At 41.7% G+C, this 142870-nt stretch overlaps 6 protein-coding genes and 1 pseudogene across 19 annotated transcripts; 3 read left to right on the top strand and 4 right to left on the bottom strand.

Moving 5' to 3' along the window:
• Nucleotides 1–9212: 9212 nt before the first annotated feature.
• MAPK3 (mitogen-activated protein kinase 3) lies at nucleotides 9213–20005 on the bottom strand. 2 transcript variants are annotated; one of them, XM_058182249.1, is made up of 9 exons: nucleotides 19657–20005; nucleotides 17858–18040; nucleotides 17087–17276; nucleotides 16841–16957; nucleotides 16186–16300; nucleotides 15860–15991; nucleotides 12331–12440; nucleotides 12036–12167; nucleotides 9213–10901 (listed from the first exon to the last, which is right to left on the bottom strand). In XM_058182249.1, the coding sequence occupies exons 1-8, from the start codon at nucleotides 19818–19820 to the stop codon at nucleotides 12048–12050; spliced, it is 1131 nt and encodes a 376-aa protein (XP_058038232.1). In that variant the 5' UTR covers nucleotides 19821–20005; the 3' UTR covers nucleotides 9213–10901; nucleotides 12036–12047. The 2 variants fall into 2 exon arrangements, with proteins under 2 accessions (XP_058038232.1, XP_058038231.1); XM_058182248.1 differs by having other exon boundaries at nucleotides 12029–12167; nucleotides 19657–20003.
• Nucleotides 20006–42255: 22250 nt separating this feature from the next.
• Nucleotides 42256–60194, top strand: CORO1A (coronin 1A). Its single transcript, XM_058182308.1, has 11 exons — nucleotides 42256–42378; nucleotides 43524–43726; nucleotides 46448–46570; nucleotides 47531–47660; nucleotides 47755–47939; nucleotides 50508–50627; nucleotides 52216–52320; nucleotides 52452–52597; nucleotides 53190–53247; nucleotides 56386–56598; nucleotides 57165–60194. Exons 1-11 carry the CDS (start codon nucleotides 42309–42311, stop codon nucleotides 57267–57269), a joined length of 1458 nt encoding a protein of 485 aa, XP_058038291.1. The 5' UTR covers nucleotides 42256–42308; the 3' UTR covers nucleotides 57270–60194.
• A 1820-nt stretch (nucleotides 60195–62014) lies between these two features.
• On the bottom strand, nucleotides 62015–67632 carry BOLA2B (bolA family member 2B). Its single transcript, XM_058182309.1, has 3 exons — nucleotides 67486–67632; nucleotides 65930–66027; nucleotides 62015–62290 (listed from the first exon to the last, which is right to left on the bottom strand). Exons 1-3 carry the CDS (start codon nucleotides 67558–67560, stop codon nucleotides 62188–62190), a joined length of 276 nt encoding a protein of 91 aa, XP_058038292.1. The 5' UTR covers nucleotides 67561–67632; the 3' UTR covers nucleotides 62015–62187.
• Nucleotides 67633–69016: 1384 nt separating this feature from the next.
• On the top strand, nucleotides 69017–75260 carry SLX1A (SLX1 homolog A, structure-specific endonuclease subunit). Of its 2 annotated transcripts, none has more exons than XM_058180548.1 (7): nucleotides 69017–69171; nucleotides 69954–70160; nucleotides 70550–70601; nucleotides 73112–73441; nucleotides 73726–73859; nucleotides 74171–74258; nucleotides 74661–75260. In XM_058180548.1, the coding sequence occupies exons 2-7, from the start codon at nucleotides 69988–69990 to the stop codon at nucleotides 74688–74690; spliced, it is 807 nt and encodes a 268-aa protein (XP_058036531.1). In that variant the 5' UTR covers nucleotides 69017–69171; nucleotides 69954–69987; the 3' UTR covers nucleotides 74691–75260. The 2 variants fall into 2 exon arrangements, with proteins under 2 accessions (XP_058036531.1, XP_058036530.1); XM_058180547.1 differs by lacking the exon at nucleotides 69017–69171 and adding an exon at nucleotides 69179–69364.
• On the bottom strand, nucleotides 71814–90311 carry LOC131196996 (zinc finger and SCAN domain-containing protein 31-like). 12 transcript variants are annotated; one of them, XM_058180543.1, is made up of 6 exons: nucleotides 90175–90311; nucleotides 88591–88632; nucleotides 87235–88144; nucleotides 85741–85855; nucleotides 79163–79643; nucleotides 75407–77032 (listed from the first exon to the last, which is right to left on the bottom strand). In XM_058180543.1, exons 3-6 carry the CDS (start codon nucleotides 88045–88047, stop codon nucleotides 77017–77019), a joined length of 1425 nt encoding a protein of 474 aa, XP_058036526.1. In that variant the 5' UTR covers nucleotides 88048–88144; nucleotides 88591–88632; nucleotides 90175–90311; the 3' UTR covers nucleotides 75407–77016. The 12 variants fall into 12 exon arrangements, 10 of the variants coding, with proteins under 10 accessions (XP_058036526.1, XP_058036528.1, XP_058036527.1 ...); XM_058180545.1 differs by having other exon boundaries at nucleotides 87235–88168; XM_058180544.1 differs by having other exon boundaries at nucleotides 89974–90296.
• A 4317-nt stretch (nucleotides 90312–94628) lies between these two features.
• On the bottom strand, nucleotides 94629–107863 carry LOC131196995 (zinc finger protein with KRAB and SCAN domains 1-like; annotated as a pseudogene).
• A 26382-nt stretch (nucleotides 107864–134245) lies between these two features.
• LOC131197332 (translational activator of cytochrome c oxidase 1) lies at nucleotides 134246–141583 on the top strand. Its single transcript, XM_058181254.1, has 6 exons — nucleotides 134246–134416; nucleotides 135619–135855; nucleotides 136782–136888; nucleotides 138859–138989; nucleotides 139223–139400; nucleotides 140785–141583. Exons 2-6 carry the CDS (start codon nucleotides 135639–135641, stop codon nucleotides 140983–140985), a joined length of 834 nt encoding a protein of 277 aa, XP_058037237.1. The 5' UTR covers nucleotides 134246–134416; nucleotides 135619–135638; the 3' UTR covers nucleotides 140986–141583.
• Nucleotides 141584–142870: the final 1287 nt, after the last annotated feature.

Genomic DNA, 142870 nt, shown 5'->3' on the forward strand with positions numbered 1-142870 from the left:
CAAACTGCCTCTAACAGTTTTGCCTTTACACAGTATTACCACAAGAAGCCACCATTTCTGATTTGGTTAATTTTATTATTCTTAGGGGCAGTGGTGAAATGTAAAATTTGTTACTACCGGTTCTGTGGGCGTGGCTTGGTGGTGGTGGGTAATGTGACTGGGTGGGCTTGGCCAACTTTTTTTTAACTTTTAAAAGCATTTTTAAAATTTAGATCATCAGAGGCTTTTCTTTTCTTTTAAAAGCATTTTTTTTCCTTTAAAAGGAAAAAAAAGCCTCTGACGATCAGGCAACTCTGGTGGCTCAACAGACTAATGCAATCTGTTATTAACAGCAGCTGCTTGCAATTACTGCAGGTTCAAGTCCCACCAGGCCCAAGGTTGACTCAGCCTTCCATCCTTTATAAGGTAGGTAAAATGAGGACCCAGATTGTTGGGGGCAATAAGTTGACTTTGTATATAATATACAAATGAATGAAGACTATTGCTTGACATAGTATAAGCCGCCCTGAGTCTTCGGATATAAATGCAAATTAAAAAAAAAATTCAGCTGGAATCGTCAGAGGAGCCTTTTAAAAGCATTTTTTCTACAACCCTCTTTGGCCGAAGAGGTTGTAGAAAAAAATGCTTTTAAAAGGCTCTGACGATCCCAGCTGAGCCGTGCAATCATCAGAGCCTTTTTTTTTAACTTTTAAAAACATTTTTTTCAGCCGATCCAGTCCGAACTGGGAGCATTTCACCCCTGCTTAGGGCACAGCATTTAAAGATGCTGGGCTTGTCATAAAGAAAGTTGACAGACCAGGTTTGAGACACAAGCACTGTGTGACAGGGTGACCTCTGTTACTCTCCCCAGCTCCTATCCACCTAGTAGTTCGAAAGTATGCAAATGCGAGTAGATAAATAGGTACCACTTTGGTGCAAGCTCCATGATTATGGAAGCATCTTCCAACAACGCAGGATCCTTTGGCTAAGAAACAAAGATAAGCAAGACTCATAGAGTAGGACACAATTGGGCAGGGGAAACCTTTACCTTTATTATTCCTAGGGAGAAAAAGCAATGCAATTTAGAATGGGAAGCTCCTGTGTTATCTTGAGTTCTATTGAATAAAGACTACATATGAATATTTCACTTAGAAGTCTTCACAGATACCCTGATCGTTTTAAAGAATGTTTTGCTGATCAGTGGTAGCAACTCTCTGGATAATCAAATGCTTGGGCAAGAGAGGATTATGTTTCTATGTTCCTATCACAGCTAGTTCAGAACAAGAGAAATTCTCACCCTATGAGCACCTTTGTAATGCAGATTAGTTTTAATTCAATTTAGATTTGGTTCTTTGATGGCTACACAGGCTAATTAATGTTTTAAGAACTTTAATAGCAGTGGAAGAAGAACACAATAATACTTACACAATAATCTTAGCCATTTATTTATACCACATAATTCTCAGCTTAGCTGCACTCGCTGGGAAAAAATAAATGTTATTGCTCTGTCCAACAGAAGAAGCAGTTTGATTAACTGCATGGGAGGAGGAATAAGAAGACTTGAGTTCTTGTCCTATTTTAAGCATGGAAGCGAATTAGGTGATCTTGGGCCAGTCACTTTTTCTCAGCCCCAGGAAGAAGGCAATCAGTTGCAAAGATTTTGCACTGATTTTCCTGATTACAGGAAAACCAGCAATGTGCCTACATTATGTCTGCGTCCACCCCAAACATCCAGAGGAAGATAGATTGATAAAAGCTGACATAAATTTAAGGGTGAAAGGGGCATTCTTCTTCCAGACACGATTAATGAATATTTTAAGTTGAGATTTTTGATAAAGACCTTTTTTCCCATCTGACCATGGGTTTTCTGTAATAGCTACTTTGCTTTCATAAGCATTGCTATCAAACCAAGATCTTTGAATCAAATTGAACATCTCAAACACATAAAGGATTTCCTGCATATTCTTTTGATGTTCTTTCGCTCTTTTCAATATCAAAATCTCAATTCTTTCCCCACATTCACTGGTGCCTTTAAATATTTTGAATAAGTAATCTTGACTATCACTAAGTGTTGTATCTTTTTATTCTTGATATAAATGTATTTTATTCTCCTTATGTACATTGAGAACCTATACACCTAAGACAAATTCTTTGTGTGTCCAATCACTCTGGGCCAATAAAGAATTCTATTCTATTCTATTCTATTCTATTCTATTCTATTCTATTCTATTCTATTCTATTCTATTCTACGAAGGGCATAAAGGTGCTCAGTGTTAGATGTGATTCTGACTTTACCCTGTTGGTGTTACCTCCTAAAAGCCAACCTGGACTTACGATCACAATTCAACCCAAAATTTCTTCTACTAAGTGAGACATTTCTTAAGTGAAATTTGTCCCATTTTATGAACTTGTTTGCCATAGTTGTTAAGTGAATCACTGCAGTTGTTATGTTAGTAACATGACTGTTAAGTGAATCAGGCTTCCCCATTGACTTTGCGTGTCAGAAGGTTGCAAAAGATGATTTCATTGACCCCTTGGGATGCTGCAACCATCATAAATATGAGTCAGTTGCCAACGGTCTGAATTTTGATTATGTAACCATGGGGATGCTGCAACGGGTTGTGTGAAAAGCAATCATAACTCATCTTTTTCAGTGCCTTTGTAATTTTGAACAGTCACTAAACGAACTGTTGTAAGTCATATTTAGAGATGCAAAACTCTATAATCATGTAGGAAGATTTTGAAGGACTTCCTCATTATCTTTGCAATAATTCAGCCTACAAAATAGGGCAGTTTCTGTCAGTTCAACAGCTACCTCAGTGTTGAGAGCAACACTCCTGAAGCAGGCAAGGTAATTTCCCTTTTGAGGGGGGGTGAGGGGGGTGTTTAAAGGTGAAACAAATGATTTTCTGCTTTGCTTCTTAGCACCTTCCCGAAACAAAAACAACAAACAAACCCTAAAAGCTTAAAAGAGGCCAAATGCTCTGAAGTTGCTGGCAAGAAACATTTCCTTCCCAAGCCATATTTTTTGCACCCCCAAGTTGTCCAAAGAAACCTTGAGGTTATGAGGCTCAGTACTGTTAGAACGGAATGTTCTTATATATATAATATCCGCTGCTAGATTTCTATTACAAATTCCCACAATGAAAAAATGATTTGTGAAGTTAATGGACCTGGCTGAGAGGACAAAATAGACCGTTTTGATAAAAGATAATAAATTGACTGTTTTTCTTTCTGGAAACCATTTTTGGACTTTTTGCTTGATAAAAATGAAGTTCTGGCTTTGGGATTTGATGCTTAGATATGTTTGGATTATAGAAATGTTGTGTGCTATTGGAGATTAATTTGTGTAGGGTTTTATGCAGTGGTGGGATTCAGCCAGTTTGCACCACTTCGGGAGAACCGGTTGTTAACTTTCTGAGCAGTTTGATGAACTGGTTGTTGGAAGAAATAACTAGAGCAGAGAACCAGTTGTTAAATTATTTGAATCCCACCACTGGTTTTATGTATTTGTTTAAATGTAAAGTGCACATATGATAACAGAAATATTTACTAATGTGTTATTTATGGATTGATCTTAATGGGTTATGTTTTATATAGACTGGGGGCTACGATATTGTGTATTGTTATTATTATTATTATTTGATTGTTTGGCAAGTAGTGTATTTCTTTTATATTCTTAGTTTTGTATCTTTTGTGTTAAAACTTGAATCAAGTGTATTTTATCCTATAACTTCAATCCATATTAAAAAGAGTTGGAAGTAACTTTTTAAGATGGTATTTTGGATGTGGCGTTTTTAATGTCACTTTTTCAATTTTCCCTGTGGTCCTGCTGCTTTTCCCTTTTTGTTGTGTGATTTTGAAATTTTATTTATTTTTGAAGCTTAGTAAAACTGTTTTGATAAAAAAGAATTGAATGGCCATGATTTCACAAGATATTAGAATTTAGAACAATGGAGTTGGAAGAGATCTTGGTGGTCTTTTGGTTCAACCCCTTGCTTGAGCAGGAGACCCTATACTCATGATGGCGAACCTATGGCACGCATGGCGGAAGTGGCATGCACAGCCATTTTTCCAGGCATCTTAGCCATCACCTGTTGCTCTTCCAGGTTCTGACGTGCCGGCCAGCTGGTCTTCATGCATGTGGGAGCATCGTAAACTGGAACAACAACAACCCGGTGCGCATACATGCATTGGGAAGATCTTCCAGTTTGCAGCTTCCACATGCACACCGGCCACCTGGTCTTCCGGTTTCTGGCACACATGCACATGCGAAAACCAGCTGGCTGGTGCGCATGCGCGTGCCAGAAACCGGAAAATCATCTTCCTGGCACGCACTACTTTTCTGGTTTCCGGCATGTGTGTGTGTTTGTGCATGCGCACCCGTGCTCCCATTTCAGCACTCAGGGCTGAAAAGGTTCACCAACACTGCCCTATACCATTCTGGATAAATAGCTGTCCAATTTCTTCTTGAAAACCTCCAGTAATAGAGCACCCACAACTTCTGAAGGCAAGCCATTCTACTGCTCAATTGTTCTCAATATCAAGTAATTTCTCCTTTGTTCTAGGTTAGATTTCTCTTTCATAATCTTCCAACCATTACTTCTTATACTGCCTTTAAGTGGTCTGGAAAATAGGAGGATCCTCGCCTCTCTGTGGTAGCCCCTTAGATATTGGAACAGGGCTATCATGTCACCCTTTCTCCTTCTCTTTGTAGACTAGACATATCCAGCTCCTGCAACCATTCTTCATATAGAAGAATAGTTGTTTTAGCCTCCAGTCATGTAATCATCCTTGTTGTTCTTCTCTGTATTCTTTCTAGAGCAGGGACATCAAACTCAAGGCCTGCAGGCTGGATTCTACTCATGGGGTGCTGAGATCTGGCCCGCGGGGCCGCCCTGGAAACAGTGAAGGATCAGCCCACATTGCCTCTGCCAGCGAAAACGGAGCGTGCAGCCCTCCCGAGCTCCATTTTCACTGGCAAAGTGGTTGCAGGAGGCCATCGCAGCCAGAAACAGAGATCGGGAGCCTGTTTACCCTGGCAGAGCTCTTGGGCCACCACAGTGATGTCAAGCTAGCCACACCCATCCTGGCCACGCTCCCCACCCCCCCTGAGGTCAAGCACAATCCTGATGTGGTTTTCAATAAAATCGAGTATTTCAAGTGTGATTTCATCTGTGCAGTATAAAGGTATATTATCACTTCATGTGATTTTGATATTATCCTTCTGTTGATGCAGCCTAGGTCTGCATTGACTTTTTTTGGTAGCTGCAGCACACCGTTGGCTCATACTTCAGTGGTTGTTAAAGAGGACTTTTTAAAAAAAGCTTTCTCTAGAAGTGTTCTGAACCCAACCTAGCACCTTCTGCACACTTAGCATGTGCTTTGCCACTAAGTTGTAGGACTTCACACCTGCAGTCTCTTTTTTGTAGCCCAGCCCAGAGAGAAGAGAATGATTCATCCAAAACTCCCTAATGATCACAGCATCAACGCTTAACTGTCCTCCCGTTTTCTTAAGAGACAATAAACATTTTACAAATGAGTAATGCATTCAAGCATTGGTGTGCTAATGACAACCAACCAACCAGACAGGTTTGTGGAGAAGAAACGTATATTCGGTCCTGCCTCTGCAACAGGTGGACTGCAAAGAAATAGACATCTGTTCTAAAAACACTGTACTGGCTGATAAAGAGAAGCTAAAACTCTCTCGCCTTTTCTTTTTGCCAAACTTCTACACTTAGTAAAAATATTTTGCAGGTTACTAATTGTTGCAAAGTCATTGACCAAGCTCTTCTAAGAATTTCTCACAAAGCATCAGCATTTAGAACAGTGTTCTGTCATCTTGGCAACTTGAAAGTATGTGAACTTCAACTCCCAGAATTCCCCAGCTAGCATAGCATAGTTGCCTCGGGAATTCTGGGAGTTGAAGACCACACATTTTCAAGTTGCCAAGATGGAGGAACACTGGTTTTGAAGGTCTGTATGATTTTTGCCTCTCTCAGCTTCTTTCTCTACCTGCTGGGGTAATGGGAGCCATAATTCCACACATCTGGAAAATTCTTGCTTCTGGAATGCTACTGAATCTCATTTCATCTAAAACTTTCTGGATTTGTATATATGCCTGCTTCTTGTTGAAGCTTAAGTGAGTCATACAATCTCAAGCTTTTCTACAATAAACATTCTGCCATGATTTCCTCTGATTGTTTAGAGGAACAACAGTAAAAAAAAATGTTCCCTCTATTGTGCTGCATAATAGAATATCTATTTACAGGCCTGCTCCACTCAGCATACCAAGGTAACTGCCCTTACAGGTTCACTTCAAATGATGCAATATTTTAATTTTAATATTAAAAGAGAAAAGTGACTTTTTTCCTGGCTGTGGAAAACTAATTCTGAAGCTCCCAAATTGTTGGGAAATAATTTCTAGTGTATCTCATAGCTAAAATGGAAAGAAGATTCCAGAAAAAACACAAAGGACTGATGGTCTATATTATTTCTAGTATAATGGAGCAGAAAATTTCTGGAAAAAGCTTCCAGGAAAACAGCAGGCACTAGTCTCTGGCTGACTCCAAGGCAAACACACACATATATACACAGAGAGAAAACAGAAAGGACTGCATTATTTATTATGTTGGTGGCGAGTGCAATCTTCAATGCTTCTTTTATAAGGAATATCCGCATAAAGATGGCCAACAGCTTTGTATACCACAATATGCTAACTTTCTAACTATATAGGTTTTTGGGTTTTTTTAAATGTGAAGCATCCAGAAATGCCTTGACTTACATGTATGTCTGTGTGGGTTCCTTGTGCACTGCCCAGATTCGCTACATCTGGCAGCATAAAAGTTTAATTTCAGTGAGGCAGGCTAAGAGGTTTTTGGTCACCTACACCTGTTTCTGATCGAATCCTTTGGAGAGCCATGAAGGCTGCCGGTAGTTTATTTTTCTATCCTAACCCTATGGCATTAGAGATTTTTTTTTAAAAGCATATATAAAGAAAACACTTCAGCTGGATGGTAATAAGGAAAGCTGGTAACAAAATGGAAGCAAAGATTCAATTTGGTTTGTTATCATTGATGTCAACTTTAGGAAATCTCTTTGGTCACTGTACATAGACCAGGTATGTTTTGAAGCAGACAGAGCAAGCATGGAATATCATCAGATTTATTAATGAGTAAATTATAGATAATGACCTGCAAAATAATAGCACAACCATAATCCCATAAACATAACAATTTAGCTAGCAGACAAGATTGAGATCTGCAGGTGACGAAACCACCTTCCAGTGCCTGGGTTTTTCCTACCTTAATGATTGTCTCCTTATGAATAAAATGCTCCCCATGATTTAAGATCAATTTCTCAGAGCACTGCAAAATGGGTGGATCTATCAGCATGGCTAACTGGGGAATTCTGGGAGTTGAAGTCCACACATCTTAAAGCAACCAAGGTTGGGAAACCCTGACTTACATGAACTGTCTGTTATTCTGCAGCTTGTGAAGAAAACTATTTAGATCACTTGAGTCTGATTGCTTTCACGCAAGTATGCTACTTATAGCATATTGTATAGTTATCTTTAAGGGACTCTCAGCTGTGGCAATGTTTCAAGTATTTTCTAAAACTTTTTAAGCCATGGCTATAGAACAAAATGCTTGTATATCATGAAAGATGTCTCGTATTTTGCTGCTACCTTCAGATAGGGTTGGAGGAGCCATACAGAGATAACTGAGCAGCAAAGGATGTGGCAGCATGCAATGTTTGGTAATGTATTATTTTTTGTGGCTTGGAATTCATATTTCATTTGATCAAGGAAGCCAAATAGCCAGCGCACTTCACCAGTAAATATCACTTCTCACCAAGATAGTGAGTATAATACTTGGAATATTTGGAATAAAAGTACTCCATCAGTGATGGTAGAGTGGGGGGGGGCAGATTTAGGCTAAAAAACAAATAAATCTGAGTTTTCTGTGCCTTTTTAGCTCCTGTCTAGTGGTCCTATGGATGGATTTGGTTTTAATTTCGTAACCTAACACCAATTACAGCTTTTGTATTGCAGGAAGTATTTAGTTTGTACAGGTTTTCTAGTTCTCTGTCACACATGGAATGCAAGTTCATCAAGCTTCTGCAGAATCCAAGTTGAGAAATAGTGGAGACAAGGTCTGTATTGTTGACTAGCCATTTTTGCCAGTATATCCTGTCTTGAAAACCTTACATCACAAATAGCTTCTTTCCTCTTAAAAGTAATTAATAACAATCCCAGTTAAATCACTAAAGGCACTATACATTTCCTAAGCAATTGCCCTAACAATTAGATAGGCAGATATCCCTAATTATTCATGAACCATATTGAGCTGACAAACCAGTTCTTAATTCTTACATATAGTCCAACTGCAGGTATCTGTTTTATGTGCTTACTTTGTATTTTATCTGGAAACCTCATTCAAGTTGGCTCTAAAATAACTAGGATATTCGCAGAAGGGGGACCACTCTGTGATGCAAAGGACAACACTTGCATTGCTGTGATGCTTGTTCTGTTACTTTGGCAACATCATGGTTAGGTATGATGTAAGGGACCATATTACATCCCAGTTAAAAAGCATTATATTAGTTGCCACTTTGTCTCTGAGGGAAATGCAGTTGATTTTAAAAATACAGGTTGACTACATTCTTCTGAGGTTTGCTTACATTGCCCTGAGTTTATCTGTGGCATCTTCTTTGTATAAGTAGTCCTCAACTTACAATATTTTGATTAGTAATCGTTCAAAGTTACACAGCACTGGGGGAAAAAAAAAGACTTACGACCATTTTTCAATCTTCCAACAGTTGCAGCATTCCCATGGTCACGTGATCAAAATTTGGATGCTTGGCAATTGGCATATATTTATGACAGTTGTAGTGTCGCGGAGACATATGACCCCCTTTTGCGACTTCTGAGAAGCAAAATCAATGGGGAAGCCAGATTCACTTAACAGCCGTGTTACTAATATAACAACTACAGTGGTTCAGTCAACAACTTTGGCAAGAAAGGTGGTAAAATGGGGAAAAACTCAGTTAATAACCATCTTGCTTAGCAATGGAAATTTTGGGCTCAATTGCGGCCATAAATCGAGGACTATCTATATTCATCTTGATCTCTAAAATATGATGTCTGCTCAGGTCACTGGCCTTGAAACTTAAAAAGGGGTCTAATTTAACAATCCATTCCCCCAACCCCCAAATTAAGACATAACAGCTGCTGAAGGAATAAAGGAATGATTTATTTTAGGGTCTTTATACAATCCGAAGCAGGGAAGGATGGAGAAACATTAATTCCCTTTAATGCAAGTTCTTTCAAATGGCAACACACCCTAGGAGGAAAGCTCACTGCATATCATGACAGCTAGGACAAGCAGGCAATGCTGTCTGAACACAGAAGTTTCTCCTTCATTCAAACGGAAGGTTAAGGGAAACAAACAAACAAACAAACAAACAAAAAACACGTCCCAAATCCCAATGTTCTGCTTAGAGCATTTCTTATCTTTGAGAACTGGAAATTTTAGGAAAAACAACTGGTACTGAAAAATGGCACACGTGGAAGGGCGGGGAGAGGTGGGGCCATCTGAGCAGCAGTTTTCCTGCAAAGGCTAACTTTCAAGGGGGGAGTGGTTCATTTCCACTCATGACAGTGGACACCCAAACAACCCCCTGTATTTCTCCAAAAAACAACAACCACTCTTTCTACCTGACACAGTCTGGTGGTTTTAGGGCAGGATGACTACCCCTTTAGAAAACAGAACTGTGATCGGTGATTTTCCAACTTCCCAATTCACACTTGCCCCAAACTGTAAGTTCCACTTCTTGAGGGACTTTGCTTTGCATGACGAAGAGCAGGAATTAAAAATCGGCATTTAAAACTATTGAGAAAGGAATGGAGGGCAGCCATGTTAGTTCGTAGCAGCAAGACAAAGTGCTGTGCCATTGCAGAGGCCAACTGATTTCTCAAGGTATGCAGCAGTTTACACATACACACACACACACACACACACACACGCACACTCACCCAATTTATTAAATGCAAGGGCGGAGAGGGAAGGCAGACAACCAAAAATCTTAAGTCTCTAGGTTGAGAAAGCAGAAGAAATGTAAGGACTTCCTTTTCATCTGCACAGGTTCTTACATAACGGTTAGAAGCGGAGGGAAAGGTATTTGTCGCTCTCAAACCAGACATATTTTTCATCATCACAGGATCTTTCCTTGCACTGCATTTCAGAAGTTCCTTAGAATGACCACCAAGGTCAAATGTGCATTTCAGGTGTTTCAAAAGTGGCATAAATCAGTTGATAAACACCAGCACAGACATGCCCTCTATTTGTGCAGGAAGGAATCAAGGCTCCTGGATTCTTATTAAGGAGTGTTGCAGAAAAGCTGGGCAGTCAGAAAGTTTAAGGTTCTGCTCCCAGTTTTCTAAATGTAGTGGGGTTCAGAGGATTACAGAAGAAAGATACAAAGTGTATGTCCAAGAACCAGGATCTGATTTCAGTTGCCCTTGCTAATAATGCCCAAGGGATCAGAAAATGGCCCTGCTAAAATAGGATTAGTTTATTAACTCATTAACAAAGACAGTAGAATGCCAAAAAAGGAGACGACACCCCTTTCGTTGCTTTGAAAAGGGATAAAGGGAGGGGAGACTGTTTTCTTTTCCCTCTCAATAGGGAGGGAGCAGCCCCCCCTTCCCCAACCTGGGCACCAGGGTCTCACCCCAACACATCACATTACGGGGGTCCAGAGATGGGTTACCAGGGTTCACAGCCACGTAGCAAAGCGCAGTTGTACAGCAAGTCTACAGGGGCACCCTGGAGTTGGTACCCCTGAATCCTATGCTCCCCTCAACATTCCAAAGGGGGAGCTGGGTACAGTCCCAAATCATCTCCTGGTGAAGCAGCGACCTGAAAGAAGAAGGGAAAGAAGATTCACCAGCTGGCGCCTGGGAGGTATTGACCGCAGCTCTATTTTGTACATTAAGATGTAGCCACATTTAATTGCTAAAACAGGGGTCTCCAACCTTGGTCCCTTTAAGACTTGTGGACTTCAACTCCCAGAGTTCCTCAGCCAGCTTTGCTTTGCTGGCTGAGGGACTCTGGGAATTGAAGTCCACAAGTCTTAAAGGGACAAGGTTGGAGACCCCTGTTATAAAACACAGACTTGTCATAAGGGGCTCTTTTCTCTTGCCACAAAGGATTATCAGGAGAAGAGCTGTGGCTTTACAACTCCTGGAATATCAAACTCTTTGAAGTGAGATCAGTCCCCACCATTTTAGCCTTCCAGGTCCTTAAAACCTGGCCCTGTGGATTGGCCTGGGGTCCCGGTGGGGGCATTCCAGACTGAAGTTGGACAGTAGACAGATAGAAGATTCCACCTCCGCACTATTTGTATTTTGCTCTTTTCCTTAGATATCTTTATTTTAATATTAATATCCAATCGTTTTAATATTTTTTTATGATTTATATTGTTTTTATTTGTTGTAAGTCACCTAGAGTCACCAGATGGAAAGATGGACAGCAGATATGTTTAATGAATAAATAAACCCATGGGGACAACCAGAGCATCTGCTGATCTTTTTGCACAGGGCTGCTTTTTAATCCAGTTGTTCAAGAATAAAATCAGCAATGGATGGAAACTAATCAAGGAGAGAATCAACCTAGAATTAAGAAAAAATTTCCTGACAGTTAGAACAATTAATCAATGGAACGAGCTGCCTCCAGAAGTTGCAAATGCTCCTACACTGGAAGTTTTTAAGAAGAGATTGGATAACCATTTGTCTGAAATGGTATAAGGGTTCCCTGTCTAAGCAGGGGTTTGGACTAGAAGACCTCCAAGGTCCCTTCTATGTCTATTCTAAATTGATTCTTCCAAGGCAGAGGGCTCTGGGAATGGTGCCTTGCTTAAGAAACCCCCTCCTCATATTTACAAGTAATGCCATGATTAGGGAATGGGATTCATAGGTTACATCCCTGGGTTAAAGATTTTCCTGACGCTAAATTAGCCACCCTTGAAGAGGAACAGCTATACTTGCCACTGGCCTGAATAGGCTCTCAGGGCCCTTGATAGGCAGGCTGGAATCGTGCAGTTTCTTCAAATATCAGTTCTTTCAGCTTCTCTTTGGGCAAGTCATCCAGCTCCATGTCAAATCTGAACGGTTCCTCAGCAACTGGCTAGTATGGGATGAAGAGAGAGAGAGAGAGACAGAGAGAGAAAACAGAATGTAGAAATTCTGCTTCCCAGCCACATTAAAGCCATGATGTCAATTTCTGAGCCCTTCTCCAGTCGTCATTTTAAAAGACACCGCCCACCCCCTTCAAAGAAAAGAACCCGCACCTCATCTGAAGGGTCGTAGTACTGCTCAAGGTAAGGGTGTGCCAAAGACTCCTCCACTGTGATACGCTTATTGGGATTAAAGGTCAACATTTTATCCAGCAGGTCCAGAGCTGAAAGGGATAAAGAAAAAATGAAATGATGCAGGATCAGTTGCCGGACCACAAGTGGCAACAAGAATATTCCATTTTGTTTATTAAAGGGATGGTTGCAATGCATCCCCCAGTGGTAGCAGGCAGCAATGCAGGAAACGTTTATCTGATTTCTGCGGTAATTTGTCTCAGCAAGCAGATGAAACCTGAAGACTGAGTCGGAGGGCGTATTTTCCCCATAAGAAAAGCCCTGCTGATTCAGACCAGGAATCTGGGCCACCATCCTCTGTAAAGCCCACAACCCTCTCACAAAACAAAAGCGGAGTGCCTCCGAAGTGGACGGCAGTCTATGTTTTTCAAACTTGGCTACTTAAAATGTGTGGACTTCAGCTCCAGAATTCCCTAGCCAACATGCTGGGAGTTGAAGTCCAGGCATCTTAAAGATGCCAGTACTGAAAAAGTTTTAAACAGTGGCCATCCCTATGAGAACATAGTTATTACAGTTACTAAAAATTATGTTTTAGTTGCTTTCAGTATGATTGATGTTACTGACCAATATTTCTCATCTCTTCTTATGTGGCCAGAAATCTCATATAAATTATAATTTTATATGAAACAGAACTTCCAATTCTTTATTCAAAATCTTTGTCGCCAATTTAATCTACTATCTGTATATCAGAGCACTGCTCAAAAAAACCCAATTTACTTTAATTGAAAGATCATCTTCATCAGCTCACTTTTCTTCCTTAAGAACTCCAATGCTTTTCCTAGTCCCCCACCCTTAACCAATTTTGTTGTCTTCTCCATCTGCCAATTCCATTTTTGAAATAAGACAGTCTAAAAGATAGTGTAAATCTAGATAGTAATATTCTTACATGTGGCAAATACGAATACTTTCCTCTTTAATTTTTTTTTATAATTTGAAGTTTTTCATTACCATAGCAGCCTGATTTAGGATACAGTAAGAGTTGGAAGGGACCTTGGAGATCTTCTAGTTCAACCCCTGCTTAGACAGGAAACCCTACATCACTTCAGACAAATGGTTATCCAACATCTTCTTATAAACTTCCAGTGTTGGAGCATTTACAACTTCTGGAGGCAAGTTGTTCCACTGATTAATTGTTCTGTCAGAAAATTTCTCCTTAGTTCTAGGTTGAATCATTCCTTGATTAGTTTCCACCCATTGCTTCTTGTCCTGCCTTCAGGTGCTTTGGAGAATAGGTTGACCCCCTCGGCAGCCCCCGAGATATTGGAACACTGCTATCATGTCACCCCAGTCCTCCTTTTCATTAAACTAGACATACCCTGTTCCTGCAGCCATTCTTATGTTTTAGCCTCCAGTCCCCTAATCATCTTTGTTGCTCTTCTCTGCACTCTTTCTAGAATCTCCACATCTTTTTTACATTGTGGTGACCAGAACTGGATGCAGTATTCCAAGTGTGGCCTTACCAAGGCATTATAAATTGGTATTAACATTTTACATGATCTTGATTCTATCCTTCTGTTTATGCAGCCTAGAACTGTGTCCATATGAACAATATCTTTAATACAAGTTAAACTTAACTTTCCTGGTTATTCACAGTCTATTCAGATCCTTAAGTCTATTTATCTTAAGTTTTATTTATGAAATAAATAAGACTAGCAGGATCTTTAGAACAATGTTTATCATTTTGTACTAACGGTGCTGCCTCATGTCTGCCTAGGAAAGAAATATACATAAATGCTAGACTAACAGATGATGGGCAGAACAGAGAATAAAAGATAAAGAGGCTTTGAAAACTGATGTTTGATGAAAAGAGTTCATTTTAGAGAAAAAATACAGAATTGGGCAATAGAAATTGGGTGGATCACATGAAAATAAGTTTATTTTTTTAACATAAATTTTATTGAATTTTAATAATTAAACAATTTTTATTCAACATTCAAGTCATGCACAAAAGTTGAATGCAAATTGTTTAACTGTTAGAAAATAAGTTTCTATACACATTATTGCAGCTTTACATACCTAACTTGGGGGAAGGTGTGTGGGTGCATGTGCGTGTCTCATTCTAGAGGTGGTTAATGGAATAAGACACCACTTCCTCCCCTTGTGCCTCTTGCTCCCTTCCTTCCCATTTTATCAATTTTAAATCAGTTGTAATGTTAATATTTACTGTTTTGACATTTTAATGTTTTATCATGTTTTTATGATTCTAAGCCGCCTTGAGTCACATCTCGGTAAGATGGGCAGCATATAAGATTAATAAATAAATAAAACATACTGCCTAATATATAATATTACTTTATATCATATAATAGTATAATATAAGTAAGGTTGTACGTCAGGACACTCCTACTCTAGAGTCCCCTTCTATCGCCAAAGCAAAACCATTGATCTCTGAAGCTTAATGCAACATTTTGCTCAAAAAAAGGAACAAAGCTTTTGGCCCTCTTCCAGTAATATTACTTCACCATCACCGCATACCCTGCATCCTTCAACCACAAAAAATTGCCTGCTTCTGTTACAGATTAAGCTGCTCTAGGAACTAGCTGTATTTAAAAAAACTTCACATCAATGTCACACAAGAATTAGTATAAGATACTGTTTGTATATCTGTCTCTCTCCCCTTCAGCATGTATCTTCCACTGAAAGCTGGGAATGATGTTGACCGTAACATACACATTTCGTTGTTATCGTATTGAGGAAGGCTGATCTAAATGCATATTTTCGAATTGTGAGGTACAACTGAAGAGAGAGAAAGGAAGTTAGTCTTCCTGCATCGAGTTGCCGAGAATGCACAGACTGTTTAAATGACAGAAGAATTCTCTTTTCTTGATAATCTTTATTGGTACCCTAACAGCCTAACTAAATCGGGGGTGGGGAACTATGGCCCTTTTATGACTTGTGGACTTCAACTCCCAGCATTCCTGAGCCAGCCATTTAGGCCATAGTTCCCCACCTCTAGCCTAAATGAAAGGAGGCAGAAAATGAAATATAGGGCCATTCTGCCTATATTGTACCACGTGTGTGGTTTTAGGCACACCAATCAGTTTTTGCATAAAGATCTCCAACCACATTAAAAAGGATAGCTAGTTTCTAAATGATGAAGTGTAGAAATGGTCTTCACCCAAATTGGGCCTTACTAGTGGATGGATGGCTTGGTGAAAGTTTTACAGAATAGTTGAGGATACAGAAATTTAACTTTTAAATAAAATAAGAATGGGAACACTGTTAATAACACTTTCAGATGAGCTCCGCCGTTTCTAAGTGTGTAATTATAAAAAAATCTCTGATGTCAAAATATTGATTTTGATGGAACATTAATAGTGCCTACCAAGCTACAAAAGGCTGAAGAATTCTGGTCTGTCAGCCAGTAGCTGAAGACTGATTTATCAATCAAGAACCAAACATGTCAGGCAAAGGACAAAGCCATGCATTTTCAGCCTTCTTTCTCCCTTACCTTTTGGATCAGCCTTTGGGAACAGTTTAGCCCAAGGAACTTTGGGCTTTTGAGGCAATGACTGGAGATAATTGCGAGCCTTCGTGTTGATGATGCAGTTCAGGTCATCCTGAGACGGGGAACCCAAAATACCTGCAGAGATGGGTGGAGAGAGCCATTGCACATCTATGTAATTGCAAACCCTAGAGGAGAAATGAGCATTATAATGGGGAGGCCTTATGAGCAGGAGAAAGATAGAATCAGTTACCGATTCAAGAAGCTGCTCAGAACAAGTCTCTTACAAGGCCACCCTGTCAAAGCCTTTGTTCAGTCGCTTTCCCTCTTACCAAGGATGTGGTTCAGCTGGTCCAGGTAGTGCTTGCCAGGAAAGATAGGTCGATTTGACAGCATCTCAGCCAAGATGCAGCCCACTGACCATATATCGATGGACTTAGTGTAGCCCTGGAAAGGGGGAGAAGACACAGAAATAGAAGCTAAGGATTTCTGACTCTGCTCTCAGCTGCTGTTAAGCCATGCATTGTCATCCTTTTATTGACATGGATGTTTCCTTCCTAGCAAATAAACTTTTCAGTTTAATGTAAGAGAAGCATCTTAAACTGTGGACCCAGAAAAGGAAACATTTTCAGGAAAACTTAAGTTTCTCCAGCCTAGCCTATGCAACAGTCTTCCTCATACTAGCGTCCTTTAGTTAGGCCTCCATGTGGATTAGGTATGCTAGGACTGCTATGGTAATTTGTACAAGTAAGTGAAAGGCTAATATAAGAATTGCGATACTGTGATTCTGCTACGTATTGAAACTAGGCTGATCCGGGCTCCAGAATTGTGTTACAACTTAATCATGTTGTTTTTATGGCAGGTGCAAGGCATTACCTTTTCTTTTTTTGAGAAGCGGGGAAACTTTACACTCAACTAAACTGGAGGTATAATAAATGTCTATTGGGTGTTCTGGCTAACATGTTCTATTCATTCTAATTAATTTACCTTGGAATTAAGCATGATTTCAGGAGCTCGATACCAGCGAGTGGCAACATACTCTGTTAAGAATCCTGTGTGATCGTGGTCTGGATCAGCAATTCGGGCTAAGCCAAAATCACAGATCTGTAAGAAGAGAGAGAACCATGGAGTGGCAACCCCCAAATAAATGGAGAATTAATTGCCCTGAAGAATGAAGCAGGGAAGAGATTGTTGCCAGGTGCAGAAGGTTTAGCAAAAGATTTAGAATGCCACCTTCAGATCACATGTGGTGTTGATGAGAAGATTGCTTGGCTTCAAATCCCGGTGAAGCACATTGGCAGAGTGAATGTATTTCAGCCCTCGAAGAATCTGATACAGAAAGTAGCAGATATGGTCATTGCTGAGCTGCTGGGTCTTCAGAAGCTTATAGAGATCCGTCTCCATCAAATCCTGAACTATATATCTGAAAAAAGACAAACAATACCCCTCTCCACCAGGAAAGGGGAAGGAAGGGAAGCTGTCAAGGAAAGTAACTTCCTGAAAAGAATACAGTAGGCAGCATCTCTAGAAGTGGTCAAATAAATGATAACAGCAGCCACAAGTTGAGTTTGCTTTTAATAGCTCAAAGCCAGAAAAGAAGCATAACTGAAGCCAGATTCACACCAGGTTCAATTCATCTCCTGTTTAAAGTAGATCATCATCACTTTACCAGCTGCTGTATAAAAACAAGCAAAGGGATGTGACTGAAGAAGCTTTCTTAATTTTAGAGGATATAAAGGGACAACTGTTTGATAAGTCCAATTATTAAGAAAGCAACACCTGGAGCTATGCCAGAAGGCAAATGGAAGCCAGCCCAGTTTCTGGCATAATCATACCCTAATTGACATTATTATATTCAGAATGAGCTAAAGCTTCTAAGCAATACATTTCATTAAAAATGGACCAGAATGAGACTGAATAGACTATAGAACATTTTCTCTATGCATACACCTTTCTCCAAGCAGATCACACATGAAAAGACCCAAGTCTGGTCTGCAAGGATACACATCACGCATCTGATCAATGGTAGGTGCACGAAGAATGTCATTAATGCCGATGACATTTTCATGTTTGAAGCGCAGGAGTATCTTGATCTCTCGCAGTGTGCGTTGGCAATATGTCTGGTGCTCAAAAGGACTGATCTTTTTGATTGCAGCTCGGATCTTGTTGACGTGATCATATGCTGAGCTGTAAAGAAACAAATGCAAATGCATACTGGAATCCTCAGTATATTTTTATTTATTTTTACTTCATTTCTTCATTGCCCATATCAGACAAGTGACTCTATAACTGTTTATGATCAAAACTGATAAATAATTTCACTCTCCAATAGAAGAGGATCACTCTAGAAATTCAGAACAAGAAGAAACATTCTATGCACAAGATGAACCACCAGAAAGCTTGAATGTTTATTTTAATTTTGGAAGCAAAGGAAGGAACGAGAAAACACTAATAACACATTATACCAATGTGGGACAACAACTATTATAATCCGAGAAAGAGCTGGCTGTTGCCAAGGCTACCGAACAGAAGTGAAACCTCTGAGATCTCAACAGCAGATAGGTTTTGCAAATCTAGAAAACTGGGCTGCTTGATAAGTATATCATGCAAATACACTTACCGACATCAAATACACATGCTACCACATAAATACTTGGGCATCTATATGTGCTGCCCTGATTAACACATAGTATATTAGTTCCAAATCTACACAGATCGGATTATGAGCAATAAAAATTGGAGAATTACAGAATATGGGAAATCTGATACAAGACCCAAGTAACCAATTTACTGATGTTAAATGAATGGCTGTTTGGAATAAAATAATTCTCAATAAGCATCTTGAGAATCATTGTAGCAACAATGCAGCACTCAAGACAGTCCTGCTTAAGACACTCTTAGCTTTAATGTAAACCAAAGGCTGAGCAAAGGAGCCAGCGTGTATTATAATTAGATCAATTAGTATCTATATGACACTTAGCACAGTTGGTGAAGATCTGCCCTGAAGGGATAGTGATTTAAAAAGGCCAGACTGTTTAGCTGAGGTTGACACCTGGATGGGGGCTGCTGTGCAGCTTAGTAACTATAATGCATAAAGGACTGAATGGAGGGATATAGGCTTGCCAACACTTCAAAGAAACGCTTTCCCCCCCCCGTAATTTATGGAACTAAATAAAGTTCATCCTCAGGTTGTTTTACTGAACCTGCTGCGCCCGCGGAGAAAAGGAAAGTGTTAACCTTCGCGGGTTTTTTGTTCTGTTTTGTTTTTGCATCTTCGATACCGACAAGCCCAAAAAGTATACCAGCTCCCAGTTCCCAGCTTCAAGGCACCCTAAGCCTTTCACAGGGAACCTGCAAATATTGGCACAGGAAGGTAACAGCCTGCGAAGGCTGCTTTCGGGGAGGCGCTCGGAATACAACAATGACTTGGCAGGGCTGCCTGCGACGGCTGTGTTGGGTTTTAAAAGCCAGCTTTGACAGACAGCCGCTGCAACGCGCCCTTGCAATTGCATGGATCCGAAGTCGCCAGGCGCCGGGAGCGGAAGGAAAAGACCCGGCGGGGCAGGGACCCTTAAAGGAGTTGGGGGGGGCGGAGAGGAAGCAAGTTCCGGATTAAGTAAAATAACGTGCAGCCTTGTAGGACTTCGGTAACTAAGAAACAACATGGCGGAAGCTTTTAAAAGCGGGTACGGTGGCCGCGCGAAGCCAGTTTGCAGAAAGAGGCACGCCAGATAATTCTTTGGACGTTTCCCCCAGGTATGGATCCCGTTCAGGGCCAATTTGCAGGGCTCGCGCTCACTTACCAGACCATGCCGTACGCCCCCTCGCCGATGTACTGCAGGTCAGTATAACGTGGTCCCACGTCAAATGCCTGACCTTTCACGGTCTCCACTCCCAATCTTGGCACTCCGGACACTGGCACGGCTCCAGCTCCTCCCGGGGCCGCTGTCGCCGCCGCTGCAGCCATGGCTGATCTAATCAAGAAGCTCTCGCAGCCGCTCCTATCCCCGCTTTACCCGGAACCGACACCGCCCGACCACACCGCGCACGCGCTCGTTGAAGACTCGGCGAGGAAAGCACTGCCCATGCGCTCCTCGGGAGCTGCGGCTAGAGCTCCTTCCAACAGCACTTGCGTCCGTGTTGCCTACTGGCGCTGTGCGGGCCGCGGCGCGTCTGGATTGGATAGAAATGTCAGGAGCCCAACCCGGAAGCGCCGCGCCCAAAACATTCCACACCACGATGAGGTCCCACCCTCGGGCTCGCGCGCGCTTGACTCCCATTGGGCCCCGCCTTTTGGCTCAGCGCGCCTCCAATCCTCTTCTTGACGTTTCGCATATGGGTTTATTGTAAGGGTTGCTTTTCCCTCCATCCAAATCCTGGGTTCGAATCTCACAATGGGCATGGAAAGTGGCTGCACGACGCGAGTTCGCTGATTAAGATAGCCACGGTCCATTTAAGCCAGGCTTTTGATTTCGCGAAACCCACTGAACCCAGGCGCTAAGAAATATGCAGCGATCCAAGTTGGAAAACACAAACAGTCATGGCTGTTGCACCTGTCGGCTGCTCCTTCTATCAAACGTTTGATGGAAGGAATAGTTGCAGCAGGTTCGCTTTCCTGCGTCTTGAATTTCAGACGGGCGAAGAGGCGATGCTGGGTGCCGTAGGCTGCTTTCTTTTGGAAGTCGGGGAACGTTACCGATTGCAGCACTGCGGTTTTCAGGAGTTTCCACCTCGAAAGGTGGATGGCGTTTTTATTAATTAATTAATTAATTAATTAATTAATTTGTCATAACAGCATACATAAGCATAAGCATGAAGCAACTATATAACATATAAGCATATATATAAGCATGTAATAACTATATAAATTGGATATATAGACCACTATAGAGTTTTCCTACTTGAAATCAATAAAGTCATTAAACTATATGTACCACAAATGACCACCATGACCAGGAAAAACAAACTACCCAAATCAATAAAAAAGCTTCAATCCAAAAAAAAATCCCTCTGGAAAAGAAACAAAAAAGGCTATGTAGCAAATTTCAAAAACCGCTACAAAAATATATGCAACCAAATAAAAACTGAATGCACAAATTACCACACCAAGCAAGAAGAGGACCTTTTGCGCACAAATTCCAGTCGTGCCTTTTATAATTTTGTTAACAATAAACTTAAAGACTCAAGATCCATCCCACCACTAAAAGATTCTAACAACAAAGAATACAATGACGAAACAGTTAAAGCTAACCTCTTCAACAGTTTCTTTGGCTCAGTTTTTGTTAACAGCAATAACACATATTCGACATTCCATAAAAGCACCAGCATTGAATATGATGACTTAACCCATATAGATTTCACAGAAGATAACGTTGAAAAAGCTCTTCATAACTTGAAACCATCGCTATTTATTGGACCTGATGGACTATGCGCATACTTCTTAAAAAAACTTTCCACTAATATAGCAGAACCCCTAAGCATAATCTTTGACAAAGCTTTCACTACCAGTTCCCTTCCCAAACTTTGGTCACTAGCCACAGTCATCCCTATCTTCAAAAAAGGAGACCCCAGCTTAGTTGAAAATTACAGACCGATCTCTCTGTGCTGCGTCACCTGCAAAGTCATGGAATCAATCATCAATCAATCCATTACCTCACACTTATAAACTAACAACCTAGTCTCCAATAAACAATTTGGTTTCAGGATAAATTATCATGCAACTTACAACTTCTTCACTGTAAAAACATATGGACTACAAATCTTGATCAAGGCAAAACAATAGATGCAATCTACGTAGACTTCTGCAAAGCTTTTGACTCAGTAGTACACGATAAACTTCTCCTAAAACTAAAATCCTATGGCATTTCAGGACCCCTTCACAAATGGATATCTGCTTTTCTGTCTAATAGACAACAAGTGGTCAAAATTGGCAATACTCTATCAAATCCTGTTCCTGTCAAGAGTGGCGTTCCTCAAGGCAGCGTCCTTGGACCAACACTCTTCATACTATACATTAATGATCTTTGTGACCATATCGCAAGTAATTGTGTTCTCTTTGAGTCCAGAAATGTTTTACAGAAATAAAGAACGAGTCCAGAAATATTTTACAAGAAGAGTTCTCCATTCCTCTGAAAACAACAAAATACCTTATCCCACCAGACTTGAAATCCTAGGCTTTGAAAACTTGGAACTCCGTCGCCTTCGACAAGACCTAAGTTTAACTCATAGAATCATCTATTGTAATGTCCTTCCTGTCAAAGACTACTTCAGCTTTAATTGCAACAATACAAGAGCAACCAATAGATTTAAACTTAATGTTAACCGCTTTAATCTAGATTGCAGAAAATATGATTTCTGTAACAGAATCATCAGTGCCTGGAATACTTTACCTGACTCTGTGGTCTCTTCCCATAATCCTAAAAGCTTTAACCAAAAACTGTCTACTATTGACCTCACCCCATTCCTAAGAGGACCATAAGGGGCATGCATAAGCGCACAAACGTGCCTACCGTTCCTGTCCTATTGTTTTTCTTTTCTTCTTCCTATATATATATTGATGCTTATACCTCCTAATATTTACTCATATATATGTTTATATACTATATAATCCTTTTTATATGATGTTGTGACAAAATAAATAAATAAATAAAAATAAAAATATAATGAAAGGAAATATAAAAAATAAAAATATAATGAAAGGAAACAATAGGATAGGAATGGTAGGCATGTTTGTGCACGCCCCTTCTCTTAGGAATGGGGTGAGATCAATAATAGACAGTTTTTGGTTAAAGATTTGGGGATTTTGAGTAGAGACCACAGAGTCAGGTAGTCATCAATTGTGTTGTAAATGTTGTACTTTGATGAACGTATCTTTTCTTTTATGTACACTGAGAGCATATGCACCAAGACAAATTCCTTGTGTGTCCAATCACACTTGGCCAATAAAAAATTCTATTCTATTCTATTCTATTCTATTCTATTCTATTCTATTCTAGTATGTTCCAAGTATTAATAACTCTGTTACTGAAGTCATATTTTCTGCAGTCAAGATTGAAGCGGTTTTAACAATATGTTGCGAAAAAATGGAAGTATATTTTCTACCCCAAGTTAGAGTAGCGTTCCAGTTTGTGGCTTAGTGCCTTATGGGAATATGGTCTTCACTTTTGAACAACCACTCTTACGTTTGTCCTGTTCTAAATGTATAGAAAAAAAGAAGCACTTGAGTTTCAATTGTGCAGTGGCAAGAATCCTCCCCAGGCTGCCTTTATTCGCTATATTTATTAATTTTCCGCTTTTCCTTTTAGCCAGCCCTTTGAAGTGCATTACAAACCCATTCCATTTTCTAAAATACGTCTGGCTGGAAATCAACAAGCACATTTGAAATTCCACCAACTGAAACAGCATTCAGAATAAGCCCTGTAATAGCAAAAACCACATGCTTAATCTTTTTGCTGGAGGCACAGTGAAAAAGGTAAGGTTTCACTCCACCCACAGAAGAGAAAAAAACAGACTAGCAGCTGGGTCACTAATAATCAGAACTTGATTGCTGATAAGCCTTAATGGGTTACTTTGAAAAAAATATTTTCCCAACGTAGCTCTCCTGAAAACATCAAATAAATTGTTTATATCCCTGCAATTTAAAACTATAGTATTGTTTTTATCAGTCTAAAACAGAGGTCAGCAACCTAAAACACTCAAAAGAGCCATTTGGACCCATTTCCCACAGAAACAAAAACACCGGGAGCCACAAAACCTGGGTGGGCATGACCAACTCAACATTACTCACTCCCATCCAGTCACATGACCCCTCACCCACGCCCACCCAGCCAGTCATTAGGGCATGTTGTTAGTCGTGAAGTCATGTCCAAGCCATCGCAACCCCATGGACAACATTCCTCCAGGCCTTCCTGTCCTCTACCATCCTCTGGAGTCCATTTAAGCTCAGGCCTACTGCATCGGTGATGCCATCCAGCCACCTCTGTCATCCCGTTCTTCTTTTGCCCTCAATTAGGGCATTAGGGTATAGAACCAGTTATTAAATTATTTGCCCTCCCTCCCTCCCTTTCTGTCTCTCTCCTTTCCACTATTTGAGCTCCTCTGGAGAAATTAAGATTTCAAGTACAATTAAAGTTTAGCTCTCAGGTAAGTTCAAAGATTTTTATCTGTTATATCAAAAGAAAGAAAAGTATGCTAGAAGAGCAAATCAGTGTGGGGAAGAGAAACCAGGACATGGAATGCTTGATGGGTACAGAGATGAGACTGGCTCTTGGGGCATCTTCTGTAAGATCCCCTTCAATCCTGGCAGTGTCCTGGAATACTTTACTGAATTAACAAGAGGACAGCAGAGAAGTACATTTATCTGGAATTTAAATCATAGGACATGTAACAAGAAACTGTCAGGGAGGATGTACACCTCTGTTAGGACCTATCATCACTTACTTTCACCTTCTTCCTTCCCTCCCTCCTCTGAGTTTTCCTTCCTTCCTTCTCCCTTTTCAGCATCAAAATCCTTTCTCTTGTGCATATTGTAATTCTTCTACAACAAACAATTTATTCAAGAATACAAAGTAGACTCAAGGACATTGCAAGAGGAAATTCACTCTGGTGTTGTAGGCATCTTCTGTATTTTGTATAGGATTTTGAATGCTTCATATGCTTCATTTACTATCAAAGTCTTTATCAACAACCCTGTAAAACTAGTCAGTTATGATGCCCTGTTACTGATGGAGGAGCAGGATGAAATTCTGCCCAGAGAACAAGAGGTTCTTGCTCAGAAGTCTGGATAATTGTTCTTTTTCTGGGAGGGGGGTGTACTTTAAATCAGTCTTGAATCCTGGTGACTGCCTAGACAAGACTCTCAGTTTTCTTGGCAAGATTTTTCAAAGTAGTTTGCCCTTCCTTCCTTCCTTCCTTCCTTCCTTCCTTCCTTCCTTCCTTCCTTCCTTCCTTCCTTCCTTCCTTCCTTCCTTCCTTCCTTCCTTCCTTGGGTTGAGGGTGAATGACTGGCCCAAGGTCAGCCTGCCGGCTTTATGCCCAAGGCAGGACTAGAATTCATGATCTCTCAGTTTCAAGCCTGGTGCCTTAAAACCACTACACAAAACTGGCTCTTTCCGTTGTTCTTTCGACTACAGAAACCCACAAGTATTTTTTGTACTTTATGCTTTTTCTGTATGTAGAACTACCAATAAAGGAGAATATTTGTAGCTCAGGGTTGCAATGAGGTGTCCTTGGTGCTCTCTGAGCTTGCTTGTTTTCTTGCAGATGTTTCATTTGTTTCAAGTAGAACTATGGCTAAAGTGTAAGCATCTGTGAGGAACTGGGGAGGAAATGGAGAAGGAGTGCAGTTTGGATGAGACGAGGCAACAGAGCCCGGATGTAGGAAGCAAGCAAGCTAATGTTTCAAAGAGATTTTGTCTTAATTAACTCAGTGTAACTCTGGCTAGGAATTTACTCTGAATTTTCGAGACTTTTATTCCAGACTAACACTACAAATGTCTTTCTGAAATCCTTCCTTCCTTCCTTCCTTCTTTCTCCCCTCCTCTGAGTTTTCCTTCCTTCCCTTCTGTTCAAAGAAATGTCCATCTGGGTTCAGTTCTAAGTGGAGAGAAAGACACTGGAAACATAGAGACTCTTTGGGAAGATGATTTAATGGTGGACAGGACCACATGGTTTGAGGTCCTAGGCAGTCGAGCACATGGGAGAAGGGGCGGGGGAGAGATGTATAAATCTTAGGCCTCACCTTGGAGCTTTCTGTTCCTGTGTAAGAAATGTATTCTGATTGGTTGTTTAATACCCATGCAGGGGTAACTTTGTAGGTTGTCTTGAGTCCCAGGCTTGGTTGAATCTTGCTGGATGATGTAATGAAGGGGCTTTGGGCAATTCCTATTACGGCTTAATGGCCTTTTTCTGGTTTGGATCTTGAGTGAGGGCTAATCCTATCGCCCTGGAGCTGAAGGTCTTTTGTAGATAAGATGGCCCAGTCTTTTGTCTTGTAGATAGACTGTCATCATCTTTCTGGGGATATTAACAAAGGTTGGGGGCTGCTTTCCAAGAGCATGTTTCTTCTTCTCATCCAGGGAGGTATAATATTCTGCCTTTTTAATATTTCCTAGAATAGTTCATTCTTCTAGGAGAGAGTGCTAAATTCCTATAATCTCCCCTTTTTGCCAAAATATGTGGGTGGAACACACATGTTATTGGCAAAAGATTAAAAATAGATCAGATTAGGCAGACTTGATGGGTGCTTTTAATTTTTCTGATGCAAAGGGGAATGCATTGATAGAGGCAGCAGAAAAGGATTCCTTCAGTGGCTTCCAAAAGGAGAGCTTTCAACCATGAAGGTCTAGCAGCCAGGGTAAAAGTTCTGGAAAGAAATTTATAGTTTTTCATGCCAATTATTTTCAGAGGTCAGATATCACTTTCTGTGAGCTTCCAATCAGGTTTCAAACAAGCACAGGTCCCAAAATTCTTCACAGCCATGATTTTCCTTTAAATTACAGGTTGTCCATTTCCAAGGGATGATTACTAAACCTGCCCTAGCTCTTAGTTTTGTGAGGGTAAATTGCGGTTAGCCATTGTGCAATCCAGGCTATTTAGTATTTTTAAAATTACACACAATGAGCCCTGGGACTCTTACTTATGAGCCCACCAGTGCAACATATCTTGCTTTACTGGGCAGCTGGGCAGCATCATTTGTGAGTCACAGTCAGGGCTTGGGTTTTGGAGATCTCTTTTCTGCTACTTCTTCAGTGAGAGAATTGCAGACCTCTTAGGAATAAGGTGAGGTCCACAGTAGACAGTTTAAGGTTTTGGGGATTTGATGATGTAACAACAGAGTCAGGTAGTGCATTCCAGGCATTGACCACTCTGTTGCTAAAGTCGCATTTTCTGCAATTGAGTTTGCAGCGGTTTACCTTGAGTTTGTATCTATTGTTTGCCCGTATATTATTGTGGTTGAAGCTGAAGTAGTCATTGACGTTGTAGCAGACAATTTTGGGTACTACGCTTAGATCAGACCATAGTTGGCGTAGTTCTGGGTTGTCCAAGCCCAAAATTTCAAGCCTGGTGGCATACGGTATTCTGTTGTGAGCAGAGGAGTGGAGTACACTTCTCTTGAAATACCTCTGGACTTGCTCAATTGTATTAATGTCCAATATATAGTGAGGATTCCAGGCAGAGGAGTTGTATTTGGGAACTGGTGTGGCAAAGGTTTTATATGCCCTAGTTAAGAATTAGATGTTACCAGAGAAGAAGCTTCGCAAAATTAGGTTAACAATTCTTAATGCCTTTTTGGCAATGCTGTTACAGTGAGTTCTGGGGCTTAGATTGTTTGAGATGAGAACTCCTAGGTGTCAGCTTTGGAAGCCATACTAGGCCAGAAGCTTCCGTGCTGCCACTTTCTCATGTGTGGGAAAGTAGGAGGGAGGGGGGATTTAGTAGAGGGTTTGTCTTTAGACATAATAGCATTCTTCCTGTCGGTCAAGGTCAGGCCGATCCTGCATCTGGAGAAGGAGTGGTCGGAGTGCTGTCTCAAGATGGGACGGTTGGCGATTGGAGCATGTGATCGACTGCAGAGTCAGGGGATGGTTTTGGGGGTTTTTATTTACTGAGGGAAAACCGGGACCTCTCAGATTCAAGTTTTCCCAGATGTGCCAGTTTACCTATTTTAGTAAATAGAACTTTGAAAGATGCTTGCTTCGGAGTTTTACTTGGAGGGGGCGGTTTCTGGAACACTGACACTAGGTCCTTGACAGAGTGAGGATCATCTACAAGGTCGTATTTGCCCAGCTTGTATTTATTATTCTGATTTTTATTGCCAATTTTAAAGACATTGTAGATTGAGATTTGAAGTTACCAATTGTTTGACCATTCTGAGACATAGCCAAGGTCGATGGTATTAAATAGTTTTACGTCATCAGTGAAGAGGACACAGCTGCTTGTAATATGATCGCAAAGGTCATTCATAATAATAATTCTGAATGATGTGTCTCTGTGTATCCAGCTACTTCTAGAATACAGGCAATAAAAAGCATGCTGGACAAATTTCCCTCCCACCAGACAGAAATTCAAGGTTTTCAGAACTTCCTGTGGTATACAATTAATGAGATAAGAAAGAAAACTTTACAATGAATTTCCACCCCTTACCTGCATGTGCAGGAGGGTGGGGGGGTCACATGTGGGATCGCATGGGCATCTGTGGGGGGCGGGTTGTACGCACATGCAAGGGGGGTGCGCATTGCATTATGGGTGCTGGCCTGCGCACACTTGCTTGCTTTTGGCACCTGAAAAGAAAAAGGTTAGCCATCACTGTTCTAACCTGTAGTCAATCCTTCAGTTTTTCAGGCAAATGGCCTGGGAGGATTCTGTCCACCAAAATTACTCAGAGTATGGGTAGCTTTTTTCCAGAATAGGGGTCTGCTCAGTGATGCTCAGCCAGTCACCCAAGAATAACTGCCTTTCAATCCTTTCCCACACACTCTCTCCCTTTCTTAACAGAAAGTCCTGCACTCTAGGTCTGACCCCCTATGCTTTCCAGGCTCTGATTTCTGTGGTTAGGAAAGGCACAGAAAAAGCAAGATCCAGCTGTGGTAAAGAAGGGATTTTTTTCTCAAGCGCATTCATGCACATAGACACATAATCTCTTTCATCTCCTGGGCTTTAAAGTTAAAATTTAGAGGTACTCACCTTCTTTCCAAGAGCCTTTGAGCTCAAAACTCAAAACCCCTTTAAAACCTTTGTTCCAAATGGCCATGGTCCAGGAAAACTCACCCATAGATTCAATGGGTCTGCTGCCAGCAAGGGAGGCTTACTGGACTAGGTCCATTGGTCAGGCTAGCTTAGAGTCCCATCTGGGTCGCCAAATTGCTGTAAGAAATGTCCATCTGGGTTCAGTTCCATGTGGGGAGAAAAACATGGTTTGAGGTCCTGGGCAAGCACATGGGTGTGTGTGTGTGTGTGTGTGTGTGTGTGAGAGAGAGAGAGAGAGAGAGAGAGAGATTTATACTCTCTTTTGGGCCCCACCTTGGAGCTTCCTGTTCCTGTGTAAGAAATTATTTCTGATTGGTTGTCAGACTCCCATTGTAAGTCTTGAGTCCCACGCTTGGTTGAATCTTGCTGGGTGATGTAATGAAGGGGCTTTGGGCAATTCCTATCATGGCTTAATGGCTTTGTTCTGGTTTGGATCTTGAGTGAGAGCTAATCCTTTCACCCTAGAGCTGAAGGTCTTTTGTAGATAAGATGGCCCAGTCTTTTGTCTTGTAAATAGGTTGGCACCAGTCTTTCTGGGGCTTTTTAACAAAAGTGGGGGCTGCTTTCCAAGAGCACGTTTCTCCTTTTCTCGTCCAGGGAGGTATAATATTCTGTCTTTTTAATATTTCTTAGAATATTTCATTCTTCTAGGAGAGTGGTGGGTGCTAACCTCCTATACTTCCTTCCTGGAAAAATTATCCTATCTTCTCTGTCGAGGCCACTTCACCACAAAAACATATCTCCTCTCTGTCTCTTTCCTTGGAAGTTGAACTTTCAACCCAAAGTAAGATTTAAAAAAAAAAAAGATTTGGGACTCGGATATTAACTAAATGGAAAGAGACCTCAGATTCCTTTGGAAATGAAAATGTAGTAAGTGGTATTTTCTCTGCCCCAAATCAAGAAGCAGAAATGATTGTGAAACTCATGTTTAATCCTGTATATTATGGTTCGTTATTGTTAGTATTTATTAAAGAATGCTGTGTAGCTTAGAAGCTCATAGCAAAAATAACAGCAGCTGTTTGTGGCTGAAGCTACCCCGGGCTATTATTTACACACACACACACACACACACACACACACACACACTTTATTCCACTTTCCCTGGGTCCTTGGGAAAGAAATGGCATCTTTTCCTCATCCCTGTCTTTAATAATCAGGACTTTACACTGGTGTGAGATTTAAGCACATATTTTGTGGTGTGTCTCTCCTCCCACCACCCAGGAAAAAAAAAACAGGATTCAGAAACGTGAATCAGGAAACTCAGAGGGGAGTCCCCTCTGGATTTGGAAGAGTGGAGAGAGAGAGGGTCAGGGGGCTACCAATCTGAGAACTTGGTGCAGTCTGGAGGTGTTGCGTTTTATGCCCGTTGCCTCCAACCATGTCCCTTCGCTTCCCCATGGAAAATGCATGAAGTGGGTTCTCTATCCACTCTCCCCTCGCAGCCTTTTAGCTACTATTGTCCCACCTTGCTTCCCCCTCCTCTAAAAATGAAGCTAGGGAAGAAAGCCAGGAGGGGGAAATCTAAAGGGGAGGGAAGAAGAGATCCAGGCAGATCCCACTCTGAACAGCCCCCTGCCCAGATTTTGACTGATCTCCGATCCTCCGACAAACAGACCCCACCCTCCTTTTTGGACCCTGGACCGCCGGGCCTTTATTTTCCCCATTCATTGGGAGAAATTGGATTTTCATTGGGTCCTCCCCGCACCCTTGCCAAAAGGAAAGCCAGCTGGCTTTCTCCTCCTAGAAGCTCCCCTACCCCTGCTCCCTTCCCCCTATCCCCCACTCAATCCCACTTCGGGACAGAGGACCGTGTGCTGGAACCATGTGTTGGGTCTGTTATCTACCATATAAGGAGTGTGCTATAGTTTTCATTCAGGTCCTCCAACAAGGTGGGAAAGTACTTGAATTTCATTGGTTAAGCTGTCTGGCAGCCCTCTATAAAAGAGGACACTGCCAGACTAGCACTCTTTTGGGTTGTACTGGTCTACTAATAAAGAGCTGTTACTGAAAGAGCTGTGTCCATCTCTTCCATCATCGGATCTAACACTGGCAACAAAGGCGGGATCGGAAGATTAAGGGCAAGTAGACCAGAGTCCTAATGGAGTAGGAAGCAACCGGCATTGCTCGCTGTCTGCAGAATCACCCTCTGACAGCATGATGACCGCTTATGCTCCACTGGCTTCGTTCAACCCAGCCATCGACAATTGGGACTCCTACATGAATCACTTTGAATGCTTCATGGAGGCAAACAACCCCTTGGGACTGTCCGACAACTGCAAGCGAACACTGTTCCTCAGTTATTGTGTTATGAACATGTTTGATACGGCTAAGGCACTCGTCAAACCAGTCGTGGTTCAAGTGGTACCGTGGGCCATGCTACAAAACACACTTCGGGCACACTATGCTTCAGCGCAGTCGAAGTTCGTCCGGAGACACGAATTTAATTGCAGAATGCATGAGGAAGGCCAATCCGTGAACCACTATGTAGCGGCACTCAGAAAAGCTGCCGCAAATTGCAAGTTCAGAGAGCTGGAGAATGTGCTATTGGAACAGCTCATAAGCGCAGTGAGGGATGTTAGCCTACAATGACAGTTGCTAGCAAAGCTGGCCCTCACTCCACAAATAGTCTTAGATGAGGCTAGAGCTGCAGAAAACTCGCAGAAATCAGCCACAGCTCTGCAAAGAGTGGGAAACGTGCCGACTTCACACCAAATTGCCGGAATGCATCAGGAGAGCGCCAAGCTGATCAAGTCACCAGAAGACAAAAATGACATCTACCAGCTCCAAGATGACAAGAAAAGAGCCTATCCCGACGCAGAATGGAGACAACCCTTGTGTGCAGGTTGCAGAGGGCCACACTCCAGAGCAACATGCAGACACAAAGACACTGTGTGCCCGAGGTGCAACCGAAAAGGGCACCTGGCTCGAGTCTGCCATGCCAGCATGCCATTCACGTTCAGAGCCAAACAGCAACCTGTTGTCACTGCCACACTGGACAAGAGGAAACCCAGGCTGTGGAAACCCAAGCGCAGAGAGAAATTTCCTGCCACTGACAGAGAGACGTACCAGACAAACAGTCCCGCTCGTCAGCAACAAGATCCACGTAACCATACTGATCAAATGGATGGAGTGGAAGATGGAAATTGACATGGGATCATCTCTGACTATTGTTGCGTGGAACACCATGAAGAACATGGTTCCGGGCATCCGGAAAAGAGATTTGAAGCTGCAGCAGTTGCAACTCAAAGACTACCAAGGAAACTGTATTCCCGTTGTGGGCAGTGGGACATTCCAAAGAACATTTTGGGGGGTTTTCTGGCCCATTGAGAATCACCGTGGTTGAGGGAGCATTGCCAAGCCTGCTCGGCTTGGACTGGTTCGAGGCCCTGGGTATGGGTGTGACCAGCATCAATACCATCGCAGATGACGGCGCTGAAGACCTCGTGAAGGAGTTCAAGGACGTACTCAGCAGTCGCCTAGGCAAGTACAAAGGAATGCCTATTTCCTTCAGCCTAGATCGCCAAGTAGCATTCATTAGGATTAAGCCCCACTGGATTCCCCTTGCAATCAGACCCAAAATTGACAAAGAGCTGGACAAATTGATTGGCCAGGGAATCCTTGAGCCGGTTAGACCATGCCTGTTGGGAGACCCCTATAGTCACACCTGCCAAAGCAGACGGCTCGGTCCGCATCTGCACGGACTATAAGTGTACAATCAACAAGGCCTTGCAGCAGAATGCTATCTTGTTTCCATCGTTTAGCACTTATTGCATTAATTGGGAACTGGAACAACTTACACCAAATTAGACTTTGTGGAAGCGTACCAACAACTACTGGTCAATAACAGCACGGCCAAGACACAGACAATTGTCACCCATAGGGGTGCATTTAAATGCCACTGCTTGCAATTTGAAGTCAGCGTAGCACCAGGACTATTCCAAAACTTAATGGAACGATTGTTACAAGGCATCCCTGGGGTGGTGCCCTATTTTGATGATGTCCTGGTGTCTGCTACTGATAAACCTGCCCTATTTGTCCAGCTCAGAACTATCCTGACCAGGTTCAGGGAAGTGGGCCTTTAAGTGAAGCGTGAAAAATGCCAAATTACAGTGCCCCAAGTAGAGTTCCTTGGGTACATAATTGACAGCTCAGTGATTCACCCCATGAAATCCAAAATTGCCGCCATTCAAAATGCTCTAACCCTTACAGTGACTCCCTGCCCCTAATACTGACGTAATACCTCGCCATTCGGGGTGGGGGGCTGTCCTCAGCCATCAGTTTCCTAATAGCTGGAAGGCTCCTCTTGCTTTCTATTCCCGCACTTTGTCCGCCGCTGACTACAGTCAACTGGACAGAGAGGCACTAGCTGCAGTCGCTGGGATCCGGCGGTTCCATGACTATTTGTATGGCAGACATTTCACCCTAGTTATGGACCACAAGCCCTTCTGGGTTTGTTGACAGGTGATCGTTTGACTCCAGCCATCATTCCACCTTGAATGGTGCGGTGGTTACTATTTCTGGCAGCTTACAGCTACTGGCTAATTCACCATGCCAACGCACTGAGCCATTGCCCCCTGCCTGCCCTGGCAGAAGACCCTGCGCCAATCTGCCAAGTCCTCCTGCTTGAGGACATCGCTTCAGGGCCTATCACTGCTGCTGAGATTGCTCGGCATACTGCTAAAGTATGTAAACTCATGCAAATCTTGAACTCATGCAAATCTTGAACTAAGTGCTGGAAGTTTTGCACGAGGAGCATCCTGGTATTGTCAGGATGAAAGGTCTGGCTAGGAGTTACATCTGGTGGCCCAAGATGGACCAGGACATTGCGGGATGGGTCGCCACCTGCTCTCCATGCCAGGAATCCCAACTGGCTGCACCCGCTGCCCCGGCAAAAACATGGGAAACACCACAGGCACCGTGGGCCAGGGTGCCTATTGATTTCGCAGGGCCAGTAAAAGGGCAAACATTCCTAATTGTGGTCGATGCTTACTCTAAGTGGTTAGACATAGTCCTAATGACTTCAACCACTGCCGAAGCGGTCATTAAGGCACTTCGGAAACTGTTTGCTACACACGGCCTCCCAGACATGCTAGTTTTGGACAATGACCCACAATTAATGGCCATTCCCTTTGAGGCCTTTGAGGCCGAATTGGGCATAAGACATGCATTGGTGGCATCTTTTCATCTGGCCAGTAATGAGCAGGCTGAAAGATTAGTGAGGTTTACCAAAGAGAAAGAATGGGCCCAGGGGATTGGCAGGCCCAAATAAATAAATTCTTCCTAATCCAACATATCACCCTTTGTGCAGTCACCAATAGAAGCCCCTTGGAGCTCCTAATGGGATGGAGACTCTGATCTCAATTAGACTGATTGCATCCAAATTATATTGCTGACACCCCCCTTGATTCAACGGGAAAATTCGATAACTTGGAATTGGGGACAGGGTCTATGCTCACAATATGCTGGAGGTGCCCTCTGGATTTCTGGCATGGTTGTTGAAATATCTGATCCTTGCTCCTACAAAGTTGAGCTTGAGGACAGGAGACTGTGGCGTTGGCACTTGGACCAACTCCGGGGCCAAATTGAAAACTCTCCTCTTCGCACACCAGACCAAACTCAATCCAACAAGTGGCCAGACCCTGACCATCCAAAACTGTTAACACCAATGTCTAACTCAAACCTGATTGTGCAGCTTGATTGCCCACTTGTGGAACCAAGACTCCAGCGCAGAATTTCAGAAGGGTTGGATCTTCAACCTCCTACTACGCCCAGCAACGTGTTCCAGGAGGTTCCATTGGTGGGTTCAGAGACTGCAACTAATCCACCCACTCAAGTCGACACCCAGGAGCAAACTGAACTGTGTAGGTCTACTAGGGCTCACACCAGCCCTGCCTACCTGCATGATTAAGTCTGTAAATACATAATTATTCTAAGTACATTTATTCTAGGAGGGGAAGGATGTTATGTACCATATAAAGAGTGTGCTATAGTTTTCACTCAGGTCCTCCGAAAAGGTGAGAAAGTACTTGAATCTCATTGGTTAAGCTGTCTGGCAGCCTTCTATAAAAAACAACACTGCCAGACTAGCCCTCTGTTGGGTTGTACTGGTCTGCTAATAAACAGCTGTTACTGAAAGAGCTGTGTCCATCTCTTCCATCATCGGATCTAACAGGGGCGATGTCAAAGCACGCTTTCTGACCCTCCGGTGGATGATCTCCACCCCACAATATCCGCCCCCACCATTCTCTCACAACCCTTTTTGTGGGCGGCAAGAGCAAATGTACCACGACAAAGGCGAAATCCAGTTGCCACTCAAAGGCAAATACAGGGGCGTTTCGCTCCTGCACTAAGGCTCCGGCCATCGCCACTGCTGTGACAGGGCTGCATCTCTTTCATCCCTCTGCTGTGACAGGGCAACAGGGAGCTGAAGCAGATGGGTGAAAGAGCCACACGTGGGCTCCAGAGCAGACACCCTTCCTAGTCGATTAGCTTTGTGCTGTGGTATTACTGTATCTTCCCTCTGTTAGCTGTGATGGGAAGGGTTAAAACTTATCAGAGAAAAAGCTCATCGAGGGAGCACCCTCGAGATGTTCATTAAATAATTAGCTGGGATAAGTGGTCTTCCACCCAAACCATCCCCATGGGAAGTAATGAGAGTGCTCTGATGAACACTAAGGCCAATATCAAAACCACACAGCCTGCATTACCTGCCTCAGGCCTTCATAAAATTAGATAATAAACAGGTCAAATTGCTTGAGATATAGCTCTGTGCCTTTTCCAGGCTGAGTGAAAATTGTCCATGAGGCTCAACCAAGCTTCCTCTGTAAAGATTCGCTTATCTTACAATCTGAGGGAGGGATTTGTCTTATGATCTATACTTAGCCATTAAAATCTATTGGGTAATCTAGATCTAGTCAGTGGCTGGATTCACACATTGTGTGAAAGTGTGAGATTGTGGTTTAGTTTACTGTTGACGTCGCTTAACGACTTTGCGTGTGTAACACCAGTTAATTGTGATTTACCCAATAAACCTTGATTAAACCACCGTGGCTTAACATAACAATGCATAAATTGAATTGCAAGCAACTCCTCAAACCCTTCAGTGGTAGCCCACAAAGCCTTACCAAAATTTGCTACCATAGAAAGAAAACGATCATAGCCATCAAGTGAAATATATATTCAGCTATTTTTCTTGTAGTTATATTTATATGTAAGTTAATCAAATTAACAGTTGACTTGGTCTTGTTTGGGAGTGCAGCTTCCAGTACACCGCTGAAAGAGCAAACCTGGTTGTGTTTTGGCTTAATGTAGTGTTAAGGGAGATGGGTGTATGCAGCTTGTATTCTACCTTGAGGTTCTTGAAATACAGGTAGTCCTCGACTTACAACATTTCATTTAGTGACTGTTCAAAGTTATAACTGCACTGAAAAAAGTGACTTAGGACCATTACGACCTTTGCAACATGATGTGATCATGCTTGGCAACTGTTCATATTCATGATCATTGCAGTGTCTCCGGGTCATGTGACCACTTTTTGTGACCTTATGGCCAGCAAAGTTAATGGGGAAGCCAGATTCACTTAACAACCGGTTTAGTAACTTATCAGCTGCAGTAATTCATTTAACAGTGTGGCAAGACAGATGGTAAAATGGGGCAAAACTCATTTAACAAATGTCTCATTTAACAACAGAAATTTTGGGCTCAATCAAATACTACCAGTTCAAAAATACAGCATGATAAAAAAAATGTAGCCTTCATTGATGTGACCTGTTGTGAACAGTGGATAGAAAGCCTGTCAAATGTAGTGTGTTGGGATTTTTTAAAAGTTAAACTTAAATAAGGTGGTCATAATGCAGTTCTTCTAACTGTAGTGTATTAAATGAATTTTATTATTTATTTATTTATTTATTTATTTATTAATCAAATTTCTAGACCGCCCTTCTCCCGAAGGACTCAGGGCGGTGTACAGCCATAATAGTATCTGTAGTGCCGGGAGTGTTCTTCATTCAAATTGACTGGAATGGTAAATATTTTTCGCTTTGATAGCATTATCTGAGATGGAATCTAATACAATACACAAGAGGCAGTTTGGTGTAGTGGATAAGGCATCAGGCTAGAAAACCAGGATATTGAGTTCTAGTCCTGCCTTGAGCATGAAGCCAGCATGACCTTGAGCCAGTCACTTTCTCTCAACTCTAGGAAAGAAGCAATGGCAAAATACTTCTGGAAAGCCTGGCCAAAAAATCTGCAGGGAATTGTCCAGGCAGTCTCCAAAAATTGGACCTCTGTTAAACAAGGGAGGGAAATACCGTAAATTCAACCATAGTTGAATTTTAAACGTTCTTTTTCTTTCTCTCTCTATTCATCACATGATAGCTTAGCAGCAAAATTCAAGCCAGATGTCACACAGAAGGCACCAATTGTCTTGATGTGAAGCCTGTGGTTGAAAGGCTAAACATGCAGCCTCCCGTCTTTCTTCTCCTAAGGAAGACTTCCCAGCAAATGTCTACTGGATTGCAACGATTGTACTTGCAGTTTTCAAACAGAGTGAAGTTTGGTCTGTGGTTTGTGCTGCCAGGCACTGAAAAAGGTGATTCATCTGGAATGATTGCTTAACTGTGTTCCTGTTTCTCAAGGCTGAACTTAAAGAAAGATATTCCTCTTGGCAGTCTTGAATCCAATGCCAGGAAAGATGGAGGTGATTCAGATATTGTTCAATCCTGGAGCTGTATTTCCAGACTCAGGGAAAACTGTTTTGTCTTCTGCCTTAAAATCTTAGTTCAGTCTGAGGCTCCCAAGTTGTCAGTTCTCCTACCAATAGTGTCAGCAATTGTAGTGTTTAAATTTCCTTCATAGGCAAGTACTGTGTTTATGCACGCTTACTGTAAAACTATATTCCCATTATTCTATTTCAATGCCTTCAATGGTTCCCAAAGATTCTAGGTGCTATTTATGATAGCTGCAAAGGCTCCTTCCGGTTTAATATCTCAGTCCTGCCCCTTCCTGTAGGTGATCAGCCCATAGGCTGCAGCCTTCCCCTGTCTGCCCCATTTGCACATCCCAAGATATGACAGGAAATCCTTTCACTATTGCAATTTCAGTTTTTTGAAGAAAAAGTATCAAAATGCAGACAGTAAAAGCATCTGGACCATTTCATTCCTATTTGGCCTTTAAATCTTTCCTACAACCATACAAAAGAAGGTTGAAAAGATAAGCCCTACCCACTCTGATGATGTCACTGACCCCACCACATACAAACATACAAACCATTCATTCATTCATTCAATCATTCATTCATACATACATACATACATACATACATACATACATACATACATTTATTTTGTCACAACAATATATATATATATGTATCATACAAAAAGATTATATAGTGTATAAACATATATATATATGTAGGTCTTTGGTTATTCGGGTTTTCTCCCGCGTAAAATTGGAAGTGTCTTGGCGACATTTCGATGAAGTCTCATTTGTCATCTTCAGGCTTCAGCTTCGTGCTTCTGGGAGCAATGTGTGATTTTACGCAGGAGAAAACCCGAATAACCAAAGACCTACATACAAACACCCGCGAAAACCTCAGAAAACAAATATATATATATATATATATATATATATATATACGTCTTTGGTTGTTCGGGTTTTCTCCCGTGTAAAATTGGAAGTGTCTTGGCGACGTTTCGACGAAGTCTCATTCGTCATCTTCAGGCTTCAGCTTCGTGCTTCTGGGAGCAGTGTGTGATCGCAGCTGTTTCTTCCTTTTAACTGCTAGTGGGGGTTTGAACTGATTGGGTGGGAGCTTGGCTGTGCTCTGATTGGATGGGGTTTTTTCTGTGCTCTGATTGGATGGGGGTGTGTCCTGTGTTGGTGGGGGCTTGGTTGTGCTCAGTCTAGTCTGTGCTGCAGGGGGATTTGAGCTGGTGAGCTGCATAGCTGTTGTTTGGCTTTGTGGTCGTGCTACATCTTCATAGTGGGTATCAGTCTGCTGCATGAATGGATTGGAGGGGTTTGAAATGGCTAATGTTGCAGCTGCGGTCTGGCTTCTGGTCCTTGGTCGTGCTTCATGATCAGTGTGGGTTTGGGTCTGCTTTCTGGGTGGATGTGTGGTGGTGACATCCTGTGTGGACCTTGTGAGTGTGGGTCTGGTGTCATTCCTCGTGTTAGGGACTCGTTTGTCAATAAGGGCGGGTTTCCAAATGGCTGGTAGGCGGGAGGTGTCATCTCGTTTGTTACACGACCACAAAGCCAAACAACAGCTATGCAGCTCACCAGCTCAAATCCCCCTGCAACACAGACTAGACTGAGCACAAACAAGCCCCCACCAACACAGGACACACCCCCATCCAATCAGAGCACAAAACCCCCCCCATCCAATCAGAGCACAGCCAAGCTCCCACCCAATCAGTTCAAACCCCCACTAGCAGTTAAAAGGAAGAAACAGCTGCGATCACACATTGCTCCCAGAAGCACGAAGCTGAAGCCTGAAGATGACGAATGAGACTTCGAAACGTCGCCAAGACACTTCCAATTTTACACGGAGAAAACCCGAACAACCAAAGACCTATATACAAACACCGTGAAAACCTCAGAAATATATATATATATATATATATATATATATATATATATATATATATATATATATATATATATATATATATATAGTAAAAGCCGATTTCCCTCCTGCCATGTCCTCTCCTTTGAAATTTTCACAGGCTCTTTTTTTCAATTCTTCCCACAATCTGAGTTGGAGAAGATGGCTAGAACATTAAAGACAAGAAAAGGCAGGCCAGATGTGGCTGCTCATATTGCAGTGAACCTTACTAGAATCACCTTTTGGCAATAGAGCTTAAACACGTTAAACATCTAGTGGCCATATCTATATAGGTTAAATTTGGGGAGAGGTTGTGATATTAAACTTGCTTGTTTAGCTTATGATTTGGTATATTCTGCAAATTCAATAAATAGGTTAATTCAGAATAAGTGTAATTGTTTTGGGGGAAGTCAGCTTTCACGTCAGCTTTCACATGTCAGGAAAGTAGCACAGGTGGTCCTCAATTTACAACCACAATTGAGGCCAGAATTTCGGTGCTAAGCATTGTTAAGTGAGTCATACCGAATTTTATGACCTTTTTTTGCCACAGTTGTTAAATCATTGTAGTTATGGAATGAATCATGCATTGTTAAACGAATGCAGCTCCCCACATTGACTTTGTTTATTGGAAGCTGGCTGGGAAAGTTGCAAATTATTATCGCATGACCCCCAGGTCACTGCAACCATCAGAAATACATGTCAGTTGATCAAGCACCGGAATTTTGACCATGAGACAGTGGAAATGCTGTGACCATTGTAAGTACAGATTACTCATAAGTCACTTTTTTTTAGTGTTGTTGTAACTGAATGGTTGCTAAATAAATAGTTGTTAAGTCAAGGACTGCCTGTAGTAGTAATAGTAGTAGTAATAGTAATAGTAGTAGTAGTTGTAATAATAGTAATAATAAATCTGTCGAAAAAGGGGCTACAGGGCTCAGTTGTTACTGCTAGAGAACCAGGGCGTGCAACTACAAAGTGACTAAAACAAAAGCGCAAAACTTGGACAACTGAAGATTAGGTACTTGGTTGATACCTAGGACGTTGGCAGCAACCCCTATCAACCATTAGCACCAGTCAATGGTATTTGTGATGCCTTTTTGAATGTTCAGTTGACTGAGTTTCATGTTTAATGAGTAAAGAATAATAATGATGATGATGATGATGATGATGATGGTGGTGGTGGTGGGATCATAAGCCTGAAAAAGTGATTGAAAATGAGCATGCAAAACTACTGTGGGATTTCCGAATACAGACTGATAAAGTTTTGGAACACAATACCCCAGATATCACGATTGTAGAAAAGAAACAAGTGTGGATAGTCGACATTGCTATACCTGGTGACAGCAGAATCGATAAGAAGCAACTTGAAAAAGTCACCAGATATCAAGATTTGAAAATCGAATTGCAGAGACTCTGGCATAAACCAGTGCAGGTGGTTCCAGTGGTACTCGGCACACTGGGAGCTATGCCTAAAGACCTAGGCAAGCACTAAAAAGCAATTGGCGCTGACAAGATCACCATTGGTCAGCTGCAGAAGGCCCCCTTACTGGGGTCTGCTCGCATAATTCGCCGATACATCATGCAGTCCAAAATCGCTTGGGAAGTGTTCGACTAGTGATCTATGATATGAAATCCAGCATAGTTATCTTGTTTGCTGTGTATACTGTCATTTTGTGTAAATAATAATAAGAAGAAGAAGAAGAAAAAGAAGAACAATAACAACAACAACAACAACAACAACAACAACAATAATAATAATAATAATGGTGCAAACTCTCAGGTCCTTATTACTATAATTAGCATAGTCCAGTGCTTCTCAATTATTTTTTGTCATGCCCCCCTAGGAAGAAGAAAACATTTTTCGCGCCCCCCCGCGCGACTGTAAACACGGGGCTTAGCTTGTTATGACAGTGTTTGCCGAGGTCAAACGCGCCCCCCTTTAAGGAGCCACGCGCCCCCCCTGGGGGGGCCCGCCCCACTATTTGAGAAGCACTGGCATAGTCTCTTTTTAAGATGCTGGGTTTCCTCTATAAACGCATATTCATATAAAAGTCCCCTTGTGGCTTGACCAACACGTTCTATATGGGGCTGCCCATATAAGTTTCAATTGGTCCACAATGCAGTGGTGCAAATGGTGATGGATGTGCTTTGGTGTGCCCAACTATATTAGCCTTTTGTGAAGCCTCCAAACTGGGTGACATTGTGAGGCAAATCACCTGAACGAGATAGCAACACACAGGAGGGCTAAAAAGCAGAGAGCCCTGTTTAATGTTTTGAGGGCAGCTCATTTTTGCAGCTGGTACCAATGGTGGGATTCAAATAATTGGTGGGATTCAAATAATTTAACAACCGGTTCTCTGCCCTAATGATTTCTTCCAACAAGCAGTTCACCAAACTGTTCAGAAAGTTAACAACCGGTTCTCCCGAAGTGGTGCGAACTGGCTGAATCCCACCACTGGCTGGTACCATTTTCTGAAACTTTTCTGTGGCCCTGCTTATCCGGGAGGAAGAGAGGCAAATATTTGAAGTAGAGCTTCATAACATAACATAACATAACATAACAACAGAGTTGGAAGGGACCTTGGAGGCCTTCTAGTCCAACCCCCTGCCTAGGCAGGAAACCCTACACCATCTCAGTCAGATGGTTATCCAACATTTTCTTAAAATTTCCAGTGTTGGAGCTTTCACAACTTCTGCAGGCAAGTCGTTCCACTTATTAATTGTTCTAACTGTCATGCTACAATAGATACAGAAGTAAAATGGAACACCATGAGATTTTTACGTAGCTAGTTAGAAAGTCTCTGCAAGGCTCTTCTTCAAGCAGGAAAGCAAAGATCTTCACAGTTTGGAACTGTCCAAATGAATCCTGTGCAAAATTCTTCTTAACAGGCCATCATTTCCCCTCTCATCTCACATTCCTGTACAGTATTTTGTGCAAATAAGGCAGCAAGTCTGTGCCATCATCAGGTTGAAAGGATGCTAAAAAAAAGAGTGGGGGGGGGAAGAGAGGAAGTGAGAAAAAATACGACAAGTAGAGGTGGGGAGCTTTCTGTGTGCTGGCCCTTTAAGAGATAGCCCTCCCAGTGCTGTTCCTGGGCGATGGCTTTTAAAAAGCCTGAGCGCTCTATTCCTAAAGCATTGTGTGGCACATCAGCTACAGAAGGTGCAGGTGAGTGCACAGGGTGTGTGTGTGTGTGTGTGTGTGTGTGTGTGTGTGTGTGTGTGTGTGTAACCAAAGGGATTAGAGTGTGTCTCTGCGTTGTGGATGGGGCTCTTGCTGACAGAGCTATGGATTGCTAGGAGAATCTTGCGCTGTTGATTTTATCTTGGCTTTAGAACTTGGATGGGCAAAGCAGAGAGCCCTGTGAGGTAGGTCACAGGGGAGCACACTTCTGTATTAGCGTTCAGACAGCAGAAGCCCTTCCGCTCCGATTTAATTGGCACTTTGTCTCAGTTAGAATTGGGAAGGCATTTTCTTTCCCACCCACATTAGCCAGCAGCCTTGGAAGTGGATGCTGTTTCATCATTTCATTTAGATGTCATATTCAAGAGAGTAGCTTTCTCCCTCCTGATGTCCAGCTGTCCTTGCTGGGAATGATGGGGGTTATAGTCTAGCACGTGGAAGTCCTCAGAGAATAGTGAAATAAAGCCTGGGGTTTGGCCAAAGAGATCTGCAGTCATTTTCCACAATGGTGAAGCCAACCAGCTAGTCTTTTGGAAATGTTTATTCCACAAGCTGGTGTAGTTCTTAGGATGGTTGTGAGAATAATATAAATTATGCATATATCCTGAGCTCCATTGAAGAAAATGTGTGGATTTAACGGTTGCATCTGAGTTATTTATTTATAATTAATAAATAGATCTGGTAGAGCTAATTTGTGAATAAACAACCAGGCTGCATATTCATTTTCTGGGATCTTTGGGGTGGCTGGCCTGCGTAAGACTTGAACACAGCACTTTCCTCAGCTTTACTGTATTCTGAAGAACTCTCCTATTCTGTGGGAAGCGTTTGGGCCTTGGAGGGTCTACTCAGGCAGGAGGTGTGGTTTGCACAATGGTCTTCTGCAGCTGCATGACCTTAAAAGCTGCAACTTCAGTCAAATCTTCTTGATCCCGGTTGGTTCTTCTGTGTGGAGTTGGTGCTGGGCCGAGATGGAGAGGCCTTAGCGTGGTTGGCAGGGGGTGAAATGGGGCTCAGGGCCATCATCGACTCACATGGGCTCAAGGGTTTCAAGAAGGAAATGGTGCTAGTGGTGGGGTGGTTGCATGCTCCTAGTGATGACTGTATGGTGTTAACGATGTGCTGTTTTGCAGGAACCATGAGCCGCAAAGTTGTGAGGTCCAGTAAGTTCCGCCATGTCTACGGGCAACCGGTGAAGGCTGACCAATGCTATGATGACATCCGTGTTTCTCAAATGACATGGGATGGAAACTTTTGCTCTGTCAACCCCCAGTTCTTAGCCATCGTCGTGGAGGCCAGTGGTGGAGGAGCCTTCCTGGTCCTACCATTGTCCAAGGTGCCCACCCTCACCTTCATAAACAACCCCCCCCTTTCTGAGACTTCCTTCAAAACTTTTCTGGTTTATCCCAGGTCTTCTTCCCAGCAGCGCTCAAGGCAGTGTCTTGCCGAGGAATCCCATAGAAAACGGCAAATCTAACTTCTGTCTTCTTACCCTTCCTCTGCTTTTTTGTGGTTTTCTGGGGACTTGCACAGCGTGCAAGAAGGGGGCAGGGATTGGTGGAACTGCTGATTTCTTTTTACCTTAAATGGTTAGGACCTGTTACGGAAATAAGATGAAAAAAAAAATGAAGAAGAGGAAGTGGCTTTGGGGGCAGCAGAAGGAAAAAGAACCGACATCGGTTGGCAATAATTAAAGTTCTCCTCTGTGCTTTCTCGTGGTGATTCTAGCTTCACACTAAACTCCATTTCTTCAATTGTTGATCCCGAACTCAGCAGTCCTGGTTCTCATCCCTGTGGTCTAACCCATTCAAAAATGAAAGCTTGCAAGTTGGTTCCTCAAGGTCTCCCATCCTCTGTTAATTTGAGCTTTATATTTGGTAGCAAGGGATTGGCTTCCTCTCCTGCTTTCTGTAATGTGTAACTTCTCTTTCCCACAGCCAAGTTCTATGTTTTAAGCGTCTCCTTGGAAAGCCACAGTAGCTACATGAAATTTCCTTCAAATATGATGACTACCGTTGTTATGAATTACTCTATCCGTTACATTTTTTTCCCCTTTCAAAATCAAAGTTTAGATGTAGGTCAAGACAGTGGATTGCTTTTCCAGATTTCCTGGATCTTGTGCTTGCCCCTAGGATGTATCTCATGACTTCAGCATGACATGGAGAAGATTCAGAGACAGCAAGCAATAAACAGTGTGGGAAAGGAGAGGAGGAGGATATAGAAGACAGACAGCATGTAACCATAAGGCTGGTGACCATAAGATCTCCATCCTTTTCCCGTCTGGATAAGTAGCAGTAGATTCAACCCACTGGCCTAAAGTTTTTCCTGGATTCAGGTTGTGAATTCCAGCCCAACCAGCTCTTGCTTCTTGGAGGCAATGGATGGGAAGGTCACAGAAGGAGAGGGAATGGGGGAATGAAAATCTTAAAATTCAAATTGTGGGAATTGCTGAAAGGATAGCAAAGGGTCACAAGTTTCTGAAGTCTATTGCTCCAGGTGCTTTAAGGGCTTTGCCGACCGATTAAAATAAGAAGTAAAAGCAAACTTTTTTTAAAAAATACCCCTCCCCCACCAGTGAGTCCTGCTTCCAATTCTCTTGGCAGAGTGATGTTAGCAGAACATTTTCACAAGTGAAAAGTTGCGATTTGCTATGAAAATGATTCAGCACGTTAAGCACCGTATTAACTGAATAGATAAAACTAGGGACAACATTAATGTCTGTGGATCCAACTACGGTTAAAGGCACAGATACGGTGCCTTAGTGGAAATTTGGCAACTCTATTTTCCTTGATTCTGGGCTAGCTGGCACTGTGGAAATGGAGATCTATAAACATGTGCCTGAGAAAGAGCTAATTAAAGAAGGAAAGTGGGGTGCGCGGGGAAAAAATTAAGAAAGAGATGGAAGGATCTTAGCAGTTATAACTGGAAGTAAAAGAGGAGGTGCAAAAAATCCAGATGCCTAGTAGCTATGGATGCTAAAAGTTTGGCCTGGCAGTTAGTCTGCTGCATGATTTTTCTGTTTTAAACTTTTAACATTCGATGAGAATTTCTCTTCCTGTTAATAAATTGTTGGGTAGCAACATGATTAGGCCTCTACCTTGTTCCCTCCCTGCTAAGGGCCTCCCGCTAGCCCCTGAGCCCCTTTGTTTCTCTCCCATTTGCCCGCCCTCTCCAAATGCAAGTGGGATAATTCAGTGCTGACCTTAAGTAAAGCTAAGGAAAAGATTTCCCCTCTAGTTGTGATGGACTCTAGGGAAGGGTGCTCATCTCAGTTTCAGAGCCGAAGAAGCAGGCATTCTCCAAAGATGCTTCCATGGTCATATGGCTGGCATGACTATATACTGAGGCTCATGGAATACTGTTATCTTCCCAATTGTGGAACCTATTTATCTACTTGCATTTGCATGCTTTCAAACTACTAGGCGGACAAGAGCAGGGTCAAGAACAGGAACTCATCCTGTCATGTGGTCCTTGGGTCCCAATTTGCCAAATTTCCAGTCAACAAATCTAGAGACTTAACTGCTAGGCCACCATGTACTCGATCCATGCTGACCTTAGCACCCTCAAATTCTGAAGACAGACCTATTTCAGAGTGATTGATCTGAGTAATGCCTCTCTGCATTTTGTTTTATAAACCAGAGTTTGGGGTTTTGTGTGAAGCTACCTTTTCTATCTCTCATCTGCCGGTAGAGGCAGTGAAGATTAAGGGAGATTGGGACAGGATGATGTTGATCAACTTGTATTTGTGATAGGCCTTAAAACTCTGAAGGCATTCTTCCAATTCTGGATGTTTATCTCAAGAAGGCTGGGGGAAATGAATGTGGTCCGCCTATTGCTTGCTCTACACTGATCACCTACACTGATTCATTGAGCCCAGGAATAATTGGATCTCCTGGTTCTCATCATATGGCTTCTTATGGGCCATGTTCTCAAAGGAAAAGGTCTGTTTTATGGAATACAATAAAACAGCACAAACACTGGAAAGTAAGAGTTGCCATTTGAAATAAACTTCTGATGCATCAGAACTAACATTCTCTCTGTCTTCCTATTTTTGCAGACTGGTCGCCTGGATAAGGCCCACCCTGTGGTTTCGGGGCACACAGCTCCTGTGTTAGATGTAGAATGGTGCCCACACAATGACCATGTTATTGCCAGTGCATCCGAGGACTGCTCTGTTATGGTAAGTGGTCAAATTAATAAAAGGAAGAAGGAGAGGGAAGAGACTGGGTTCAGGGCACCCAGAGCAGAGCAGTTTGCCAGGATACCACAAATCCAGGGGCATTTTACGTTCCTGAGGACATCACTGGTCACAACCTTGCCTTGTTGCTTACAAGAACATTTTTTTGTGCACAGATTTTTTGTTAAAGTAGCAATAAGCTCTCCAGACCTCTCTGGGATTTGGGACTAAACTCTTGTCATCCTGGGCCACCAGCTTTTTGACTAGAGCTTATTAGAGTTGTGCTCCAATGCATCTGGAGAACATTGAGTTTGTTAGCCTTCATCCAACCTGCTTGGTCTTGTTTCTTTCAGTAGTAGCTCCCCATAATACTCTCACACACACACTCACACAAACCCTTGAGGCTTACAACTGGTAGATAACAATTCTTGCTGGAATTGTTTCCCCTCAGAAAAATCAGGAGTGAGCAGAAAAAGGGAAGAAAACAGAAGTGACAAGCGGAACATCCCATTCTGGGATATAGAGAGAGGAGCTTGAGAGGGCAAAGAGCAATGAATTGTGGGAAAAATGAATGACATGTAGACAAGGACACTTAAAGAAGTATCAAATGAAGGGAAACTTTATCCGAATGGGGAATTTGGATGGCGGGCAAACAAGGTTATATCAGGATCTTTTACCATCTCCAAGCAATATGCCTCACAGTTGGCCTCCTGTGCTCCGGAGTCACTCACATGCAATCTGTTCTCTGCAACATTTCAAGGCATCGAACTAGATCACCTCCAAAATATTAAAGATATGCTCACTCTTTTCTGGGTCGCTTTTAGGACTTGATCATACAGGCAGGCAGGCAGGCAGGCAGGCAGGCAGGCATGAGACAACAGAATCCTTCTGGAAAAGCAGGTGGTGTCTTTTCTTTCCAGTTCTCTGACAATCTTCTTTACTTCTTGCCTTGCATGTTTTTAGGTCTGGTCGGTGCCTGAAGGTGGTCTTACAAGATCTTTGAATGAACCTGTGGTGACTCTCGAAGGCCACTCTAAAAGGGTGGGGATTGTGACATGGCACCCAACAGCCCAGAATCTCCTGCTGAGTGCAGGTAAGGAAAATCAGGCCCAAAGATGAGCCTAGGGCAACAACTGCAATCGGCCACTTCCTATTCACGAGTCTTGTCTTCTTGCCATCTATTACAGGCTGCGACAATGTCGTAAAAGTCTGGGACGTGAGTGTTGGACAAGCGGCCATTTCCTTGGAGGAGTTGCACCCAGATGTCATCTACAGTGCAGCTTGGAACCAGGACGGCTCTTTGCTCTGCACGGCTTGCCGGGATAAGCACGTGCGGCTTTTCGACCCCCGGGCAGGGGGCACCGCTGCAAATGTAGGAAAAACTTTCACACTCTGGAAAGTCTAAAATTGGCAGGTCCAGAAGGAGCTGATTTTTAAAAAAATCAGGATTCAAATTAGATCAATAATTGCCTGTGTTAGCAGATTTGTCTGGTCCCCAAAATGGAATGTCTGCTGTTCTTCTAATGTTGTTTACTTTTGGCTGTGTTGGCTAATAGGTATTGAAGATCAGCAATGTGGAGAGCCAAGTTTCCAGTCAGCCATGAATTAATTCAGTGATTTATATTTCAAAGTATATAGTCAGAAGGTTGCAGAAACGTTGCCATCACTTACGGTATTCCTTGATTTTTGTACCTTCAAATTCGCAAGCATGCTACTTTGACTCTGGAGACTTCCTTATTAGCATTTATCCCTACTATGATCTCAGTCTTTTAGTCCTCATTTAACCAAAGCATTCATGAGAAAGTTTCAGAACATCTGTAGAGAAAAAGAGAGAGGCAGCCCCAAAACAAGCTAGGGAGGATAGAACAGGCTGAGCAATCACAAAATGCTCATTGACTGATGCAAAATCTGAACATTCAATGGGAAAGAAATTGACTTTGGAATGGTTTATGCAAGGGTGGGCTGCTGGGGGTTCGCAGGGGTTCGGGAGAACCTCTAGCTAAGATTCTGTGCAGTTTGGAGAACTCCCAAATCCCACTCCTGGCTGGCCTCGCCCACCCCATCCCGCCCATCCCAGGAGTCCCCACGTGGCCCATTTTGGATGCAGGTAAGTGCAGGGTGCGCACAGAGGCTCAGGGAGGGTGAAAAACAGGCCTACCGGAAGTTTGGGAAGGCCAGAAATGGACTTGTTTCAGAGGGCCTCTGGAGTCTCAGGAGGCTGTTTTTGCCCTCCCAGAGGCTCAAGGAAAGCCACTGGAGCCCAGGGAAAGCAAAAATGCCCCCCCCCCCACCATGGTGCAGGAGGCAGACTAGGCCATGCCCACCATGGCCACGCCCACCCAGCAACCGAACTGAGAACCCCTTGCTAAAATTTTTGAAGTCCATCTCTGGGTTTATGTGAAGGCCTTAATAGAAACAGTCTCTACAGATAGACCTTGACTTACAACATTTGCACATTATGTTTGCTAAGCAATGCAGCCCTTAAGCAAGTTGTCACATGACTGGGTCTATTTTTGCTACGATTTTTATCGTGATTGTTAAGCAATTCGTGGTCGTTAAGCAAATCATGCGGTCTTTAAGTGAATCCTGCTTCCCCAACTGACTTTGCTTTTCAGAAGCTGACTGGTAAGATTGCAAATTGCAATCATATGAAAGCAAGACACTGCAGCCATTGTAAATGCAAGCTGGTTGCCAAGCCCCGAATTGCAATCCCATGATTGCATAGGATGGGGTACAACAGTCATAACTTTGAGGATGAGTCATAAGTCACTTTCTCTATGGCCACCGTAATTTCAAACTGTCTTTAAACAATTGTAAGTTGAGAACAACCTGTACCACAATAGGTTTCTGTATTTCTTACATATCTTGGTAAATTATTCCTAATGGTAGTCCTTGACTTATGATTTCTGTTGCTAAGATAGTTGTTAAGTAAGTTTTACTCCATTTCCTTGCCACAGTTCTTAAGTGAATCACTACAGTTGTTAATACAGGTAGTCCTTAACGTATGACCACAATTGAGCCCAAAATTTATGTTGTTAAGTGAGAAATTTGTTGTGAGTTTTGCCCCATTTTACGATTTCTCTTATCACATTTGTTAAGTGAATCACTGCAGTTGTTAAATTAGTAACATGGTTGTTGAGTGAATTTGGTTTCCCCCTTTGATTTGATTTATCAAAAGGCCGCCAAAGATGATCACATGACTCTGAGACACTGCAACTGTCATAAATGTGAGTCAGTTATCAAGCATCTGAATGTAAATAATGTGACCATAGGGATGCTATAATGGTGATAAATGTAAAAAATGGTAATGTCCTTTTTTTCAGTGCTGTTGTAACTTTGAACGGTCACTAAGTGAACTTTCGTAAGTTGAGGACTACCTGTAACAGAGTTCTTAAGTAAACCTGGCTTCTCCATTGACATTGCTTGTCAAAAGTTCACAAAACATGATCACATGAATCCAGGACACTGCAACCACAAATAAATATGAACCAGTTGCCAAGTATCCAAAATTTGATCATGTGCCCATGAGAATGCCACAACAGTTGTAAATGTAAAAAACAGTAATAAGTCACCTTTTTCAATACTGTTGTAACTCTGAACAGTCACTAAAAGAATAGTTGTAAGTTGAGGACTACATGTATTTCTTGTTACTTACATGCCTGCTTTTAAAGGCCATTTCCACTAGTGGGCATCCTCATGTTTTCCAGATTGATTTATCATGGAGAAATGTTTCTTTTCATTCAGACAATATTCCCCTCCTCACTCAATATTGATTTGGGCAAATGAGATATTTTGTGCTGGGAGGAAAGGCTGGAAAATGACCCACCAAAATGGGATGATTTCTCACTGTCAAGAAGAGGACAAGACCTGGTCATTCATATGCGGTTAACCTTCCCTCTGCTCTTGCAAGTCTCATTTTGTCTCATTTTCTCACCCTCAGGAATTGCCCCGTGCCCACGAGGGGTCTCGTCCTGTTCGGGCCACGACTGTGAAGGATGGGAAGCTTTTTACAACAGGTTTCAGCCGCATGAGCGAGCGACAGGTGGCCCTCTGGGATTTGGTGAGCAGAGAGAGTGGAGGACACCTTTACAGGTGGCATTTGAGCAACGTATTCCAAAGATTTGAATGGTAGAGGCTGTTCAAGTGATTTGAAAAGTGGGCAGCCCTTACCATTCAAAAAAGGCCAGTGAGAAAAAATGAGGGCATAGATATTGCCAAAGCCTTGCGTTGAAGAAGAAGGTTGCAGGAAAGCCCGTTTCAACATCAAAATCCTCTCCTTTGTGCATATTGTAATTCTTCTACAACAAACAATTTATTCCGGAATTTATTCCGGGGCCGGAATAGCTCAGGCTGTTACGAAGCCTGTTATTAGAACACAGTAGCCTGCAATTACTGCAGGTTCAAGCCTGGCTCAAGGTTGACTCAGCCTTCCATCCTTTATAAGGTAGGTAAAATGAGGACCCAGATTGTTGGGGGGGCAATAAGTTGACTTTGTAAAAAATATACAAATAGAATGAGACTATTGCCTTATACACTGTAAGCCGCCCTGAGTCTTCGGAGAAGGGCGGGGTATAAATGTAAACAAAAATAAAAAATAAAATAAAAATTCAAGAATACAAAGTAGACCCAAGGAAATTCACTCTGGTGTTGTAGGCATCTTCTGTATTTTGTATAGGATTTTGAATGCTTCACATGCTTCATTTACTATCAAAGTCTTTATCAACAACCCTGTAAAACTGGTCAGTTGTGATGCCCTGTTATTGATGGAGGAGCAAGATGAAATTCTGCCCAGAGAACAAGAGGTTCTTGCTCAGAAGTCTGGATAATTGTTCTTTTTCTGGGAGGGGGGTGTACCTTTAAATCAGTCTTGAATCCTGGTGACTGCCTAGACAAGACCCTCAGTTTTCTTGGCAAGATTTTTCAAAGTAGTTTGCCCTTCCTTCCTTCCTTCCTTCCTTCCTTCCTTCCTTCCTTCCTTCCTTCCTTCCTTCCTTCCTTCCTTCCTTCCTTCCTTCCTTGGGTTGAGAGTGAATGACTGGCCCAAGGTGAACCTGCTGGCTTTATGCCCAAGGCGGGACTAGAACTCATGATCAGTTTCAAGCCTGGTGCCTTAAAACCACTACACAACACTGGCTCTTTCCGTTGTTTTTTCGACTACAGAAACCCACAAGTATTTTTTGTACTTTATCCTTTTTCTGCATGTAGAACTACCGATAAAAGAGAATATTTGTACTTCAGGGTTGCAATGAGGTGTCCTTGGTGCTCTCTGAGCTTGCTTGTTTTTTTGCTGATGTTTCATTTGTTTCAAGTAGAACTATGGCTAAAGTGTAAGCATCTGTGAGGAACTGGGGAGGAAATGGAGAAGGAGTGCAGTTTGGATGAGACGAGGCAACAGAGCCCGGATGTAGGAAGCAAGCAAGCAAACGTTTCAAAGAGATTTTGTCTTAATTAACTCAGTGTAACTCTGGCTAGGAATTTACTCTGAATTTTCAAGACTTTTATTCCAGACTAACACTACAAATGTCTTTCTGAAATCCATCCATCCTTCCTTCCTTCCTTCCTTCCTTCCTTCCTTTATCCTCTTTCTTTCTTCTTTCTTTTCTTCTCTCCCCCCTCCCTCTCTTTTTTTCTTTCTTTTTCCTCTATAGAGAAATCCAGAGGAACCATTGACTCTTCAGGAACTAGATACAAGCAGTGGTGTGCTCTTGCCTTATTATGACCCAGACACCAATGTGGTTTACCTGACTGGCAAGGTGAGTCCTGGGTGCAAAGAAAAGACTGGCAATGCCAAATCTAGAAGCAACATTTTGGATGAACTCAGCGGGAGTTCACGTGCGAAGCCCTTTAATAAGGAGAAGTTCAAAAACCTCAATGTCCACTGCAGGGTGACAGCAGCATCCGGTACTTCGAGCTGACCGGCGAAGCGCCCTATGTGCACTATTTATCCATGTTTACTTCCAAGGAGTCACAGCGAGGAGGGGGATGGATGCCCAAACGAGGGCTGGATGTCAGCAAGTGCGAGATTGCCAGGTAGAGAATGTGTGTTTTTCTCCCCTGCTTCCTGCAAGAGGTTCACAGGGATGTAACTGGTCTCCCACCTTATTTACCCCCCCCCCGTCCCCAACACTGGTGTCAGGTGAAGATGACAAATAGCAACGGTACAAAATCTCTGCAAGAAGAAGAATAAAAACCTGACACTTACCGTACTTTTTGGAGTATAAAACACACTTTCCTCCCCTCTAAAAGAGAGTATAAATGTTGGTGCATCTTATACACCGAATACAGCCATTTTTGGCCTCCCGAAGCCCCGCCCTGTGCATTTAGGTTTTGCAAAAAATCAGCTCATTTTTCACAAAAACAGGACAGGCAGAGGCTTTGGGAGGCCTGCAAAATGCTCTTGTGGGCTGGGGAGGGCAAACCCTTTTTTTTTTCTTGCTTACCTCTTCAAAATCTTGGTGCATCCTATACACCGGTGTGTCTTATAGTCCGAAAAATTCTGTTGTAATCCATCACTCAGATTCCTTGGGCCAAGCAAAAATAATGCCTAGACCTTTTTGTCTTAGGTGAGACCCTTCCAAAGATTTTCTTTCTCCTTCTTTGAATTGTTTTTTATTCCTTCTAGATTTTACAAACTACATGAGAGGAAATGTGAGCCCATTGCTATGACGGTGCCCCGGAAGGTAAGAGTGACCCTTTACAATCAGTAGGAAAAGGCATTGGGAGAACAACTGAAAAATAAGTTCATAGCAGGGAAGGAAAGGGCTGAGACCGGTTTCTTTTTGAGCCTAAGGAACCATCTCTTGGAAGCTGCATTGGCACCATTCATCCGTTTAGGTGGGCGTCATCTGCTTCAGCGTTACCAAGGTTGTGGATAATTCCTGGGGGAATTGCATATGGGCAGGGACCAAACTCCTTCTCGTCTCTTCTTTCCCTGTCCAGCAGCTGGCCAAGAGGATGAACTGATTGCTTTTTAAATTAGGCTGAGGGCCACAGGTTGGTCCGTGCTGCTCTGCAGCTTTCCAGAGTTTCAGGTAGAGGCCTTACCTGTATGCAAATGAGCTCTGCATGAGCTCTGCTAGAGAAGAGTTGTCCCTTATAATGACTTGCTCTGTTTTTCCTTCTTCCTTACAATTAAATCTCTGCTGGAGAGGAATAATTTCATTGCCTCGGTTGTAGCCCTCAACTTGTTTTACAAAGATTGTAAAATTAGGTACAGTCACACAATGACGGTCAAAACTTACAAACGAAATTGTGGGCTCAATTATGGTCATCAGTTATGATGGTCGTAAAGCAGGTTGCTGTGTGACCGTGCCCTATTTTACGATCTTTTTTTGCAGAAATCATTAATGTGGCAGTCATTAATTGGTGGTGGTTGTGAAGTCATTGTTTGCTACAGAGCATTTTTTTTTTTTTGGCAGGAAACCAGGAATAAATGCTGGTTTCCAGCAAAAACATTGTAGCAGGATCCAATCTGGGTCGGTCACCGGGATCAGAGGTTTCGTCTTCTGAGCTTTCGGATTCGTGCTGGAGCCCATCTTCAGGGAACTTCTCTCTAGCCTCCAGCACGAATCCAAAAGCTCAGAAGACAAAATCTCTGGTGCAGGTGAACAATCCAGATTGGATCCTGCAACATTATCCTGGGACATGTACATCTGCCTTCATTCGAACAACATTGCAAATTGTGGTCATGTGACCACAGGCTATTGCACACTGGTGTAAATGTGGGCCAGTTGCCAAATGGCCCAAATGTAGTCACATGATGTGTGTGTGTGGGGGAGGATATTAGAACTTCGCTTTTGGATCGTACATGGCTTTTTCAGGGTCTGTTGTAATTTTAAATGGTTGCTAAGCGACAGGTTGTAAGTCAAGGACTACCTGTATAGAATTACCTGGCCTCAACATAACTATGGTGGAAGAAAGGGGATATAGTTGGTTATCACCTTTAAAGCGCTCCATGGCATGGGACTGGAATATTTACGGGACCGCCTGCTGCCGCCAATTACTTCCCATTGTCCGGTGCGTCCAGTGCGCTCTCACAGGGAGGGCCTCCTTAGGGTACCGTCGGCCAACCAATGTCGGCTGGCGGCCCCCAGGGGAAGAGCGTTCTCTGTGGGGGCCCCGGCCTTGTGGAACGAGCTGCCGGTGGGACTCCTCCCTGATCTTCGGACCTTTAAACGCGAGCTCAAGACTTTCTTCTTTCACCAAGCGGGGCTGGCCTGATCGATTTTTTACTGGGGTTTGTTAGCGGGCTTTTAACCGGGGTTTTTATCTTTTGTAAATTTTCTTATCTAATATTTTTAATTATACAGCGGTTAAATTAGATTTTTAAACTAGTTACTGTATTTTAAAATGTTTTTGGGATTATTGTTGTTTTATTTGCTGTACACCGCCCTGAGTCTTCGGAAAAGGGCAGTATAAAAATTTAATAAATAAATAAATAAATAAATAAATAGGCAAACACAAGCTGGGAAACTTAATGAGACAGCAGTAAGGCTGGCAACTGAGAGACAGAATTCCTCTCAGTTCACATGTCATGCCAAGTCATGGCTTTGTTAATGAGGGTTGGTTGAGCAAATGAGAATGGCTGGGTGCACACTTAATGTGAAACTAACATTGATGGAATAAATCAGTTTACAAAACAGAACTCATAGTTCATACAATGGGCTAAGCTCAAACTCAGGAAACATACAATCTATGGTATATGGCTTTGTGTGAATCCAGCCATTGCAGTAAAATGAACCTTGATTTATGAAGCCTATATATTCTTGATTTAGGAATTTTGCAGTCATAAAATGGGGAATGGATCACCACTCTAATTTTTCCCAACCTGATGCCTTCCAAATATGTTGAATTTCAGGTCCAATAACCTTCCAGGCAGCCTGTTTATTAGTCATAGTTGGTAAAGAGAGATTCTTGTTTCTGGAACAATATAGTGCTTGGGAGCCTCTGCTATCATCTAATCTTTTGGGTTGATTCAGCGTGATTTTCTTCTGCTTTCGATCCAGTAACTTAAATCTTTTTAAATAGCGTGTGGTTTGCTCAAATCTGTACTCCTTACAGAAACATGGTAAATACATCAATTCCACTGAGGGAACTCATCTAATTCCAAAATTATCAGAGTGTTGTTTCAACACATGTGACTTTTAACCTGGAATAAAAGTTGCAAAGCCACCTTTCCAATTTCTTGAGATAATAGTAGCCATTTGCCCATTGAAGAAGCAGCTTTCCTTTCTGTACCTTCACAATCTTTTGGGCAATGGTTTAATTATCTGTCAGGCTGGATTTGGCTCCTGGTGGCTATACAATTGGTTCTCAACTTAAAACAGTTTGTTTAGTGATTGTTCAAAGTTACAACAGAACTGAAAAAAGTGACCATTTTTCACACTTAGGATTGTTGCAGCAACCCACCCACCCCGGTCACGTGATCAAAATTCAGAAGCTTTGCAACTGATTCATATTTATGACGGTTGCAGTGTCCCGAGATCATGTGATCGCCATGCAAAGACAATGGGGGAAGCCAGGTTCACTTAACAACTGTGTTACAAACTTAACAACTGCAGCGATTCACTTAACAACTCTGACAAGGAAGGTTGTAAAATGGGGGGAAAGACCCACTTAACAACTGTTCTGCTTAGCAATGGAAGTTTTGGGCTCAACTGTGATCATAAGTTGAGGACTACCTTGACAAAAGCTTGCCCTGAATAGAATCCTAACACTTGGGATGTGTGGTGAGATGCCGAACTTCTGTTTTTAAATCTGATGGAAGAGGTTCTTCCTCACTGTAGTGCTGCGCCTGTGTTTTTGTATGGTTTCTGCAGTCAGACCTGTTCCAAGAGGACCTGTATCCTGACACAGCTGGTCCAGATCCTGCCTTGACCTCAGAGGAGTGGCTAGCAGGCAAGAACGCAAGCCCCATCCTCATTTCCCTCAAGGATGGCTACACTCCCCAGAAGAGCCGAGAGTTCAAAGTCAACCAGACTCTCCTGCAGGGGCCCAAGAGAAGTCTTCCACATGAAAGGACACAGCAAGGGGTAAGGAGGAGAAAACCCAAAGGTCTAGATTAGGTCTTCTGGGCTATTTGGTCTAGGATTGCCCTTCACAAGCCATTTGAAGGGCAATGGTCCTCACCTTCTCCTGGAACACCACCCAATGTTTATACACCCTTTGTGGAGGGAGGGGAGGTCATGTCTTTAACCCTGAGAGAAGTAGCTGCCTTTTGTGGTCCTTCAAGGCTTTGGGGAGGTACACCTGATGACCTGACATTACTGGAACAGCCCAGCTTTTTAGTCTTTGCCCCTTAAAATCTTATAAATGGGAGAATCTGGCCCAATTTCAAGGATTTTGAAAAAATCCCTATTCTCTACTAATGGTAGGGATATCGTGATGTTCTAGTTACGCACCCTGTAATCAATTGATATTATGCTGGAGCAAAGATTTGCATAGGGTTGGTGGGAAAATTTTAGAACAATGACAAGTAAATGCTTTGAGTCAAAATTGTAAATTAAGGGAGCGATAGCACGTACTTTTCCTAAATAAAATCTGCTTTTCAAGTCTATCAGTAATCATAATAAAGTGAATTACATAATGTGTCCTTTAGGGTCCAACTTTAGAACAGTTCTCAGAGGACCTGAAACGACTGCAAATTTCTGTGTCGGAACAGGAGCGACGCATCTTGGAGCTGGAAAGGATTGTGAAGGAATAATTTCTCTCTTCCCGGTCTGGTACTTCATGAGTCACAATCAGAGATGGTATTCAGCTGGTTTGGACCGCTCCAGGCGAACCGGTAGCGGAAATTGTAACTGGTTCATCGAATCAGCAAATACCACCTCTGGCTGGCCCCCGCTTGCTCAGTCACCGCTCAACGATTCCTCACCCTGCTTGCCCACTTGTCCTGCCCGCTCGCCTCTTGCCCTGTCCCGCCAGTCCTCACTGTGTATGGGTCCTTGCTTGCGCATGCGTTGTCTCTGCTATAAATTGCCTGCCTAAGCTGCCTTTCCATGCGGTGCGTGCCTGCTGCGCCCCAACTGAGCAGCCCTGATCTGCCTCCTTCTGTCTACAGGTAAGCCTGCGAGTTGTGCTAGTCTCTCCCCATTAACCCCAGAGCTTGCCATGCCCCCACCCATCCCTGGGCTCTCCCTGGAGCCTCCATCTGCTCGCTGCTCGCCTTGGCCAGGGAACACGCTATTCCCCAGCTCCAGCCTTGCCCTGGACCCTCCGCCTGCTCGCTGCTCACCTCGGCTGGGTCGGGGAATGTGTCATTCCCCAGCTCCGGCCTTGCCCTGGGCCTCCGCCTGCATTCCGCCTGTTCACCTCAGCCTTGCTCACCTTCCATTCTGAAGGACTGCCTCCAGAAGCCTCCAGCTGCTGGTAGTTTTTGGCTGCCTTCCAAGCAGCTCTGCTGCGACACTGTCCCTCCAGCACAGCAGGCTGTTCTCTGTCGGGTCTGGCTGCGAGCGGTATTGGCAGGCAATGGGGTGCACGTGTGTAGCCAACGCAAAGAACAGGGTGGCGACGCCAGGACTTCATTTCAGACCTCTTTTTCGGCTGTTAGTTTTCGGCACAAGAAGCCTGCAGCCACCACTGCCGGCTTGGTTCCAGCTGGCAAAGAGGGGGTGGTTGGAGACTTCTTGCGCCAAAAACTACCGGCCGAAGAAGAGGCTTGAAGTCCCATGACTGTCGCCGCCATCCTGCTCTTCGCGCTGGCCGCACATGTGCACCCCATTGCCTGCTGGTACTGCTCGCAGCCAGACCCGGGAGAGAACGGCCTCTGTGCTGGAGGGACAGCGTTGCAGCAGAGCTGCTTGGAAGTTAGACGCTGCAGCCTGTTAAGGTACTTTGATGCGGTGGGAAGGGGTGACCATAAAAGGACAGGCCACAGGAGCTGCCTTTTGAGAAGCTCCATAGTGAAGGGAGGCAGAAAAGTTCAGCCAAGTCTTCTCCTCCTTCTCGGGCATACACAGAGCATGCACACATCTCATAGCGCCGGGACCTTCTGCGAGTCCCTCTGGCGCAGTGAGATGTGTGCTTGTTTGCTCTGTGTGTATGAGGCCGAGAAGGAGGAAAGAAGCAGCCAGGATGAACGCTAGAAGACTTGGCCAAACTTTTCTGCTGGTTTCTGTGGATGTGGCTTGGGGGGTGGCATGGCCAACTCGATGTCACTCACAGTGAGGTGCCGCCCCATGACCCCCAAGCCACGCCCACAGATCCAGTAATAAAAAAATTTGAATACCACCACTGATCATAATGGACTTTGTTTCACTGGCCTTTTAAAGCCCCTTTGATTTTTTTTAAAAAAATGGGTGGATCCTCAGGGCATTATTAAGATTCATCCACCCTAAGCTCAGGGCAGAAACTCAAGTTTGTCTATTCCAGACAGAGCCCCTTTTCTGAGTTAACAGACTCCACCTGAAAGATATGAAATATACTTCTTTGCTTAGTCTTGGTGAAGGCATTCAGGATGATAGCCCACCTATTTACAACCTGCAGGGTTGTATCACCCAGGCTTTCAATTCTGGATCTTTGCTTTCTAGTTCCTGCTCTGCTTTTCCCCTTAGAAAACATTTTTTTCCTTCTAGATTTTTTTTAAAATGCTGCATATCCCCTTACTTAAAATTTTGCTTTTGAGGGCATGGTGTGGGGGTGGTTCTTGTTTTAATAGGGCTACAATATTTAACTGATCGATTAAGCATTTGGATTGACAGGTATGAATTTTAATTAGCTGGTCAGTAACTAACTGTGTGAAAAATGGTCATGTCACCTCTTAGCAAATTGTCTTCCACAAAGAATTTAACACAATCTATTCCAGCATTTTGTTGATGCCAAAGGGAAAGGAAGGAAGCAGTTTTCCCCCATGTCTGATATTGAATGGCTCTCTATGCCTAACAAAGCTATTAAAATCCTGACCGACTTGGATCACTTTATCTTCCATGGAACTGTCTACCCATCTTCAGATACCTTTTTTTTCTCACCAAAGTATTCACCAATGATTTGTAGCCAATCCTTTAAATGTAATAGAATTAATTAAATTAACTAATTAACCCACAATCCTTTTAATTTAGATCACCCTTCTCTTGATTGTATGGGGGCCAATTTGAATAGCACTGATCAATGGTCAGTAGTGGCTTTTTTCTCTAAAATGAAATTTGAGTAAGGAGCAGAGTTTTCATCTCCCACAAAAGATTTTTTAACATTGGGAGGAGCCTGGAAGGACCTTTTCCAGGTAACCATGTTTCATTAAAAGACATAAAGCTTTGGTGAGCTACAGCTCACTTTGTAAGATGTATAGAGCGTTAGACTCATTTAAATTGGAGGGAGATAGAGGAAGAAGGGTAGAAAAATCAAGTTGGTTATGCAGATATAGGTGATAACTAGAGGCTACAAGTACCCTATCAATTAACAATTTCAATATGTTAAAAATCTATTGCCGAGACCCGAAATTGCCTGAATGCTTTAGAATTTCTCATTAAATAGTGCTGATAAAAATCCTGGTTTGTTTTTAGGAAAATATATTTTGAGTTCTCTCATGGTGTCCTGACAGGCCGAATCCTTGGTATTACTTTGTCCTTATTTTGAGTTCTGATGTCAGTGCCTATTAAGCTTATGCTTGTTAATAAAATGTATTGGTTGGAAAAACTGTTTAACAGACTCCTGGTTTTTGCCATCACAGACTAACCTAGTTCTCCTCCTACAAAGGACATTTTAAGAAACGGAAAGCAGGCACAGATAGTTCTCAACAAGAACCGGTTATGCTGTTTTTTTGGATCAGAATAAATGATACATTTTTTGATGCATCATTCGATTCCGACTGGTAGCCAACATTCAGATCAGCAAGACTCAACCCCAAAGAATCAGGCAGAAAATACAGATACTCCTTACATAATAACCCTATTTAGGACGGCAAGCAACTCCGCCACTAAGTGAAATGCCACTGCCTTCCCACTAGAAAATCAGTTTCACACCTTCCATTTTTATTTGCCTTCTAACCACCCACCTTTTTGAAACGCCTGCTGTCTTGCTTGCATTGAAAGCAATGCAACTACACTGGAAACCCAGTGGACACATTATACCAGTGATGGCGAACCTATGGCACGCATGCCAGAGGTGGCACATAGCACCCTCTCCGTGGGCACACGAGCTGTTGCCCCAGCTCAGCTCTGCCATGCATGTGCACACGCCTTCCGCTGGCCAGCTGGTCTTTGGGTACCTGCTGCGCAGGCATAGAGCCCATGTGGGGCCCCGTGTACACCTGCGGGGGAGGGGATAGGGCACATGCATGGGGGCTACACGCGCATTGCATTTGGGGGGTTTGGCCACACATGCTTTGGGTACTCGGTCTGGAAAAGGTTAGCCATCACTGCATTATACTCTTGAGATCTCTTCTTCTCTGCTCTGCCAGGGTTAGGGATGGGTGGGGGAAGCAAGCAATTTCTCCCTTTGCTTGATCTTCCCACTCCCAATCTCTCCAATCTTTCACCCCCAGCAGAGAAAATTGGAGGATTTCAAGAAAACAAACTGTTCTTCTCCACATTGAGAATACTGTGATTGCATCAACAGTGGGAAAACTTCAGGCAAAGGAGGGATTTGTACAATTGCATTGCTTTTGATCCATGGAACAACAAACGGCTTCACTTTCTTGCAATCTCTTTATCTAATCAATTTGCTCTGTGATGGGGGGTGGGAATTAAGCAAAGGAAGTCACAGGACAGAGTATCAAACTCAATTTCATTGAGGGCCTCCTCAGGATTGTGTTTGACCTCGTTGGGGGGGGGGGGGGAAACGGGACATGGCCAGAGTTGGCCAGCTTGATGTCACTCATGTCAGGGGTGCCTATGGTGGCTCAAGCGCTCTGCCAGCAAAAACAGGCTCCTGATCAAGCTCCGTTTTCGCTGGCAGAGGCATCGTGGGCCGATCCTTCACTGTTTTCAGGCCTCGCAAGCCACATCTAAGCACCCCGCAGGCTAGTTCCAGCCTGCAGGCCTTGAGTTTGAGACCCCTGGCATAGGACAGCGCCTATTGATTGTAATGTTGATCATATGACTGAAGGACACGGTGAAAGCTATAAGTGATGTGTAAAGTTAGTTTTTTCAACACCATCATAACTTTAAATAATCACTAAATGGCTGAGTCAGAACTACCTTGCTTTAATCAAAGAATCACCAGAATAAAAACTACACACCTATCAAAACAGGCAGGGAAGCTACTGCAAATGAACAGCAAACCTCACACACTTATGATGTTACCTAGTAGACAGATAAAATGCCTGCAAGTAAACAACCAAATTCAGAGTACCAAGGACTCCAAAAATGTTCGTTTTCAAGATTTAAAGATTGAAAACAAAAACACTGCCTTGGTAGGACAAGGCTACCTTTTCCCCACCCAATGCAAATCTGAATATTAAAATGGGTCTCCATGATACTTGGTGTGGGAATAAACAGATGACACCAATAGTTATCTCACAACCTTTCTCCAGTTTTATTTTCTGCTTCATGCTTTTTCAAACTGTCACAGTGCTTCCCCTGAAGCAATTCCCGCTAAGTTCAATTCACAGCTGCTTCTCTTTACCATCTTAGAATTTTTGGTCTCTGTAGTATTTGCTGCTTTTGTCACTGAAGAAGCTTGTCTCACTTTGCTTCTTGTTCCTTTGCCCACTGTTCAGGAGTCAGTGTTCTCTGCTCGAATGCATGAATAAGCTTCAGCTCTTCAGATAAGAGATCATTGACCAATCTTAAGGCAAGACAAAGAAGAGAAAGAGTAAAATCAGGAAACAGCAAATGGAAATTGGGAGATAGGAAATGCATTCCACCCCCATAATATCTTTAGACCTGAATTGTTAATTGTTTCAAGAATACATTGCAATTAGTTTGATTCACCCAAGATGCCAAGCCAAATAGGCAAAGTTCACTTTGGCCTAAGATGTTGTGTTATCCCAGCCTTACCTTCTGCCTACATTGGAGAAGCCCCTTGGCCAATAATGCTTTTCTCCAAGTTCCAAGCTCATTTGTTTCAAATTTAAATTCAACCTCTAATATGCATAATAAAACAGATGGATGTTTTAAAACAATTTTGCATATTTGGCTAAGCCATAGTTTGATTAATCATCATGATTCAATGAATTCATATGCCCCTCCCTCCCACTAAAATAAACTCCATTATGATTTTGCAAGTAGTTCTCGACTTACAACCATTCGTTTAACAACCATGTGAAGTAACAATGGCACTGAAAAGTGATTTACAACAGTTCTTGCAGCATCCCCACAATTACATGATCAAAATCTGGGTGCTTGACAACTGGCATATATTTATAATGGTTGCAGTCTCCTGGGTTCATATGCTTAACATTTATGACCTTCCCAAATAACTTTCAACAAGCAAAGTCAATCGGAGAAGCTGGATTCAATTAACAAGTGTGTTATTCACTTTAAAATTGCAGTAATTTGCTTAACTGTGGCAAAAAAAGGTCAGAAATTGGGTGTGACTCAGTTAGCAACCATCCTGGTTAGCAATGGAAATTCTGGCCCCAATTATGTTTGTAACTTGAGGACTGAGAACCCCATTTCTAGAAAGATTTCTAAGAATGAAACTGTTCATAAATTTAAAAGCAATGCTAACAGCCTCTGACCCCTTCATAGATTACTGCCTTGTCGTGGCAAAGGGGCTTGCGTAGCTCAATGAAGCTATGAGCTATGCCGTGCAAGGACACCCAAGACGGGCAGGTCATAGCAGAGAGTTCTGACAAAAAGTGATCCACTGGAGAAGGAAATGGCCACCCACTCCAGTATCTTTGCCATGAAAACCTCTGAAGCCTAAAAAGGAGAAAGGATGGAAGTGCCACCCCTCAGGAGGAGCTCAGCTGATGGCTTGGCAAGTTCACCCAGAGTTCCTTTTACAGGAAATTCTGTAAAATTACCAAATGTGCGCACTAGAAAAAAGAGCCAAGCAGGAATTCTGAGTTAACTGAGACTGAAGCTGCATGTCAGGCGCAAAAAATCAGGACCATTCATAAGACTGCAGCATAGGAGATTTATTAAAGCCTCTACACAAGAATCTGGTCAACTGAAGTTCAGCACTTAAATTGGTGCCAGATAAAAGTCAAAGGAATTCAAGAGGGGCTGGACTTAGAGCGCTTGTGGGAAAGCAAGGACTCTAAACTGATGACGTGCTTAACTTTGCCTCCAGCTCTGCCTGCTCTTCCTCTACACTGTGATAGCTATTTCCGTCTGTTTCAACAGAGACTATATTTTAAAAGAAACAATATTAGTTAAAACAATGCTTTGCCCAGACTGGTAGAGCAGTATTTTTCTCCACTCTTAGCCACTATTGAGAATCTTCTAAATAGAGGAGTACCCAACCCCTGGGCTGTGGACTTATATCAGTCTGTGGCTTGTTAGGAACTGAGGCGCACAAGCACTCTGGCGAGCAAGCAAAGCTTCATCTGCATATGCAGGGGATCTAGGTTGCTCATGAAACCATCCCCCTCCCCTCCTTGGTCCATGGAAAAAAATTGCCTTCCATGAACCAGTCTCTCTTACCAGAAAGGCTGGGGACTGTTGCTCTAGATTGGGGCAGACATAAATTAAATAAATAAATAAATCATACATGTTTCCTTTTGGCATTAGTAACAAATAGAATTGATACCATTCTGGTTATATGAACAGGTAGTCTTTGCTTAACAACTATTCATTTGAAGTAAGATGGTGCTGAACAATATTTATGACCAGTCTTCATAGTTAAGACAGCTGCAGTGCTCCTGCAGTCATGTGATCAAAATTCAGGCACTTGGCAGCCTGCCTGCCTGCATTTACAACTGCAAAGTGGGCTTCATCTCCTCCTACTTGCCAGTCCTGTACCCCTTTTCTGCCCTTCTGACCACTTAACTTCGTTGCCCTGGACTCTACTCTGCAAGGCAAAGGACAGAGTGACAGGACAACCAAAAGGGCAGAGATGCGGGGGGGGGGTGTTAGGTGAGTGGAGGGAGTGGAGGCAAGCATGCCAGGGCAGGAAAAAATGTGATGTCCTCACCTAATGACAGCAGTTCCAGCCTAACAGCTGCAACCAGGTGTACTGAAACCAAGTGCTGCAGTCACACTAACAAAGGCTTTGCTCAGTGACAGAAATTCTGGTCCCAATTAGAATTATTAAGTAAGACCTACTTGTAGTTCTTTCTTAATGAACCCAATTGGGATGGGCAATTCTGTTGCAAATGATGCAGTCATTAAGCAAGACAGCACATGACTTCCCACTTCTGCTGCAGTTTTTAAATGAGATATCACATGACTGTGACTTGCAAATTTACCTTGGCTGTCAGAATCCAGCTGTGAAGTGCACAAAATGGAGATCACATGACCAAAGGACGCTGCAACACTCGTAAATGCCCACTAGTTGTAAAGTGCCCAAATCTTGATCATATGATCATGGGGACACTGAAATAGCCAGAGGTGTGAGGACCATTTTCAATCACATTGTAACTTCAAATAGTAACTAAACAGGCCTGTTATTAAGCAGGGACTACTTGTAGTTTCAAATACATAATTTACTTTTTTCACACAACCGTACCATTATTTATGAATTTCTTTGGATATTCAACTATTTTTCCTTACACAGTTAATATTGTAATAGAAAATGATGCAAATAAATTGTTCATTTGTTATTAAAATATTTGGAAGGATCCAAATAAAAAAGAATGTCAGAGAAGTTGTGAAGTAACCTAAATACCATTTTGTGGTACTAAAATGCAATGTTGTTATCTCATAATTATGTGAGATTTAGGTAGCCTTTAAAACTAGCACAGCATATTAAAAGGCAGCCTTTGTATGATCTATGCTTGGGGGGTGGGAAATCACAATTTTTAAATGCCCACTTTACTTTTAATAGCGATTTAATTTATCCTATGGGTTCAACACATTTCTATTTATAAACTAGATCTATACATCTAAATCAGGATAATGAAAGTATGAGAAAGTATTTAATAAATAAAATTTCTCCCAGAAGAAAGAACATATTATATATATGAGTGCATTTACTTTTCTGGACAACCTAAATCAGTTATTACCTCACAGAACCACTGTTGTTGTAGGATCAAATGGAGAAAGTGAACATTATCTACTCTGTTCTGAGCACTTCAGGGGAAGAATGGGATTAAAAATTAAGTGTAAATTAAACCAATAGAGCAAAAGACAAAATGGAAGGTGACTGAGGAAGCAGAAAAGCATGGAAAATTAAGTGTAAAGAATGCCTGATTTTTGTAGGCCTCATTTCCTAACGTCTAAAGTTTTGGAAAACTGTTAGGATAATTCCAACCAATAAGAAAATGAAAGACTAATCAATCCATCTCCCACTGACTAAACTAGCTCTTCCTACACTTACCGGTGTCGTTGTAATAGTGCTTTTCCTCGGAAACATGGAGAAACAACCAAAACTTTGAAGCTTGTAGCACAATGCCCAGGAGTAGTATCTTCTACCTCCTTATAGGGTGTAAAATAAAGAAATTATATGTATAAAATTTAGAATATAACAATACATTTAATAACCTGCATACATTTTATTTATATCCAAACAGATATTGGGAAAGTAAACTTGTAAAGGAGATGTTAAAAAGCATATGAAAGGCCAGTTTATTATCAGGAAATTACAGGGAACAAAAATGGAAGGGATCTCAGAAAAGAGTACATTAATTTAACAGAATATTATTGGAAAATGAAATGTGCACCAAATAAGCTTAATACAAAGGAAAAACTGTTTCAAAAGAAACCAAAATTTGGGTTAAAAATATACATATAATCCTAGATATGCCTATTTAGAAGCAATCTACCACTGAATTTAATGAAGCTAACTGAATACTTAAATGTATCATAAGGATCAAATCCCACTGAATTTAGGAAAAGTTAGAACAGGTCTACAAATAGGCTCCTATCATTTTGATCTGGCCTTATTTTATAGGCTGCTCAGAATCTATTATTTTTCTTTCTTTTACCTGCATTCTTGTGTTGAAAGTATGATGTTATTCCCATCACTCTGGGAAGACATTTTTAAACTAGTTGGTATGATGGGAGCCTATTAAAACAGCAAACACATTCATACCCCAGCAAAAAGCAAGATTTAGCGCTAAAACTTAATAATGCAAAACCGATACAGAGAATTTAAAAAAAGTCATTTACTTTTGAAACAAAAGTAGGGAAATTTTAAAACCATCTTTCCTCAACCTGTCCCAAGGGTGCTTTTTCAGGAGGCAAGTGGACTTCGTGTTTTTTTTCTTTGAAGATGTTTCTCTTCCCATCCAAGCTTCTTCAGCTCTGACAGGATAGTGGGGAATGGAAGGATTTATATTCCTTCCATTCCCCACTATCCTGTCAGAGCTGAAGAAGCTTCTTGGATGAGAAACGAGATGTCTTCAAAGAAAAAAACAAGAAAGTCCAATTGCCCCCTGAAAAAGAACCTTTGGGACAACCATGACCTGGATGACTTAGAATCTCTACAGACTTTCCCGCAACCTGGTGTGCTCTAGGCTAGGCTCGCTGGGGATAATGGAAAGCATATTCTGAAAAAAACCAACTGGTGAAAACTGGTTTATCCTGTCAGAGAAGTAGAAATATCCTGTAGCCCTTCAATGGAAAAATTATTTTTTACAAAAGAAATATTTGCATTTTTTTCAATAGAACGTAGGTTTTCAAGCGGTGCGAAACTTTAAATAAACAACGACGCACTATGAATAACGCAGACCAAAACTAAGCTGAAAAAATGACTTAAGGCGTGCGCTTGAAAAAGCAACCTAAAAATAGCATACAAAATAACAAACAAGGGTCGCCACGTGCATAAGAGGGGTTTTTTTTAAATCAAAGTTTAGAGCAGAAAGGGTGCCAACTTAAACCAAGCCCTTTGGACTGCCAGCTTTCGGGCAGTGAATGGGAAGCTACCCCATTTACCACGTGCTCGGCCTCAAGTCCCTGAAGCAGCCTCTCGCGCAGGGCCTCCGCGCTGAGAACTCTGGACGGCTCCATCGCTCCCGGTAAAGCCTCCCTGAATGAAAAGAAAAGCCAGTAACTTTCACTTCCGCCCCTTGGTGACGTCACATCCTCCTCGTGGCGGTCTGTAGCCAATCAACGTGCAATACGTCACTCCAGTGGTTTCATCCCTAGAGCAACCAAAGGAAGAGTGATACAGCGGTCCAGCCGGTCCGAAAAGTTATCCTAAAAAACCTTCTTCGATGAGCTCTTGGTGCTCTCTGAGCTTGCTTGTTTTCTTGCAGGAGTTTCATTACCCAAACTAGGTAACATCATCAGTGCTAGTGGGGCAAGGAGTGAGGTTTTTTTTATTTATTTATTTATTTTGTCACAACATTATATACAAGCACATATATTGAAAGGAGACAATAGGACAGGAACGGTAGGCACTTTTGTGCACTTATGCACGCCCCTCTCAATTTATATTCTAATCTAGTGGCTTGTCTGTCAGTGTTGGTGAGGGCGGTCCTAGAGATTTTTTTAGTTTTATTCATGGCTTCTTTGGCAGTATTCTTGACTGAGGTATTGTTTACTTGATTGTTGGTCTGATGCAGGGATGAAATCCAGCAGGGTCTAACAGGATCTGGAGTAATTCGCAGAACCAGCAAATACCACCTCTGCCTAGTCCCAAAGTGGGGTGGGAATGGAGATTTTGCAATATCCTTCCCCTGCCACACCCACCAAGCCACGCCCACAGAACCGGTAGGGGAAAAAAATTGGATTTCACCCCTGGTCTGATGTTAACCTTGGAGTTATTCTATGCTGCTCTGGGTGCTGATTGCTGGTGGAGAGATGCTTGGGTCTTTTTGTTTCTTTTCGGGCGCTCTTTTGCATGGTTTAGTTTAGTTTAGTTTAGTTTAGTTTGCACGTGGTATAAAGAAATTAAATGCCATCTTCAGTGTACATTATAACTATAAAAATAAAAACACAAACATACATCCTTTACGTTCTATGTAATTGAAATTGAAAACCCGATATTGCACTATACCATAGAATTCAATATGGTTATTGTCCTGGGATAGAAGCTATTTTTCAGCCAATTTGTCCTTGTTTTTATGATCCTGTACCATCTGCCAGATGGTAATAGTTCAAAAAAAGCGTGCCCAGATATTGTTAATATCTATGTATCTATTGATGGGTGATTTGTCAGAGTGCCAGGCTTATGGAAATTGTCTGGCGTTTTGGGACTTGGCTTGGTCTAGGATGGATTAAACCTTCATGGTTTAGGAATACTTCTTTGCAATTCTATGTAAACGTATACATACACTTAGAGTACGAAGAGTACTCTATTATGTGTTATACAGAACACATACGTATAATTAGTTAAAGTTAATTTTAAATAAATCTTAAGTTTATATTGTGACTTCAAGCCATACTTTTTTTTAATGCCACCTCTATTCTCATCTCTAGAGCTCCTTCCTGTTAATTAGGTCTTCTTACGTCATCTAGCTGCGGTACTGCAGTTTTCCCCCTATGTGGGCGGGACATCTCGCTGCCTTCGCCAATAGAATGTAAGCAAGGTGTCGTTTGAAGAAACGGTCAGTAGCGTGGAGAGGAAGATTGCTAGGCAACGGCCTACCGTCTGCTGTAGTCGCGAGGACAGGGCAGGTTCGAAAGGGGCGTGGCGATGAGAACGGGGAGAGCTGGGGCTGGAAAGGTGCAGGGCGTGATGGCAAATGTCTGCTTTATTGATCGCTCAAGCCGCATCCGAAGGGAAAGGGAAATCTGCTAAGTAGTAAAAGCCACTATACGCAGGGTTAGGTTTGTATTCTGGATTGCACAGCAGGCAGAAATTCAACAGGTACTGTTTTTTTTCTCCTCCTCCTCCACGTAGGATTGCAGGAATTTTAATTTCAGATATTGGGGGCGGGGAGGGTAAATCCCGTTGCTTGGCAAAAATTCACACCCCTTCTCCCTGCCATGAAGATACAAAGGAGTCTAATTTGTGGTTCGTGTCAAAATCTTAGCAGAGTATCTCGGAAGAGAAGCAGGGAAAATAACACTAGGGAGAGTTTAATTGCAATTCCAGCGGCACCAGCCAGATCAAGGGTCTCCAACCTTGGCAACTTTAAGACTTGTGGACTTCAATTCCAAGAATTCCTCAGCCAGCCAGCTTTCCCAACTTTAGTCGTAAAATGTGTGGACTTCAACTCCCAGAATATCTGCTGGCTGAGGAATTCTGGGAGTTGAAGTCCACAAGTCTTAAAGTTGCCAAGGTTGGAGACCCCCTGAGCTAGATGACTGGTAGAAAAGGATGCTGGAAATTGAAGTTCAAAAACATTTGTGAGCTAGATTCCCTGGCAGTTATCAGCCCTTTGTTAGATTCTGATGATGGGTGGATAGTTATGGGTGTTCAGCTTTTCTAAAACTTGATTTCTTCTTTCATGTAGGTTTCTTCAGCCTGTCCCTCCCTTTGTGGGAGAGATGGTGGTGGAAGTATGTGGCTTCTTTGGGGTATATCTACTATACTGCACCAACCCCCGTTATCAGGGGCGGATCTACATTGGCTTCACTGTCAACCCCGAACGACGCATAGATCAACACAATGCTGGGAAACGATGTGGTGGGGCCTGGAAGACAAGTGGACGTGGGCCATGGTAATTCATGAGTGTGTAAAAGATGCTATGTTCAAAACTAATTTCTGATGTTTATACAGTTCCTTCTTAGCCCCAACCAGATGTAGGGGAGAAAACTTGGGAAGCTCCACAGGAATGTTTGCCAATCTTAACCATTTTAAGATGTGGCCTTCAGCTCCCAAGTACCCCAGCCAGCAGGTATTCTGGGAATTGAAGTCTACACGTCTTACAAGGACTAAGGTTGGGAAACACTGCTCTACAGGAAATCGTTTTTTCACTATCTGGTATTTTTCTATTTTGTGATGAGATTTGAGTGAGGCGAAAATTCAGAGTTCCTTAAAGGCATTGAGCGTTCTGAGACAAATGAGTTGCTGTCCTTTTGAGCTTCATTTATTTATTTCTTCTTGCAGGGACATGGTGTTGATCGTTCATGGTTTCCCCTCTGATGTGGCTGCTTTGCGTGTAAGGCACTTTTCAATACTTTTTTTTCTTTCTTTCTCAGGATTCACAGAATATGACAAGCTAAGACATGGTTAGCTAGCTTGAGATTCTGTGTGTTCACTAAACCTAACTAATTTGGGATTCAGTATGTTCTGGGAACCCATCCAATTGAGTATAGTTAGTTTTTTTAAAAAAGTTTTTTATTTTTTTACAAATATATCAATGCGTGTGAACAGTGTGGCACCTAAGTGTCATACATTCTAATACGAATACAACTAGTAAAGTTAATCATAGTTATTACATTCAATCAACTTATATATTTCTATTAATAACACACATTTACATTAAGTTGCAGTCTATCATTATCCAGTTATTTCTTGTTTTCTCATTTGCTTTTATTTTATTATATAAAAGTGTGTACATAATATTCCCCCTTCTCTTATTTCTATCTCTTATTCTACCTTCTAATCATATCATCCTTATATTAAAAAAAAATTTCTTTCTATCCTGCCTAACTTCTAGTCATGTCACCTACCTAATAAAAGGAAAGAAAGCAAGAGAAAAAGAAAAGCAAATCAGAACATAAAAAACAAATCATCTGTCCATCATCTCTTGCCTGCTTTAATATTTTAATTGTTATGCTTTTTTTTTACTTGCCTCCCATATATTCCTCTCTTGGATCTTTATCTCTGTCTGCGTCTGCTTCTCAGTTGTCCAGTCTAAATATTTTTCCCACCTTTACCCTCTTCCACTGCCTAAGTTTCCAAACTTTCTGTCCAGATCCCTACCTCCCTTTCAAAAGTATCTTCCAACTCTCATAATATGTTTTCCTCCACATTTAATTCATCAGTCACTGTTATTTTCTTTGTTATCTCTTCCTTCCTGTCTTCTCATGTCATCTGACTCTGGGCTCAATCCCTTCTTCCATTTCTTCTGCTGGCTCCTCCCATTCCTGGGCATCTTGATCTTCACTCATCATCCCTCGTATAGTATTTTCCATTTTTTCCCTAACCTCCTTAAATCCCTTCTCCAAGATGTCCTTTGCATTTTGAAAGACTAACCCCATCTCCTTCAAAGTTCCACTCATTTCTTCCTTATAAGGTATCTTATATTGTTTTTTAAAAAATTCAACAGTCCATGAACTATTTATTCAGTCCTTAAGTTGCCCTTCAAGGAATGCACTGATCACAGTTCTTTATATCCCATAGGTAAACAGTCAGTTCCATTTAAATAGTTCGAGGTTATCAAAAGTCTCTTTGCATCCCCTTTACAGGTTCAATCTTCTAGCCTAACATTCAGGGGTCCCTTTAATTATATAGCTTCCTTATTTTCATATTTGAGTCTCCAGTAGACATGGGGTAGATGAGAATAATCCAGTAAGTATTTTCACAGTCTTTCATATAGATATTCCCAGGCTTGTAATTTTTCCTTTTGTCAGCAGGTGGCACTCACAACTTAAATTTCAGTAATTGTCACTAGTCAATTGTCATTTTAGTTATATATCAACTATAAAAGCAGAGTAAGATTTGTAAGTAAATAATTCCAGCATTTTAAAATGCCTTCCCAGTATCACGTCTTCCCAGTTTAAAAGAATCTAATTTTCTGTATATTTCAAAATTTATTATATTTCTCTCTTGCACCTTCCACTCCTGGTGTGGTATTATTTTAACAAATAATTTAGAGGAAATAGTTTTAAATTATTCCTTGGGGTTAAATTTAAGGCAAAAAACAGTCCTCTCAAGTTACTATTCACCTGCTTCGCTCCAGTGTCAGTCTTAGTTGTTCCTCGGTTGTCCCAGCTTTGTGGCAGACATCTGTAGGCTGCCTCTTCTTCTTGCTGTGGCTGAGAGGGAAAAGGAACCCCGGGTTCAGGCAGGAGAGCTGCGTCTCTCCTCGACCTCACAGGGTGTCCCTCTTTGTTTCACTGCCCCTACAGGACGGCTTTGGCTTCTCACAGAGCCCACGAACAGGGAGAACTCAGCAGAGGGAATGCGGAGACCCATTCCCTGTGTCTGATATCGCTGTGACGTCAACCAGAAGTCGAGTATAGTTAGTTTTTGACTTACAACCATTCATTTAACCTGTTCAAAGTTACAACAGCACTGAAAAAAAAACTTAAAACCAATCCTCAGTTAATACTGTTGCAGGATATATCAAAATTGGTCATGTGATCAAAATTTATGATGGTTACAGTATCCCAGGATCATGTGATCACTATTTGCAACTTTACCAACTGGCTTCCAACAAGCAAAGTCAATGTGGGAAGCTGGACTCACTTAATGACTGTATGATTCACTTAACAAACTGCAGTAATTTGCTTAACCATGGCAAAAAGGTCATAAAATTGCATGTGACTCAATAACTGCCTTGTTTAGCAACGGTCCCAATTGTGGTTGTAAATTGAGTAGTACGTTACTAAAAAAGCCATAGTTAAACCCTAAGTGGACAGATCTTTCCCTTCTGTTCATTCCTTCCTAAGTTTCAGCAACCCCTTTTGATTTACCCCCTCTCTCTCTCTTGCTAATTTCCAGTTTGAATGGGCCTGGCAACACCCTCACTCGTCCCGCCGTCTCACCCATGTCACCCGCCGCAAAACACGGGAGCGTCAGTTTGACTTCCACTTACGTGTCTTAGCCCACATGCTGCAAACTGCCCCATGGTGCCGTCTGCCCCTCACCATACGATGGCTCAAACAGGAGTATCGCCGGGAGTTCCCTCTAGGCTTGGAACCCCCCTTACACATGCCCATAGCCTTTGGGCCAGTTCGAGCTGTCAAAGACACTAAGCATGCTGAACCGTCATCTCCAGAGGAAAAAGTGGCGACCACAAAACATTGTAGCATCTGTCTTAAGACTTTCCAGGTAACAATCTGGGATACTGTATGTTCTTTCAACGAATAGAAAGGCTAAAAGTTGAGTGGATCCTAAGAGGCAAAATTGCTCTGAGAAAATGGGAGCTGAGCTTCTAAGAGTCTACCTCTAAGGTAGAATTGGATCTGAACTGGAAGAAATAATTTTGATCAAGGAAGGGTGAGGAAGAACTGGACTTGGGATCAAAATAAGGTGGCAGTTAACCCTGTATTTGTTTGGGGAGCAGCAGGTTCCCATGGATTGAAGTGCACTCTTTCTAAAATTCCTCTCTGCAGGATGGAGATAAGGACATTCCCTTGCACTGTTTTCACCCAACTTGTACCATGGCTGCTCATATGTTTTGCCTGTCTCATCTTTTCCTGGAAAAGGAGCCTAATCATATCCTGCCCATTGAAGGACAGTGCCCGGGGTGAGCAATTTCTCCTGTGCCCTGGGGGAATGTGGAGGGAGTGTAGATGTTAGTATTCTGTCCTTGCATCTGTTTCCCAATTATTAGTTCCATTTATTTATTTATTGGCTTTTGTCCCACCTTTATTATTTTTAAACTAACTTAATGTGGTGGTGAACATACCTAACATGCCTTCCTCTTCCTATTTTCCCCACAAGAAGTCCTGTGAGGTGGGTTGAGCTGAAAATGTGACTGGCCTAAAGCTCACCAGGCCAGCTTTTATGCCTGATGTGAAACTAAAACTAACAATATTGTGGTTCCCTTTTCTTCAGCTGCAAGAATCTTATCCTTTGGGGAGATCTGATTCGTCACCATAAAGGTTGCTATGATAACTTAGAGGCTGATCCCACCTCCTCTCAGGTAAAGCTCTTGATGTTCTTTCTAAACTTGTGTGGTTTATCTTGAAATGATTACTTCCTGTTCAACAGTTTTTATGTCCTGCTTTAACTGAAACTTTGACTTCTGAGTTAATCTTTTCTTCTTTGGATCAATATTTTTTTCTATTTTCAATAATAATTATTGTAACTAATAATAATTTTGGTTACAGATTAGGCAAGCTGAGATTTTCTTTATTTTTCATATATATATATATATATTTGTTTTCTTAGATTTTCGCGGGTCTTTGGTTATTCAGGTTTTCTTACGCGGGAGAAAACCCGAATAACCAAAGACCTACCTACCTACCTATATATGTATGTATGTATATATATTGTATCTGCTTCACTTATGTCTTCATCCAATATAATCACTTTTATTCTGCAGAAACATTGGGCTGATGAACTGCAACCATGAAGGAGGAGACCTTTAAAGGAGACCTTTAAAAAGTGACCAAGACCTATTTCCTTGAGGAGAGTGGATCAGAGGACCTCAACATGGTGCACAGTTCAGCTTCTCTTAGTCTGATGTCCAAAAGTCTAGAAAACAGCTGAGAAGGGCTGGATTCTCTGCTCATATGTCCCACCCCAGAATCATGTAATAAACAATATTTAATATTCATTAAGTGGAATAATTAAATTGAAGGACCATAGTCATGCTGGATGTTTATGGATTGTGAGGCAGGAATGCTTGGGAAGTGCACAGAATCATTAACTTAGATGAGAAGAACTAGTTCCAAGTTTCCATTTCCAAAATTTCTGGCTGCAAAGTATGTAAGTTTGGTGTTTTAGACTGAAAGAGTCAGTAAACTTAAAATGAATATGTAAATAATATAGCTATTTGTTTTATACTGTACCTATAGCACACTGAATGCTTAAATGGATTGTAAAAAAGACACTCTGAAGTGCAGAGAGATTCTTCAGATAACACATTTCTGATTTTATATGGCCGTTTTCTCATTTATGCATAGTATTTAACAAACACTTTCAGTAATTTTTTTAGCTTGGCATTAACCAAATATTGCAGATGAGAGGACTGAGGGCACAGTAGCTTACCTAAACTCTCTAAATAAATTCATGCCTCTAAATAAATTAATGACTGGGGTTAAAAGTCCATCAGTTGAACCATCAAGGTAGAATTATGTTTTTAATGAAATTAACTAACATGAGTCTTTGTTGATTATGATAGTATACAAAATAAACAAACTTGAAAGTCTGCATTATAAAGATAGCAGTTATCCTATATGCTAAAAAGGCAGCTATAAAAACTGAAGAGTATATAAAAGATCATTCCTCACATAATGGCCACATGACCAAGCCATAGCATTTGAAGTTACTGCAGATTTTATCTGTGGTGTACTGTTTTTAAAAAGGGCCCAGCTTTGAAAAAAAGTAAAAAAATTTCTTCTCATGTGAAATATATGTACTGCTGTTAGAATAGGATCTTAAGAAGCTTGAAAAGCCAAAATGATTTGACAATATATTAAAACAAATGTCTGTCTTTGTGAAAATTAATTTATGAATTGTGTAATAAAAAGTCTCTAAGCAGTTTTCAGACTGTAAAAAGGGGGAAATAACTTATTATGTAAACAAATGTTGCACTGGTTTTCTACTGTACAGAATAAAAAATGAATAATTAAATAGCCAAGTCAGTTTCACTCCACATTATTCCAGCATGGCCAGTTGTGAGGAATGCTGGGAGCTGTATTCAGCAGCTACTGGAGGGCCACAGTTTTCTAACCTTGCAGTAAAAGTATGATCACCCCTAAGGACTTGCTACAGAGCAATATTAAAATCCATCCCAGCAAGCACAATGTACAATGAGCCCACTTTGCTTCCTGTTTTCCCATCTGGCCTTCCGTGCCCAAATTGCACAGCCAAACGTATACCTTAACAGTACATCTGGGCAGCTTGACGTGCAAAAGGACTGAATTCTCCATAATGGGAATATATTCTGGATTAAAATTTGCATTTAAAAGCAATCAGTCTTGCCTCTTACTTAAAACTTGGAATTTCTTTTATCCTGAGTTAATGGTTAGTATCACTTTTCCACTGAGCTCCATCACTTCAGAAGTTAAATCTGTGGACTGCCTTCCCAAATAGTTGGCAAATGTCATTTTGCCAGCCTGCTCCATTACTAGAAAATGTTTTCCTTTTAAATCTTACTTCCTTAATGAGCATCATTTGTTTTGGGCATGGGTATAGCAAAGCAGGAAAAGGATTTTTCTGATTTCATAAGGCTTTAGCTGATACAAAAATACTGATCAAAATTAGCAATTTTCCCAGGAGCATCCACTCATTTATATTCTGGACTGAATTAGTGGCATTATGATATACTCATTTCTAGCTAGCAAACAGTCCAAATAATACAAAAAAAAAACCCAACAAAAAAAAACCAGGAATGCAATCTCTCACTCCCATTCCAGATCAAGTAAAATGTGGATGAATAGTCTTTTGACTTGGATGGAGTCTTAGTTCTCCTATCGTTGCTGAATGGCATAAATATGTACAGATTTTCCTTTGTACACTCAACAGAATGGATGCCCCTGAGAGCTGTGTGTCCTTAAGACACATTTTGATCATATTCAAGATGAGGACAAACAACAAATAGTCAATAATCCACCCCACTCTTACCCTTGATCTAAATTCCAAACCCTGCAGGACACAAACTGAGCTACCTTTATTCCCCGGTCATATAGGGCTTCTCAATCTGTTGCCCAAACTGGAAGCAATAGATCCTTTTGTCAAGATCTTCCTTGGCTGCAAACAAAATAGAGGACAGACAATCAGAATCATAAGAAAATCAAGACTGGTCCTCTTTCAATTGAGCCATAATTTAAGATGAAATTGGACAGCCTTCAACATTTAGAAAAGGATTGAAGAGGATATTCAGAAAAAAAATGATCCAGTCATTTAAAACAAAAGTGAAAAATCATCTTGCATGTCATTCTTCATATACATTCCGAACTAGCGGTATAGGTTTTGAAGTTTTGAAGTTCTCCAGTTTTGAAGTTCTGACATCGGGTTCCCCCCTCCTATGATCACTTGACAGCATTTTGGCCACTCAGCAACCATCTGCATTTATGGCTGTTTATAGCACTCCATAGTCACGTGATTGCAATTAACGATGTTTTTGCTGGAAACAAGTTTACTTCTGGTTTCTGGCAAAACCTGCTCCATAGTGAACAACAGGTTCACTTAACGACTGGTGTTTGCTTAATGTCCATACGAAAAAAGTACTAAAATTGGATCTGGACATATAGTGATTTGTTTTACGACCATCATGACTTAACTTAATTTCCGGGCTCAATCGTAGTCGTAACTTGTGGACTACCTGTTCTGTCCAGTCTTTAACCAGATACTCTGCAAGCTAATTGGTTCTCTGATTCTAAAGATGCCAGAGGTTGAAACTAGGATGCAGAAGTTGTTTTAAAAGAAAAAAGAAAAGCCACTTACTCTGCTTCACAATACTTTTAACAAAGGCTGCTATTAACCCAAGTTTATAGACAGATTTGGCAGCATGCAATCATGTTAACAGGATCTAATGCCCTCATTTGGGGAAATATGGATCCCCTAATCTCTTTTTCTGGTTCTGCTCAGCATCCATGATCCTTGTACATAGAAAGCACTTGTAAGTGTCCTTTTAATCAAGGGTCCCATTAGATAGCCAGGCAGGAGGCAGTTAATCCCTTTTTGGGGAGACAAGTACTTGACTGACAGACCATAACTGCAAATTTTGTAAAATGTTCTCTTGTATTTCCAGTTGCTGTTCATCACATATTGTTTCCTTACAAGATTAACTGGACAATGGAGACTGTTAGCTCAGAAATGGCTGGTGTTCTGCATTGGGTGATTTTCTGGCCAGAAATTTTGTCTAACAACTGGTTTAGGGTGCTTTGGAGTTAAAATAGTTAAAATGCTTCCTCTCCTGAATCTGAATTGGCTAAATTTCTGGGGTGTTTTTCAACCTTAGCAACTTAAGAACGTGGACTTCAATTCCCAGAATTTTTCAGCCGGCCTTGATGATGAAAACCCATGCTGGTTGGGGAATTCTGGGAGCCAAAGTCAACACCTCTTAAATCTGCTAAGGTTGAGAAACAGTGGTTTAATACGTTGTACATAAAAACAATTCAAATAAGCGTATTAATCAGTCACAGTTCCTGTATTCAATGAGGCTTATTTCTGGGTAACTATGCAAAAAGACACTCAAGTAAGGCTGACTGATTATATAGGAATTTACCTCCTCCTCCTTTAATCAGACAACAGCCCCCCATCTCCTTAAAACAGGAGCAGGAATCCTGTAGCCCTCCAGTTGTTGATTTCTACTGGCAGCATCCCTCACCATGCACAATATTAGCTAGGTTATGCTAGGACTGTAGTTCTGGACTCTTGAGGTTACTGTATACCCCATCTGTTTTTCATCAGTTGTTTGTTTCAATCTCCAACCAACAGGAACTTCGTAGCTCCTATGAAAACATTTTTTCTCCATCCTAATTAGTACAGCTTACCTCCTTTCTTCTGCAATCTAAACATTTGTTACAGTATTTCTCAACCTTAATACAAATGGATTTAAACTCCCAGAATTCCCCAGGCATCATGCTAGCTGAAAAATTCTAGGAATTGAAGTCCCCATATATTAAAGTTGCCAGGATTGAGAAATACTGATTTATTATGATCCCTTAAGAAGTAAATGTCAATAGAGATTTATTAGGTCATACTCCTCCTGCTCACATTTCCTTTCAACTTGCATATCTATTTTTTCCCCCTTAGTTTTAGCTCTTTCTTTTACCGCCAAGATCCCAAGATTGCCTACATGGGTGACCTATAGGGGGATTTAGTGAATTGTGAGTTTCCCAACCACACAACCGAGAGAAGAAGAGGGGTACCTACCATGAGTGGCGTCTCTGGTGATTCACAACATGTGAACGCCGTGTGAACCTCTTTCCACAGTACGTGCACTGGTGAGGCTTCTCTCCTGAATGAATGAGGAGATGTTTTGTGAGGGTTGTGTTCCGGTTGAAGCTATTCCCACATTCTGGACATTGATACGGTTTCTCACCCGTGTGGATCCTTTCATGCCTGATGAGATCCCACTTCTTCCGAAACCTTTTCCCACATTCCTTACACAGATGTCGTTTTGTTTCTAGGTCGGTCGGGACTCCCCCAAACACGTCGTCCTCAATCATTCTTGTGGAAAGACTGCCTTTCTGTGGCCTTTCTGAATCACACTTGCTCACATGTGATCTTCTGGGAAGATCACTGCTTTTTGGGAATAGGACCTCCCCAAATTCTGGAGACCTCCATCCTTGTTCCTCTGCCTCCAATTCTTCTTGGTGCAGATCCTTTGCCCCCATTCTGGCAAAACTGCTTTCTGATTGAAGAAAGACAAGTGATAAGAAAGACCAAAATTTTATAGTTTCTAAGTTCAGTTTACCAAAGTACATAATACAAATAGTTCTTGACTTACAACAACATCTCCATGCTTGGCAATTACGGTACTCATATTTATGACGGTTGCAGTATTCCAGGGTCATGTGATCACCTTCTGACAAGTAAAATCACCCGGGAAGCCAGATTCACCTAACAACCGTATTACTAATTTAACAACGGCACTGATTCACTTAACAACTGTAGCAAGAAAGGTTGTACAATGAAGCAAAACTCACTTAACTGTCATGCTTGGCAACATAAATTTTGGGCTCAATTGTGGTGTTAAGTCAAGGACTACATATAATGAGGAAAAGTGTTGAAGAACTGCCACCAGCCAGGATTAAACTGAAAAACTAAATTGCAGAAGCAGAACACAAACATATATTAAGATGTAATGTGACTTACTTGGTTTAGAATAACACGAGACAGATGTTCACATGTTGTGAAATGGTTCATTGTAATGTAAAAACTCACTCCTGTGGTCCACACATTGAACTATGACATAATATGGTTATCTGGTTTTGGCTTAACATATTTAGTGATTGTGGTTTGCAAATACAGGTTGTGGCCTTGTCTGTGGGAATCCAGAGTTACCATTTATTTTTTAAATGGTTAAAATAGGACACGCCATACAAAACTGGCACGCCATACAAAACTGGTCATAATGCAGCCCAATATAAAATAGTTTTCTCTTTTTCTTACTTAGAGAATAAGCAAGGTCATCTCTATTTTCTGATTCCTTAAAAACTGTATTCCATTTGTTTCTCATTTGTTGAATGCTTCTTCACAGTCAACTAGAAGTACTTTTGAGTGTTGGGAAATGACTTTTCTGCAAGCCTTATATTTATACTTCATTTATACTACAGATACTGACTATTCAAGAGTTCCATTACCAACCCTGAGAAATTTGCAGAGGGCTTCCTCAGCTGTTTACTTAAAAACAGATTGCAAATACTCATTTACAAAAATTATGTTTAAAATAAAAATTATGATTAAAATATACAGATATCAACTTACAACCATTTGTTTAGTGACCCAAGTTACAACAGCACTAAAAAAGTGACCTATGGCTGTTGTAGTATCTTCATGATCACATGATCAAAATTTAGAAGCTTGGCAACTGGCATGTATTTAGGATGGCAGTATCCCAGTCATTTAATCACTTTTTGTGATCTTCTGAAAAGCAGTCAATGGGGAAGCCAGATTCACTTAACAACTGCAGAGGTTCACTTAACAACTGTGGCAAGAAAGGATGTGAAATGGGCCAAAATTCAGTTAATAGCTGTCTTGCTTAGTGACAGAAATGTTGGGCTCAATTGTGATCATAAATCAAGGACTACCTGCAATAGCATATCTGTGAAATATTATTTCAGCTAATCAGAATGATATAAGTTGCAGAGGATATGATTCCTAAAATAAGTTATTTGTGGCCCCAGTTTTAAATTCAGCATACTGGGAAGCTCAGCTTAATGGTGTTTATACATAAAATCATTTCAAAAAAAATAAGGGCAGCAATTTAAAATTTAAGCTGCTTCACATTTTACCCTGGGATGTGACACATAAAAACAGTCAGTATTCCTCATCCAATGTTTTATACCAAATTTGTCCTCTTTCAAAAACAAGGTTTTTTTTTTCATCTCGGTATAATATTTAGCCTTAATGTTCATTTCACTTTCATTCCACTATCTTACCTTCAATGTTTTAACTGCCATTCACCTTGTTTGTTTGGAGAGAACAGGTAATGGGTAGAGAGGCAGTCCCAAGTCTACGCTTCAAGATTGATTGATTTTTTCCCCTTCTTTCTGGGGTTTAATATCCCAAAACGTCTCTGGAAATCTTAAGGCAGGGGTATCAAACTTGATTTCATTGAGGGCCACAGGAGGGTTGTATTTGATCTCGGAGAACTGGGGGGAGGGATGTGGGCCGTGGCTATGGTGGGCATGACATGTGACTCTGTCAGGTGCACCTGTGATGGCCAAGTGCTAAGGCAGGACTTCCCTGAGACCTCCCTCACTCTCATTATAATCTCTGTTCCTTCCTTTTCTTTTTCTTTCCCTCTTCATTCTCCTTTGTTTTTCCTTCCCCTCTTTTCTTATACCTTCCTTGCTCTCTTCCCCTCTTTCATTCTTTTTCTTTGCCTTTCCTCTTTCCCTTTCTCCTTTCCTGTCCCTTCTTGCATGGTCAAATGCAAAAGGGGAAACATTTCTCCTTTTGCAGCCCCCCAATCTCTGTTTTCTCTGGCAGAGGCACCACGGGCCAGTCCTTTGCTGTTTCCAAGCTGGCCCTGTGGGCCAGATCTAAGCACCCCGCAGGCTGGATCCGGCCCTCGGGCTTTGAGTTTGACATGACAAAGTTCTCTATCCAGAGCCCTTTGGTTGTTTTGCATTATTTATTTATTTATTTATTTATTTTTCAAATTTTTATACCGCCCTTCTCCGAAGACTCAGGGTGGTGTACAGCAGATAAAACACCAATAATCCAAAAATTTAAAATACAATATCCAGTTTAAAAATCTAATTCGATCGCTACAGGTTAAAAATATTAAGAAAATTACAAAAAATAGAATAAAACCCTTATTTAAAAACCCACTAAAAACCCACAATATTAAAATCAATCAGGCCAGCCCCGCTTGGTGAAAAAAGAAGGTCTTGAGCTCGCGCTTAAAGGTCCGAAGATCAGGGAGAAGACGGAGTCCCACTGGCAAATCGTTCCACAAGGCCGGAGCCCCCACAGAGAACGCTTTTTCCCTGGGGGCCGCCAGCCGACATTGGTTGGCCGACGGCACCTTAAGGAGGCCCTCCCTGTGAGAGCGGACTGGATGCACCGGACGATGGGAGGTAACTGGCAGCAGCAGGCAGTCCAGGACCCATGCCATGGAGCGCTTTAAAGGTGATAACCAGCACCTTGCATCGCACCCGGAAGACCACCGGCAACCAGTGCAGTCTGTGCAGGAGAGGTGTTACATGGGAGCTACGAGGTGCTGCCTCAATCCCCTGCGCGGCCGCATTCTGTACCAGTTGGAGCCTCCGGGTGCTCTTCAAGGGGAACCCCATGTAGAGAGCATTGCAGTAATCCAGACGGGAAGTAACAAGGGCGTGAGTGACTGTGCATAACGAGTCCCGATCCAGCAAAGGGCGCAATTTGCGAATCAGGCCAATTAAAAAACAGGTGGGAGAATTTTATTAGAGATTAAGGCAAGACTTTCCCTCAATATTTTCATGTACCGTATTTTTTGCACTATAAGACACACCGGATCATAAGATGCACATTAGTTTTAGAGGAGGAAAACAATTTTAAAAAATCTGCCTCTGCCTCCCAGCATCCATCAGGTATTCATGTGCCTAGTGTCCTTGCAGCAAAGTCTGGTCTGCTTCACATTATTGCAGCCCCAGCACTTGGCTCATCAGGTTTCCACTCTGTTGTGCCTACCACCAGTCAACTGAACTGAGCTGCCACTGCCAGGGAACACTGGAGCCTTCACTTCCGAGCAGCTGATTGGTGACTGGATCAACCTCCTGGAATACCACTGATCAGCTGTTCTAGGCGGCGGTAGGGATGATCGCTGCCAGTGATAGGCGGTGGTGATCCCTGCTCCCTAGAACAGCTGATCGGCTGTATTCCAGGAGGCCGATCCAATCACCAATCAGCTGCTCGGCAGCGATTCAGCAGTGTTCCCTGGCAGCAGCTAATGGCGGCAGCAGTGACAGGCAGCAGTGGCAAACCCTGCCGCCACACCAACCTCCCTTCCCCTGCAATATTCGCTCTATAAGACGCAGACATTTCCACCCACTTTTTTGGGGGCAGAAGTGTGTCTTATAATGCGAAAAATATGGGTAATTTGCTCTTGCTTAATATAGGCAGTCCGCAACTTACAACCACAATGGAGCCAAAATTTATGTCACTGAGACATTTGTTAAGTGAGTTTTGCCCCATTTTACAACCCTTCTTGCCAGTTATGTGAATCACTGCAGTTGTTCTATTAGTGACACAGTTGTTAGGTGAATCTGGTTTTTCCACTGACTTTGCTTGTCATAAGGTCGCAAAAGCTGATCACATGACCCTGGGACACTGCAACCGTCATAAATATTAACCAGTTGCCAAGCATCCAAATTCCAATCATGTGACCCCAGTTGTAAGTGTGAAAAACTGTTGTAAGTCAATTTTTTTAGTGCGGTCCAACGGTCACTAAATGAACTGTTGTAAGATGAGGACTATACTTGTACTATCGTCAACTACTTTATTCCTTAAAAGCAAGGTTACCTTTTTTAAAAAAAATTGTGAGATAAGAGTCAGATACATATACATAGTCCTTGACTTATGATTGCAACTGGGACCAGAATTTCCACTGAAAAGAAAGGTCATTAAGTGAAGTATGCTCAATTTTACTAGGTACCTTTTTTCTTTTGCCATGTTGTCACTACCGTTGTTAAATGAATGAATAAATCTGGCATCTCCCATTAACTGCTTGCCGGAAGCCAGCTAGGAAGACTGCAAATGCACCTAACCCCAGAATGCTGCAACTATTGCGTAACACATGCTGGTTGCCAAGCCCCTAAAATTTGATCACATGACTGCAAGGATACTATGGTGGTGGTAAGTGTGAGGACTGGTCATAAGTCACTTTTTTAGTGCTATTGTACCTTTGAATGGTTCCTAAAACAATGGTTTTAAATTGAGGACTGTCAGGGTTCCAAGGAACACCCCCAACAAAATAAAGCTCTTGAGGCTTGAGGTTCCTCAAAGTTCCAATTTATTAGAGCTGGGAAAACCTGAAACTTAAAGCTTCCAAACACCCAGTTGAAAGCTCACAGCCCTGTCCCACACCCACAAATTTATCACATTGTCCAATCAACTCTTCACATTCAATTGGATACAATCTTTAGGCAGTTGCCAACAGACACAGGATGTCCTTGAATAAGGAATGTTGTTATGACTAACTTTCTACTGCTCTGGCAACCCCCTCCCAACTTCCCCAGCTAAAATATGTGGCAGATAAGAAGCAAAAAGAAAATTGCCTTCCAAAATTGACAGACTACTTGTATTGGGTCACATTTTTGGATCCACTCCTTTTCTCGGAAGGTTTGAGAAGAAATTAATCCAGGATCCAAGTTAAAGGTTAACAGAAACCAGACTGTAATACTGTAGTACAAAAACTCACATAAAAAAAAAGATTAGCAGCAAATCCTTTCTTTCTGAAAAACCTTTATTATGATTATTTTGCAAACAACTCTCCTTTTTTATAAGGAGAAGGGGGATAATTATATTCCTCAATTATTTACAAGTCTCTGAATAATAAGACTGAATATCCTGTCTTGTTAAAATAGAAGTCTGCTTTAAGTAACAAGAAATTCATTTCCTATTATATTAAAAATTGTATATAAATTGCATAGGGATTTTTTGGTAATATTTCCAATATTTGGAAATTATAAAAATATCAAGAATGATAGATTTTGGAGGCATGGAGAAACAATAGAATATGGCTTGACTTGTAGCAGTGGGTTGCTGAAATGTGCATCTGGACCAGGAGTCAGCAACCCGTGGCTCTGGAGCCGCATGTGGCTCTTTCACCCCTCTGCTGCTACTCCCTGTCACTAGTCGGCTCCACAATTGATAGGGCTTTTGGTTAGGACAGGTAGAGGAAAAAGGACGCCATGCTAGGAGACTCTATGGTGGGGGAACCGGACTTCCGGTTGGCAGAGGACAAAGGACGCCGTGCTAGGAGGAGAGTATAGCGGGGAAAAAGGATTTCCGGTCAGCTCCAGAACTGAATGGGGGGCTTCCGGTTAGGACCTTTGTGGCTCTTTTGAGTGTTTAAGGTTGCCGACCCCTGTTCTAAACATCTTTTTTTCGACCAAGACACAATGAAGAATTTTGAGCACATCATGGTCAAATCTTTTTGGAATTCTTTTGTTCAAAACTTAATTTTTCAGGGCTTCCTCTGCTTTTTTTTATGTACCGTAATCACTGCATTATGTAGTAACACTGTTGAATATATAGTTTTTCTTTTCTTATATAGTTTAATAAAATAAAAGAGTTACCTTGAGAAATACTATTTTCATTGTCATCCTGTTCTTTGTAGAGATGTTTTGCTTCTGACTGGGCCTGATCCACAATGGGAGAATTAACTATCACCATCTCAATTGGTACAGTTACCTGAAATAAAGAGAGAGAGACATGGTTAGAATAGCTAATTTAAGGATAGGATATATATTAGAATTATGGACATCTGTACTGGATACAATGGGTAGTACGGCTTTGAAACTGATGTTGAGTGCAGAACTTTGATGACACATTAGTCACATTTCTACTCCATATTGATGCACAAAGAAAAGTACTGCCCATACAATAAAAGATGGGATATGCAGCATAGTATGTGATTCCTCAGCAGTCGAAACAAATAAATAGTGATTGTTGTATTCCAATGGCAGTAACAAGCACTACAATCAGCCCAAACAATGCAGGTAAGAGTTTGCTGATCAGTTCCACAATGTATCCAACTTGGCTCATTTACACACAGTAATAGTGCACATGCCTAGAACTTCACAACAGAGTAACCAGCATGGAAATACATACTGATTTGTCCAGTATCTTCCAGTCAACCATAACTGATTACAAACAGGGTAACAGTTAATTTTAAAGATTTTGGTTTGCTCTTCCCATTTGTTTGCTACATACTGCTTTCTGAATAGGGTAGGCAATTTTCTTCATTACTAGTATCCTTATACATAAGTCTGTGGGTATCTGTTTGGAGTTGTATACTCTTTCAGGAAAGTCTTGTAAGAGGCCATAATTTATTATACACCTATAAATGTAATAGGGGTAGGCTTCAAATTACAACTATAACGGAGCCTGTCTTGATAATCATTCACTCATGATGGTTCTAAAGCAGGTTGGTCATATGACCAATCTGATCTTATAAACTTTTTTATGGCGGTCATTAAGTGAACCAACAGTTTTGTAATTAGCAGTTTTGCCATAAACTGGAGGTAAATGCCAGTTTGGCAAAACTGTCATAAAATGCAGTCACATGACCAGGAGATGCTGCGAATGTGGCCCAGTTGCTGAGTGACTGAAGTGCAATTATATAACAGGTGGAGAATCAAATCTGAGTTTTAAGTATTCCCAAGGAGTTCCATTGGAACTTGGAACAGTTGTTAACCAACCAGTTATGATTTGAGGATTACCTATACTGATGGTTTTGGGGTGTACTTTATTGCCCACTTCTTTACAAAGGCTAAAACAATACCCATTTCTACATATGTTTGTATACTGTATGTATGTATAAATATTTTATGCATGCCTATGTATAATTTTTTAAAAAATCCCCTATGAACTGAACTTTACTCCTGGCGACTTCATGAAGTTTTCTTAGCATGAGAACGGGAGTGGCCTGTCACTGCCTTTTTCTAGGCTGTTGTTTTCAATTCACAGCCCTGACTTTTCTTGATCTCCCATGGCAGCAAAATGCACTTTCCCTTTTGCCTATCCTGCATAGTCCTCCATCCTCCCAGGAAAAACTAGCCATTCCTCACCTGTTGGGCCCACTTCTCTGTCTCCTGCTGCTCCTGCAGGTACTCCTCTGCCAAGGCCACTGCTCGATCGCATGTCTCCGGACCACGCTCCCTAATCCAGTCCTGCATTTCCTGTGGAAGGATGACAAGGAACTGCTCCAAGATGAGCAGATCCAGGATTTGCTCCTTGCTCTGGCCTTCAGGCCTCAACCAGCAGTGACAGAGCTCTTGCAGTTGTTGACATGCCATCCGGGGCCCATCGGCAGCCCGGTAGCAGAAATGCCTGAAACGCTGGCGGTGTGCCTCGAGGGCGAGGTAGTCATCCAGCCTCAGAATGGCCACCTTCACTTTCCCATAATCAGCTTTGTCTTTTGCATCCAGGCTGAAATAGGCCTGCTGAGCTTGTCCACTAAGGACTGGCACAAGGTGAGTCACCCACTCTTCTCGTGGCCATTGGGAAGCATCCGCAACACGCTCAAAGGTGGCCAGGTAGGCCTCAGTGCTGCCCCCTTGAGTCAAAGGAGGCAACTGCAGGCTGTCCCAGACTGGAGTGATAAAGGGAGCAGGCACCACCTCTAGCACCCTTTGCCACTGGCACTCCCAGCTCTGCGGTAGCTCTTCAGCCAGCTCCTGCTTTACCCTGGACACTGCTCTTGTGAACTCTTCACTGGTTGCAGAGGGAATGGTGGCAAGGCAATCTCCTTCTCCATCTTTTGCACTGTCATTTGCTTGGCAGGGAGTTTCCAGTTTCATTTGGACTTGCAACGGATATCTCACATCCTCTACCTCTTTTGAAAGAGCAGCCATGTTGTTTGGGTGTTGCTGTGCAGCCATTTTGTGGCCCGAGGAGCTGCCAATGGAACAGCTGTGTCTCTGCTGCAGATTCTTTCAAAGCGCTCTGGAGCCACACTTTGGCAGGGGCTGGGGAAATCTGTAAGGCAGTGTGTGCAAACTCCTGTCAGAAAAAATGGGAAACTTATAGTTTCCCAAAAGTAAATATTTTAAAGTAACATTATCTTTAATTTACGCCACCAAATTTCCTTGGTTACTGTTTGAAGTTTGCATTATAGCTTTGATGTAATGCACTGAATTCAACATTCTCTTTATGCTTTTTTTAAAATGCCACTTGATTTTAATAGGTAAGATTTATTCCTAATTATCTCTCAGGTGAAAATTTTCAGCTGCCATCCTTACCATAAAGGCAGTGTTATTTAGAAAATATTTTTCTGGGGGATAACCATAAACATATACAGCCTTTTAATTATTCTCAATGTGGTAGCCATTCATCAAAACTATTTATCAAATATTTATCCCTTAAGTGCTCTGACTACATACCAAAAGTATTTAAATAAAATAATGTGGAATTTATCTGGTTACCTTCTTCGCAGCACAAAAATACTAAACCTGGAGAAGAACGAGCTGCAAATGAGAGAGAAAACAAACAGTAATACTGTAAACAAATCTCATTCTTTAAAAAGTGCAAATAAAGATTTAGGACATCAGAGAAAACGCTGCTGGCTTCCTATTTGCAGGGGTGCAGTCTCTTCTATCGTCTTATTCTGCTTCCTATTTATTCTTTTTTTAAAATCAACAATCCATTGTAGAGGTTATCCATAAAGAATGAGGCTCTTCCCTGTCCCAAGGCTCTTACAATCTAAAAATAGAAAGGAAGGAAAAGAACTAGGAAACGAAACTAAACAAGAAAACACAAGAAAACAAGATGAACTTCTTTCAAATGTAGATAGGTGATCTTAGTTACATGACTTAGGGGAGGAAGAGAAGGGTCTCGTCCCAAAGCTTTTGGAAAAGAGCTGAAGAAAGAGAAGCATTCTGGGATACAGATCCTGTCACAAGGCAAAAAAGGTAAAGTAAAACATCTGAAATGGTTCAGAGGAATAAACACAAGAACAGGCACATCTTGAGAGAGAGGAAAGGAATAATACTGGCAAGATTACACAACAACAACAATTTTAAATATTCAATTGACTTAGTTTCATGTTTAATGAATAAAAGAGATAATAATAATAATCTGCCACACCCTCTTTTCCATGCCATAATAAAAGAAAAAAATGCAACACAATCAGGGCAACGAAATACACAAGGAGAGCAGAAAACAAAATAAACGGAGGGCTCCTGAAGGTTATCACGACCATTGCCAGCTACCATGAGCCCAAGGGCTGGCCAACGAAGCGAGTCCAGATCACCGTCCCGTATCTTTCTCTGACACGAACGCGACCCTTTTAGCAAGGCGGCTCTGGGAGGAGAGGGGTTAAATAGTGAAACACCCTCACCCCACTCAAAAAACAAGGGGGGGATCCGTGGAAGGGCCCTCTCGGCTCACCTTTCGCTTTCATGCAGTCTCTCTCGCGCTTCCCTCTTGCCTCCGAACGCAGCGGAAGAGCGGACTGCACCACTTCAGGACACGAATGGGGAAGCGCACACTTTGCAATGCTCGCGCTACCAAAAGCAGCTCGCCAGGCTCCCTGCAAGCAGAAGACTAACCCAACAAGGAGAGAAAGCGAGGGGGTGGGAGAGTGGGGAAACCCTTGATTTCCGACTGCAGCGATGCTCGACTTGCAGTGAGCTTCTTAGGGTTTGTTTTCAAAGCAAAAGCAAGCCCAGCATCCTCCACCTGCATGCTTGCACTGTATAGCGCGGTTCTCCCTGCCCTTCCCCCCTCTTCACCTAAAACTAGAGCGAATCAACCTAGGAAGAACCGAATCTTTCGTGCACGGCCTTCCAAAGGGTGTAAAGACACACCTGCATTGACCAGGACGAGCCCTAAACCAACTTCATGCTGCCCAAAAAAGGTGACCCTCCCGCGATCCAAAAAAGCCTCTTGAGCCCGGGAACCACGTGGCTGATGGAGTGAAGCAAAAGGAGGCGTTGTTTTCCTAGTTTCTCTAGCCCGGGTCTTTCAGCACGGGCTTTCGTCTCTTTTTCTCCCTGTTCGGGACTCACCGCTGTGCGGCTCCCCTCGAGTTAATAAAGGGGATCAAATCGAAGGCCACGTTCCATTTCTTTCCATCTTTGGACGGAACGGGAAAGCGTGGTCGCATCTTGTATCGCCTCCCTTTGGATGGCGCTCGCCGAGCCGCTCTAGGAGCCTGGCTGCGGCGTGTATTTTTTTTTAACTCTTTCGCGTTTGCAACAGAGGGTAAACCAGTGTTTTTCAAACTTGGCCGCTTTAAGATGTGTGGACTTCATTTCCCAGAATTCCCCAGCCAGCTATGCACCGTTCCCTGTGCTGGCTCGGGAATTCTGGGCGTTGAAATCCACACATCTTAACACGACCAAGTTTGAAAAATATAAACCTTCAGGTAGTGTGTGGCCAAAGTAACCAAGGTTTTCTGACTCAGTAACTTGATGATTTAGGAAACTTAGGACAGCACAAGTGATATGCTCCCTGTCTTAGGCCTTCAGATTCAGCTGAACTGTAACATCCAGTCTGAAGGATTTCTATGGGTATCTGGAGATGATGGGAAGTAGTTCTTAAAAAAAAAAGATAATTTTATTAAACATTGCCATTAGAATAGAATAGAATAGAATAGAATAGAATAGAATAGAATAGAATAGAATAGAATAGAATAGAATAGAATTTTTATTGGCCAAGTGTGATTGGACACACAAGGAATTTGTCTTGGTGCATATGCTCTCAGTGTATATAAAAGAAAAGGTACGTTCATCAAGGTACAACATTTACAACACATGGTCAATATATCAATATAAATCATAAGGATTGCCAGCAACGAGTTATAGTCATACAGTCATAAATGGAAAAAGATTGGTGATGGGAACTATGAGAAGTTTAATAGTAGTGCAGATTCAGTAAATAGTTTGACAGTGTTGATGGAATTATTTGTTTAGCAGAGTGATGGCCTTCGGGAAAAAACTGTTCTTGTGTCTAGTTGTTCTGGTGTGCAGTGCTCTATAGCGTCGTTTTGAGGGTAGGAGTTGAAACAGTTTATGTCCAGGATGCGAGGGGTCTGTAAATATTTTCACGGCCCTCTTCTTGATTCGTGCAGTATACAGGTCCTCAATGGAAGGCAGGTTGGTAGCAATTATTTTTTCTGCAGTTCTAATTATCCTCTGAAGTCTGTGTTTTTCTTGTTGGGTTGCAGAACCGAACCAGACAGTTATAGAGGTGCAAATGACAGATTCAATAATTCCTCTGTAGAACTGAATCAGCAGCTCCTTGGGCAGTTTGAGCTTACTGAGTTGGCGCAGAAAGAACATTCTTTGTTGTCCTTTTTTAATGATGTTTTTGATGTTAGCTGTTCATTTTAGATCTTGCGATATGATAGAACCTAGAAATTTGAAGGTTTCTACTGTTGATACTGTGTTGTCTAGTATTGTGAAATACTAGGCAACACAAACGTAAAAGTTACGAATGAATGCTAACTAAAAAGAATGGAAAGAAAAATAGAAAAGAAAGAAAAGAAAAGAAAGAAATTACTTATCTGTTCATAACAAATATATGCATTTTAATAACATATCACTTTCTCTTAAAATATAATAAATGATACCTTCTTCCCATACCTCATCTCTTATTTGTAAGAAAGTGTAAAGACGGCCATTTGATCCCAGTTAGTAAAAGTCCATTAAGGGTAACCAGAGATAACATGCTAATTTAACCTTGATCAAATAAACCAATTTTATAGTCCTTTTACTTTTAACAAACTTCATCTTTTTCAAATACTGGATTTCTTTAAATTTTTTCTTTCTCCTTCTCATAAAATCCTTCAAAACTTTAACAAGACTTTTTATTCTAAATCCAATAAAAGAAAGTTATCCAGGTCACTTTTTTGTTCATTTATTATTTGTGTATCATTTTTAATTATTAAGACGTCAGCTGGTATCATTTGTATATTCCATAGTTTAGCATCTTTTTCCATATCACTTTTTTAGTCTGTCATTTTTAAGTCCGCTTTCAAAGCAATCTCAGTTTTGTCCAATAAAACATGCCTATTAATGGCATTAATAAATTAATTATTAATTTATTATTTAATTATTTATTATTAATAAATTAAACTATTAAATTAAAACTATTAATGGCAGAGATTTAAAAAACGTATGGCTTCATTGCTCATGTTGACTGGAGAATATCAGGGTTCCAAGGAACACCCCCAACGAAATAAAGCTCTGAGGCTTGAGGTTCCTCAAAGTTCCAATTTATTAGAGATGTCATGTTGGCACAGCTGGGAAAATCCGAAACTGAAAGTTTCCAGGTTTTCCACACCCAGTTGACAGTTCACAGCCCTGCCCCATGCCCACAAGTTCATCACATTGTCCAATCAACTCTTCACACTCAATTCACACTCAATTGGATACAATCTTCAGGCAGTCTCCATCAGACGCAGGCAAAAGTCCTTGAATACAGAATGTGACTAACTTTCTATCGCTCCAACAACAACCCCCTCCCAACTTCCCCAGCTAAAATATGTGGCAGTTAAGCGAAAAGAAAATTGTCTTCTGACAGGCTTCCCTCCCTCTCAGGAAAGGAACGAATCCTGGAACAAGACTGAAATCGGGGGGGGGGGGGTAACGCAATTAGCGCATCAAGCACCTCTCCACCCCCCCCCCCAGGAAAACCCTTAGGCTTATCAGGGAATTTATCATGAAACTGCCTAACTAAGGCGTCTGCCTGAAGATCCCAACTCTTCACCCACATGGTTTCAGACTGCCAGAGAATTTTGGGTATTGAAATCAACATAGCTTAAAGTAGCCATGGTTGAGAAACACCCAGAACGTATTTCGGCCTACCTTTGTATATGGCTATCTGGGGAGAGTTTTATCAGTCTTACAGAAAATAGCTTTGTTGGAAGAAATGTCCATCTGGGTTCAGTTCCAAGTGGGTAAAAAAGACACTGGAAACATGGAGACTGCTTGGAAAGATGGTTTAATGGTGGACAGGACCACATGGTTTTAGATCCTGGGCAGAAAAAAGGGAAGAGATCCTGAGAGTACCCTGGTTTTATGCCCTCTCTGGGCTTTTGAATTTGTATTCTGATTGGTTGCCAGACTCTCATGGGGCCATGCAGGGGCAACTCTGTAGGCTGTCCTGAGTCCCAAGCTTGGTTGAGCCTTGCTGGGTGATGATATAATGAAAGGGATTTGGGCAGTTCCTACTATGGCTCTGCATGAAGGAGGTAGATCTTTGTTATGTAAAATAGACTGGCCCAGGCCTTAATGGCCCGACATAGGTGGGGATGGGGCTGAGTTTCTGCCTCCCTTTTAGGGGAAATATTCTGCCCTTTTAATATTTCCTAAAATATCTATTTTCCTAGGAGAGGGATGAAGGCAAAATATGGAATAATAGATACCAAAATACCAGAAGCAGATTCCAATAAAATGTTAACATTGTGGAGCTAAAAAATGTTATTTTCATCACTGATTCCAGATTCATGCCTAGGGCAGGAATCTGGTTTCAAGCATCTTGCCTGATGGCTACTTTTTGCCCTCCATTTGAATAGGCCCAACTGGTTCATATTGTAAGGAAAAACTGTGATAGTGGAATTAATATCCTAGAGGTGGCACAGTCATCACTCTGAAGTATTTTTTTAATTCCTGCACTGAGCAGAGGTTTGGTCTTAGTAGCTTAAAAAGTTTTAAGAGGCCCTTTGCGGTTTCAAATTGTATGAAATACTGAATGTACTCTATGGCAGGGGTCTCCAACCTTGGCAACTTTAAGCCTGGTGGACTTCAACTCCCAGAATTCCCCAGCCAGCAAAGCTTAGAGACCCCCGCTCTATGGCATATGTATGTTCTTTCATCACCTGAAGGAACATTCATTGGGTTTGAACAAGATCAGGGTTGGTTTCCCTCCGGAAGTTGTGGCTGTTCCATAACTGGAGGTTTTTAAGAACAGATTGGACAGCCATTGGTCTGAAATGGTATAGGATCTCCTGCTTGATTAGCGGGTTGGACTAGAAGACCTCCAAGTTCCCTTCCGACGCTATTATTGTGTTCCAGATTTTGTGTGACTCTAGGCAGCTAGGTTGAACAAACTTAGTCAGTTCATATCCCATACAAAGTCATATAATAATGTGATTTGTTCAGTCCTTGACTTACAATAGTTCGTTTAGTGACTGTCCGACATTACAACAGTATTGAAAAAAATGATTTATGACCATTTTTCACACTTAATAACCATTGTGGTATTCCCAGGGTCATGTGATCAAAATTCAGATGCTTAGCAGCTGACTCATATTTATGGTGGTTGCACTGTCCCAGGGTCGTATAATCGCTTTTTACAACCTTTTGACAAGCAAAGCCAGTGGGGAAGCTATATTCACTTAAAAATTAAGTTACTAACTTAACAACTATAGTAATTCACTTAACAACTGTGGCAAGAAAGGTCATAAAATGAGGCAAAACTCACTTATGCAACTTATATAACACTTTATTATGGCTTCCCTTTGAAATACTTCTAATATTCCAACCCAGGTTTAAACATAATAATTCTCAATAATAGTAAATGAAACAATAACAACATAAATCTATTTAATATACCAAATACTGTAGTTTATTTTAGCATTATACTTTACACCTATGGATTTACAGTTCATTTTGTCCATTTGCTTTTCCAGACTCCATTTACTTCAATGTTGGGTTGAGCATAACTTTAAATAAAGAATTTGGTCCTTGTATATTCTGTAATAAATAAATAAGCTGCGAAAGGAACAAAGATAAAAGCCACAGTCCATTTGATGGAGGGGGCTTTTCACAGCTCTCGGTTCCAGTCCAAAATAAGAGGAGAGAGAAATCTCTATAGTATACTATGCAGTGGAAGATTTCCACCCAAGGACACATGTAAAAAATAAATATTTATTTGACCATACAAAACAGCCACGCTGTTACTTTTTAATCTTTACATCTAGCTAGTATTTGGAGTGATTTTTTTAAAAAAAATAACTATCTCTGGCTGGCTGGCTGGAAAATTCTGAAAATGGAAATCTTGAAGTTGTCATGGTCGGGAAACCCTAGTATAGAAGATACACTGCAATTCCAGAGGTAGGAAAAATGAAAAATATGCTGACACTAAAAAATTCCTAGCATGTGTCAAAAAAAAATCTTGGCTCTGCCTTCAGGTAGCCCTTCTTCGACCCCACAAGCTTCTCAGTTCATTTCTTTTTCTCATTTGCTCCAAACTCAGGAGAAGCTACTGAATATTGCTGGCTGCAAACATAATACACTTTCCTTACATCTTACAAGAAGCTTTTTCCTGCCATTTCTGTGATAATGATTAAGGGAGCAAAGATGCCTTGAATTTTCTGCCTGTTATCTGTTTCCATATACAGTGTTAATTTCTGGATCTGATGGCAGCACAAAAGGCTATGGAAGCAGTTAGGAATGAGAAAACAAATATTTAAAAAAAAATTGTTTTAAAGGAAAAAATGCTCGGGAAAGAGAACTTTGCAAGAATAGTTTTTTTTTTAAATAGACTGTATTGCACAGCTGGATTATTTTCCCCCCCAGATGTTCCTCTGAATGCGATAATAAAGTCTAGCAATTTACAGCAGATTATTTGCAAGGGAGGCTTCCAGACTTAGCAATTATCTCATCCCTTCCTATGCTTTCTGTTACTTCTCTGCCAGCCATTTGTTTTGCTTATCGCAAGTCTCGGTTTCTCTTTTGCCTTTCCAATATGCCCAGCCATCTCTATGTAGTGGCGCAATTCGGCTGACCACTAGCCTTGGAAGAAAAAGCCCATGTTTTTTTTAAATCCAGGCAAGATTCTCACCCTGTGCAGGTGGCTTCTGACTCTTCATTCGGAAAGAGGCTTTTTCACCAGGTGGCAGGAAGACCCTTTTGGAAGATGGTCGTCAGTGGGCCCTGCTGGGTCATCGGTATCTGGATGCATGCGGCCATGCTTCATGAGGTGAGATATCTGGCTGAACCTCTGTCCACAGACTGTACAAGCGTAGGGCTTCTCGCCAGTGTGGGTCCGTTCGTGCTGCACCAGGGTGGACCTGTCACTGAAACGTTTGGAGCAGACCGAGCAAGGATAAGGGCGTTCTCCAGTGTGTACTCGCTGATGGATGGTGAGATTGGAACTATGGCAAAAGGACTTGCCACAGACAAAGCATTTGTACGGCTTATTACCTGTATGGATCTTGCTATGAGTCCGAAGGTTGCAACTTTGGGAAAAAGCCTTCCCACATTCAAGACACTGATAGGGCCGTTCCCCGCTATGCGTCCGCAAATGGATATGTAAGTTGCTTGGATGTCTGAAACACTTTTCACACAACGTGCAGGCATATGGCTTCTCCCGGGTATGGACGTACCGGTGTTGACGCAGGTCAAACCTCTGCTTGAAGGACCGCCCGCAATCCACGCACGTGAGATCGGAGACCACAGTGGCACTGAAAGGGGGATTCCACGTGGTGACAGGAAGAGAGGCTTCGTGGACTTTTACTTCCAGAAATGCCAGCTGATGCTCTTTGTCCTGGACAACCTTTTCACTCAACAGGGTTTCCTTGTTCAGCATGGGTGGCTCACTCACAACCTCCGATTTCTCCTTCTGTTTGGGGCGCTGCCCTGTGGATGCAGTTGGCTTCTTCAGCTGCGATGACTTAGCACCTTGAGGAACCAGAGTCGTCTTTTGTTTGCCAGCCTTGGCAGTTGAAATTTGGCTTCCTGATTCCATTTTTCCAGATCTTTTCTGCGGCAATGATGGTAGAGGCCTACCTTTTGTGGAAGCTAACTCCTCTGTTCTAGATGGCTGGTGCTTTTTTCTTTTGGAAGATTTATGCTTTGAGGAAATCAATGGCTTTTTTAGGGGGAGGGTACTAGTTGGGGGCACTGATGTGGCAGCCTCTTCAATAGAGTTAGAAGATGACTCTTCTGTTTTAGATGGCTGGTACGTTTTTCTTTTGGAAGATTTATGCTTTGAGGAAGTCAATGGCTTTTTTAGGGGGAGGGTACTAGTTGGGGGCACTGATGCGGCAGCCTCTTCGATAGAGTTAGAAGATGTCTCTTTGACAAGTGTTTCCCCTAGACCCACACTGTCCTGAGGTACTTCCATTGCGATGGCTTGTATCTTAACTGTCTTTGTGGCTCTTTTTAAAAAAGAACGTTTTTCTCCCCCTTGGGTAACAGTTGATGACAGTTGGTTTGCTGCAGCGGAAAGAAGAAAGAGCAGTTGTTTTTGAAGGAAACTGAAAAGGTTATCTCCCTCCCCACCCCCAGCCCCATTATTTAACTGGGAAATAGGCTTAAGGAAAGGAAGTAAGGAGAGATCCCTCTTGTTTCCCAAACTGTATGTTGCTGTGATAGGAATTGCTCTGGTTCATAGAAAAATAACAAGGGTATACTTTTCCCCTTTTTTCTTTGAGAGGTGTTCACTGAAAGCTGATGGCACAGGGTTGGCTGGACGGAGAAGGGGAGGAAAACGTGACTTTTAAAAAAGGTTAAAGATGTGTTAGGTTCTGGGGAAATCTGCTATGTCTATTCTGCTCTTTGGGGATGAAAAAGTAGAAAATATATTAGTGTGAATTTTGTTGTCAAATTTTGGGAGTGTAATCTGGATGTGTTCTAGGGCTGCAAATTGGGTCTGGGGCTCCACCAGTGTATTGTTTAGCCCTAAGTACATGGATAGCTCCCTCAATAATAGTAGGTCAAAACCACTCAAATGGCACCCTTCATTATGCTATTGAAGTCTCACCCCTTTTACATCTTTTATGAAATATGTTCAAAATGGATGAAGTTTTGATCATCGAGTTGTGCCCACCATCTTAACATCTTTGACCCTCTCCTGGAGACATCCCTGGAAAATTTGCACACACATAGCGCCCCTCCTCCCCTCCAAGTAATTTAAATCATAATTCCTGCTGCTACTAGCAGAACAAGCAGGAGTTATTTAGTACGGATGTCTATATGAAGGTATGTGCGTGTATTATAAAAATTAGGCTATAAAGAACTAGGCAACAGGTTAGGTGGATCGCAACTAAACTCCATGTTCGGTCTTCTTCCTTACCTATGAATTGATCTTTTGAAGAATTGATAGTATTATTCTGAAAAGAAAATTCTCCCCCTTGCTGTATCCGGGTGATTATCTCGGGTTTCTCCAGAGGAATTCCTGCCCAAGAGAAAGAAGTGTAAGAGAAAGGAACATAACCAAAGATTTATGGCTTCCCAATTTCTCAGTGAAAAATTCTGAAAGTTAGGTCAAACACAAAGAGGCATCGCATTGATTTAAACATTAAAAACAGGCAGGAGAAGGGGGAGTTGATCTAGACCAGAACAAGAGATAAATACAGATGCACCAATGTCAGTCCTATTCCCTTTCCCTTAAATGTCCCTGATTAACCTATCTAACCCTGTACAGGGCCAGTTCAGCATAGTAGCGAAGGTGGTGGAATAGGGGCAGACAGACAAAGTTCAAGCCCAGCTTCAACCCCAGAAGTTCACTAGATGACTTTGGGTCAGTCACTCTCTCTTAGGCCAAACTAACTTCCAGGGTTGTTATGGGGATAAATAGGAGGAAGGGTTTGCTATGTATAGGTAATCCTCAAATTGCAAGGATTTGTTTAGTGACCTTGAAATTACAAGGGTGCTGAAAAAAGGGATTTATAACCAGTCCTTATAATTAGGACTGTTGCAGCATCCCCAAGGTCACATGACCAAAATTTGGATGCTTAGCGTGTATTTAACAAAAGTTACAGAATCCTGGGATCACATGAACCTGACCATTTGTGACCTTCCCAGCCACTTCCAGCAAGCAAAGTCAACGAGAGAAGCCAGATTCACTTAATGATGTCATGATCCATTTAACGGCAGTGATTTGCTTAACAACTGTGGCAAAAAAAGGTTGCAAAACTGGGCACAACTCACTTAATAACTTGCTTAGCAATGGAAATTCTGGTCTCAGTTGAGGTCATAAATTGAGGGCTACCTATTTATCATCTTGAACTCCTGAATGAAAGGCAGTGTCTTAACCAACCAAACAAACATCTTTACAGAATATAAGAAGGTTCAGACCAGGGGTGAAATGCTCCCGGTTCGGACCAGATCGGGTGATCCAATAGCAATGGTGGCAGGTGGTTCAGAGAACCGATAGCAAAAATCCCTCCCCCCCACCCCCCCGGCACCCATGCCCACCCAATTGCCCGGTCCCCACTTGCCTACTTGGCAGCTTGCTGCTTCTTTCGGGCTCGCTCCTGCCGTGCTTCGACTGCTGCAATCAATTGTATCAGCTAGCAACTGAATCTGCCTGCCTGCAATCCATCTCATCGGTGAGCAACTCAATCTGTCTGCCTTGTGCCTGCAATTTGGTAAGTAACTGGGGGGGTTTTTTGGGGGGGAAGCTTTAAGAAAAATAATTAATTTGGGGTTTTTTTAGGAGTTTTTTTTAGACATAGTAATTTAAAGTTAAAGAAGTTTTAAATTTAGCTGCTTTTATCCAAAAATATAAATAAAATAAAAAAATAAAATATTTGTGCAGCTTTCTGAGATTTGGTGTGTTTCTGTAGTGTTTCACTCTAACTATTTATTTATTTATTTATTTATTTTATTTAATTTTTATACCGCCCTTCTCCCGAAGGACTCAGGGCGGTGTACAGGCAAAAGTAAAAACAACACAATATACAAATTAAAATACCTTTTAAAAACTTATTAAATTAGCCTGAAATTAAAATTTTCCATACTAAAAACCCCATTTAAAATTAATAAAATTTCCCCTTAAAACTAATTTAAGCCAGCCCGCGAATAAAAGATGTGTTTTAGTTCGCGACGAAATGTCCGGAGGTCAGGTATTTGACGAAACCCGGGGAAGCTCATTCCAGAGTGGGTGCCCCACAGAGAAGGCCCTTCCTGGGGCCGCCAGCCGGCATTGTTTGGCGGACGGCACCCTGAGAAGTCCCTCTATGGGAGCGCACGGGTCGGTGGGAGGCATGTGGTAGCAACAGGCAGTCCCGTAAGTACCCGGGTCCCAAGCCATGGAGAGCTTTAAAGGTAAGCACCAACACCTTGAACTGCACTCGGAAGGCTACAGGAAGCCAGTGCAGCCTGCGCAGGATCGGTGTTACATGGGAGCCACGTAGCTCCTCTATAACCCGCGCAGCTGCATTCTGACTAACTGAAGCCTCCGAGCGCACTTCAAGGGAGCCCCATGTAGAGAGCATTACAGTAATCCAAGCGAGAGGTAACGAGCGCATGAGTGACCGCATAAGGCATCCCGATCAAGGAAGGCGCAACTGCGAACCAGGCGAACCTGGTGGAAGGCCCCCTGGAGACGGCCGTCAAATGATCTTCAAACGACAGCCGATCGTCCAGGAGGACACCTAAGTTGCGCACCCTATCCTTTGGGGCCAATAACTGCCACCAACAGCCAGCCGCGGCTGCAGCTGACTGAATCGGGTGCCGGCATCCACAGCCACTCCGTCTTGGAGGATTAAGCTTGAGCCTGTTTCTCCCCATCCAGACCCGACGGCTTCCAAACACCGGGACAGCACTTCAACAACTTCATTGGGGTGGTCCGGGTGGAAAAGTACAGCTGAGTGTCATCAGCGTACTGCTGGTATCTCACCCGAAACCACTGATGATCTCACCCAACGGTTTCATGTAGATGTTGAACAGAAGGCGAGAGAATCGACCCTGAGGGACCCCACAAGTGAGGCCCCTCGCGGTCGACCTCTGCCCCCTGTCAACACCGTCTGCGACGGTCAGAGAGATAGGAGGAGAACCACCGATATACGGTGCCTCCCACTCCCAATCCCCCAACCGCGCAGCAAGATACCATGGTCGATGGTATCGAACGCCGCTGAGAGGTCTAATAGGACCAGGGCAGAGGAATAACCCCTGTCCCGAGCCCTCCAGAGATCATCCACCAATGCGACCAAAGCTGTCTCCGTGCTGTATCCGGGTCGGAAGCCGGACTGGGACGGGTCTAGATAGACGCCTTCATCCAGGTATTGGGGTAGCTGTCGCCACGGCACTCTCTACAACCTTCGCAACAAAGCGAAGGTTGGAGACTGGACGATAATTACCCAAAACAGCTGGGTCCAGGAGGCTTCTTAAGGAGGGTCTCACCACCGCCTCTTTCAAGGCGGCAGGGAAAACCCCTTCCAACAAAGAAGCGTTGATAATCCTCTGGAGCCAGCCTCGTGTCACCTCCTGAGTGGCCAGTACCAGCCAGGAAGGGCACGGGTCCAGTAAACATGTCGTGCCGTGAAGCCTCCCCAACAACCTGTCCACGTCCTCGGGAGCCACAGGGTCGAACTCATCCCAAATGGACTCAACAAGACGTGCCTCCTCTCCCTCGCTTGGATCATCCCAAATTCGATCCAGACCGTCCCTCAGCTGAGCGATTTTATCGTATAGATAACCGCTAAACTCCTCGGCTCGTCCCTGCAAAGGGTCATCCCGCACCTCCTGACTACACAAACATACAAAATCTCACAAAGCTGGATGTGGCATTTTGTGTGTGTGTGTGTGTGTGTGAATCAGTTGTGTTGTGTTGTGTGTGTGTAAAGAGTGAAAGTTGGTTTTTGAGCTTTTTGTGGCTATGTGATGTTCCTGCTTGTTGCAGGGGCCATTTTGGATCAAGTGCAGCTGCTTTTACATTGTGTGTGAGTCAGTTGGGTTGGGTTGGGTTGGGTTGGGTTGTGTGTGTGTAAAATGTGAAAGTTAGTTTTTTGTATCTCTTATTGTTTTGTGTACTTTATTATTTTTATTATTATTAGCCACGCTCACCAGGTCACCTGACCACCAAGCCACGCCCACCAATTAAGTCACACCCACAGAACCTGTAGGGAAAATTTTTAGATTATACCCCTGGTTCAGACAATAACATTATGCTGGAGAGGAGACAACCATCATTTCCCCAAGACCTCCAAGGTCCTGCTAACCTAACATTCCAAGACAGACAGTCCTCCAAATGTTGTGGACTACAAATCCCCACTCCAGTCATTTGGGTCCTTGATCAGTAGCATTAGAAGCTAGATTCATCATGGAACTAGAAAAGCATTGTTCCTGAGTTGCCATGAAAACAAAGAGGGCTGAAGAAAACTGGCCAATCCTCACCCAGAGTGGACACATTCTGAAAGTTCTGCAGCGTGACATCATCATACAATGCTCGTTGCTCCTCAGTTAGCATAGCCCACTCTTCATTGGAGAACTTCACATCAATGTCCTTGAATGGCACTGGTGGCTTTTGGATGGTGGGGAAAGGGAATGAAAGAGACACATTCAAAAATCAGATGAGGAAAAAAACAGAACCCCAAATAGATTAACCCACAAATACACCAATTGGAAAGCTTTCACGAACAGTTAAACCCCTTCAGTCAGCTCTCTCAGCATAACTATTGTTAGAGGAAAGAGGGGTTCCATTACAAGCTGGGGTTTTGCAAAAATGATGCTGCTTGGAAAGGAGGTAATTTTATTTGAGAGCAGTTTTGGGTACAGAAGCTGATAATGTTTACAGGAAAGCTGGTCCTTTGTGTGGTATATATAAGTATGCTCTTTGTAATGTTTAATTTGGTAGGTGTGTAGCTCTGGAAGTGAAATGTTTTATTTGACTTTTATTTACAGATCTTTTCTTTGATATGTGTTTATGTGCTGATTTTGGGCACCACCTCTGTGTACCCAGGGAAACTATATTGTGAAAGACTTTCTCTGTCTGCTATTATTTACTTAGGTTAATTAGTTTAGCCTGGTCATTACTGTAATTATTGATGGAGGAAGTGGCTTAATAATATTTGCAATTTTGTATTAGTGTGCCAAATAATTTTCTAGTTTCAATTATTTGCAGATTGGCCTAATGATTAAAAGGAAGGATAGAGGCAATGCAGGAATAATTAAATTTCTGAATTAAATTTCTTCCAACACTATGGAGTTCAAATGATGTCCCTATTTTACTTTGACTCTGAGTCCAGTACTGTGATGGAATGTGCAACTGAAGAAGGGTGGAGGGGAAATGTCAGCAGTGGCCACGCAGCTTCCCAGGGAGAAGGCAGCTCATTCCAGAGAGGGTCCCAAGACAAGAAAGTGGATGAGGATGGGGAAAGGATCAGGATAATTACACCCTAGAACAGGGGTCTCCAACCTTAGAAACTTTAAGCCCGGTGGACTTCAACTCCCAGAATCCCCAGCAAAGCTGGCTGGGGAATTCTGGGAGTTGAAGTCCACCAGGCTTAAAGTTGCCAAGGTTGGAAACTCCTGCCCTAGAACAAGGCTGTCCTAGCTTGGCAACTTTAAGACCTAGTGGAACTCAGTTTCTAGAATTCCAAGTGAGCCAACTAATGTGGTTTGGTGAAAATTAAAACAGTTCTAACAGCCAAATAATCTTAAATTTTCCAGCTCAGCTTTGCATCTATTCATTCAGGTATTTATTGATACATGTAGTCCTTAACCTCTAATCATTTGTTTAGCAACCATTTGAAATTATGATGGACGACCCCCCCAAAAGCTATTTAGAAACTGGTTTCAATATGTTGATGTCTCCCCTCCCCCCAGTCATGTGACTGCATTTTGGGCTTTTGGCAACTAGGACGTTTTTCAGCTATTGGCAGCACTCCGTCACGTCACCAAGATTTACAAATTTTTCTGAAAACCAGCATTTTAGATTTACCTATAGTGAACAATAGGTTCACCTAACAATAAGTTCACCATGAAAAAGGTCATAAAATCAAATTTGTTTATGCACCATCAAAATTTAAGACTGCAGTTCTCAGGCTCAGTTACAATTGTATCTCAAGGACTACCTGTATAACTAACCTCAGCAACTTCTTATATCAAATTGTTTTTCCACCACTTATATCCGTCTCACCTCATTTCCCAGCTGGAAACGTTCAATAAGATCCACAACCTGAGCACAAGTCTCTGGACAGCATCCTCGAACCCAGTCTTGTATTTCTGGAGGCAGGATGATGAGAAACTGCTCCAGTATGAGTAACTCCAAAATCTGTTCTTTGGTGTGCCTTTCTGGCTTCAACCAGCGCTGTCCAAGGGTCTGGAGAATTTGGCAGGTTTCTCGGGGGCCCATGGCTTCCTGGTAACGGAACCGTCTGAAACACTGGCGTTGCAATTCAGTTGTGATGCCATATTGGTTCAGGATGCGCTCTTTGACCACGTCGTAATCATTGGCAAGATTGGGTTCCAAGATGTTGCAGGCTAGAAGAGCTTTGCGGCCCAGATACGGCTTCAGTTTAGCAACCCACTCTGCTCTGGGCCAGCGGTTGGTGTAGGCCACGGACTCAAATCCCTCCAGGTAGTCTTCAATGTCATCCTCTAGATGGAATTGAAGCATCCATGCGTTTTTCAGTGGAAGGGACAAGGGTGATACAACCTCAGGAATAGTATCCACACCCGCCACAACCTCTTCAGGTGAACTTGCTGGCTCTGAGCTCTTCAAAGGACTATCCGTGTCATTAGAGTGCAGCTTTTCATGGTTTGTGGCATTTGGCCTTGACTGGCTGCTCATTGATTGCAATACTGGAGTGGCCACAAGTGATGACCCATTCCCAGCATCTTTCCAGCATTGAGATGTTTTGGGAGGACCTTCCTGTGATGTCATCTGAAGGAGCAGTTCTTTAGTAGTCCCACGATGCACTAAACTTGGTAGCTCAGTTGCATTTGTAGAATGATAAGCCTCTTTAGAAGTCGATTGCAATTGGCTCTGCCTCTCAAAGGTCAATCCAGTCTCCATTGAGTAGCTATTGTTTTTTCAAGCCAGTGACTTGGATCTAAACAACTTTCCAAGAAACTGCTGAGATGTGCTTAACGGTCAATGCAGTCTTCTAGAGCCAATAAATAATTTGCTACTACTTAAGTTGGTTGTGAAATACTTGTGAAAAAAGAAGGACCAAGAGATACAGCAGCTTTCTAGTCTGAAGTTGCAGTGCTTCCAAGGAATCCTTCTAAGCAGAGAGAGAGGGAGGAGGGAGTCAAAGGCTTATGTTTAAATAATTAAGATTTCTCCTAATTTCAGAAAACAGGTTAGCATCACAATGTTCAGGCGAAAAAAAAGCAAAAACAAATCAAAATCTAGAAACCAGTGATCTAATGTGCTGAAGCAGACCAGGCTAAGGACGCTAGCCAGATGAATATCTGGTAGGCAGAAGCAGATTTTTTTTCTTATTTTCCTCCCCAAAAACTAAGGTGCGTCTTATAATCTGGAGCGTCTTATGCTCCGAAAAATATGGTATATTGAATTCTACTGTATAGTGCAATATTAATGCAATATCGGTTTTTAATTCAATTGTACAGAATGTGAAGGATGTGTGTTTGTGTTTTATTTTTATAATTATAATGTACACTGAAGATGGCATTTAATTTCATTGTACGAGGTGCAATGACAATAAAGTAAACTAAACTAAACAGTTCCACTTCGGTTTCACTTTAATATTGGCTGTTAAATGTCTTCTGATATAGAATGTCCTTTATTGATACGACCTGGAAGGGATTCATCAAGGTTTCAAAAGTCTCTTCACTAACAGCATGAAATGTGGATTACTGGATCAGAACCTGCCTCTGGCAACGTTTGTGAATATCTGGGGTTGATAAAGCCAGCCTTGTTCCAATCTCAGAAGCCAGGTCTTCTACCCAAATGGACAGAATACCTGGCCTCAGGACAAAGGAAGGTGATGTCTGCTCTACAATTCCCAGCCTCATCAGGAAGGATGACTAATGACAAGGGATACTAAAAGAATTTTACAAATAGTCCTTGACTTACGACCAGTGCCCATAGTGACCGTTCAAAGTTACGATGGACTTCCAAAAAATGAGTTATGATCCAGTTTTGAAATTCTAGTGTCACCCACCCCTCCACAGTCACATGACTGTATTTTGAGCACTGGACAAAGTCTGCATTTATGGCCATTTACAGCGCCCTGTGGTCATGTGACCATGATTTATGACATTTTTGCCAGAAACCCAGCATTTACAATGGGTTCCCTTATCAAATGTCACCAAAAAAGTCACAAAATCAGGAACGGACATGTGGGCAGTCACTTTACAACCATCACAATTTATGACGGGGCTCAATTATGGTCGTAATGACTACCTCAACATTAGGGGTGTCACAGGTTTCCTGTCCCTGTTTTAAAGAAATCTTCCTCAACCTGAAGTCTTTGATAGAACCGAGATCCAGATTCTCCAGCCTGCATGGCTGTTGCCGATTCATGGGAGGAAATTACCTGACTTACAATCAGGCAGGCAAAAGAAGAGATACAATAGTTACAATCCTGCTAGAAATTAAAACAGTTAAAATTCCAGGTTGGAAAAAAAACCACAGTTAGTAGTCATCTATTGTTTCCTCTTTAGGATCAGTGCCTTCTGCATCGTAGGAAACTTTGCATGTAGGCCCGATCTGCAGCTTTCCCCAGGCCAGCTGAGTTCAGAAACAGAGAAACACTTGCATTTAATATGCTGGCCTATATTGTTCCTTATTATTCATGTACTGTATATTCTTTTTCTTCCTAGTGTTTTCCCGCAAAAGTTGCGCTTTTTTGTTTTTGTATTAACTGAGTGTGTTGATCTATTGGTTGCAACAGAAATTGACCACCCAGCTTGTCACCCAAGTCTAGGCTCAGAGTGAGTGACTGACTCAGAGTTCCTAGCCAGTTTTCATGCTTTAAGGTGGGACTAGAACTCCCCGTCTCCCAGTTTTTAGCCTGGTTCCTTAACCACTAAACCAAACCAGCCTTCCCATTCATATATTGGATATAAGACACCTAAAAAGGCGTCTTACAGTTGTTTCATTTTCCTTCCTTTTGTGGTAGTTGCTTCGATTTCTTCATGATGCAGCATTTTCTTTTGTCAAACCCAAGAGAACTAACCAAAACTAACCATCATCTTCAGTCCAGAACTTCAAGGCCTGCTCAGGTTCCATCTCTCACAACAACTTTCATCCCTTCTGAGAGGTAGACGTGTGAGTCATGCTTAGAAGGACCTGTCCACTAGTTTTTTATGATCATGTGCTTTTTTTTATTTTTAATACACGTGCTCTGGACCAAGGTTCATTTTTTCATGGAGAGATGAACTCAAACGTCTAATTCAGGGGTCTCCAACCTTAGTAACTTTAAGGCTTGTGGACTTCAACTCCCAGAGCTTTGCTGGCTGAGGAGCTCTGGGAGTTGAAGTCCACAAACTAAGTTACAAACTAACTTAGTTAGTTACAAACTAAGTTACAAACTAAGTCCACAAACTAAGTTACTAAGATTGGAGACCGTTGGTGTAATTCACTGCTTAACTCCTCCCCACCTTTTTCAGTCCACAGACACTCCCCCCCCCCCGAGTTTTGGGGTCAGCAGGCCACCACATCCTACATGTACTTTGTCCCAGAATCCACATCAAATAATGAAATCTATGACATAATATATTCATGACGCGCAATCAAGCAACATACCTTCTCCCACTTCCTGCTCCACTGAAGGAATTCTTTGACTCACCCAGATTTTTATTTTTTTTTGCCAGTGCCTCTCTTCCTGCTCCTTCTTTGAAATCTTCTTCCTGCACCCCATCAATCCACAAATATTCTCTCTTCACTTTCCCTGGCAACTCTTCACGCCTCTCGGGCCACACCTATATGTGGTGCAACATTCCTCTGGTCACCCCAGCGAGCAATTTCTTCAATCCACACAAATCTTTCTGGATTTCCTCTTGCCCACCAATCCTCCGGTTTCTTCTGCTGATGTCTTTTGGCATCTGCTCCTTTGATCTTGCTTTTCTCAAGTCCTATTTGCTCAGACAGGCCGTTCTTGCTCCACAGCTGTCCAATCATAAACATCTGGAGGCTATTTTTAAACCTCTGAATTAAGCATGAGATAGGCGGAAAAACCTGTCACTCTGAAGACGCAAGACTGACGCTTCGGGTTTTTTTTCTCCCCCTTCTTCTTTCACTCCCAATTCTGACGTAGCCAACCTCTCGCTCTGCATTTCCTTGTGAAAACTTTAATCCAATCCACACATCCTTTGCTGATAGCCAAAGGGGCATACAGCCTGCATGCTTATACATTCTTCTGCCCACTGTGACAGTCAACCATGCAAGGGACTTTGAAAACCACTGCTTTTTTTTTTTTTTACAAAAAAAATATTTAACCCTTATTCTAGCAACACTAAGATGCACTGCCATTTTTCAACTCCTTCTTCTCCTTTGATGTAGCTTACCTGGAGAATCTGTGGGTAACATTTGGAGAAGTTTGTGCTGTGTTGTTCCTAAGGTCCTAAGGCTTCCACCCACTGCTTAATGACATGGTTGGTAAGGCAGTTGTTAAGTGAGTCATGCCTGATTTTACAATTATTTTGCCATGGTTGTTAAGCAAATCACTGCAGCTGTTGAACAAATCATGCAGTCATTAAGCAGGTCTGGCTTCTCCTATTGACTATGGAGATGTCAGTCATCCAGGTCATGGTTGTCCCAAAGGTGCTTTTTCAAGAGACAACTGGATTTCTTGTTTTTTCTTTGAAGATGTTTCACTTCTCATCCAAGAAGCTTCTCAGCCATGACTGAATAGTGGGGCTGAATTCTTCAGTCAGAGCTAAAGAAGCTTCTTGGATGAGAAGGGAAACATCTTCAAAGAAAAACAAGAAAGTTCAGTTTCCTCTTGAAAAACCTCCTTTGGCCTTTCCCATTGACACTGCTTGTTGGGAAGGTCACCATATGACCCCAGGATTCTGCAACCATCATATCTTGATTGCCAAGTACCCAGATAGTTAATCAAGTAACCATGGAGATGCTATGACTATTGTAAGTGCAAGGACCAGTTCTGGGTTACTCTTTTCAGCGTTGCCATCACTGAACTGTCGTAAGTCAAGAACTACCTGTATTATCTTAAGTTGTTTTTGAAAGCAATGTTTATACTCAGATTTTCCCTTTTTTTTTCATCTAGTAAATGGGTTGTAATCACATCAAACCAGTGGTGAAATGCTCCCGGTTCGGACCGGATCGCCTGATCTGGTAGCGATGGCAGCTGGTGGTTCGGAGAACCAGTAGCAAAAAACCCTGGCCTGTCCCCTGCCCCTGCTGAGCCGCGCCATCATCAGAGATGTTTTTTTTTACTTTTAAAAGCATTTTTTCTTCAGCCGAAAAAATGCCTTTAAAAGTAAAAAAAAAGCCTTTGATAGAATAGAATAGAATAGAATAGAATAGAATAGAATAGAATAGAATAGAATAGAATAGAATAGAATAGAATAGAATAGAATAGAATTTTATTGGCCATGTGATTGGACACACAAGGAATTTGTCTTGGTGCATATGCTCTCAGTGTACATAAAAGAAAAGATATGTTCATCAAGGTACAACATTTACAACACAATTGATGGTCAGTATATCAATATAAATCATAAGGATTGTTAGCAACAAGTTACAGTCATACAATTATAAGTGGAAAGAGATTGGTGATGGAAACTATGAGAAGATTAATAGTAGTGCAGATTCAGTAAATAGTTTGACAGTGTTGATGGAATTATTTGTTTAACAGAGTGATGGCCTTCGGTAAAAAACTGTTCTTGTGTCTAGTTGTTCTGGTGTGCAGTGCTCTATAGCGTCGTTTTGAGGGTAGGAGTTGAAACAGTTTATATCCAGGATGCGAGGGTCTGTAAATATTTTCACGGCCCTCTTCTTGATTCGTGCAGTATACAGGTCCTCAATGGAAGGCAGGTTGTCCTGGATGTGAGGGATCTGTAAATATTTTCACAGCCCTCTTCTTCTTCTTTTTTTTTAATTGAAAAAGTTTTACAAAATTTCCCCCCCTTTCTTCCTCCCCCCCTTTCCCCATCCCCCCTCCCTTCCCAAACCCCCCTCCCCCCTCCCCCCGACATCCCAGAACAAGCACAAGGTATAGTAAAAATAAAGCAAACATATACTAAAAATTTTTCCTTCCTGACTAAATTATAATCCTACAATTTTCATCAATTCTTAACTTCCCCCAAAACAATCAAAAATAATACATCCTAATCATTCAAAGGCAGTCTGATAACTCTTAGTCTGATATCTTTGAATATAGTCAATCTATTTTTTCCATTCACTTAAATATCTTTCTTGCATATTGTCTTTCAAAAAGGCTGAGATTTTTGCCATCTCAGCCAAATTGTTAACTTTCAATATCCATTCTCCTATTGTAGGTACTTCTTTTTTCTTCCAATACTGTCCTATTAGTAATCTTGCCGCTGTTATTAAATTTAAAATCAACTTAGTCTCAATTACTGTACAGTCCGTGATAATTCCCAGCAAAAAAACTTGCGGCAGGAACTTTATCTTCTTTTTCAGAACATTTTGTAGAATCCACCAAATTCTTATCCAAAAAGCCTTAATATTTTTGCAAGTCCACCAAATATGAAAATATGTAGCATCATCACAATTACATCTCCAACATTTTGCTTGCATATCTGGATATATACATGATAATTTCTTAGGATCTAAATACCATCTGTAAAACATTTTATAAAAATTTTCCCTTAAATTCTGTGCCTGTGTAAATTTAACATTTCTAACCCAAATTTTTTCCCAAGTTTCCAATAATATTGGCTCCTGAAAATTTCGTGCCCACTTTATCATACAGTCCTTTACCAAATCCCTTTCAGAGTCTATTTCAAGTAACACATTATACAATCTCTTTATATGTTCCTGAGATTGATTTCTAATTTGCTTTACCAAATTTTCCTCATTCTGGACTATACTAATTTTCTGATCTTCCTGCCATCTAGCATGTAATTGCCCATATTGGAACCAAGTATAATTTTTCCCTTCTTCTTTTAATACGTGCAAAGATTTTAATTGCAAACTACCACTTTCAGTATACAAGAGTTCTTTATATATAGTCATTTCCTGAGTCTGTTCTAAATTTATGTTTTCTATTGTATGTCTAGGACTTGCCCACATGGGAACCTTATAATTTAATTTATAAAAATATTTATTCCAGACACGCAAGAGAGCAATTCTTAACACATGGTTTTTAAAAGCCTTATCCACTTTTTTATCATAAATTAAATATGCATGCCATCCATATAATAAATCATAACCTTCTATATTCAAAATTCTCTCCTCCATTAGATTAAACCAATCACTTATCGCAGAGAGAACAGCTGCTTCATAATATAATTTAAAATTAGGCATTTTTAAGCCTCCCCTTTCCCGTGAATCTTGAATTATTTTCATTTTAATCCTGGCCTTTTTACCTTCCCATATAAATTTGTTAATTCCAGTCTGCCATTCCTCCAAATTTTTGTCTTTCTTAATTATTGGTATCATCTGAAAGAGGAATAAAAATCTAGGTAAAACGTTCATTTTAATAGCAGCTATTCTCCCCAACAACGATAACTGCAATTTTTTCCAAACCATCAATTCCTTCTGAACTTTTTGCCATAAGACCTCATAATTATTCTTATACAATTTCACATTTGATGATGCAATATAAACCCCTAAATATTTAACCTTTTTTACAATTTCAAATCCTGTTATTTCCTCTAATTTTTCTTTCTGTTGTTGGTCATATTTTTTATTATCACTTTTATTTTATCCTGGTTTACCTTAAACCCTGAAACCTTTCCATATCGATCAATTATGTCCAACAAAGATACACTTGAATTTATAGGATTTGTTAGAGTAATCACCAAATCATCTGCAAAGGCTCTCACTTTATATTCATGTTGTCTAACTTTAATTCCCTCTGTCTCCTTTGATTCTCGTATTTTATCCAATAGTGGCTCCAGAGTTAAAATGAACAATAATGGTGATAAAGGACATCCCTGTCTTGTTCCTTTCGCAATCTTAAAAGCTTCTGTTAAGTTACCATTAATTATTATTTGGGCTGTTTGCTCTCCATAAATTGCTCTAATTATTCTTACAAAACCATCTCCAAATTGCATTTTTTCTATTAATTTAAATAAAAAGTCCCAATGCAATCAATCAAAAGCTTTCTCTGCATCCAAAAAGATAAATGCTGCTGATATAAAATTTTTCTTTTCTAAATATTCCAATAAGTTAACAATCTGCCTAACATTATTCCTCATCTGTCTCCCTTTCCTAAATCCAGATTGATCAGTATGAATTCTACGTTATAAAACTAACATTAATCTGTTTCCTATTATTTTAACAAAAATCTTATAATCATTATTTAAAATTGACTTTATTTTAACTTCTAATAATTTGCTTTCTAGGGTGAAGAAAATTAAGATATTTCCAAGATGTTTGTCTGATCATAGTCCTGTCTGGATGGAATTGCAATATGGAAAAGGAGGCAGAAGAACATGGAGATTAAATGAAAATTTGTTTAGATATCAGGAAAATGTAAATCAATGTAAAAAGCAGATGAAAGAATTTTTTGTTTATAATTTGAATAAGGAAACATTGATAGAAATGGTTTGGGATGCCAGTAAGGCCTTTATGAGAGGTACATTAATATATATTAACAATAGACAGAGAAATAATCAACAAAGACAGCGTAGGTACTTAGAAGAGGAGATTTATAAGAAACAACAATTACTAATACATAACCCTCAGGACCAGAAGATTAAGGATGCAATAAAGATATTACAGAGTCAATTTAATATGATAATGGCTGACCAAGTGGCAACAAATATACAATATACCAAACATAATACCTTTTGTAATGCAAATAGACCTGGTAGGTGGTTAGCATACATTTTAAGGAAAAAACAGAAACAACGTATTATAGAAAAAATAGAATATAAAGGTAAAGAGAGATATCAACAGGATATAATTAAGAAAGCCTTCTTAGAATATTACACAAATTTATATGCTAAAGATAAAATATTGAATATGGATATTGATAATTATTTGAAAGATTACAAGGTTAAAAGTTTAACTTTAGAAGAAAGGGAAGAATTAAATCGGCCTATAACTTCTAAAGAAATTATTTTGATAATTAAACAATTAAAAACGGGGAAAACTCCTGGTACAGATGGGCTTACAGTAAGTTATTATAGGAACTTACAGGATGAGATGTTAGGTCCACTTAAGGAATTATTTAATCAAATACAATTAGGAGGGGGAATTCCCCCTTCATGGAGAACTTCTTTTATTTCATTGATACCAAAAGAGGAACAGGATTTTATTTATTTATTTATTTATTTATTTTTATACTTTTATACCGCACCATCTCCCGTAAGACTCATGGCGGTTCAAAGGCATATTAAAAATACAACAATAATAAATAAGCAATTTAAAACCCAATTAAAACAAAATATTATAATAGCCAAATCACTAAAATGGTGAAAACCGGTTAAAACCCATTAAAATTAACTAAAAATATATTATTCTTAGGCTAGTCCAGCTCGCTGAAATAGTAAAGTTTTCAGTTCACGCCTGAAGGTCCGGAGGTCAGGGAGTTGCCGTAACCCTGGAGGAAGCTTGTTCCACAGGGCCGGTGCTGCCACAGAGAAGGCCCTCCCCCTGGGGGTCGCCAACCTACATTGCTTGGTCGACGGCACCCGGAGGAGGCCCGCTCTGTGGGAGCGCACCGGTCATTGGGAGGCTATCGGCGGCAGAAGGCGGTCTCGTAGATATCCCGGTCCTAAGCCATGGAGCGCTTTAAAGATGGTAACCAGAACCTTGAATTGCACCCGGAAGGCTACCAGCAGCCAGTGTAGGCCGCGCAGGATGGGTGTTATGTGGGAGCAACGCGGTGCTCCCTCTATCACCCGCGCGGCCGCATTCTGGACTAACTGGAGCCTCCTGGTGCTCTTCAAGGGGAGCCCCATGTAGAGAGCTTTGCAATAGTCCAGGTGGGAAATGACGAGGGCATGAGTGACCGTGCGTAAGGCATCCCGGTCAAGGAAGGGGCGCAACTGGCGAATCAGGTGAACCAGGATTGTTCTAAACCTGCGAATTATAGGCCAATTTCACTCACAGCCCTCTTCTTGATTCGTGCAGTATACAGGTCCTCAATGGAAGGCAGGTTGGTAGCAATTATTTTTTCTGCAGTTCTAATTATTCTCTGAAGTCTGTGTCTTTCTTGTTGGGTTGCAGAACCGAACCAGACAGTTATAGAGGTGCAAATGACAGACTCAATAATTCCTCTGTAGAACTGAATCAGCAGCTCCTTGGGCAGTTTGAGCTTACTGAGTTGGTGCAGAAAGAACATTCTTTGCTGTCCTTTTTGATAATGTTTTTGATGTTAGCTGTCCATTTTAGACCTTGCGATATGATAGAATCTAGAAATTTAAAGGTTTCTACTGTTGATACTGTGTTGTCTAGTATTGTGAGAGGTGGAAGTATGGAATGGCCAATAACAATAAATAATAAAAATAATAAAGTATAAAAAACAATAGGTATCAAAAACCAACTTTCATACTTTACACACACACAACACAACACAACACAACTGACTCACACACAATGTAAAAGCAGCTGCACTTCACACTTCACACAGTCACAAAAAGTTAGTGTTTCACTCTAACTACACAAACACACAAAATCTCACAAAGCTGGATATGGCATTTTGTGTATGTGTGTGACAGTCAGTTGTGTATATGTAAAGTGTGAAAGTTGGTTTTTGAGCTTTTTGTGGCTGTGTGAGGTTCCTGCTTGTTGCAGGGGCCATTTTGGATGAGGTGCAATTGCTTTTACATTGTGTGTGAGTCAGTTGTGTTGTGTTGTGTGTGTGTAAAGTGTGAAAGTTGGTTTTTGAGCTTTTTTTGGCTGTGTGAGGTTCCTGTTTGTTGCAGGGGCCATTTTGGGTGAAGTGCAGTTGCTTTTACATTGTGTGTGAGTCAGTTGTGTTGTGTTGTGTGTGTGTAAAGTGTGAAAGTTGGTTTTTGGTACCTCTTGTTTTGTATACTTTGTTTATTATTTTTATTATTTATTGTTATTGGCCATGCCCACCCAGTCATCTGACTACCAAGCCACGCCCACCAATTAAGCCACACCCACAGAACCGGTAGGGAAATTTTTTAGATTTCACCCCTGCATGAAACCGCTGTTTGTATACTGCTTCTAACTGGCAAGCCCTCTCATCACTGTAGAGAAAAATACAGTAGCCATGAGCTTTTGTGTTTCTGTGCTACCATCTGCTCTCTAGAAATTACACCTTTAGTCTCTTCTATACAACAATAGATGAATGAATCATTTTATTGCCAAACAATTTGACCAGGTTGATACTAAAGTCAGGATGGTAGCCACAAAGATGTGACTGAAATTTCACTCGTTTTTAATGGAGTGTTACAATGTTCTTCACATATATTTTTACACAACATACAAGTTCAGTTGCAACCTCATGGCTACTACCTTGAGTTTTTTTAACCACACCCTGCAAACTCCCCAGCTGTCAGATTTCCAAGTGATGAAACCCATTCAAAAAAGAAATAAGCAAAGTCCATCTTCCAAAACAAATTTCTTTCATTTAGGTAGGCATCAAATTGGCAAAGTCTTTTGTAATCCTGGATCAGACACAAACTGGAATTACACCACATAATATTGTAAGTTAGAAACAAAAGTTTCTTTTATTTAGGTAGGCATCAAACTGGCAAAGTCTTTTGTAATTCTGGATCAGACACAAACTAGAATTACACCACATAATATTGTAAGTTAGATACAAAATTCATTCTCCAATAAATACTCAATCTACATTTCCTGGTCTCTTCAAATTCCACTTTCCATTCTCACCAGGGCAGCCTCTTTTTTTTTTTAATGCAAGTTTTATTGGTTTTTTAAATTTTCCCTCCTCCACACAGATACAATTCATGAACAGAACAGAAAGATTGTCTTATCTTATAGAATTCAAAATATTTTTTTTCTTAGTTATAATTTTTGCCAAATTATTCTTTTTCCCCCATAGTTTTTTATTCCTTTCCTAATATTTCCTTGCTCATTTTATTAAATCACATCTTTTTTCGCCCTTCGTTTTCTAATTTCTCCATTTTTATTAATATTCATTCCCTTTTATTCCTTTTTTTTAACTATCTCAATTTTTGAATATTTTCGGGGTTGTCTTTCCACCATTTCCTTTTCACAGCAATCTTTTCTTCCCTTATACTCCTTTCCCTCCCTCCTTTCTTCTTACCTACTTTCTTCTCCCCTCCCCTCCTACTCCTTCTCTACTTTCCTTTCCCTTCTCCTCCTCCTCCCTACTTTCTCCCTATCTAACCTTCTCTCCTACACTTATTTCCCATACCTTACCTTCTATCCTCTTCCTTTTCTTCTTTTTCTCTCCCTTTCTCACTTCCATCTCTCTCCTTCTTCTTATCTCTCTCCATTGCTGTATCTATTTTCAATATCTCTAATGTCCAGACATCCCCAATTCTCTCATTTATTATACATATTTTTCAAACCTCCTCTCTTTTATTTTAAACCTTAACATTGTCTTCATCTTATTCCATTTATTTTTTCCCGGGCAATTTTTTTTTATTTTCCATAATAATTCCCACAATTTGACCAGTGTATAATACAATCACTTATCCAACAATTGATCCTATACTCAGATTATGCTCAATCAGGCCTGCTCAGCCACCACTCCCTTCCTTAATCCTTCCTATCCTTCTCATCCTTCTTCTACTTTCCCCACCATCCTTCTCCTCGCTTTCCTACTTTCCCTCCTCTTTCCCACTTCTCACTTCCATCCTTTCTAACCCTCTATCTTCCCCTCCTTCTTCTCCTCCTATCCTTTCTTCTCCCTCCCTTCTTTCCTACCTATCTATCTGCCTACCTACTTTCTTCCTTCTTTACTCCTCTTTCCTTACCCTTTCCCTTCCGGAGTGGTTACCGAGCAGCCCCGACTTTACACCATTCCAACTTGTTTAATTCTACCATTATTCCTGTACAATGGCAATCAATCAATTTATAATCTTCCCCTTCCCCCCCATTTCCCCCCTCCCCCCGAGACTTCCCAGAACAGAATACAGGGTATAGTAACTAACAAACATAATCTAAAATATAACATAAAACATATTCCATTTCACACCATCACACTATCAATTCCCTTCTTTCTTAAACTCTAATACATAGCAATTCCTAACTTCATTCAAAAAGTAATTCGTATTTTTTAATCTGATACTTATTTTGAATATAATCGATCCATTTTCTCCATTCCAAAATATATTTTTCTTGTGTATAGTCTTTCAAGTAGGCAGAAATTTTTGATACTTTACTAATCCATTCTCCAATTGTAGGTAAGTCTTCTTTCTTCCAATATTGTGCAATCAATAGTCTTGCAGCAGTTATTAAATTCAAAATCAGTTTTGTCTCTATAACAGTGTAATCTGGAATTATTCCTAATAAAAAGAACTGTGGAACAAACTTGATCTTCTTTTTCAAAATGTTCTGCATAATCCACCATATTTTAATCCAAAAAGCTTTAACATTTTTGCAAGTCCACCATATATGATAATAAGTAGCATCCTCACAATCACATCTCCAACATTTTGCTTTCACATTTGGATACATACATGAAAGTTTTTTCGGATCTAAATGCCATCTATAAAACATTTTATAAAAACTTTCTCTTAAATTTTGTGCTTGCGTAAATTTAACATTCCTCACCCAAATTTTTTCCCATGTTTCTAACATTATAGATTGTTGAAAATTTTGTGCCCATTTTACCATACAATCTTTAACCAACTCCATTTCTGAATCAATTTCTACCAATATATTATATAATCTCTTTATATGCTGTTGACTTTGATTTGACAGCCGCTCTTGTCATCCTTGGCTCTTTTGGAATCTCTGATCCTATCTTAGACACATCCAACACTTGTAAAAGGTCTTCTTCCATTACTATCACTTCTTTTTCTTTAATTTCGCCTTCCTTTCTCCTACCATCCAGAGATGGTGGACTTCCAGCTTTGAGCACATAAGCATAAAACTCTCGTGCTTTACTGACTGTATTAAGACGATGTGCTTTCCCTTCATAGTAAACTATTATACCAGTTGGGATGTCCCATCTGTACTCAATCTGACGTTTTTTAAGTTCGTTCACCAAAAAAGTAAATTCCTTCCTACGTCTCAACATTTTGGGGGGAATTTCCTTTAGTATTAAAATATCTTGGCCAGCCGCTTGAATCTTGTCTCCTTTAAAAGAAGCTTGTAAAATCTCATTTCTCACTGTTCTAGTAGTAAAATAAATGACAATGTCTCTCGGAAGATTTCTTTGTCTTGCTATCCAGGAATTCACACGATAAATTTTGTCAATATAAAAAGCCACATCTGCTGGATGAACTGCCAAAATCTCCGCAAAGGCCTCAGAAAAAATTTGCTTAAAATTCTCTTGTCTATTCTCTTTTAGACCCCATATTCTTAAAGCAAATTCCATAGCTCTATATTGCACCAAAACAATTTCATCATCAACTTTATCCATTTTACTTTGAGTTACCTCAATCTTATTTTCCAATTTTAAATTAACTTTCTTTATTTCTTCTACTTCCTGCTTCAATAAAATCACATTTGATGCCAAACCCTGTACTGCTGACACCAAACCTTCCTTGATTTCTTTATTTCCAATTTGAATTTCTAACATCTGTTTTTTCATCTCTGACATTTCTTCTGTAATTAATTTAAACTTATCTTCTATCTGACAGGTATGCAAATTCATAGCATCATTAAGAGATTCTTTCATAAAATCTTTCAAATTATCCTGAAGTGCTTCCAAATTTAGTGATTTTGTATCTGCTGTATGTGCTGGAGAAACTGCCGGTGTTAATGTTCCTGGGGTTTTTGTTAGAGTTGTCTTTAATTGTTTTGCTGCCATCTCTTAAAATTTCTTTTTAACTTAATGTTATGTATAAATCTTCTAAGTCTTTTAAAGAAACAGTCTCAATGTCTCTTCCCCCTTCTCATTACAATGTTTTAAAAAATCTCCAGCAGGTCTTCAGCAATAAACAGCAAACAGTTAGAATTGTAACACTTTCATTTTCAACTGATTAGCTCATTAAAGAACAGCCGCCATTTTCGCTTTGAAGTCAACTCCAAAACTTAAAAACAAACAAACAAGGAATTGATTTAATTACTTGCTTTTATAGTTAGAGCTCTCCCGTTTCTGTTCAGTCCGGTATTTTCTTCTTTAAGCTAAAATCGGTCCCGGCAGTTGGTCGTGACAATTAGGTCTGCCGAAGCAGAAAAAAGCCTCAGATCTGGAGCGCTTTGAAGTTCTCAGGGGGCTTAACCCTTCGAGCCCCCTGGTATCTTCCAGGAGTTCTAGGGAAGCTCTACCTCTGCCTCTTTCACTCACCTCCTCTTCTTCGCCTGAAGAAGGGGAATTTCGAACTGCTGGGCAGCTAATTGTCGCTGTCTTAGCGGTCCAACACGATCCAGAGGTTGGTGATCAAACAGATCACCTCCATTGCCAATGGAGCCAACCCGGAAGTCCATCTTATTCCATTTATATCATACAGTCAATTAGTACAACTTTCCACCTCTTATTTTCTTAATATTTCTATTCAAGATTCAATACTTATATTTTCTTCCAACAATGTACATCATTTACTAACATTTCAATTTTATTCCCTTTTACATCTTAAATTTCAATCATCTTAATTTGTAAACTGTGCCATTCCAAATTTCCTCTGCTGGGTTTTCAGTTCTTTTATAAATTTTAAATTTTTCTTAATCATTAACTTCAATTTTTTCCTCATTCCATGCATTGTCGAACACACACAAAAAAAAGAAAAAGAAGGAAGCAAATCTATCAGTACTTTGATTTCTTTTCTTTTATTCATTTTTCTCCTATTTCTAACCATTTTCTTTCAGTCTCTCCCTGATCCTATCTCTTAATATTTTTCTCCCTTTCTTCCCTTCTTTCATTTTCTTCTTTCTCCCTTTCTTCTTTCCTCTTTTCCCCTTTTCTCTAACTTTTGATGTCCCTCCGCAATTTTTCTCTATTTCCTCCTCTTCTCTTTAATCTTTCACTGCTAATCCCAGTGTAATAATATGTTTTTTCACTGTTTTTCTTACTTTTTAAATTTTCCTTCTCAATCTTTTTTTTTTTATTATTATTTTTATTTACATTTATATCCCGCCCTTCTCCGAAGACTCAGGGTGGCTTACAGTGTATAAGGCAATAGTCTCATTCTATTTGTATATTTTTACAAAGTCAACTTATTGCCCCCCCAACAATCTGGGTCCTCATTTTACCTACCTTATAAAGGATGAAAGGCTGAGTCAACCTTGGGCCGGGCTTGAACCTGCAGTAATTGCAGGCTACTGTGTTCTAATAACAGGCTTCTTACCAGCCTGAGTTATCACGGCCCCTTTTTCTTTTTCGCTTCTCCCCCTCTTTTTAAGGTTTCTTTTCCTCTCTCCATTTTTATTTTTTCACTATCAGTCCCAATATGATCATCTATATTGTCTTCACTAATTTCTTTTCCAGCATTATATCTCATAATTTCCTCATCTTCTCTTTTTTTATTTTTAAGCCATAATTCTACTTGTTTGTTTCCATTAATAGACTCTCAGATCATCAAAAGCATCTCCCATAATTCCTCCCAATTCTCCATATTTTCAATACATATTTTCAATACAAGGAGAAAGACTTTTTAAATTTATTTATCTTAATTTATATATAGTCTAAATTCCAGTACTTTAACTTAGCTAAAATTCAAGTCCATATATCTCTTTTCTTCTTTTCTTCTTTGTTTCTGGAAGAGTCCAATTCCAAAATACTTTAAAACTGTTTCAATTTAAATCTTTATCTGTTCCACTCCCCCTTTTTCTTTTACAATCTCATGACAGCTGTTAAAACAACTTCTTCCTGATTTTCCCACATTGATCTGGATGGTGTGATACCTTCTTTCCTCCAGCAGATGTCTCTTTCCAATTCACAAATGCTTCAGCAACAAAATGTCCGTTGTTAATCCACAAAGTTTTTTATTCCATCTTAGTTATTTTGTTAGCAAATGATGTTTTCTTTCAATTTTCTGTTCCTTTTAATATTTTATCTCTTCCAAAATGTCAGCCTCCACTCCAATCCTCACATATTTTTTGTACAATTTATATTCAGTAGTTAGAATGTAAAATGATTCTTTCTGTAATGTAAAATAGTTAAGGATATAAGATGTATCATTGCCCCATACAGGGTAAGGGAAAAGGGCCCTTTAAGAGTGTCGTCTGACATAACAGTGGGGGAGGGGTGGTTAACGGCTAAATGCTAAGAGCGTGGGCTTTTTCAACAGACACTGCATTCCTGAGATGATTGACAGCTAGAGACCGGCGGAGGAAGATTACCACGGGGGCTGAGAAGGAGCTGGCATTGGACCAGACCAGCTTGACCTCCTGAGGGAGGAGGGACAAATAGGGGGATATGAAATGTTAGCCATATTTTGTCTCAGATTCAACTTAATGTCAGGCTGCCTCTGATTATAACCTTCCGTCACGAGCTTAAAACACACTTATTCATCTGCGCGGGACTGGATTAGATTTTAAATTTATTGGTTTTAAATGGGTTTTATTATTTATATGATTTTAACAATTCGGCTATGGAATAAGTTTTTTACTTGTTATTTTAGTTTGTATTTATATGTATTTTTAAGTGCCTGTGAACCGCCCTGAGTCCCTAGGGAGATAGGGCGGTATATAAATGTGAAAAATAAATAAAATAAAATAAATAAATAAATAATCTTCCTGTGGAATAGATTTCCTGGTCTGGTTCATCTGGGCTGACAGTTATTAAATGAACTATGATTAAAACGAACTTTAGAACAATGCTGGTGTCGAGCCTGAATTTGACATATGCATAGCTATTTTATTTAGTTCTCTATTATATTCATTTATTCCTTTTCTTTCTCTTTACTTGGTAAGGGGGTTTTCCGGGCTCGCCACATTCTTAAGGTGGGAGGAAGAGCAAATAGATAGTGAGGATTGTTTTGGCTAGGTGACCTTCTTTCCCATGGGAACAGAGGCTGCTCCTGGTGAGAGGAGGCGTGGCCAATGCAGCTGCGGGACGGTGATTCCCCGGGGCTCCGGAGGAACGCTGATATTCCAGGCATTTTGGAGGTCCTTCATGGACCATAGCTGTCTTGGAGAGACAGCAAAGAAGGGAGGCATGGATCGGCACGAACGGGGAAGTGACTGGGGGGAAGATTATTGGTTACAGGTGGCACAAGTTAGAGCTGTGATCCATAACTTGACCGGAAGAGCAGCTGCATGGTTTGTGTCACTATATACCAACCACTCCCCCTTACTGCAAAACTACGAGCATTTTATTACTGCACTGAGGAGGAGGTTCGAGGACCCCCTAGCAGAGCAGAAGGCCAAAGGGCGGATGAAAACCATCAGGCAAGGGAGGAGACCGGTGGCTGATTACAGCCAGGAGTTCAGTGATCTAGTTCCCTTGATGAGAGGATGGTCAGAGGTGACCCTTGTCGACATTTACAAAGATGGTCTGAATGGAGATCTCTATGAACCCGTGCCGGACACGAGCCTCTCCAACCACGTTGTACGGCTGGTACACCCTGGCAGCGGAGATGGAAATTGAACTAGTGAAAGACCGTGGCAGAAGACAGCGCACTGGAAGACCGTACCCTGCCCATTCTCCTGGAGGCCCTTCTAGGGACGCTCCTAGACCGGAGGGGGGGAGACAACGTTCGACTGCATGCTACAGATGTGGGAAAGAAGGCCACCGAGCAGCCGACTGTCGGGTGAAGCTGGAGCCAAGGACGACCTCTGGTGGTAAAAAGGAACCAACTGCTAAGGCGCAAAAGCCGGCAAAAGTGGGAGAGGGCGTCGCCAAGAAGGCCACGCCCATCAGGGAGGAATGCGAAGCATCGACCGAAACTGATGACAGCAAAACCACGTCAGAGTCCAATGAAGACCTTCTGGTGAGTTGGACACGGGGTCCCTTGGACATTCCAGTCAAACTGCATGTACCCTCTTCGGGTAATAAGGGGGAAATGTTAGCACTATTAGACTCTGGATGTACTAGGTGCACGATCAGTCCCGAACTAGTAGAGAAAATGGAACTAAAACTGAGAACCCTAAGTAGGCCCATAGCCTTTGCCCAGTTGGATGGCTCTGTGGCAGGGGGAGGACCCGCCCATTTCATAACAGAACCCATAGAAATGATAATGGGAGATCATCGAGAGATCCTAAACTTCATAGTAGCCCCAGGGATGGACCAACCCCTGTTGCTAGGGTTGTCATGGCTGCGGAAGTGGAACCCCCATATTAACTGGAGGACGGGAGTCTTACGTTTCCGCTCTAGGACACTAAAGGGGGAGAAAAGAGAAACCAAGGAGGGATCTACCATGGCCATGTTCCAAGATACGATGGGGGCAATGATCGAATGGATAGAAGGGGAGGAGAGGATACCTAAGGAATACTGGGACTTGCGAGAAGTCTTTAGTGAGAAAGCATCAGATGCTCTACCTCGCCATAGGCCTATTGACTGTGCAATAGACATCCTTCCAGGGGTAAAGCTTCCAAAACCAAAAGCTTACCCCATAACCCAAAAGGAATTGGGGGAGCTAGGTAAATTCATAGACAAAAACTTAGAGCGGGGATTTATCCAACCGGCTAGGCCTCGTGTGGCTGCACCAGTGATGTTCCGAGAAAAGAAAGATGGCTCTTTTCATCTGATAGTTGACTATAGAAACCTTAACGCAGTGTGCGCCGAAAACGTATACCCCATGCCGCTCGTGAAAGATATGTTAGCGCATCTAGCGAAAGGAAAGTTTTTCACCAAATTGGACCTATGAGAGGCTTACTACAGAGTTCGTATAAAGGAGGGGGATGAATGGAAAACCGCTTTCAACTGTCCGCTAGGGTGTTTCCAGTTTCGAGTACTGCCGTTTGGACTGCAGGGGGCGCCCGCAGTTTTCATGCAATTGATAAATGAAATACTCCATCAGCATTTGTTTAAAGGGGTTCTTGTCTACCTTGACAACATACTTATCTATACAGAAACAATGGAAGAACATATTAAACTAGTAAGAGCTGTTCTCAAAAAGTTATTATCTGCAGAACTGTATTGCAAGCTATCCAAATGTGATTTCCATCAAACAAAAATACTTAGGGTACCGCATATCGGCAGATGGATTAGAAATGGACCCAGAGAAAGTGAAAGCTGTCTTGGAATGGGCCCCCCCACGCACACGCAAACAGCTACAAAGTTTTTTTGGGATTTGCGAATTTTTATCGTCAATTCATCCCCTCCTTTGCTCAAATTGCTTTGCCAATCACCAACCTCTTAAAAACTAAAGGAGATACAAAACCCAAACCATCATTACCTCTCGAATGGACAATGGAATGTCAAGCAGTGTTTGAAAAATTGAAACAACTGTTTGCCGCTGAACCTATTTTAAAACACCCCGACATGGATGTTCCTTTTGTGATACAAGCGGATGCTAGTGATATAGCAGTCGGAGCTGTTTTACTCCAAAACAATGCCGATGGTAAATTACAACCTTGTGCTTTCACTTCTCGAAAATTGACTGAAACTGAAAGACGGTGGGCTATTTGGGAAAAAGAAGCATTTGCAGTTCATTGGGCTCTTCGCACATGGAGACAATTCTTGGAAGGTTCTAATCATCCTTTTGAAGTTTGGACTGATCACAAAAATTTAGAAGCGCTAAAAACTCCTAGAAAACTTTAGCATAAACAAGCCCATTGGGCTCAATATTTTAACCGCTTTAATTTCACCTTACATTACATTCCTGGAGGGAAAAACTTTTTGGCAGATGCTCTCTCACGGTTGCCCCAATACAATGGTACTCGCTCCGAGGTGGTTCGCCCAATACTTCCCATTCAGCAGTTAGCAGCTCCGGCTATAACTCGAAGCCATACCAAAACCGAAACATCGCTGCCGGATGAACTAACCAAGTTGTTTAAAGAAGCTTTAAACTCCGATGACTGGTTCTTGGCACATTCGCATGAATGCACGCTCCGTGATGGACTGGCTTGGATTGGAGCGAAACTATATGTTCCTCTATCACTCAGAGAAACCATCCTACAACGATGCCATGATGCCAAAATGGCAGGACATTTTGAATTTGTGAAAACCTTGCATCTTCTTAAAAGACAATTTTGGTGGCCAAGTCTTAAAAAGGACATTCAATCGTATATAGCAAGTTGCCCTGTTTGCGCATCATCTAAAAGGCCTCCAGGAAAACCTCCTGGCCTACTTCAAACAGTAGCCCACCCAGGAGCCCCATGGAAAGAAATATCCATGGATTTCATAGTGGAGCTACCTGAAAGTGCAGGCAATACTGTAATCTGGGTGGTCACAGACCTTTTCTTCAAACAAGTCCATTTTATCCATGTTCAAAAATACCCTCCTCAAAGACTCTAGCGAAGTTGTTCGTACAACACATTTATAGACTCCACGGAATTCCTGAACGCATCATCTCAGATCGAGGAGTTCAATTCACTTCTCAATTTTGGAAAGAATTTTTGCGACTAATTGGCTCCGCCCAAGGATTAAGCTCCTCCCATCATCCCCAGACTAATGGAAGTTGTGAACACTCGAACTCTGTACTAGAACAATATTTACGTTGTTACATTAACTATCAATAAGACAATTGAGCAGACCTACTACCTTTTGCTGAAGTAGCCTACAATAACTCAATTCATAGTAGCACGGGATTTACTCCTTTTAAAATAGCTTCAGGCCAAGATTTTGTTCCTATCTCTGAACTTCCGAAGGAAAAAACCACTATTTCCTCCTTGTCAGAATGGATAGATTAAATACAAAGCACATGGAAAATGACTCGCAAGGCGATCGATGACGCTCACCGTGCACATAAAAAACAAGCAGATAAAAAAAAGATCCCCTGAGAACAAATACCAAGTGGGAGATAAAGTTTATCTCTCCACCAAATATTTACAAACCACTCAAAAATCTAAAAAACTGGGACCTAAATATGTGGGACCTTTCCCCATAGTGAAAATCATCAACCCCATCACTGTACAACTAGAATTACCAAAAACACTTAGATGAATTCATCCCGTTTTCCGTGTAAGCTTGCTGAAACCAGAACACACGTCTACTTTCTGTGCGAACCATACACCCCCTCCTATACCAATTCTCATAGAGGGCGAACAACATTTTGAAATAAAAGAAATCTTGGATTCAAGAAAACATAGAAATAAAATTCAATATCTCATTGCTTGGAAGCTCTTCCCTTTGTCCCAAGCTGAATGGGTGAACAAGGAAGATGTTCGTGCTTCGGAAAAGATAGCACAATTCTATAAAAAATATCCTAACAAACCCTAACTTTTCTCTTTTCTTTCTAGGACTGATGTCCTTGTTGCAGGAGGGCCGAATGTCAGCCTCCACTCCAATCCTCACATATTTTTTGTACAATTTATATTCAGTAGTTAGAGTGTAAAATGATTCTTTCTGTAATGTAAAATAGTTAAGGATATAAGATGTATCATTGCCCCATACAGGGTAAGGGAAAAGGGCCCTTTAAGAGTGTCGTCTGACATAACAGTGGGGGAGGGGTGATTAACGGCTGAATGCTAAGAGCGCGGGCTTTTTCAACAGACACTGCATTCCTGAGATGATTGACAGCTAGAGACCGGCGGAGGAAGATTACCACGGGGGCCAAGAAGGAGCTGGCATTGGACCAGACCAGCTTGACCTCCTGAGGGAGGAGGGACAAATGGGGGGATATGAAATGTTAGCCATATTTTGTCTCAGATTCAACTTAATACTGCTGCAATCCAGATGTACCTAGTAACTTCTTCTTTGATGGAGGGGGTCTTTCCCGCTGCCTTGAAAGAGGCGGTGGTGAGACCCCTCCTCAAGAAGCCTTCCCTGGACCCAGCTATTTTGGGTAATTATCATCCAGTCTCCAACCTTCGCTTTGTGGCGAAGGTTGTAGAGAGTGTGGTGGCACGGCAGTTCCCTCAGTACCTGGAGGAAGCTGTCTATCTAGACCCGTTCCAGTCCGGCTTCCGGCCCGGGCATAGCACGGAGACAGCTTTGGTCGCGTTGGTGGATGACCTCTGGAGGGCCAGGGATAGGGGTTGCTCCTCTGCCCTGGTCCTGTTGGATCTCTCATCGGCTTTTGATACCATCGACCATGGTATCCTGCTGCGCCGGTTGGAGGGGTTGGGAGTGGGAGGCACCGTTTATCGGTGGTTCTCCTCCTACCTCTCCGACCGGTCGCAGACGGTGTTGACAGGGGGGCAGAGATCGCCGCAGGCGCCTCACTTGTGGGGTGCCGCAGGGGTCGATTCTCTCGCCTCTCCTGTTCAACATCTACATGAAGCCATTGGGCGAGGTCATCAGTGGCTTTGGGGTGAGTTATCATCTGTACGCTGATGATACTCAGCTGTACTTTTCCACCCCAGGCCACCCCAGCGAAGCTGTCGAAGTGCTGTCCCGTTGTTTGGAGGCCGTACGGGTCTGGATGGGGAGAAACAGACTCAGACTCAATCCATCCAAGACGGAGTGGCTGTGGATGCCGGCATCCCGGTACAGTCAGCTGCAACCGCGGCTGACTGTTGGGGGCGAGTCACTGGCCCCAACGGAAAGGGTGTGCAACTTGGGCGTTCTCCTGGATGAACGGCTGTCATTTGAAGATCACTTGACGGCTGTCTCCAGGAGAGCTTTTTACCAGGTTCGCCTGGTCTGCCAGTTGCACCCCTTTCTTGACCGGGATGCCTTATGCACGGTCACTCATGCTCTCGTCACTTCTCGACTGGATTATTGCAATGCTCTCTACATGGGGCTACCTTTGAAGTGTACCCGGAGACTGCAGTTAGTCCAGAATGCAGCTGCTGGTGATTGAGGAGCACCGTGTTGCTCCCGGTAACACCACTCCTGCGCAGTCTGCACTGGCTACCTGTGGTCTTCGGGTGCGCTTCAAGGTTTTGGTTACCACCTTCAAAGCGCTCCATGGCTTAGGGCCCGGTACTTACGGGACCGCCTGCTGTTCCACATGCCTCCCACCGACCCGTGCGCTCTCACAGAGAGGGTCTTCTCAGGTGCCGTCCGCCAAGCAGTGTCGGCTGGCGGCCCCAGGAAGGTCCTTCTCTGTGGGAGCACCTACTCTGGAACGAACTTCCCCCCGGTTTACGCCAATTGCCTGACCTTCGGACCTTCCGCCGGGAACTGAAAACTTATTTATTTATACAAGCAGGACTGGCCTGACTTTTTAAATTCTAAATTTAAATTCTAAACTTTTAATGGTAATTTTATTGGGTATTTTTATGGTCAATCGATGGTTTTAATTTGGCCTTTTATTGAATAAGCTTTTTAATGGTTATTTTAATATGTATATTAATTGTTTTAAATGAAGGCTGTACACCGCCCTGAGTCCTTCGGGAGAAGGGCGGTATAGAAGTTTGATAAATAAATAAATAAATAAATAAATAAATAAATAAATAAATAAATAAATAAGTACTTTTCTTTGTTTTCAAATGAAGTCAAGGTGTATTCTTTCCTAGATATAATCAGAGGCAGCCTGACACAAAGCCAAATTAAAATTCAGATGGAAAGTCCTTTTTGCGGCTTTAATTACAAAGTTCCATTTTACTTTTATTTTCTTCTATTTATACTTCCACATTCCAATTCAGCCACTGATTTCCAATTAAGAATTTCTTTTAAGCTTTAATAAGTTTTCTTCTTACCTATGCGTTGACAAATCACTTTTCCAGTAAGAATATTCCATTCAATCGCCTCTCCTGCTCCAATCTTTTGGTGTGGCTGCCCCAGCTTGCGTCAGCTCTAATGGCTGTCTTCCCATGCCGCAGAGTCGGAGGCTAATGTCAGCACTCCAGGAAATTTGTCACTTCCCCGTTCGTGCCGATCCATGCCTCCCTTCTTTGCTGTCTCTCCAAGACAGCTATGGTCCATGAAGGACCTCCAAAATGCCTGGAATATCAGCGTTCCTCCGGAGCCCCGGGGAATCACCATCCCGCAGCTGCATTGGCCACGCCTCCTCTCACCAGGAGCAGCCTCTGTTCCCATGGGAAAGAAGGTCACCTAGCCAAAACAATCCTCACTATCTATTTGCTCTTCCTCCCACCTTAAGAATGTGGCGAGCCCGGAAAACCCCCTTACCAAGTAAAGAGAAAGAAAAGGAATAAATGAATATAATAGAGAACTAAATAAAATGGCTATGCATATGTCAAATTCAGGCTCGACACCAGCATTGTTCTAAAGTTCGTTTTAATCATAGTTCATTTAATAACTGTCAGCCCAGATGAACCAGACCAGGAAATCTATTCCACAGGAAGATTAAAAAGGTAAAGGGTAAAGGTAAAGGTTCCCCTCGCACATACGTGCTAGTTGTTGCCGACTCTAGGGGACGGTGCTCATCTCCGTTTCAAAGCCGAAGAACTAGCGCTATCCGAAGACGTCTCCATGGTCATGTGGCCGGCATGACTCAATGCCAAAGGCACATGGAACGCTGTTACCTTCCCACCAAAGGTGGCCCCTATTTTTTCTACTTGCATTTTTATGTGCTTTCAAAACTGCTAGGTTGGCAGAAGCTAGCACTACTTTTTTTGAGATTGGCTACATTATAATAACAGAAAGTTTGGTGGTGCTGTGACCCCCTCACCCTTCCTAATAGTTCAGCAAATTAGGGAGGTGTCTGCCTGAGTCTGATGATGGTCTGAATGTCATCTGACTGTTCCGGCCTTAAAAATGCTTCTACCCTTTTTGCTTATGTATCAGTTCCTGCTTATTTCTATCAGCGTCACCTTCTTTGCTTTCTACAATGTTTCTGTTAGTTGTGTTTGCTCACCAACATCATATTATGAATGAGCTCAATATATGATGGATTTCAATGTTTTTTTCCCCTGTTCATATTTTTGACTTCTAATGGAAACGGCATAGTTACTTGCCACAGTTACTAACTGAAGCTACAATTAGTGGTAGTTGCTTAACAGACAAAGCACTACAAACTGTAACCACACAAATACTTTCCATCTGAACTACATCAATAATTCAGTTACTCCACAGTCTTGTTCAAGCATTAAGAAACACTAGGATAGACTATAATGCATGCTTTTGCATGTATCTTAATCACATAGATTAAGCTCTTTGAACAGTAACTCATCTAATAATAATTTTTGGTCTTATAAACCCCATTACAGTGGTTAATTTATACTTCCTTTTTTACTCAGTTAGGCAACTGCCAGTGTTTACATGTATGTGTTTGTGCATTGTATACGTAGATGGATAGTTTTCCCAGGTCCTTAAATAGCCTATGAAGCAGATTTTTCCATCATGGCAAAGAAGCTGCCTTTTAATAGTAATAATAATAACAACAACAACAACAACAACAGAGTTGGAAGGGACCTTGGAGGTCTTCTAGTCCAACCCCCCTGCCCAGGCAGAAAACCCTACACCATTTCAGACAAATGGTTATCCAACATTTTCTTAAAAATTTCCAGTGTTGGAGCATTTACAACTTTTGAAGTTTCATTTCTACAAGCAATGCTTGGAGCTGCAGGTTCAGATTGGGAATTTCAGAAAGGCGATGTGCATATTATACTCCTGAAAGACACCTGGTTGTCAAGTGGAATCTTGTCCAGGGAGTAGAAAAAGTAGTTGCTGAAAATTATGAGGACTGGAATTTCTGGATTAAGACAGGTTGCATGTGTTAATTAGATTATCAACACTGGATGTCTGTGGCTACAATATATTGTCTTGTTCAACAGATATGTACAATGTATCTGATATTACAGGTAGTCCTTGACTTATTACTGTTCATTTAAAGATTGTTCAAAGTTATTGCTTATTTGTAGCCTATGACTATCATTAAGTGTTGTATCATTAAGTGTTAAATTTGTACCCTATGACTATCATTAAGTGTTGTAAGTGTTGTACCTTGATGAAGGTATCTTTTCTTTTATGTACACTGAGAGCATATGCACCAAGACATATTCCTTGTGTGTCCAATCACACTTGGCCAATAAAAAAAAATTCTATTCTGTTCTATTCTATTCTATTCTAACCTCAGAAAAAGTGATTTAGCAATCTCAATTAGACTTATATATACCGCTTCATAGTGCTTTACAGCCCTCTCGAAGCAATTTATACAATCAGCATATTGCCCCCAACAATCTGGCTCCTCATTTTACCAACCTCAGAAGGATGGAAGGCTGAGTCTAGTGAGAATTGAACTGCTGGCTGCCAACAATTAGCAGAAGTAGCCTGCGATACTGCATTCCAGCCACTGCGCCACCATGGCTCTTTTATGGCCCATCCTTGAAGTTACAACCATTTCATCATCCCTACAATCAAGTAATCACAATTTGGGCCCTTAGCCATGGCTCACAATTACCACTTTTGCAGCATCTTGCAGTCACATGAAGATAATATGCAATCTTCCAAGCCCACTTCCAACAAGCAAAGTCAAAATATAATGTGGTCATTAGGTGAATCTGGGGAAGCCAGATTCACTTAACGACCACATGATTCACTTAAAAATCATATGATTCGGTTAACAACTGCAGTATAATGGTTGTAAAATTGGGTCCAGTCACATGATGATGGTCCACTTACTTAATGACTGCATCACTTAGCAACTGACATTCTGGTCCTAATTGTGGTCATATGTTGAGGACTACCTGCACTTATATATACTGCATTCCTCTCTGATATTGGTGCATGAACCTGAAAATCTGTGTAACACTTTCTACGTCCAATACAACAGACCCACATACAGTTTATATGTAGTGTTTCTCCAGCATAGCTAGCCGGGGAATTCTGCGAGTTGAAGTCCACAGGCTTTAAAGTTCCCAAGGTTGATAAACACTGGTTTATATCACTCCATCAACATCTCTTCTTTTTTTTTCCTGTGACAAAATAACACTGCTTCCTCCCCTCTGGAAAAAAAAAAAATAGTTAATATGGGGACAGGGAAAAAAGCAGAATAATTTGTGAAAAGAGTCCAGGATTTTCAGTTTCAAACTTGTTTGTGGGCTTTTGTGTTGCATCTGGTTATCTTGCTGTCTCCTTCACCTATCTGCAGTACTGCTCTTCCCATCGAACTGAAGAAGCCTCGGGCACAGAGGCTAAATCCAGCAGGTTTTGAGTAGTTTGGAGAACAGGCAAGTGCCACCCTGGCTGGCCCCTGAGTGGGGTGGGAATGGAGTTTTAGCAATATCCTTTGCCTGCCATGCCCACCAAGCCACTGTCAGCATTCCAGAAAACCCTTTCCTGCAGAAAAGACTCCGAGGCAAACATCTTTCAAAGTTCTTTTACTAGCATAGGTAAGCTGGCACAGCTGAATAAACTCCGAATCTGGAGATCCGGGTTTTTCCTCAGTAGTACAAACCCCAGACCACCACCACCCCTTGACTCCTCTGCCAATCACATGCTCCAATCACCAACCGTCCTATCTCGAGGCATCACTCCGACCACTCCTTCTCCAGATGCAGTTTTGGCCTGACCTTGACCGGCAGGAAGAATGTTATTATGTCTAATGGCCCCTTGTACCAACCCCCCCTTCTCCTACTTTCCCACATGGGAGAAAGTGGCAGCATGTGGAAGCCTTCAGCCTAGTATGGCTTCCAAAGCTGACAGCCACACCCACAGAACCAGTAGTAAAAAAATTTGAATTTCATCACTGCTCGGGCAAGAATGGGAAATGTATCCTTGGATATATAAACCCTTAAAAAACACCTTTCTTGTTTCTCTTATGTGGCGTAGCAAGGTTTATTAAGCTCAAATCCAAAAAAAAAATAGCCGGTAGCCAAGTTTAGAGAACAAATTACTTTAGGAATAAGATGAATTCCGGATGTGCAAATGTAATGCTGCTTTTAATTGAGGTAGGGAGTTAAAACAGTTTCTAAAATGTGCTTGACTACTTTGTGGCTCAATATGTTGAATACATTTCACTTATAATGGTTACAGTACTTTAGTATAGTACAGTACTTTACAGTGCAATGTGCTGTGTGAATTAAAGCAACGGAAAGAACTCAGTAAACCATGGTTCAGCTAGCCATAGATTAGCCTATTGCAATTCATGCAGCAACTCCAATAAGTAAAATGTTCTTGTGTCTAGTTGTTCTGGTATGCAGTGCTCTGTAGCATCGTTCTGAGGGTAGGAGTTGAAACAGTTTATTTCCAGGATGTGAGGGATCTATAAATATTTTCACAGCCCTCTTTTTGACTCATGCAATATACAGGTCCTCAGTGGAAGGCAAGTTTCTAGCAATTGTTTTTTCTGCAGTTCTAATTATCCTCTGAAGTCTGTGTCTGTCTTGTTGGATTATGGAACGAAACCAGACAGTTACAGATCGATCGATCTATCTATCTATCTATCTATCTATCTATCTATCTATCTATCTATCTATCTATCTATCTATCTATCCATCCATCCATCCATCCATCCATCTATCTATTCTGCAACCTGTATACCCATGAGTCAAAAAGAGGGCTGTGAAAATATTTACAGACCCCCCACATCATGGACATAAACTGTTTCAACTCCTACCCTCAAAACTATAGAGCACAGCACACCAGAACAACTAGACACAAGAACAGTTTTTTCCCGAACACCATCACTCTGCTAAACAAATAATTCCCTCAACACTGTCAAACTATTTACTAAATCTGCATTAATCTTGTCATCATTCCCATCACCCATCTCCTCCCACTTAGGACTGAAAATTTGCTGCTTGTATCCTTCTGATTTATACTGATATTGATTGTTTCCCGATTGCTTATTTGTCATTGCTTAATGACTATCATTAAGTGTTGTATCTTATGATTCTTGATGAAGGTATCTTTTCTTTTAGGTACACTGAGAACATGTGTACCAAAGACAAATTCCTTGTGTGTCCAATCACACTTGGCCAACAAAAAATTCTATTCTATTCTATTCTATTCTATTCTATTCTATTCTATTCTATCTGAATTGTAATCCAAATCCTCTGATGACAACCGATTACCTATAACCTTCGTATGAGGTTGCCATTTGAGGAGAACTGCCGTGTGGGGCCAGCCTTCTCTTTCCAAGAAAGGTTTTTATTCATTGGAGCAACTAAGCAGACGCCAGTCATTATCATTCCGTCTATTTCAGGGGTCTCCAACCTTGGTCCCTTTAAGACTTGTGGACTTCAACTCCCAGAGTCCCTCAGTCCACAAGTCTTAAAGGGACCAAGGTTGGAGACCCCTAGTCTATTTCCATTACTCGCCTAGTGGTGAAATACTTCTGCGGCGCACATGCGCAGACGTTTCCTTTTCCCTGTGCGGCCCAAGTCCGGAACTGACTTCACCCACCAAGTTCTCCGTTCTCTCTCTTCCTCCCGGTCTTTCTCCTTGTCTCTCGCATCCTTTAAGTTTCAGCACCAGGAAAGCTGCTGGTCTTTGCAAAGCGGCTCAGGGAACCTTTCCAAGCGAAGGACTGGGGAGTGAGTTTCCATTGGAAAAAAATAAAGAGGGGGGAGGGGGAATCTGCACTAGAAAATTGACTTTGCCGGGAAGAAAGAGTTAATTTCAGGCTCCCCCACCCAGGAGGGGCGGAGCTTCGGGTGGAAAGATTCTGCAGAATTCTGGGATTTTATTCCGATTTTATTACTCGTGGGTAGGTAAGGGAGGGTGGGAGCTGATGGAGAGGGCGGCGGAGTAATGGGTTACTTGCAGCAAATGGTGCAAGACCCCCATCCCAACCTTCTCTGACACTTCAGTCTTTCCGCCTACGTTTAGGATCGTAGGTTTAAAACTGTCCTTCCCGACCAATCGGGCATTCTGAAACCAAGGTTAGGGCAGGCAGGCTTATGCCGTTAACCATCATAGAAGGGTAAATGCCGAAACGTGGAGCGTGGCTTGTTTTGTAGACGTACGTGTGAAATAAAGAGCAAAATAACGAATCAATAGCAAGAAGAGTTTCCTTGGAAATATCATCCGTTAAAAAAAAAAAAGGGGGTTGGACCTTATTTTGGTGTTCTTTTGATAGCTGTCCTATTCCTAACACTTTAGACCAGAAGTCTTCAAACTTGGCAGCTTTAAGACTTGTGGACTTCAACTCCCAGAATTCTCCAGCCAGCTATGCTATGCTGGCTGGAGAATTCTGGGAGTTGAAGTCCACAAGTCTTAGAGCTGCCAAGTTTGAAAACCTCTGCTTTAGACATAAGAAATAGATCATTAGGTTTGGTTGTTTTAGGCTTTACTGTTGGGCTTGGGAACTCCAGAATTTACATGTCTGAAATGTTCAGATAAACTGTACATGTGGATTATACTTTTTGGGGAGGGTAGTTGTGATTATCCCACTCTTAACTGAGCTGTTGTTTCTGGGGTGGGTCTGTTTTTGGAAAACTTTTTGGTAAAGGGATTAAAGGGGCAGCATTCCAATCCTGGAGATTTTTGAGTTCTAGTCCTGCTATGAAAATCTGCTAGGTGACTTTGTGCCAGTCATTCTCCCTCAGCAGAAGGAAAAACTGAATAGCAGGCCTCTTCTGAAAATGTCATCAAGACACCTGTGTGGATTTGTTCCTGTGGTCACCAAGAATTAGGATTGATTTAACAGGACACCTTACCATGTTTATATATAGAGATTATATTTTCTATGAAGTTTCTCCATGGTAATTTTCCGTCATATTCGCTTTTGTTCCAGGATCTTTGGCCAATCCAGTCATGTCTCTGGGCTGCATTTACACACGGCTGAGTTCTCTGCTTCGAACATCCCATGTGATGCTTTTCCATCATCCCAGTTGTGCCATCCATGCCTCCAGTGTCACACTTGCTGGACACAACAAATGGTCCAAAGTCAAACATATTAAGGGGCCTAAAGATATTGCACGTGCCTTGGTCTTCCAAAAACTTACCATGATGATTCGTTTTGCTGTGAAGGGTATGGATCCAATATTTCACTGGTTTATTTTAAATAATCAAGGTGAAGACTCCTTAGGACTGCTGTGGCTAAACCACAATATGACATGAAACCATAATGTGGTTGGTTGAATGTTAGCTCAGTGGATTGTGTGAATCCAGCCATTTGTGGTTTGTGATTTACCATATGAAAAAACATATTCCAGGTGATAGCTGTTGGACAAACCTGTCTTACCTAAGTGTGGTTCTTGTTGTGCTAACTTGTCTGAGTGAGGGACTTGCAGAACAGGCAGGATTGTGACATGTATTGCTGATTTCTGGCAAGCAGAAGAATCCTTTCTGCCAAGATTGTTAGGATGAAACAGTGACCGAACAGTTTGGTCTAGTGATCAAGGCACCAGGTTAGAGACTAGGAGACTGTAAGTTCTAGTCCCATCTTAAGACACAAAAGCCAGCTGGGTGACTTTGTGTCAGTCACTTTCTCTTAGTCCAACCCACCTCACAGGGTTGTCGTGGGGAAAATAGGAGGAGAAAGGAATATTGTTTATGTTGGCTGCCTTGACTTATTTATAAAAATAATAAAAATGGAATATAAAAAAAAATGGTGCTATGAAATATATGGCTTCTTATTTGCACTGAATGAGCCCTTCAGAGGGTTTTGCCCAGATTTCATAGAAGTCGTTCTGCATTTAACACTAAACTAAATCCTGAATGTTCTCTCTTTTCCTTAATTACAACTGTTTGAAGAAGCCATGGTGTGCACATTCTTAGTTATTTATGTATAGCTGAACTCAGCACACCTATTTTTATGTACAGCCTTAACTTTCTCTTATCTGCATTGTTGCTTTTCTTGTACTAACTGAACAAAAATCTTATTTCCAGTTCTTTAAAATGCATTGTTGGGCTTCCTAAACAAATGATAATGACCTTTCTGCATTGCCTTTTCAGAAGGAGGATCCAACCCAAATTTTAACAGTAATTTAGCCAACATTATTGAGGTGTGTCGAAGGAAGAATATGCCAAAAGGCTCTATTGAAACAGCCATATCTGGTGCGGTAGGTTTCTGAGTCGTTGGAGGTCTACATAAAGGGATGGCTGTAGCCAAAGATGTACGATACAAGCTAGGGCAATGCCAAAATGATGGGGGTGTCATCCTATTGATAAGCCACATGGCATCATTGTAAAGATAAGAATTATATACTTAGGTCAGGATACAAGACACGATGTGTGTTATTTGCTCCATGATATCACAATAAATGTGCCTTCCCCCACATCCTTCCCTCTGAATGTCCCTGCTCCCTCCTTTGTGAGCCAGCAGTAGTTGCAAAAAAGAGAAACGTCTAGGCAGTCTCGGTAGTCCTCGACTTATGAACACAATTGAGCCCAAAATTTCTGTTGTTATGTGAGACATTTGTTAAGAGACTTTTGCCCCATTTTATGACCTTGCTGCAGTTGTTAAGTGAATCACTGCAGTTGATAAGTTAGTAACATGGTTGTTAAGTGAATCTGGCTTCCCAATTGACTTTGCTTGTTGGAAGGTCACAAAAGGAGATCATATAACCTTGGGACTCTGCAATTGTCATAAAGATGAACCAGTTGCCAAGCATCTGAATTTTGACCACACGATCATAGGGATGCTGCAAAGGACATAGCTGTGAAAAACGGTCATAAATCACCTTTCTCAATGCCATTGTAACTTTGAACTTTCACTAAATGAACTGTTGTGACTATCTGTATTTGGGGGCAAAGCAGTTACTAGGACCAACCAGGTTTTGATCTCTGCTTTGTGATTTTTATTGCTGTTTGGTCTTAAATTGTCCATTCCTTTGTGGAGCTTGTAGAGCAGAAAAGCAACTTAGAAATACCTTTAAGGAATACATTTTTAAGGGAAGCTATAACTGGTCTGGACAATAACAGCATGTGCTTTATTAGGTGTTTTTAGGTTTGGCCATATTACATCATTTGTTGTTTGAGCTGCACTGGCTCCCAGCTTCCTTCCAAGTACAATTCAAAGTGTTGGTATCACCTTTAAAACCCTACATGGAGTAAGACCCAGATATTCACAGGACCACCTCCTCCTGAGAATAGCTGCCTGTCCTACCGTAATCAGATAGGGCAGGCATGTTCCCGATCTTGACATCTAGCAGCACTTCAGAAGGGTACCTTGTACAACATTACAACCAGTAGTGGGTTTCAAATTTTTTTTACTACTGGTTCTGTGGGTGTGACTTGGTGGGCATGATGGGAAGGATACTGTAAAATCTCCATTCCCTCCCCATTTCAGGGGAAGGTTATTGCAAAATCCCCATTTCCTCCCGATCAGCTGGGACTCGGAAGGCAGAGAATAGATGGGGGCAGGGCCAGTCAGAGGTGGTATTTACTGGTTCTCCGAATTACTCAAAATTTTTGCTACCGGTCCTCCAGAACTGTTCAGAACTTGCTGAAACCCACCTCTGACTACAACTGTTTAAAATAGTGTATAAGTTATTCTGTTTTTTACTTTTGTCTTATGTTAAGAGGAATGCCAGGACAATTACACTATATTTGATATATTCATATGTAAACAATAAAAATATATCTAAAAAAGAAGAAGGGTACCTTTTCCATGGTTATCCTACTTTGTGAAACACCCTTCCTCTGGTGATTTGGCAGCCCCCCTCCCTCCTTTTTAGTCTTTTGGAACACCACCAAGAGCTGGCTTGTTATCCAGGTGTCAGAATAGAAGGAGGATATCTAGGGTGGTTGTGGGGCATCCCAAGGAGATGACTTAAGCACTGCATTTTTATTATGGTTTTGTGGTCTACGATTTTGAATTACTGCTTTCATTGTTGTGAGTCTCCCAGAATTGTGTTTAAGATAGGTAGCCACGCAAATCTTTTAAATAAATAAAAAAATGCATTTGGATTCCACTTTTGATAAATTGCTTTAATGGGGCAGCTGAGGACAATATGCTTGATACTTGAAAACTGAAGCGTTGGGGAAGATTATGAGATTTGCTGATGGTTATCATCATTAATTTTGGCAGGACAAAATAAAATCCGTCTATCACCTCTGTGGTGTCCGAGGTCCGGGTGGCTCATCCTTATATGTCGAGATACTGACAGACAACTTAAAGAGGACTTCCAATGAAATCCGACATCTTTTAAACAAAAATGGGTTAGTGCAACCTCAGAAGTGTTGGCTGGCTATTTTGCAAGAGGTAGGAGGGAGGGCATGCAAGTTTACAGGTATTTGCTGAAGAAGATACGGGTGCTTTGTTCCTTTGGAGAAGTAGGTTTTCCTGTAAGTAGTCCTTCCACATGTAGAAGTTGTAGAAGTTCTATAGAAGGCTGTAGAAGTTCTAGCAAGCCACTGCTTAAGTCTTAGGCTGAAGACTTGATTCCTTGCAGGGGGAGTATTACCGAAGGGATTCACAATCATTTTGAAAAAAAGGGGATTGTGACTGTCAGCAAGGAAGACAAATCCGGCAATCCTGTCAGCTTGGATCGGGCATTTGACTTGGCAATTGAAGCCGGAGCTGAAGATGTAGAGGAAGAGGAAGAGGAGGATGAGAAGGTGGTGCTCAGGGTAAGTTGAAAGGGTGGATTTAAATTTAGCAAAGTAAGCAGCACACATTTTCACGAAAGGCCTCTGCAGCTGAGAAACAAGCTCTGGGGGTGCCTCTGACAGCGAAACAGAGGTCTGGGGGTGCCACGCAAGTCAATCCGGAGCTCGTTTCTCGCCTGCAGAGGCCTTTTCTGAAGGCCTCTGATGGTGAAACGGAGGCCGATGGTGCCGTGTGGTGGTGTTAGCAAGTGGCCACAGAAGAAATGGGCCGGCAGTCGCCACACAGACTCCTGCTGGGCAGGGCTGTTGGTGCTGCCACCATGAGGCCTTAGGCTCCCCTCTTTTGGAGGGAAAAAAAAATAAGACCTGGTCTTATTTTTTGGGAAAACACAGTAGTTGATCTTCATCAAGTGCATTCCAAACTCTGCCAGAACTCACTCCTGCTCAGTCTAAACAATACTCTTTTTATACTGGTACATAGGTACAGTATATATGGTATCTGGCCCAATAGCAGTCACTATGAGAGGGATCTTGGAGTCCTAGTGGACAATCATTTAAATATGAGCCAGCAATATGCTTCATCTGCCAAAAAAGCTAACACAGTTCTAGGCTGCATAAACAGGGATAGAATCAAGATCACATGAAGTACCACTTTATAATGGGCCACACTTGGAATACTGCATCCAGTTTTGGTTGCCACGATATAAAAAAAATGTTGAGACTCTAGAAAGAGTGCAGAGAAGAGCAACAAAAATGATTAGGGGACTGGAGGGTAAAATGTAAGAAGAATGGTTGCTAGAACTGGGTATATAGATTAATGAGAAGGACCAGGGGTGATATGATAGTGTTCCAATATCTCAGGGATTGCCACAAAGAAGAGGCAGTCAAACTATTCTCCAAAGCACCTGAGGACATGAAGCAATAGACTGAAACTAATCAAGGAGAGAATCAACTTAGAACTAAGGAGACATTTTCTGACAGTTAGAACAATTAATCAGTGGAACAACTTGCCTGCAGAAGTTGTAAATGCTCCAACACTAGAAGTTTTTAAGATGATGTTGGATAACCATTTGTCTGAAGTGGTGTAGGGTTTCCTGCTTAAGCAGGGGGTTGGACCTCTAAGGTCCCTTCCAACTTGGTTCCGTTCTGTTCCATTGTTTCTAGACACAGAAAAAGTGGTAACAGCAACTCTGATCTAAATATATAAACTTTGCAAATGTTTGACTCCTGAAGATTTTCTTAGTCTCCCAAAGGGTATAAACTGCCCCCCACCCACTGTTGGGAGAACCCTGGTGCATGGTTGTAATTATCTGAACTTTTTAGATTTGATCAAGTGTTATAGGTTTCTAGGCACTGGCTATATAACAATATCTCTTTTCCTTCTTTTGTCTTCTCCACCTCTTAGTTTATTTCTGCTGTGTCCACCTTGCACCAAGTACGTGAAAAACTGGAGTCGCTAGGTCTTTGTTCTTTGTCTGCTGGCCTTGAATTCATCCCAGTTGTTCATGCCCAGCTATCAGACGCAGAGATGGAAGGGGCTATGAAGTTGTCAGAGGCTCTTGAGGACCACGTAGACGTTGTGCGGGTATATAACAACATCGCTTAATTTTACCTCCAGGAGCTACTGAAGTCTTACCAGCTAAATTCTGGTTTTATTTCTCTCTCCCCCCACCTCCCAGTCCAAATCAAGACTATTAATGGTAAATGAGATTTGCTATGTTTCAGACATGCCCGTGTGCCTTTTTGCCCTCCTTTTCAAGTTCCTTGTCGGAAGACAACCCCATGGCATGTACAAAATGGGGTGCTAGAAAAGGGCTTGGGCAAGAAGATAACTTGGACAGTTTCTGCCAGAAATATCTGGGATTGTTTCCTGGCTTCCATCAGACAGGGTTGCTGTCTTATTAGCACCTCAGTATAACCAAACAATAACATCCAAACAGATAATTCCCAAGCCAACAGTGATACGTTAACTGAAAGATCGGTAATCTTAATATAACTGGATACCTTCTTGGTCCATTTTTCCTGAATTGTTGGGAGATAGTTCTGCAAGCTCATGAAAAATCTTAGACACACACACACACACCGCTGGAGAGAAATGCAGTTTTTATGTATGATGGACCCAGTTTGGATATATACTTAGCTCCTTTGACATATCTCTGTGATGGACATTAAAAGCATCCGAATAGCCATTCTGAATCATACTAAAGGATTTGTCCTGGAAAATCATTCAGCAGCAATTCACATCTGTGTTGCTAGGATCAGTTATCACTTTGTTCTTCCCCTTAGATCAAATTGTTCAGAAATACTAATACAGAACTTGTATGAGAAAGCTGGTGTGCAAACAATGTCTATTTACATTGATAATTGTGCATCCACATATATTTTAAAAGCCATTTGGTATGGTTCTATCGAATTTGAGGGAAAAATGTACATATTGTAGTTGTGCGGCTGGCATGTCTCAGATGTGTATAGGTACTCCTCAGCTTATGACCATAATAGGAGCCTGCCATTATGGTAGGTCTTGATGATCATAAAGCAGTTCACCTATGGGACTGACTCCATTTTACCTTTTTTGTGGCACTCGGGTGAATGCTGTGGTTGTAAAATGAACCCATTGTTTGCTATGGGTCTTTTTGCTGAGAGCCAAAAGTAAATAGTTTTTTAGCCAAAAAAAAAGTTGTAAAACATAGGCATATAACAATGGGATATATGCAGGGTGGTTGCTGAGCGCCCAATACAGGTGAAACTCGAAAAATTAGAATATTATGCAAAAGTTCATTTATTTCAGTAATGCAACTTAAAAGGTGAAACTAATATATGAGATAGATTCATTACATGCAAAGTGAGATAGTTCAAGCCTTGATTTGTCATAATTTTGATGATTATGGCTGACAGCTTATAAAAACCTCAAATTTACAATCTCAGAAAATTAGAATATTACATGAAATCAATAAAACAAGGATTGTACATAGAACAATATCGGACCTCGGAAAAGTATAAGCATGCATATGTACTCAGTACTTGGTTTGGGCCCCTTTTGCATCAATTACTGCCTCAATGCGGCATGGCATGGATGCTATCAGCCTGTGGCACTGCTGAGGGATATGGAAGACCAGGATGCTTCAATAGCGGCCTTCAGCTCTTCTGCATTGTTCAGTCTCATGTCTCTCATCTTTCTCTTGGCAATGCCCCATAGATTCTCTATGGGGCTCAGGTCAGGCGAGTTTGCTGGCCAATCAAGCACAGTAATCCCATGGGCATTGAACCAGGTTCTGGTACTTTTGGCAGTGTGGGCAGGTGCCAAGTCCTAGGTAAGTCAGCATCCCCATAAAGCTCATCTGCGGAAGGAAGCATGAAGTGCTCCAAAATCTCCTGGTAGACGGCTGCGTTGATCCTGGACTTAATGAAGCACAATGGACCAACACCAGCAGATGACATGGCTCCCCAAATCAACACTATGGAAATTTCACTCTGGACTTCAAGCATCTTGC

This window comes from Ahaetulla prasina, chromosome 4 (assembly GCF_028640845.1).
Source record: "Ahaetulla prasina isolate Xishuangbanna chromosome 4, ASM2864084v1, whole genome shotgun sequence".
NCBI classification, from domain to species: domain Eukaryota; kingdom Metazoa; phylum Chordata; class Lepidosauria; order Squamata; family Colubridae; genus Ahaetulla; species Ahaetulla prasina.

Bases quoted from the DNA above. Each gene is read 5' to 3' on its own strand.
- LOC131196996 (XM_058180543.1), bottom strand. From the start codon at position 88,047: ATGGCTGCACAGCAACACCCAAACAACATGGCTGCTCTTTCAAAAGAG. The intron at 85,856-87,234 runs GTGAGGAATGGC...TCTTTATTTCAG, and splicing joins CAGAGAAGTGGGCCCAACAG to GTAACTGTACCAATTGAGAT. The intron at 79,644-85,740 runs GTAACTCTTTTA...TTCTTCAATCAG, and splicing joins TGAAAATAGTATTTCTCAAG to AAAGCAGTTTTGCCAGAATG.
- LOC131197332 (XM_058181254.1), top strand. From the start codon at position 135,639: ATGTCTCTGGGCTGCATTTACACACGGCTGAGTTCTCTGCTTCGAACA. The intron at 136,889-138,858 runs GTAGGTTTCTGA...TAATTTTGGCAG, and splicing joins AAACAGCCATATCTGGTGCG to GACAAAATAAAATCCGTCTA. The intron at 139,401-140,784 runs GTAAGTTGAAAG...TCCACCTCTTAG, and splicing joins ATGAGAAGGTGGTGCTCAGG to TTTATTTCTGCTGTGTCCAC.
- MAPK3 (XM_058182249.1), bottom strand. From the start codon at position 19,820: ATGGCTGCAGCGGCGGCGACAGCGGCCCCGGGAGGAGCTGGAGCCGTG. The intron at 18,041-19,656 runs GTAAGTGAGCGC...GTTTCTTTACAG, and splicing joins GGGGCGTACGGCATGGTCTG to CTCAGCATATGATCACGTCA. The intron at 16,958-17,086 runs GTGGCATTCTAA...CTCTTCTTACAG, and splicing joins ACACCACATGTGATCTGAAG to ATCTGTGATTTTGGCTTAGC.
- BOLA2B (XM_058182309.1), bottom strand. From the start codon at position 67,560: ATGGAGCCGTCCAGAGTTCTCAGCGCGGAGGCCCTGCGCGAGAGGCTG. The intron at 66,028-67,485 runs GTAAATGGGGTA...ACACCCTATAAG, and splicing joins GACTTGAGGCCGAGCACGTG to GAGGTAGAAGATACTACTCC. The intron at 62,291-65,929 runs GTAAGTGTAGGA...TCTTGCCTTAAG, and splicing joins GCACTATTACAACGACACCG to ATTGGTCAATGATCTCTTAT.
- SLX1A (XM_058180548.1), top strand. From the start codon at position 69,988: ATGGTGGTGGAAGTATGTGGCTTCTTTGGGGTATATCTACTATACTGC. The intron at 73,860-74,170 runs GTGAGCAATTTC...CCTTTTCTTCAG, and splicing joins ATTGAAGGACAGTGCCCGGG to CTGCAAGAATCTTATCCTTT. The intron at 74,259-74,660 runs GTAAAGCTCTTG...TTTATTCTGCAG, and splicing joins CTGATCCCACCTCCTCTCAG to AAACATTGGGCTGATGAACT.
- CORO1A (XM_058182308.1), top strand. From the start codon at position 42,309: ATGGCTTTTAAAAAGCCTGAGCGCTCTATTCCTAAAGCATTGTGTGGC. The intron at 47,940-50,507 runs GTAGGAAAAACT...TCTCACCCTCAG, and splicing joins CAGGGGGCACCGCTGCAAAT to GAATTGCCCCGTGCCCACGA. The intron at 50,628-52,215 runs GTGAGCAGAGAG...TTTCCTCTATAG, and splicing joins AGGTGGCCCTCTGGGATTTG to AGAAATCCAGAGGAACCATT.